Source organism: Ostrinia furnacalis, unplaced genomic scaffold, assembly GCF_004193835.3.
Source record: "Ostrinia furnacalis isolate ACB-3 unplaced genomic scaffold, ASM419383v2 OfSCF7455, whole genome shotgun sequence".
Lineage (NCBI taxonomy): Eukaryota > Metazoa > Arthropoda > Insecta > Lepidoptera > Crambidae > Ostrinia > Ostrinia furnacalis.
In genome coordinates, this window is record NW_021137694.1 from 234,407 (window position 1) to 378,585 (window position 144,179).

Sequence of the window (144,179 nt, forward strand, 5' to 3'; positions counted from 1 at the left end):
CGGATCAAACTCCCCGCACCCCGTGCTTGCCTCGACCAAAAATTGGGGCGCATCTTCATAGATGGAACGATATATAGTCCAGTTTCACACTAATTGAAATTATATTTTTTTACCCAAACGCCCGGGCGCGCATAACGAGAACGCTCGAAAGACGCTGTGTGAGGTCGCTAATACTCACTTGAAATGGTATACATTCATCAACATTTCCACCAACAAGCATCCGATCATGTTGTGACGTCGTAAAGGATTGTACATCAACTTGTGAATGTCATGTTTGTGAATGCAGTCGTATAATGTACTCACTCGGATAGGCCTATCCATTGCAATTGGGTATATGGTACTGAAAACATACACATCAAATAATCCCTAACACTTTCCTCAAAATAATTGTACCCCTGCTGACAGATAGGAACCAATATCAACCTCTAAAACCAGACTGCGTCATAAGCAGTTCCATACAAATCATCGGATATGGATCGCAGAATCCATGAAAATACGATCCGAAGTAGTCGCAAAACTATTCGTGAGGTAGTTTACGCACTAGATCCGATTCATTTCGATCATTCGAATTCTTTGGTTAGTTTTCTAGGGCTTTAATTCTAGTTTTTGGTTTGAGTTTCATGAGATGTAATAAATTGACAATCAATTAATTAAAGATTCCCTAAATACTTTGCCCTCAACCCTGTTAACAACTCGGGATATTCTCATTTTACGCAACTTTCTCAAACTCGACTCGCTCATTTTACGCAACTTTCTCAAAAGTAACGAAGTACATTTCCGTAAACAAAACAGTCAGATGTTATTTTAATTTTCGGTTGAAGTAAATCCAAAGTTTTGTGGAGTTCCCTTTCAAGATGCAAGTTTGTCGACAGTTTTGCTTTACAAGATATTATTATGAATGCTTTAAAATATATCCCGGTTGGAATATCCTTTTGAATTCACCAATGGGATTAAAAGCAACTGACTTCCGACTGATGTTTGAATATGAAATCTCCGTTTTAATTAAGTTTGGATTGGATATTTGGATGTATTTTACTTTACGATCAGCTAAACGACAGCGGCCATTTTTTTTCTCTTTAAAAGAAAATATGGTTCAGATAAAATGTGTTTTTCTAAATATCGGTTAGTTAGGTGCAGATAAATAGCGTCTCTATAATTTTATAGTAAATTCTACTCTGAACGCTACAATTTATTCAAATAAATGAAAAATATTAGTTATAGCACAGAATAATAATAAGTACTAGTAAAAACACGTTCTGCCAATAAAAAAAAGTTTTAGTTTATAAAAATAAATATAACTAGGAGTAATAAAATTGGTAATACACACACCTACCTAGAATTTTAATTTGGATCGAAACAAAAAACAAGTAGTTAAATACTTTTCTCTAAATTCAAATATTTATATTGTATTTTCCCACCCACTAAGTAACGAGGGCAAATAAAATACAATATTCGAAATACAAATATTCGAATTTAGAAGTAGTTCATTTGTTTTTTTTTGTTTCACAATTTGTATTAAATTACATAAAGAATTTCGCACACAATTTTATTACAACACCTACCTATTTTCGTCCATGGAAACCGTTGGAATGCGTATTTTTTTAATTTTCCTCCACGACCCCAGCAACAGTTGCTGTATTAGATGTTTGTGAAGAGAAACGTGACTGTTCAGCCCTGAAGCCAAAATTTAATGAGCTCCCAAAAGGGGGGAAATTTTGGTTTTACTGAAGCTTTGTTTTACCAAGCCAAATGTTTTCTTTCGTTTATGAAGGTAGTGAAGTGGTAACGTTGTTTATAGTGTTTAATAGAAGAGGTTTTATTAGAGTTACTATCATGAACAATTAATAGCCACGATAGCTGAACGGTGAAGGGGTCGGAGTGGCCGACTCGAGATCCGAGGAACGCGGGTTCGAATCCCACCGCCGCACGACTGTGATAAGCCCACTCGTAACACAAGCTTATCTAGCTTACCACGAGGGGCTAACGGGACTATTAGTAATTTGGGCAATACAAATTGCTAATAATCTTTATTTAAAAAAAAATACTAATAAGAAAAATGTTTTTCATTAGTAAATAGATGTTTAATCTCCAGCTCGCTAAATACACTAAATTATACTCAATCAGTTTGGTTCAAATAAATTAAGTTAGGGAATGTTTGGGATTAATAAATAGAAGCTTAAAATCATAACTCTGTTTCGAAAGCATTTACTTCGTTATTTATTTAATCAACAAAACCAGTAGGCTGTTGTCATTAATTATAATAAAATGTATTTGTAACTGTAATAATACAGTTAAATTACAGATTTTCATTTTAGGCATTATCTTATATTGTCTATAAATTATCATCCAAAAGCAATTTGTAGTAAACCCGCTCGTCCTTGGCTACCAAATTTGTCTGAGAATTATTTAATTTGAGTTTTCGGCGAGACTAACAAGCGTTATGATAATAGCACAAACGAGTTGACTCGGTCATAATTACAGAAAACTAAATATTTGCTCTACTCGGTGTATTCCTTTGAAAATTGTGTTCAAACAAAAGAATAGTTTTATATCAACTAGCGGCTGCCCGCGACTTTGTACGCGTGGATCCCGTTTTACCCCCTTAGGGGTGGAGTTCCGTAAAATCCGTTCTTAGTGAGCATTACGCGTAGTGCTAGCTACGTTCTAAAAGGAACCCCCATGCAAAATTTGAGACTCCTAGCATTTGTAGTTGCTGAGATTTTGTGATGTGTGAGTCAGTCAGTCAGTCAATCAGTGACCTTTCGCTTTTGGGCATTTCTACGGGGACGACCGATCGACCTACTGGGGCGAAAAAAGTACCTTTAAAATTGAAGTACGGACTTGAAAAAAATCACACGTATTTATAGGACTCTTGACTTGATGGAGAGCATATTTAGAAGACCGCCAGGTTTTACATCTCGCCTTGAAAAAATCCGAAAGTTCAAAAACGGNGTAAGGACTCTCGAAAACAGCTTGTAAACACGCCTCAGAAGTCCATAATTCTATCACCACACTTCTGTATCATGCCGAAGGCGTTTTTCCTTCGAGGATGACGGAATTGAACTGCTTCTCTAGAGCCTTTACCGTACCGGCGAAGCTCAGCCGTGATGCCGTCAACCAACACCCGGTGCCTTGTTGTATTTCAGGTGGTTGAGAGCCATTTTAATCTTGTACAAACTGACGTCCGGTATATCTTCGGTATATTGACAGGTCAATCTAGCTCTTGGGTCTTGCTATATTTGTTTTATGTTTAAATGTTAAGAATAAATAAACAAAGAGACTTTGATGAAATTAAAATAATATATAAAAATTAAGAATGATTCATAGTTCCTTATTAAAAAATTAAGCATAATGATTAGGATTTTTGTTATTGCTTGGATATTTCAGACACTTAAACCTAAAATTAACCATCTAACTAATAGTATAAAAACGTTTTAGGTATTTATTATTTTGATTATTGAAATACATTAGGTATTACTAAGTTTCCGGAGCGATTTTTAAATTTGGAGTTTCATTTCTCAATTCCGTGATTCATTTTCTCAATTCGGTGCTCGCTCAATTCGGTGCTTAACTTTTCTCATAAACCACTTCACAATATTTAGTGACAATGCTATTTTTACATTCAGAATGGAGTAAACTTTATTTATTTGTATTCAAACTACTTAAAAAACTAAATATTAATTTTAGCACCGAATTGAGAAAAAAAACACCGTTCTGTAGAAATGCCCTTTTAATATAAGTAGATGAACAAACATCTTAAGAACGTGCCAAACTGGAAACTAATGGAATTCTTTGAAGTGAAAATACAAGGTCAGATTGGCGTGAAAACAGATAATTGATACGCTAAGGCTGAGTTGCACCACCTACCTTTGACCGTAACTTTAACGATAACCGGTGTATTTTGTATGGAGTTTGACAGCTTTTTGACGTTTGTCAAAGTTAAAGTAAGATGGTGCAACCCAGCCTAAATAAGTCGTTTGATATTGTAATTAATACTTAAGTTGTACTTTTACTATAATTCTAAATGCATCAGAATAAACTTGCGAAAGTAACAGCTAGGAGAGACCGAGGTGAGTTATAACAGAGGAGAGTTGTGATATTGTCGATCTTTGGAAACCTATATGCCTAGGCGCAGACCACCGACTTTTAGTTGACTAATAGCTGGGTCGGGCTGTTAGAGTAGGCGCACACCGTTGATTTTTAGCTGGCCGATAGTTGCGCCCGATTTTAAATTGTATGAAGAATCGGCCAAATCGAATCAGCGTAGTGTGCGCACTCCCATACATGCCCATACTGATCAACTGCCCGACTAAACTATCGGCCGACGAAAAATCAACGGTGTGCGCCTACTCTTAATCAGTATGGTCTACTCTACACCGATTTGATATCGGCCGATTCCTCAAACAAATTACAATCGGGCCCAACTATCGGCCAACTAAAAAGTCGGTGGTCTGCGCCTAGTTTAACTCTACAATCGAGCTCGCAACAAAGCGCATTTGTTAGCTCGAGACTTGAACTAAAATACGCGTACGAGCTCGCTAGTAGTTAATAAGTTCCAAAATTGTCACAACTCGCCCTTGTTAAAACGTACCTCGCTCTAACCTACTCTTAAGCTACAATATTTAACAATCCGCGCTTCTTTTTGTGAAGCGAATTAATTTGAAAATGGCGATAGATTATGCTTTGGGGAAAGATGTAAGATAAGTACCTTCTTCCAGGAAATTACCCTCTTAAAGTAGATCCGAGGGATTCCCGATAGCGTCGAGATTATCTGTGACAAAAACGAACACCACGCAGATGGAGCCACAAGCAACATGTTCAATATGTTTGTATCTCTAAGAATGGTTTTACTTTGAATCTCAATTTTAGACAAAATTTGACATGAGATTTATTATTAAAAGTAGTAAATGTATGTATTTAATACATGTAAGACGCACGCATTAAGGAGTCGGTAAAAAATCACGACACTCGCAAGGCAAATGGAGGACTTGGCCTACACTTTCCACGGTTTTCAATTTCATGATTTTTCTACTAAGAACGCTAACACAATCAAAGTTACAAAATAATCGTTAATAACTTATTCCATTATATTTTAATAGTTTTCAATTAAGATTTTCAGTTCGGAATCAATATCGAGTTCTCATTATGTAAACCCATAAAACTCTTAACAGCTGATCACCCTTTGATTACGGAGGAGCAGGGCCGGATTAACCATCTCGGGGCCCCTAGGCACAGCTCGTTTCGGGCCCCCCTTTTTTTTGTCGCGGAGGAAATGTTTTGCGCACCGTCACCACCTCATCACTGCCATGGTATAGGGTGGAGTGTGGGACTCCCGGTGCCCTAAAAAGGGCGCTGCTCCGTCGGACGGTGTATACCCACTAAAACCTCCGCGGCGTTCCGCCATCGCCCAAGTGGGGGTGTCGCGAGTATCCAGCCGTACCCTTAGACTTCCGTGACACCACCGGCGACAGCTCGCCTACACGGCGGACCCTACACGCCCCCATTGTGGGGGTCCGACGGGAATGGCCCGAAACGCCAAGCCGTTCCCATCAGACGGAGGTGACAAGGGTGCCCCCGCACCCCCGGCCTGCTGGCCGCCACCTGGGGGCAGAGTAGAATGATCGTACAACAGCCTTCTCCACCACCTTCTCCGCCTGCGGAGCGATGAGGCGAGAGGATCGTTCTCCCGCTCGCGCTCCACTGCCTCCTTCTGAAGAATGACCTCTTCGCAAAAGGAGGCGACCGCCTTCCAGCATCCTTCACTTCCCAGCATGGCGTTGACCAGGCTCGGAAGCGAAGGATCCCGGCCCACGACCGCAGTGAGGACACGGCGCTGCTGCGCCCAGCCTGTTCAGACCGCGAAGGCGTGCTGCACCGTGTCATTCGCCGCGCCGCATTTGTGGCACAGCGGGAGATTCCTCTCACGCGATTCTATGCAGGTACGAACCGAAGCAGCCATGCCTGGTCAGGACCTGCGCCAGACGGAATGTGAGGAACCCGTGCGGTCGTTCCAACCATTGGTCCAGAACAGGACCAATGGCGTCCAGAGTGCGGCGGCCAAACTGCGCGCGAGTCATGTACAGTCCTCTCAACTTAAGCTGAGAATTGCATTTGTGTGAGTGCACACCGATAGTGTAGAGTGGCAATCGGCTTGAGGCGCGGCGCGTCCCGCGCATGGTTTAAACCGGTTTATACTAGTTTATAGCAATCGGCCTGAGGCGCGGCGCGTCCGCCACGCGTCACTTCCCTGCCGCTCACATACTTCACTTCACCCCCGGTACTGGTAGCAGATAGACGTGTAATTTTATGTAATTGTGTTCCAAATATTAGTGAAATGGCTCCTACTGTAAGTGAATTTCCTGTACGAAAACCATTAAGCAGGCAAGTGAAACAAATTTTATGCTAATTGAATACGTATTTTAAAGGTGTGAACGAAAAGTTTTTAGTCTGTTTTTATTTTGTAATTTTATAAATTTGTTTGTCTTTTTGTTGTATTTTGTAAGGCTGGCTGGACGCCCTCTCTATAAACGGTGCTCGCAGAATATCAGCGTCGCGGTACTTCGTGCCTTGGCAATTGGCATAAATGCTGAGCGAGGACCTGTTTTTATTTATTTATTTATTTAAAAGGATGTGTCAAGTGTCGTTACATCGGCCCAATTGGTAGCTAGTGTTTTATGGAGTTCCTTTTAATAAAACATTAATTTTATTTGTATGTGTTTTACTAACTGTACTTTTGGCGATCACTCACACAAATGCAATTCTCAGCTTAAGTTGATAGGACTGTATTCCTTCCAGCGGTCGATCATGATCTCGCGCTCTTCCTGCCTGACGGCGCCGCGCCGCTCCGGGGCCGGGCGCTTTCCACGCGCCTTCTGGTCTGCCATCCAGTGATAGATGACAGACAAGACCCCAGCTTCTAGCTCCCAAGGAGGAGTACCAGCGAGGACGCACGCCGCAGCGTGCCCTACCGTGCGGTAGGTCCTTGCGACCCTCTGCGCTATGGCCCACTGGGGTCTGTTGTTGAGTGCGTCCGCCCAGATTGGGGCGCCATACAGCGCCATGCTCCTCAGAACGCCGGCATAAAGTCGACGACAACTCGTTCGAGGAGCCAACTCAGTGCGCCGGCTGCCTTAAGGAGGCATAGCGCTAGCCCGTTGAAGTGCGGGCTAAAATGCCACCTCCCAACAAGGTGAGGCCCAGATATTTCATCTGGCCTTTGGCGTCAATCCTAACGTCCTCAACCACAATGTGGGCGTCGGGATGGACCTGCTGGCGAGGCCCCGGAAAGAAGAGAGCCTCAGTCTTCTCCAGCGCGACTTTCAGGCCGAGGCGTCGTATTCTGCGAGCGACTAATGTGCCGCCCGCCGACGCCAGCCATGCCGCGGCCCCAAATGTCTTCCCCGGGCAGTGACCAGAGTGTCATCCACATAGCATATTCATATGACACTCATGCCCGCGAGAGGGACGCCCCGGAGGAGCCAGTTAAAGCCTAGGTTCCACAAGAGTGGACCGAGCACCGAACCCTGCGGAACCCCGCTGGCTACGCCGCGCCGTTAGAGCTGGCCGTCTCTGTTAACATACAGGACTTCGCGGTCCCGTAAGTAATCGGCCAGCAGCGCTCGAAGGTACTGAGGCACTCTGTGATGTTGAAGTGCCTAGAGTATGGTGGAATGAGGGATGGTATTGAAAGCGTTGGCTATATCGAATGATACAGCCAACACACCCTCACCCCTCTCCCTAGCCTCCATAGCCTTTTTAGTCTCTGAACGACTCGACAGTCGACCTGTCATGTAAACCAAAGCAGTAATGCCAACGTTACGAAAAGGAATTAGGTTCCACAATATCGAAATAAATGACGATTGAATGTGTAAACCAAAATAAGGCGAAGTCTTGAGGTGGTTTGAGTTTCTTCTTGAATTTTTTTTTTTTTTCATTTTTTTATCGGGAGTTCTGGGCCCCTGGTCATAGTGGGCCCCTAGGCACTGGCCTAAAGTGCCTTATGGATAATACGGCACTGCGGAGGAGTGAACCTGAACATTTCAATTGAGATACCGATGACAAAGAGAAAGTTACTAATATAAGTAATAAAGGTATTGTTTATTTTTACACAGCTGCTTGGCAAATGTAGTTAGTCTATTTTTGTGCAATTCTAAGCAACTGTCTTCCATTTGTTTTGGATTGTGGGCCTTTTATGAGCCATTTTGGAGGCATTTATCTCAGGCAGAAACACGATGGCTGAAAATTACAGATAACTTTTAGCTGTCACATTGATTCGGACTTGCTATACCTACTTCGTTTGTTTCGGCCAAATGACGTCCACTGCTGGACAAAGGCCTCTTCCAAGTTTTCTACAATGAACGGTCCTGCGCTACCCGTATCCAGGCTTTTCCCGCTTTGCCATGCTTATATAAACCAAAATGAAAACAATAAAAAGTAGGTGTATAGCGGTTTTTAATTTTGCACTCAATTGGAAATTGAACTCAGCCAGTCGCCGAACCCCAAAGAAGTCTAATTAGCAGTTATTGTGCTAAAGATGATACATCATCATCATCATCATCATTTCAGCCACAGGACGTCCACTGCTGAACATAGGCCTCCCCAATGACATATTATCACATAATTATACAGGATGTAACGTTATCTAAATCTTCATTTATTCTGGGCTAATATTTTAGCAGAATAGTGGTTAGCCGTAATATTTGGTGATTTGGACCGGAAAGAAATAAATCAAGGAAGATTATGCTCTGAATCGGAGATAAAAAAGATCGAATAAGCAACTTAGATGTACCTAGTTCATCGAATACTTTGCGAATATAACGCCTTATAGCAAACCGGTTACTACGTGCCTATCGCGCCGGCATCACGCTACGCTACCCGATATGGGCATAGCTCGAATCCCGCGCGAGCTACACCCCGCGCGCCGCGCCCCGCTAACGGTTACAGCGCTCTAGAATTTTCGATCGGCGTCACGCCCATANAACGGAAGAAGTCACTGGTCTATGCAAAACCCCCACAGCGCCAACGCACGAAACACACACCCTAACTTGCATTTCGATATTAAAAAAACACAAAACACCTAATACACCGCCACAGAAAATTAACATGTGCCTCAAATAACACACTATCCTCCCAACCCAACCGACCATTTTCAGGGCCAGTCTGAAAATCAGCGCTGAGCTTGTAGCTCAGCATTATGCTGAGACTGGTACCTTTTGCTTACCTATAAAAGTGTAACATCATAAGATTCAAATTTTATTTATAACTTTTTCTTTTTTTCTTTATTTCTGTGTACCTATTCACATGTAAGTAATTTATTTTTTAGTGTAGCAATAAAAAATTTTCATTTTATAATGATCGTATCATTAATCATCGTTAACAGGAAGTTTTCACTGCATACACACTTGCAATGCAAATGGAAGACTCAGCCTACATTTTCCACGGTTTTCAATTTCAAATGGTTTTTCCACCAAGAACGCTAATAAAATAAAAGTTATAAAATAATCGTTTATCACTTATCCCATTAAATTGTAATAGTTTTCAATTAAAAGTTTTTAATTTATAATCTGGGGGCACGGCAGTGCCCCCACCAAGTCGAGCAAAAAAGCGGCACGGCCGTACCATCCTTTTCTCGAAGCAATTCAGGCCATTTTCGACCGCCTGTAACTTCGTTGTGGATAAAACTAGAAGGCTGAATTTTCATTAGCTATGCAGGCATTGTANCTCGATCCTTCAACGAGCTGAAGCGCCTACTTACCTCGGCTCCTGTGCTGGTGCAAGCTGATTTCACCCAGCCCTTCATCCTGCGCACCGATGCAAGCAATTATGCCCTCGGCGCAGTGAAGGTCACCAGGAGAGGCCGATAGAATACGCCAGCCGACTTCTCAACGCAGCTGAGCGCAACCACTCCACCACGGAGCGAGAGGCGCTAGCTGTAGTGTGGGCTGTGGAGCGTTTTCGACCTTACCTGGACGGCCAACCAGTCATCATTGGCAGCGACCATCAACCCCTGCGATGGCTGCTATCCCTGAAATCGCCAGCAGGAAGGTTAGTCCGTTGGGCCTTAAAACTCCAGTCTTTCGACATCCAGTTCCAATATACCCCAGGGAAGGCGAACGTCGTGGCAGACACGCTTAGCAGACCTATGTGTTCATCCGAAACAAGCCAAGATTGCGGTATTTTCTGCCCACGAAGCCACCAAGCCAACTGCGCCAAGAACAACTCGCAGACCCTGAAGTGGAAAAAATTGTCAAAGACCTGGAGGACACCAACGATCTCAATGCCAAAAGATGGTCAGAAAGGGGTTACCTCATGGACCAAGGAGTCCTGTTCCGATACAATCCGGACTCTGATAGCGAAACCCCTCAGTTAGTTATTCCAGCCGGTCAAGTTGCAGAAATACTAAAGGAACTACACGACTCCCCAACAGCCGGTCATCCAGGCATCGACAGAACGTACCAGAAGGTTGCCCAACTTTATTATTTCACAGGGATGCGGAGGAAAATCACGGACTACGTGAAAGCCTGCATCCACTGCCAACGATACAAGGCACCCAATACCAAACCCCAAGGTTTACTTCAGACACCGGTTATGAACCAACGTAACGAGGTATTAGCCATTGACCTATTCGGCCCGTTACCGGAAGGAGACCAGGGGGAGCGGTGGATTTTACTTGTGGAAGATACAGCAACCAGATGGACGGAACTGTACGCTCTCAAGGAAGCGACAGCAGAAGCCTGTGCACACACTCTTATTGAGGAGTATTTTATGCGGTACGGTTTACCTCGCAGGATTATTTCGGACAACGGTGTCCAGTTCGTGTCCGCAGTAATGCGTGAGTGCATGTTAGTCCTGGATATCAAACAAAACTTCGTGCCTTTGTACCATCCAGAAGCGAATCCTGCCGAGCGCAAAAACCGTGACCTGAAAGCAATGTTAGCACATCTCGTGGAAGAGGACCACACATCATGGCCAGTAAAGCTACCGGTGATCCGCTTTGCCTTGAATAGTGCAAAGTGCCGCACTACAGGTACGTCACCAGCTTTTCTAACTTTCGGCAGAGAAATGCGGTCCCCCACAGAGGTCGTACACGACCTTCGTGCTATCTCAAACAAAGACAATTTCGTCCCACAAATTACCCCTTATCTCAGGACATTCCTGAAGTCACTGTCAGCTGTGCGAGAACGGGTGGAGATCCAACAGGATAAGGCTAAGCAGTACGCTGATTCTACGCGTCGTCCCTCAGATGCATTCCAGGTTGGTGACTTAGTTCTTTTAAAATCTCACCTCCTGAGTAAAGGCTCCAAAGACCTGACGGCCAAGTTCTTCCCGCGCCGTGATGGACCTTATCGCATAGCAGAGAAGGTTAGCCCTACTACTTACAACATCTCCAGTACCGACCAGCCTGACATTGTTATAGGGAGATATCATACACAAGATCTTACCCGTTACCAAGGTAGCGAAGCCGTCCCTCCGAAGCCCGTTATTCCTAAAAGGAAACGCGGAAGACCACGTAAGGTTTAGGGGGGGATGATGGTTAATGCTAGACCACGGACGAGGGCGTTTCCCTGGTCTAGAGGGGGAGCATATAGCAAACCGGTTACTACGTGCCTATCGCGCCGGCATCACGCTACGCTACCCGATATGGGCATAGCTCGAATCCCGCGCGAGCTACACCCCGCGCGCCGCGCCCCGCTAACGGTTACAGCGCTCTAGAATTTTCGATCGGCGTCCCGCCCATAGCCGCGACGCATCGATCGCCAGTACGCGTTCGCGCTCCGCACGTTACACGCGCGCGCGCTGCTCATATCCTATATTTCTTTACCTTTAAGTTAATTCAAATCCTTGGAGAACTTTGTCACCTTCATCGTAGTTTGTAATGATGATAATACAGTACTCATAAAGTCCCTCATCGACTGAGATCAACCGACTCCATGCGCCATGGAATATTTTTTTATAATTTATAGTGACTATTGGTCTGGGTAGATTTTTGACACTAAAACTTAATTGGGCACTGCTTTTGTAAATCGAATAGCTCGTTTGAAGTTCTTTGAAATTCACTACTAACAAGTTACCAGCCACACTCACCTTGACACCGATGTATGGTGAAAGCAGCCTGCCACCAAAGCGCTTAAGAAAAATAACCAACAAACGATTTGTTTGTACCTATTTAAAAGCAATTTTCAGCTCAATATTTAGCACATTAAGTTTCAATAGCTTTTATTACAACACGTCGAGAGCAGAGATTAGCTCTCACTCCAGCAACGTAGCGTTTTAAATCTAAAACGGAGTAAAATTGTTCAGCTATTCCGGGCGTCAGATTTTTCGTGGAAATGCAATTTTGCTGGCAATAATTGGGCGCGTTGGATAAAGCGCTGCCATTCCTGATGTATTGCAGCCGTCTCAGGTTTCCATTTAACGAGCCCAGCTCCGAGGATAATTAGAAAGATTCTTGGAGTAATGAGTTATTATGAGAGACATAGTTTCTTCAGGATTAGGTGGAAGGTTATTTTTTCTTATAAGTCTGGTATTATTTCAAACTCAAGCAAGTCACAGCATCCACAAATTTTAATGTCTATTGCCTGCACTGATTAAAATAGTTGAAGCTGAAATTACTTCAACACATTCATAAAATGTTTATGTGTTCATTAGTTGAGGTATTTTCGTTCTACTCGTATATTTTCGTAACACGAACATTTATACAATCTACGTTAGTGTTTAGCCTTTATTTTATAGAGGGAAATATTTCTTATCTGGTTTAGTGTTGTGTGGAATTTCACAGACATGTATTTAGAATGGGAGCTCTGAAACTACAATCAAAACTCGATTTAACTATACAAAAGCTAGTTTCAAGGGTGATTGGTGGAATTCAGGCTATTAAGTCAACTTTGAACCTAGACTTGAGTTTGAATTAGTTTTAAGTAGCTTCTGAATATAGGTCTAGTTTTCGTCGTAGGTAGTTGATTAAAACAATATCAATATCTAAAAGGTCATATATCTGATGACGAAGCGCAAGATGTAGGCCGCTGCGAATCGGCCAATCTAGAAATCATTAGGCCTTTATATTCTGCAGTGAACGTCCTGTGGCTAGAATGATCACGACATTTACAATCATTTAGGGGTCATTGTCAAATTTTGCGCAGGTAAATGTAACTTAAAATCATATTTTTTTCAAAATAAATATATGCTTAGATATTACTTTTTTCTATGTCCGTGGCCGTTAAAACAACTGAATTATTATCTATTACAGTTTGCCGCGATGTTTAACCAATAATTTAAGATTTATTCCAGATTTAATGGATCAGGGTGAAAAAAAATACAACTTTGTTACCATTACGTTTTACCTTTTATTATGAAATTAAACAAGTCAGTCGCAAATATTTTGGGACTAATATTAAACAGTATTATATCTTTTACATATATTTAGAATCATAACAGTCTTTTTTTAAGTTTAACAATCATCAATCTGAACTCTTAAACAACTCTGTTACTTCTTGAATATTAAAATACCTTAAATTCTACTTAAGTCCTCCAAATATCGATTTATTAGCAGCCAACTGGAACATAATACTGTAAAAATATCTAATAAATTAACGCATCGCGATATTTGCTATATTATAATGACTAGCTTTTCTTTAAAATCTTACTATGTTCTTTTAATCTTTGGGACAGAAAAGTAACAGAGTTGTAACACAGTAACATAGTTGTTAATTTTATTGCATATTATGTAATAATTTGCACTTATTGAGCTTGATGTCCAAATCACTTCATCAAAACATTAACTTATGACTGTATTTTACCAATCAAGAGCTTACTTTCTTATAGATTCCTTATCTTTATAGTAATAAAAATTTGATTTTCTTGGAAGAGTAGTTGAAAATTTGCAATAACTTATTTCTCAAGTATATCTAAGGGATTATCAAATTGGTAGTATACTCTTTTACCTTTGCAGACTTTTTTAGGTTCTGGAACAACGGCAAGTANAAATGCAATTATTTGATGTTTATTGTAACGGAATGCTACATGGGACAGGTACAATTTGTAAGGAAAACCTTTCTGTTACCACTAATGACCACTCTGTTACTTTAAAAAAAAATAAAAATATTGAAACTTTAGTCGTTATTCCAATAATAGATGCTCGCTAATGCGATGTATTTTGTATTTAATACATAATTCGTAAAAGATTTTGACATTATTAAGTACAAAAAAATAAAAAATGTTGCGGGACTCGTTTACCTGCACAAAATTTGACAATGACCCTTAGACGTCGTGACGTAGACTCTTAGACCAATTTCCTTAAGTGTCTTTTACTGGACTATTCCCACCTCTCTTTCCCACCGCTGCAACTCCTGTGTAAACAGCTTGACCGCCAATAAAAACCCAACCAGTGAAGGTCAAGTTAGGTGTCTTTTTGTCTTCTTATCTTCCAAATTCTTTTGACCCTGTAAGTATCTCAACTATCATTGATTGTAGACTGCTTTGTGATTCCGGAAATCCGGATTCCAAGAGAGGAAATTGCACTCTCTCATAATCTATAATATAAAAATGAATCGCAAAATGTGTTGGTAAGCGCATAACTCAACAACGCCTGGACCAATTTTACCAATTCTTTTTTTTTAATGTTTGTTGAAGTCCAAGGATGGTTTTTACAGCGAGAAAAGTTTGAATAATTTCCGGGTAAACCCTAAAAAACTCGAAACTTCACCCCTAAGGGTAAAACGGGGTCCACGCGTACGAAGTCGCGGGCGGCCGCTAGTTGGAGATAAAATGCTCCGGAAAAGCTTTTAAGGATAAATTAATAATGAAATGGGATAGGAAACTAAAATACAACTCTCTCAAGACTACGAATGATACGGTTCGATTGGTACATACAAATAAACAAATACAAATAAACAAGTCTCCAAATAACAATAATTGACCTCTGAAAAAAACCTCTTATGCGGTTTACGAACGTGTGTAAATAATATCGAATCTCGACTAATTTTAGGTTAGAACTAACTGATTTATTGAAATCTAGGGAGACATCCATGTATTTATCAGGCTTAGTAACTAGGGTAAATAGGTCCAAAATATTACTGCAGTTACTTTTTTAATGCATATTCTTATCGCCTGTACTCTCTTGCACCATTTTACTCTAAAACTATAGAATAGAATTGAGTTAGTTAAGTTATTGAGTTAGATTAGGTGGTTCTAGCAGCACAGTAGATCCATTATATGCGATGTATTCTCCAATTACATCGTTTACAATTGATTTAGCATTTACGTGGGTTAGTTTGGCGTTTCGGATATTGGGGCAACATACTTGAGATTGCAATAGGTCTGCGTTTTGAGAGGATAGGAGATCGGCATTTCCAACTAACTGAAGTGTGTAAGCTTAAATCACTGCAATCTCTAGCTCGTTTATAGTCCTATAAACTTTCCAAAGTGCCGCCTATTCGGTGTTAATTATTTACCTCCTTATTTATAATAGTAATAGGGTTAGTGTACACGGTGGTATAAAACTTCAACAAATATAAAATCTTGGCTTCGTTAGCTCAATTTGTGAGTTCCAACACAATTGTTAATTTATTTTTATTACCAGCCAGCTTTTTGGCAAAGCCATTCAAGTGGTAGAACAAGATTACCTCATATATCAAGTAGTACGAGAGCCCACGACCAAAATTTTTGTCTCATAGCAATACGGCCAAAACCGCATCAAATCGATAGATACGATTATCCTGAACTCGAAAATACCAATATCAGACATTTTCCGCGTAGCGTTTGATCTGACCGAATTTTCAAAATTGTCAAAGAATTTTACCGAACTGCATCATAGCAATATGTCTGATTTGCAGACTGTAGTTGAATGATAGTTCTGAGATACCGGAAACATTATTTTCAGACGTTAGTGGTGTAGCGCAAACCCGTAAAATCACTTAAAAAAATTAAAAATGAGACAAAAAAAATGTCTCATAGCAATACGTCTGAAAATCTTTTTTATTAGTAAATTTTGGTTATTTGATGCGAACAAAACAATTTTCAGACGGAAATGTGAACGCATTAAATTTTGAGACCGTTTTGAAAATGTTAACAAATTTTACCGATCGGTATCATAGCAATATGTCTGAAAATTGTTGGACATGATAAAATAAGTTGTCCACATGTGCAAAAAATTTATATCAGACAAATTAAGTGTAGCACCTTCTCTATCATACAACTTTTTGATACACTTAAAGTGTCTGAAAACAGGTTTTTGGTAATCATGGCAGCAATACGAAAAGTTAAAAAAAATAATTATCCGTATTGCTATGATACAGGTCGGCTAAATTTGTTGACATTTTCAAAAATGCGCACGTGCTATATGCTACGCGCAAAATGTCTGAAAACAAACTTTTTCGTAATACAATTATAAAATCTATGTACATTTTCACTATCAGACGTATTGCTATAATACCGACTGTCTTTTTTTTTGACACAGCAGAAATGGCCTCCCACTCAGTTGCTACACTTTCGACCGTTACTACACACCTAGTCGGGTTCAGAATCATACAATCTAACGATTTTATAGGGTTTTTGCCGTATTGCTATGACACATGGTTTTGGTCGTGGGCTCTCGTACTAAAGAGAATATGCGAAACATTAACCTCTTTTGCTTATGAAGTGATATTTCATTCATGAATAAAGACAATCGCATTTATATTTTAAGCCCGCGTCTAACAAGAGAATCTGTATTTTTAGGCTGTAGGACTAAAATATTTCTGACAAAACTTTCTTCTATGAGTTGGAATTTCTACGTAAACGAATTTCATAAAGATCACTGAACTTTATAAAATTCCTTGCGTAGGAGGTACCTATCTTTATTTAACCTTATTACGGATACTATTAGCACATTTCTCAATTGTGTTCCTTCGTTTCAGCAGATGACATCAACTAAAGCTGAGTTGCACCACCTAACTCTAACGGTAACTATAACCGGTGCTTTTTGGAGTTTGACAGATCTTTGACGTTTGTTAAAGCTAAAGTAAGATGGTGCAACCTTGCCTTAAAAACTGTCTCTCAAGGATTTCCACGACTACCGGTCCTCGCTGGCCGCATCCAGATGCCTCCCGCTTCCTTTTCAAAAGCGATGCAGCGTTCTATACTCCGAGTCCCTACGTGATCGAATCAGAAATGAGGAGATTCAGGAGAGACAAGAAAACTAAAGTAACTGACATATCCCACAGAGTTGCCAAACTTATCTAACTGTGTTTGTTGCTGTACATAATTAGATCATTTAATCTCTACATAATGTTTTTGCGACTGACTTACTTGACATATGGTCCTATGTCCCCTAGATGGGGCAGAGGGCGTCCACAACAGTCCTCCATCGCGTTCGGTCTTGAGCTAAGTGTTTGATCTCGCTCCAAGTCTTGCCGATCTTCTTCGCCTCGTCTGCCACAGTGCGCCGCCAAGTTTGCTTGGGGCGACCACGTTTGCGTTTTCCTTGGGGGTTCCAATCCAGAGCCTGCTTGGGGATGTGATCGGGATCCCTTCGGAGAGTGTGAAAACAGAATCCCATCACTAGGGAGGATACCCGGAAAACCCCGCGAGTCCAGAAGCTCTGAGGTGACAGCCCCACCACCGGACTAGGGTACAGCAGGTTAATCACCCACTTGCCCGAAAATACTCGATTAACGAAACGTTTTTGCGACTGCGCCTAAAAAATCTTTAGAAGTGAATACCGCAGTAACTGTAGCTTTGCTGGTAGATTAAAAATTTGGCCTACAAAAGTGTTTCAAACACCACAAGCCATTATCTCAGAGATACTATCGAAGAACACTTACTTTTTGTCTGATGTTTTACAAGCTTAGCGCTGGATTTGCAAGCCCAAACTTCAATAGATCCACTTAAATTTTAATACTTTTTGCTCTACTTCTACTATTAGCTTAGTCCAATTTCGCTGACAGAAAAATTTCTTCATCTGGTATTTTATTCAATTAAGGTTTGGTTTCATAATGGTTGGTATTTTTTGAAAGATTAAAAGTAATTTCAAATAGGCTGAAGACACTTCAAATAGGCTGAAATAGATTAGGAGTATGTTCACGACATTTCTTCAGTGATCAACAAAATCGAACTGGTGACTCGAATCAGCAGTTTGGACTGACACTGAAACCATTAGCGCTCCTGCACACGATGCCGCCGCCGCGCCTTCACGCGGCGCGTATAAACAGTGCAAAGGCTTAGGCTACTGACACCCTATTTTAATAGATTTGGTCACTTTAGGTATAGTTGTTGCAATTCAGAAAGGCGAGTGAGCTTAACATGTGTGGTGGCTTGCTACTGTTTGATTTTAAAAAGTGTTGATAAACATTACACTATCGTTATGTGCATGTAGGTACACGTACCCACACACAAGTAAAGCTCATTCGCCTTCGCGGCTTCGTGAGTTGCAAGAACTATAACACACAGGCGTGATTCTTTTGGTTACAAAGTCCTACAGCTAAAGTACAATCTCCTCTCTCGGGGCTTTCTTCGATAGAATTATTAATTTATATCTGTACAATAAAAGTTAATTTCTCCATACAAGAAACGATGCGTAAGAATGCGCGTTTATTATTGTACGGTATTACATTCTTCTTGTGTGAATTCGACTGGCATTTGAACGATTTGCTTATGTTTATTTCCCAAGCATCTTTTACTTTTCCCTGGATTTTTTGTTCCAGTTTGGAGTGTATGAAGCCTACTTACGGGAAATAAAGACTCTGAGAGCCATTCAACGTATCCTTCAGGAATTCCGGGAGATCGCACGCTATTATCCCCTTTTCAGCCGGCTTCAAACGAGTTGACGGTCACTTGGGCGGTTTTACAATGGGTAGTATACGGAAATACTTATTTTGTTTCAGTTTAATATCGGTAATATCGCGATGAGAAGTAAATGTGGTGTCTTCTCTAATTCAAAAGATTCGTAGATCGTTTAATATAGTTACGATTATTATTATTTTTTTTGCAAAATGGTAGGCCTATTGTTACTGCATTATGATGATGTTGATAATGTTTAGCTACTCGTAGATATTTCTAAAGGTAAACTATTCCTCTTGGTCCAGTACTTTTTCATTTACACAATGTCATACATTTTCAACATAGCCATCTGGTGTATTTTTACCACTAATATAATTCTTAAAAACAACTTGTGTAGTAACACGAAAACTTTGTGTGAAAAGCTGCTGAAAAAAAGTTTATTGAATTTTGTAAGGAATCTTTCATAAAAAATGTGTAAGTATTTTGCTCGCAGCTCTTGTTAGAATAACGATAGTTTTTTTACGTCAAAGAACCCTCCCTGCGGCGACAGCTGTCTTCAAGTTAGTGGTGTGTAAGTAAATGTCGATAGTATAAAATAATATCGACAGTATTGATACAACTGAAGGGTAATGTTAAACAGTGAAACCTTCATTCACCACACCAGACTTCACAGATGTTGCAGCGATAGAGATGAGAATAGGTAGTCCCGTAGATCCAAAGTATCGATACCATTATTATAACACGGCACAGCACTATTTCAGGCGTAGGCAGATATTTGCCAAGAACACTTTCCATTCTTATATTGTAACATTTTGTAACTCAGGAATTTTCTGACGATCAATAAAACTAAAAAATAAATAAGAAACGTTTAATAATATAGTAAAACACTCAATTTAAACGGCTAAAATATACTAAAACATTTAGACTCATTCAAATGTACAAATATGTATGAGCACTTCAAATTCATATTAACGGTCATGACAAACTGAGTTAGGTTTGACATAATATTCAACAAATCAAGTATTGGTCAAAAGATAAAACATTTTAAATTGTCTATAAAACATCGAAAGTAATCAGTTATTTTCATGAATATCACATGATAAAACATCTCTATCAATTTGAGAGTATCTAATGAAGTCATTCCTTTTTTTAAACAATTCAAAACCAACCCATCTATATATATAAAAGAAAGTCGTGTTAGTTACTTCGCTTATAACTCAAGAACGGCTGAACTGATTTAGCTGAAAATTGTCAGGGAGGTAGTTTAGAGCCAGGAGAAGGACATAGGATACTTTTTATCCCGTTCGAAACAAAAAAAAAGTCTGCTTATTTATTGCCATTAAGGCGGAACAAAGTTCGCCGGGTCAGCTAGTTTTGAAATAAAGACGATTGTTGCAGCATCTATGAGATAGGAATTTACAATTAGTGCCAGTTTCACCATTAACATTAAACCCTTTAAATTAATAATATTATCGCCACCGTTTTTAAGAAAATAAAACTTCTATTAAACCGGGTTTAGTAGATAATAATTAAAGTATTTAGACAAGCCAAACTGTGTTTGGTGCTTAAACCGCGTTCAAAGTCAATGGTGAATACGGACCTTTGCTTTTGCGTGTTGTTAAAAAATTTGCAAGCAATTAGGTATATCGATGATGTTAACGAAAGTCTACAAACAATAAGGCTGGGTTGCACTATTTTACTTTAACTTTGACAAACGTCAAAAATCTGTCAAACTCCATACAAAATACAGCGGTTATCGTTATAGTTACGGTCAAAGTTAGGTAGTACAACTCAGCCTAATTTAATGAATGTCAAAGTAAACTCAGTTTTAAACGTGCCGCGTATTGTCCATGTCCATTCGCTGAATCAACTAATAATGCATTACTCTCAATAATACATAACCACTTCAGAAACATAGAAAATCTACTGTGCTTCTTTAATTATTTCTTTATGTTAGCGACACCTTTTGGCTAACTAATATCGTGTCAGTTTACTTATACAATGTTTATTAAAATCTGAGGAAGAGAAACAGGTCCACAATTTGATCTGAAATCATTGTCATGAAGATTTATAATTAATTACTTTTCATTAAGAAACCTCATAAATAATTAATTATTCAAACAATCGTATAGATAATCGAACGTTATTGAAATTTTAAGTTGTGTCTTTACATTAATAATTTACTTATTAAAAAATTATAAGTTATTTCAAACACTCGTTACAAATATTAAACAACTTACATTATTCGTTATATAATAATAATTGACAATCAATTATTTTTTACCCAATTTGAAATTTAAAATAAGAATTATATTAATTATCCATAAACCATACACATAAGGTGGTATCGCTATGATACAAAAAATATTTAATTAATTTTCACCTTCACGATTTTGTTCTATATTAATTTAATTACACGTTGTAATAGAAAAATATTTTTAATTATACTTAAGTACAAGACAATTTTATGTTTATTTTGCCCTACAGTGATTTTGCGACACATCTTTTTATCCTCTTTTATTTTTATCTAAGTGCAGGCTGGATGAAAAAATTTAAGACATGTAGAGGCCATTTATGATAACACTTTATAAATTTTAAATTAGTCTTTTATCTTAATATTTTCGACTAAAAATTTCACTATTTATAAGTAGGTACTAAGTATCAATAGTTTATACAAATAAAGATTACTTTACTGTGACTTTTATTAGCAAGGAACACATTAAATATAAAGATTTTTAAAGAGTTATCATTCATCCTTCTTACTCGTATGTATTAATTTAATTTAAAATTTGTGTAATCTCATACAACAATACCATTGGGCTTGATTTAGGAGAATTAACGTTTTAAGTACATACCTTAATTCAATTTATAAAATTATTAACCTTTATTATTCCCAAAAATATTTTTATATATTATACCTTGGCACTCGTATTTATATCACAGATCCATGACTTACAGCTTTCATTCCTAAACTCTTTCTAAATTATCAGCACCCTTTTTAGACTGGATCACGAAATTTCACTTAAATTCGGTCTCCAATTTTTTACCCGAGGCCTGTGAAAACATTCGTCGAGCCTAAATCGTAAATGATATTAAGTTTGTTCCCTCGGTACTCGGACACCAGTCTAGAGCTACAAGTTGTTGTCACTTCCATCGCCTTTGTCAATCGTACACAAGTAACTCTTTATGCCATCTTGCTTCGACTCCGGTTCAAAAAGCTTACTTATTATAGTATCTTTAAAGAATCCTTTCGGCTGTATCAACGTCTCGAATTTCGTTTCTATCGACAGCTTCCTGCCTTTGCTTTCATTAGCTACAACACTAAGATCAAGTGAGTAACTATGTTTTATAGTTTTATGTGTCTTTATTTCATTACCAGTTTTGTATACATCGTGCGTTTTATCCGTGGAATGTTCTTCGTAAGCCTCATTTCCGTAAACATTATTGACGCCTCCACTATCGGCGTGTTTGTTTTTACCATATTTACTAAATATTAAATGTTCAGTGTCTATTATTGTAACCACAGGCGACCGTTTGTTGAACAGTTTACACGATTCGCCGAATAGTTCAAGTTTTTTCTGGCTGTTGCTGTTACTGTCGTCATCATACGTGGTTTCTCCAGATCTTTCTCCATCAGATGCTGTTCTGTTTTCATTAATTGTGCATAGTTCAACATCTCTAATGGGACGGTTATTTTCGTTGTTGACTTCAGTAATACTATCGCTAAAAATTATCCTTTTGGTATCCTTAATTTTCTTGGGAATGGTCGATATGGTGCTGTCTGAGGAGATGTACCGTGTGGTCTCATTGTTGACGGAGAGCTTGTGGGCTGGGGACATCATGGTGTTGTTGAACCCTTTCTCCGTTTGCGATTGCTTCCCTTTGCTGTGCATCCCGAATATCCGTTTGATTGATTGCCGGAACTGCGGACAAACCACACAAAATTAGGGCTATGAAAATTTTCAAAAGTTGATTATTACGCAGAGAGTAATTAGCATTAAAACATGATTTAGGATCCTAAACCAACATCCTCATAAAGCGCGCCTGTCACAAAATGTTACGGACCCTTATCCCTCGCTGGAGATTAATCTTTCGGAATATGGGTGTATTATTGATGACGTGGAAACATTATAAATACTCATTATGGTTGGGATAAAATGTTATTGACAGACAGAATTATTGGGATTATATCTTAATGGCAGGTTATTCAAATTCTGGAATATGAGTAATTTACAAGCACTCGTAGCTACGACTTTGAAATTACTTCTTAAGCCTCCATTTTACCTATATGTGTCAGTTACAGAACCTGTATTCATAATAAACATCCAAGAAAATGACGGAATAATTACAGAGTACCCCAATTTTACACGCTGATGTTACTTAGGTAGGTAGTGATGTTGTAATTTTTTACTTTAGTTGGTAAATGGTTACATATTTAACATTGCTTCTACAATAGGCAATACAGCTGTAAAATTCGTTTGTCAGGGCTTTTATTGTGCTTTTATACTGTATCGAATTCACATTGTACAAATGTCGAATAAGTAGAGCGTGAAGCATCTGATGTATTCGCGTTTTTTCATTCAAGTTCCGAGAATTTTACCTTTTTTACTGTTTTGAATACTTATCAAAAATATTAATGTGAAACCTAAATAAACGGTGAAATTAAAACTTTTTCACTTAGGAACGTAGGTATTGTACAAAGTACTAGGTATACCAGCGTTTGTAATCCTTTTTAATGAGGGTATGAAAGTTTAAACTCTGCTGATGGAATTCATCATTTGGTGCCAGGTTAATGTGTCTACAGATTAGTTTCAGAACATTTGTTTGGCGTACATTTTAGGGAATGTCCCTGCCATCAATTTGCGGTCTACTAATACCCATTTGCGAGCGCCTAGCATCATCTAAACGGCATTCCGCATCCGACGTGAATTGTTACATAGAACACAAAACTTTGTCAACGCACAATTTGCAGACAATTTTGTTGAATGTTGACATGTTTTGTTGATTGTGTAGGGTAAATACGCGCTGGAGACCCGGCTTTAAAAGTGAGGGTATGTAGGTACATGAAATGACAAAGATTTACTCAAATAGAAATTAAACTCTCTGTTTCCATAACATTGCTACTAAAGATAACGTAGGTTAACGTAAATCTTATGCGATTAGCCCAGTCTTTCATTTTTATTCAATAAATAGTCAAGTCAGCAGGTAACAGTAGGTCAGTTTCTTTCAGCGTAGACTAAAGTACTGTTTTCAACACACTTTTTGCCTCAATAAATAGGTATTACGATGTAGGTACTTTATTATTATTTTCTGTACTGTTTTGTTGTTACAAACATGCTTGTGACTGAAAACTAAGATTTACCTACATCAGAATGTGATTGTACAGACGACAGCAGCACACCAAGCTTAAAGTTTGTAGTACCTTATAAACTTTTAAGAAGTGCCATTTTATAACAAAAATGTAAAGTATGATGTGCTGTCAACTGTACAAAACAGTAATATATTTTATCTAATTAAATGGTACTTACTTGTGTATTCATGCCGACGTATATTAGGGGGTCGTAGCAGATAGAGCTCTTGGCGACTAGAGCGGGTATCACGCCAGCTCCCGGCGAGATCTGCAATGGAAATTGATATTTAATCATCGTAAACTTAAGGTCGAAACTTGAATAACATAATTGGGTATTTTAATTAGAATTTTTTTGTTAAAATATTAAAAAAAATAATGTGAGACTGAGGATTTCGAAATGAGAAACTTTTTGCTCCTTCTACTATTTCAAAGAGGTTTTTCTTTGTAAATATAAAGAAAACATTAAGCAATTATGTTTTCAAGATAATTACATAATAATGATCCCAGTGAATGGCCATTACTCGTTAAAAAAATTACTAAGATCCTGGCCATGAGTTGTCGACGCCAACAAAAAATTGGATTGCACTTGGCTACTTGTCAAATAGGTCAAGGCAAAAACATTTCATGGTAACTAAACTCAACTTTGAGTTACTGCTTAGATACACAAAGAACTTAATTGCAGTGTTTGTTTAAGTTAAAGTTAAGTCTAGTAATATAAGTTTTAATTTACTAAGAAATGATTTTCTATATATTTTAATAATAATGCCTCTTCATTAAAATTATTATTCAACAATAAATCCTATCCTATCCTACTAATATTATATCCTACTAATATTATAAATGCGAAAGTTTGGATGTCTGTATGTCAGGATGTCTGGATGTTTGTTACTCTTTCACGCAAAAACTACTGAACAGATTTTGTTGAAACTTTGCTGTATTATTTCTTATAACCCAGAATAACATAACATTATAGGCAAAAAAAAAATATGACGATTTGTGACAAACTAAATTTCACGCAGGTGAAACCGCGGGCAAAAGCTAGTTGTTAAATAAATTGTTGTCATCTGCGAATTCTATGGAATAACAAATCTATGGTTTATTCTCACTCAGTTACATATCAGTTAAGACACGGAGAAGAGCAAAGATCGTACCAGCACTTAAGTAAGGGCATATTAACGGTATGTGTGCGCAAAGCAAACATTATTCAAAGCAGTTAATCTGTACCTATTTTACATATAGAAGGTGCTTATGAAGAACATAATTATAATGTATGATTTGCTTCTATACTAGCTTTTTCCCGCTGTTTCGCCTGCGTAATTTTTACAGTATAATATCTATACTAGTATAGAACCCCAACTAAATCTTAGGGGTTGATTTTTACAAAATAACAATTTACATAATTATGTACTTTGATTTATTCGTCGTATTACCTACATAGGTATTTAGGATTATTTATTTTAACTAACTCAAGACCATTGATCGTAAGACTAATGTTAGGTACAATAAAAGGGCCTATCTTTAATGGGACTAGAAAAGTAGCGATCAAAAATTGCTTTCGTTAATATTCTGCAACAGTTGTTATCCCAAACTTTCCTAAATGTTACATTTACTATAAAATACAGCTGATGCGAGTGTTTCAAGTTATTGCGCCATAAAACGTTAATGGGAACTATGGACTCCATAGTATGGAGTCGTCAGCTCGACAGAGAATCAGTTTTGTTTGTAATTAAATAATGGAGATTTATGATAAACAGGCTTTTGGTTCACAATCTTGAAGTATTTACAATGCTAATAAAATTTGCATTTTGTTAATCAATATTTTAATTAACGAATGAAGTCACAGTCACCTTTGTCTAATCAGACTTAACACTTTGACCTTGGGACAGCCCTTATTCTACACCAGTGGTTTTCAACCTTTTTCATGACAGAACCCCTAGTATGAAAAAAAATTGAGACCCGCCGACCATGCATTTTTTATTGTTACGAAGATGTTTTTAGGGACCAAAACTACAATCCATACAACACTTATGCATTTGCTTAATTAGATTTCTGATAAATCTATCTTTATAACTTTAATGATTTTTTTTACGGAGGTAGTTTTACGACCTCTCGCGACCCTTATAGAGGCTTCGAACTTCGAACCCACAGGTTGAAAAACACTGTTCTACACGATCCAAAATAAGAGCTATTTTTGCAGTACAACTTACAAGCATTAATCCATTCTCTTTAAGTTATTGAAGATCTTTGAAAGTATGGACAAGAAAGTTCGATAAGTATTCCAAAATAAACAATAAACAAGTAAGCATTTTTAAAGTAAAATTGCGAAACTTTGCTTATTATATTGTTATCAAGTCATATATTTGTTAACTTTTTAAAATGACTATGTAAAGTATTTCTTATGTAGGTACTAGTATTTCAGGAATAAGGTCCTGGTAAAAGCAAGGTCATATAATGTAATATATTTAAGGATTGTTTTGTGCATTTTTATTCTAATCTATGCCACAGAATAATAATAAGTACTACGTACAGAAGTTTTACTTCGCGAAGGTATTTAAAAAAATGTATGCTCAATGTCATTAACAATATGGTGTAATTTAGCCTGTCTCAAGAGCCAAGCACCATTTTGTTGACAAACGTCAGTGATCGGCACTGCGCCGAAGCTATAGGGCTGACTTCGGTAAAATGATGTGACGTGAGGTGCCAAACTGCGGAAAATGGCGGAGGAAATACATGATTTAGCATGAATTATCATGAATAATATTAACTACTTATTAACCTCTCAGTGTCTTGAGGCAACTTAAAAAAGTACATTCTGTGTTTTTATTATTATTTAGGTAAGTAGTTAAATACTGCACAGTATTTATTACACCATTTTCTTTATTTTCTTCCATCATACACAAGAATACGCGTGCGTGAGTCAATGTTCGCTCGTATGTGAGGCCTTGTCGAATAGTATCCTGTAGGTGGGCAATCGTGCGTGTTTTGTTTTCGATGTAAACTCGCGGAGATGAACAGGCCTGTCTATACTAATATTATAAATGTACAGATTCACAGCATGTATTCTGTGACAGACAAAATTCCACGCGGGCGAAGACGCGGGCGGAAAGCTAGTTTTTAGATATTCTACGAATTCTTAAATTTAAGATATATTTTGAAAATAATAATATTATAAGAAGTGTATCAATTTTCACTCACGATGCCCTCCGTTGCGAATTGCTCTATTAGAGCGAACAGGGAGTAGGGTGTCCAGGCTACAGTGAAGGCGATTATCATGATGAAGACCATGGCAGTCGCTTTTGTCTCCGCCCGGCTGACCCGTCCGAGCCTCTGAGAGTTCTGGAACAAGAAATATACGTGAATATGGTTCACATAACAAACATTTACTTATTCTGGATGCGATTTTGTGAAAAATATTATAGGCAGGCAGTTGCTAATTGCTCTTAATTGATATTTATTGTCCGTGGTGCATAATCTTTTCTTAAAGGTTTTAAGCCTTTGTTTGTCACCTGTCATCCGCTTTGCAATGGAGGGAAGTTGAACCTTAATTTCGAACTCCTATGTTCTTCTGATTAATTTCGTTGCGGGTCCAATGACAGTTTAACTTTCCCCCAGGACAAACTTGACCTTCATTGGTTGGGTTTTTAAGGCGGTCAAGCTATAGATCCTGGCTACACAGGAGTTGCAGTGGTGGGAACGAGAGGTGGGAATAGTCCTATTATTCTGGATGGTTGATGTTAGTGATCTAAAGAAATTAACAAAGAACTAGGTACACCCTTGTCTTATGAGATAGACGCAAAAAATTGAAGAAATAATTATTTTTTCTGAAACTTCGCGAGGCTTGCCCGCATCTCACAGTAGTTAGGTAAATTTTATTTACTCCTACTTACGTATCCGTCAAGTTGCATAATAATATGAGTGACCATGAAACAATAAGGCTGGGTTGAACCATTTTTAATAAACTTCGAGAGTGGAAACACAATAGCCATAGAGGAGAAGAAGAAAAAGAAATAAAGAAAGAAAAATATTTATTTGGTACTAAAAGAACTTCAAGAGTTTGTTAAACTCCATACAAAAATCACCGGTTATGGTTATAGTCACGGTTTAAATAAGGTGGTGCAACTCAGCCTAATATTTCTAATCTATTTGGTACAAAGTCAAATTATTTGGCAAGTGCTGAGAAGAAGCGCCGCAACAAACTCAGTCACTCAGTACTAGAGAATACAATCCCGAGCATGTTTTTCAATCCCGGGATTACGGGATTTTTGATGGGTAATCCCGGGATCCCGGGACTATCCCGGGATCAGCCTTATGTGGGAATTGGGTTCTAATAAAAAAAACTTAAGTATAATTTCTCAAAAGATGTTTTAAATATTGTTAGTTGCAATAATACTAAAATAAAATAAAAAAATATACAAATCAAAAGCACTATTTAGAATTTCGGAAATAGATGTCACTCGATTATTTCTAAACTATACAAGATATCCAAAAACTGGTTACTGATCCTGAAAGTCCTTCACGAGCTCTATCCAACGGTACCAATTATAGGTTACAAAATAAACTGGATCTATCCTAAAATTCAATGTTTCCAGCTTCCATACATTTAGTTAAACCATATAATATTAAAAACTGAACAAGATATCCAAAAACTGGTTACTGATCCTGAAAGTCCTTCACGAGCTCTATCCAACGGTACCAATAACAAGTTACATAATAAACTGGATCTATCCGAAAATTCAAGTTTCCAGCTTCCATACTTTTAGTACTGTCACAGTCATGGCACTCATGGCTTCATAATATTATAGCAAGTAAAGCCTAAAATCAACGTTTTCCTTGAATAATCTATCTATCTATCTTCTTTATAAATAAAAATGAATTGATGTTCGTTAGTCTGATTAAAACTCGAGAACGGCTGGGCCGATTGAGCTGATTTTGGTTTTAAAATGTTTGTCGTAGTTCAGGGTAGGTCTAAACGGTGAGCAAATACGCGCGCGATATTGTTTTTCTGTGACAGACAAAATTCCACGCGGGCGAAGACGCGGGCGAAGCCGCGGGCGGAAAGCTAGTTTTAAATAATAATGCAATTTACGAGATCATTTTAAGTGTTTATTATTTAATTAAAAAAATTAATACTTCTAATATTGTGTGGCTGGCATACATTTAGTATGGAGGCTGAAAACATTGAATTTTCGGATAGATCCAGTTAATTCTGTAACCTATTACTGATATCGTTTGAAAAAGCTCGTGAAGCACTTTTAGGATCAGTAACCAGTTTTTCGATATCTTGTACAGTTTAGAAATAATCGAGTGAGATCACTTATCGTTTCCACCCTGTATAATTTTATGCTAAGGTAGAATCTAGGCAATGTCATAGTCAAGGCGCAACGGATCGTAGAATGCAAAATAGTCCTGTTTATATCAATCCCGAAAATACCGGGATTAGCCAAGTACAGTCCCGGGATTTTCGGGATCAGAAAAGGGTCGGGATCCCGGGATCCCGGGAATCGGGATCCCGGGATTGTATTCTCTACTCAGTACTCGTTGTAATCAACCCATATCGTTTCCATTTTGTAATTGTTCCCAGAACAGTAACCTGATTATCCGAAAAGTCATTTGGTTTTTAGAGAGTGCCGTTGGTTAAAGTAAGAAATGTCAGACACCAATGGCATCTAAGACATCTGATACGAGTGTGGTTGACCTCAGGAGTTCAGTGCTATACAGGGTGACTTTGTTATCAGTATCTAAATTTTTAGGATCGACTCAGAATCAGTAACTTACCTAATCGATTTACGTAAAGAAAACTTTTTTTTTCATATAGAATTATTTTTATCCGCTGCGCGCGGTTTCAAAACTAGCACACGTGGCTAATTTACTTCGTTCATAGAAAAATACGTAGGTACACACAGTTAATTACCAAGCTTAGACATAATGGTACATGAAAATAAGCGTTAACCTTTAACCCTTAACTGGTATCGTAAATTGGACATACGTAACTGGTATCGTGGGGGCCGCGCGGCCCCCATACTATGTTTGCTTCTAGCAAGCATTTTTTACCTATATACTTGAATAAATGCTCATAAATGATATATATCAGGCTTGTTCTATGTAATCATTTAGTTTTTATTGTATTCAATCTTCTTACTTATATACTTCAAGACATTACATAATAGTAACAACTTTTTACCTAATATTTTTTTAACGTTACAAATATCTATGAAACCTACCGTTTAGAAAGTTATAACCAAAAATATTATTATTTTAATTAATGCATAATAATGTGAACTTAATAATAAATAACGTTTTAATGTAATATTAAATAAAAATAATAAGTATTTTATAAAAATAAAAACATAAATATTATGTTGACAAACATTAGCAGGTGCTGGTGGATTTTCAGACCACTTGTATTTATTTTTTCATAGTAGCCGGATTGACTAGGTCCTACAACATCTTCATTTTCACACTCTGAAGAAAAAACTTGAAAATCAGAATCAATATCCTCATTATCGACCGAATATTGGTTATTGGGTCTTCACAATGACCTATAATTTTATTATCACTATATCCTTCTTCTGACATGCCACTAATCACTAATTTGGAATCAAAAACTTCGTTCTAGGTATATTCCATTGTTTTATCACTTATAAACCACCAATACTGCAAAAAAATAAAAAACAAATAAAAATTGCCATGAAAAAAAACTAACGTAACTGGTATTGTGGGGGCCGCGCGGACCCCAACACGTACATATCTTCGTCCTCGTGAATTATGCAGTGCTGAAACGCCTGCATTAGACGCGAGTAGCGCCGAAATGAGAATACAAAAAATTTTGGCTGCCCACGATGCGTAGTTTCTTAGAAATCAAAGAAAACGTCATGCGTGGGGGCCGCGCGGCCCCCACGATACCAGTTAAGGGTTAATAAAAATTAAGATATAAGCACCCGCGAATTAGACTTTCAATATTTTTTTCAGATTAAAAATAATTAAGATAAAGTTGTATTGTTAAATTGTTCTATAGAGCTTTTTTTTAAATTGAATACTGATTACAAAAGCATCTTGTATAACCGACAGAAGATCTGACTTGAATTTCGTGGAACTTTCGCTGGCACGATTCCGTGAAAAACTAAAGATCAAAACATTCGGTTACAGAAAGAGTGTAGTAGAGCCTACGGGTAGACGAGTAATGTAGTAAATTAAAAGAAAATTCAAAAAGGCTTTACATGTAACTAATTAGACTCCTTTAATGAAAAATTCACAATATAAAGCAAATGTACAAGAGTTATATTGAAAAGAAAAATGAAAATGAAATATCTTTATTGCTACTTATAACTAAGGGCCCTCGCCCACGGCGACTTTTTACCCGACTACAGCAAAGCAATAGGAGGGTTATGATTTTTACCCGACTACGGCAAAGCAAAAGGAGGGTTATGATTTTTTACCCGACTACGGCAAAGCAAAAGGAGGGTTATGATTTTGACAGGGTATGTATGTATGTATGTATGTATGTATGTTCATGTGTACCCTCGTAACTTCTAAACTACTTATCAGAATTCGACAAATGACATATCATTAGAAGCGCCTTAATTGTCCGCTGGTTATAGGCTACATGGGGTTTCACAAAATCTAATGTGGCGCCTTCTAGCGGACAAAACATAGAGAGTAAAAAAATTAAGTTAAGATAAATATGCCGTGTTTGGTATCATTTGAAAGTGCTTTACTTGTACATTTTGAATATATATATATATATATATATATATATATATATATAGGTGACCTGGAGATACAGCCGGATTATACAGGGTGGTTATACATATGGAACGATAAGTGATCTCACTCGATTATTTGTAAACTATACAAGATATCGAAAAACTAGTTACTGATTCTGAAAGTGCTTCACGAGCTCTTTCAAATGGTACCAATAATAGGTTACAGATAATGGAAGCTGGTAACATTGAATTTTTGGATTTTGTAACTTCTCGTTTCCACCCTGTATAATCCAGCTGTATCTCCAGGTCACACCTAGATACATTCCATAGCAGCTGTAATAGACATTTAGGTACATACATTTACCAATTTTGGTGATAAATAGGCATTTTGTATTAGTTTTTGTATAACGCCTGAACAAAAACAAAGGGTAATATTTTGGTGTTATACATAGATTTCGAATATAAAAAATATATAATTTAACTAATTAAGACAAGACAAAAAAAATGAGGTATGTCTCGTTTCTGTCGGGCCTGGGTCACAGATGACCGTTCTTCTTTATTGCTTTAAGATATGGACAAACTGGCCCGGCGCACTTCATACCCCAAAAACATACCTATGTCTATCAGAGGTGGAATTGTGTAAAGCAATCGTAATCACGATACGATTATTCTGTCAAACGCTTAGTATATCTGACTTTATCGTACGTTATGAACTGTCAAATGATTACGATTGCTTTACACAATTCCACCTCTGGTCTATTATATAGGATTCTAATGATGAAATCGGTCCAGTAGTTTCGGAGCATATTCAATTTAAACAAAGAATCAAAATTTTGCTCTCTATAATAGTGTAAATACCAAATGATACAAAACCCGTGTAAACTCGTATATGAGTATCTATAAATATTCACTCTATTTTGTAAAGAATACTATAAAGGTATTCTTAGTATTCTATCTTACGCATTATAAGGATTAAGCTCTCAGTTTTTCCATTATTTCCCCATTGAAAGATTAAAAAAACGGTATTAATTCCGATCACGTCGCCTTAATGAGTTGTTGATGGAAGAAAAGCTCTTAATTATAGAATAATTATGGCCTAAGCTCGCGGTCCATTCTAACTCGAGCACTATTGTGAAGTTTGAACTCTCATATTTTGCATTATAGGTCTGAATCCTACTTGAGAATCTATTATTAGTGATAGGTATTAATGATTCACGGGCCGGAAGACGTAGTGGCCAGGCCTCCTACTAGGTGGACCGACGATCTGGTGAAGGTCGCGGGAAGAACCTGGATGCAGCCAGTGCAAGGCCGGTCGTTATGGAAAGCCTTGGGGGAGGCCTTTGTCCAGCGTTGGCGTCATTTCGCTGAAACGAACGATTAATGATTCTTTGTTAACTTTGTTACTAATGGTAGACTTTCCTATTACATATTATTATCCTTCTGGAAAACTGACAATATAAATCATCTTACGTTAAATTTTTTATGATTTCATTTCATCATCATCATGTCATTTTGTCTCCACTGCAGGAGCACGACCCTCTCCAATTTACCAGAGGCAAATGGAGGATTTGGAATACACTTCCCACGCTGGCCTAGGGATGTTCCGATACCACCTAAGTATCGATACCTACTCATTTCGATAATACTCAAATCTTTTTTCGATACTACTTAAATAAGTACTCCTAAAGTATCGATACTTACTGATATCGATACTTTTTGGAACTTTTATTTTGTTTTATTATTTTGAAATTACTTGTAAACAATCACTTAACACTAGAGTGCTCGCGCCCCTAAATACTCCTAGAGTGCTCGCGCGGGTGACATATGTCCCCCAATATGATATGGGTTTATTTTTGCTAATCTTATTTTATACAAGTAAAACAATTTATAATATTAAACATCAACTATATTTCTTACTAAATAATTTTAAAAAAGTGAGCAATTCTTTCATGAACTCTTATTATAATCAAAAAGAAATACTGTAATATTTTCCAAATATTTTAGAGTCGAAGTGACCAAAGTAGTTTAAATAGTCCTTGGACCCATTATTTTGGCATAAATATCACCTAATTAGAAAGTTAATCAATAGATTGATCTTATTCTGTGATATTTTGATCACAACTCGGGCACGATATGATTTGATGATCTGGACAAAAACGCCTATTCCACTTGTTACATTTGCTTACGAGTGCTTCGATTTCTTGCTCTTGTGCGAAAAACACGTCGTCCTTTGCCACAGTACTGGTAAGTTTAATGCTAGTTGGTGTTCGCGCAACCCCAGAAGAATCCTGGTTTTTAATTTTATAGCCCTAGGTGTATTATTACTACATTACTTACAATCTAAAACAACTACTTTCTTGCGTCAGTTTATGCTTAAATAAAACAATATAATTATTGTTAATGTTTAAAAAATGGTTAAAACTTATAACTTTGAGCTTACATGAAAATAAACTTGATTTTAAACCGTGACGATAAGGGATCAAACAATTCCTCAAGTGCTCGCGCGGGGGACATGCGTCACCCAAACACTTTAAATGTTTTCTGCACTCACGTTGATGTGTCTAGCAAGATGGCATTACTACTAACATGTGCGACAATACATGCTCGAGGAATACCTGAGAAGGCAGCACTGTAGCTCGATACCTTGAAAAAATATTTACGAATTTTACACCCTGGGTGACATATGTCACCCGCGCGAGCACTCTAGTGTTAACACTTTCACAATGGCGGAATGACGAGATGATTTGCGGGCGGGTGCGGGTGTCTCTTATCCTTCTCTCGCTTTCGGCTCGGGCTCGGCTGAAGTCGGACGAATTCGGCTGGCCCAGCGCGAGACAATGCGTCAATCACGCCGCCACGCGACGAATACCGGTAACTCGGTAACCGATTAAAGCTGATTAGCTGACTGTTTTTGCTCTCTCTGAGCCCCGATTACGGTAACTTTTAACGTCTACAATCCAGACACGCTTCATCGATTCTGCGATACGATTGGTCAAAACAGCTGACGTACGCTGTTGAACGACCAATCGTATCGCAGAATCGAGAAGCGTGTCTGGATTGGAAACGTTAAAAGTTACCGTAATTGGGACTCAGTTCTGTATGATGCGTTCTCGGATTTTTTTATTGTTTTCGGTTGTTTTGCTGATTCGATTCGATACCAAGTATTTTTGTTTCGATACCGATTATGTATCGCAAAATTGATTCGATACAATAAATACTTGGTATCGAATCAAAAGTATCGAGTACCTACTCGTATTTATTAGTATCGGAATATCCCTACGCTGGCCAGGCGTGTTGGAGAGACTTTGTGATTAAATATAAATTAAACAAATCACGAACTGAAACAATGCTTGAACTGGAAGCGACTTTCGCCTCCATTAATGCTGGAATCTACCATAACCTTCAATATCCTACACACGTTTTGTTTATTAAATTACAGGACTTCCAAAATAAAATACTTTCCTCCATTCCATTAGAAACTCGCAGATAAAGGATTTGGGCACGCAAATTCCTAAATAATTTAGCCAGAAGGGATTTAAGCGTTTTTCGTAGAACACAAAACATTTATACCAACACTAGCGGCCGCCTGCGATTTCGTACGCGTGGATTTCGTTTTACCCCCTTAGGGGTGGAGCTTCGTTGTAAGTCAGTGTGTCAGTCACCTTTGAGTTTTATAATTATATGTTACAGGAAATGTATGAATTCTAGGAATTGTATACTATTCCTAGGAAATGTATTGTATACAATTCCGAAGCTATTTAGGAAATGTATAAAATATTGCTTCAGAGATTTTTTAATAAGCACATATCCTAGGAAATGAAGAATTCCAATATTGTATTAGGAAATGTATAAAACTAAGCGGCACATGCGCGGTCGCGTGATCGGGTGCCCCTCGGTACGCCTAAAATTTCATTTAGCCAAACCACATTGGCCGATAGGTACTCTTAACTCACAATTATTATTGTTTAGCCTGAAAGTTGTTTTCGCACTATTATACTTTGGCCGAAAAAATTTCGGCATCACGCATATTACGCTGAAGTATTGGAAATCCCTAATTTTAACATCTCTTTTATTAAACATGAAGGTTTTAGTACTTCTGTAGCTGGATAACAAAGTCTCGGTTAGGTTAGGTTAGACTTGCGACCTTACACATACAAATTTGTGTGCCATAGACAACTAGGCGTACAAAAAAATTGACGATTCGATAGAAACCCCGCGAAATCGGATGATGCAATATTCTCCCCTCGCACCGTGTATGTCCACGCGTATTCATTGAAATCTTAATTACATTTCCGATTGCTGTTTAGGAAATGTGTCTAATATAATTTACATCACACATTTCCGGGTGATTTTAGGACTTATACACAATTCCTAGGAATTGTATACAATGACGGATTTCATACATTTCCTGTAACATACATATATATAGATTTTTAGAGTTAATCGGACGCTGTGTGCTTGAGAAAGTTTCAATTAACCTACATTTTGTGAATTCAGCCGCGTAAACTAGAACAATAACTTTGAAATTATCGTAATAAAATCGGCTCTTATTATAAGTACTCGTATAATAACAATACGTACCTACTTTACCTATAAATTATATGGAAGGTGCCTTTCACAATATTCTGAAGTTCAAGTGGTATGTGCGAAGTAAGATTTATTTATAGCTATGTAATTAGAGTCCCAGCACCCTGCACACTTTTGTCGGCCGATTTTAAAAGGGCTGTTAATTAGTATAAATAGGTATGAAAGTACGCACACTACACCGATATAGTACAAATTAGAAGCCGACCACTCTATCTACCGATAAGAAATCTGTAGTCTGCAGGGACTCTTAATCCGTATTTAAAATGAATCCTATACCTACAACAACTAAGTAGGTAAGTATATTTCAACAGAATAAGATGGGCAGACTGTTCGTCGTAATTACGAAATCGAGATTCAAACATAAACTAATTAGTTTATGGCTTAACACAACGACGGCCGTATTCTGGTACTTCCCACTTCTTATCGCGGGAATTTATTTCAAATAAAAAAAGAGGTATTTACATATTTAATGTATTTTCAATAAAAAAGGATAACCCAGTAAATTCCATGAGAAATTGACGTGTGATACCTACATAAAATATTGGAATGTCACGTCACGAGATATCAAACATCACGAGCTGCCGGAATAAATAAAATGGAGCAAGAGCGTTTGAGAATTGATGCATTACATACAAAATCCATTTATGGATGGCTGGAACTGTAAATAAACCCTTGATCATTTTTATTCCAGAATGGAAAAGTATTCAATTTGTATTTATTTTTCGTTTGGGTTGTAGCTGTTGGAACTCCAATTGTCGACACTAAAATTCAATGAAGCAGTAATCTCTTCTTTTCAACCGACTTCAAAAAAGGAGGAGGTTCTCANTACTTGTAACATGTTACAACAAGCCCCCGCATTTTGTTACAACTAACCCCATGGTATGATTTTTAACATTTATCAAGATAACTATTGTTTAAATTTAGCAATCATAAAAACTGTTACACATTATCAGAGATAGATAAATTTCAATGGAAATAAGATATAGAACATTTGAAATTAGTCAGTAATAATAACGCAAACCGAAATTTTACGACAGTACAATTTTATATTACCTGGCAAAAATGAAGCACGTGCACAATTCCGGTCACTGCGCCGGCCGGCGGGACACTAGCTATGGCAACATGATACGGCGCGGTTTATAGGTTAAATCGAGTCAAAGACATACGTCAATTGCGTTTAAGATCCTAGTGAAAAGGGCCTGTTACTACTTACCCCTGTTACAACAAGCCCCTCGCTCCCCTACTACGTGTATGTATTAATGTAATGTAATTTTTAAATAACGAGTAATCTATAGAGATGTAATAGATTATGTACTTAGTGGATTTCTCTTCATTTAGAAAAGTTACAGTACATTTTCATTGCAAAATTACCAATTCCTTCAGGGACACTTTTAAGTCGTTGACTGCCCAGATAGGTACTAAACACATTATAAATATTGTTCAAGGCTTACTGATGAGCCGCGTGGCGTCCAATAAAATGTTGTAAAACATAAATTCAAAAGACACGCTGTCGATTGTAGGTTAATACTTCAGCATCCTCGGCAACAAAATTGGATGTGTGTTCACAACTAATCTTTACGTATACAATAAAAAACAAACAGCACACAAAAATAATCTACTCAATGCTCTTCCTACAATTAATAAAATTGAAATGTTTCATCTCGTCCATCTATGAGGTATTACACACGCACTTACACGCGCGTAACGCTTAACCACTTTCGCGGCACGGGCTGTGTTAACACTAGAAAGGCCGCCGTCCCATTTTTGTCCCACTTGCGAGTTTGATCGTCTCTAACTTTTTTATTTTTTAACGAAAGTCCATGAAACTTTTTGACTTTTTCTGATTTATTGAGTTTTATCATTTTTTAATGTTTTTGATAGTATAATATTAATAGAAAAAAAATAAAAATCGGTTTTACCTAGAAGCGCCACTGGGTCAATTTTGTCCCACCCTGGTATTTGCAACAATAATTCGAGGAAGAGTCCTTGTTTCAAGGAGATACGAGAGGGGAGAGGTGAGGAGCATTTAGGTGACTCGTGACAATGCAGAAATGTAAATATATTGTACTAGTTTTTGCCTGTGACTTCACCCGTGAGTAATTCAATTTATCATAGAAAGACCTAATTTCTTTACATTTATCGTTGTTATTTGACCAAATAACTGAACATTATTCTAAATCATAGCCTATGTTATGTTATTCTGAAGTATTAGCAATAAAACTGCAAAGTTTTATTAAGATCGGCTTAGTATTTTTTGCGTAAAAGAGTGAAAAAACATCCATCGATCTAACCATGAATCCATACTCACTTAGTTCAAGTTCAAGGCATATATCCACCCATTCATCCTTCATATCCATTCATCAGTCCATCCATCCTTCAATTCATCAATCTTTCTTAACTTTTACATTTATAATATTAGAACTTTTACATTGTATGATTTGATTTTTAAAATGTGTGACTTATACAATTTTGAAAATTAAACGTACATACTTTTCATTGTAACTGGTAAAAAACTCCACTGTGTGTGTACGGATAACAGAAAAATAACCATACCTATAGATATTCCTAAACACATAGTACACCAGAGAGACAAAAAACCATACAAAAAAACTTTGTGCAAAATGTGCACTGATATTTTTAAGATATTTATTTTTCTTTCAAAAATAATAATGACTAGTTAAAGTAGCAATTTCATAATTTTAATACAGTATAACACCATGTAATATGAGACTATTTTTATATGAAACCAAAAATATGTAACTTTTAATAATTCAAAATTAAAATTGAATACATTTATATTTTTAAAGAAATAAGTAGGTACATATTGATTTAATTATATAGATAAACCTTTTTTTAAGGATACTACAAATAGTTTTCACCATAATGTTCATGTCTGAAACTAAAAAATGTTACAAAATATATGCTGGGACAAAATTGACCCAGCGGCGCTTTTAGGGGGGTCGCAATCTTCGGCACTTCTAGTGTTAAGGCAGACACGATCTATTTATAAATGTTTGGAATTCCGAAGAGGTGCCTTTAGATAATGTAGCATTAAAATTTGTTATTTATAGATTCAGCTTCGTAATTGCTTTGTTGAGGTTTTAAATTAAGTACGAACACATATAGAGCCAGGTACAGACGGGTGTAATGTGTAATGTAAGATTACGTGTAATGTAACACGAATTCTACGTGTGGACGGCACTACGAGCATTGCGTGTAAATACTGCCCATACTATTTCCATTACATTACACGATACATTCCATACATTCCATTACGCGTTACACCCGGCTAGACCCGGCTTAGATCACTAACATGAATTTGTGACAATTTATTTATGTCCTAAGATTTATTAAACAATGTCTGTTCACTGATCTATCAAAATCAAAAATATATTTTTCAATTTTGACCACTGGTATTAAAAAAGGTAGCCCTTAAGGGACACTTTACATGTCTCCTTATCTTTTTGGCCCTACCAGAACCTGCTACATATCTCTCTAGCACCACAGTAGGTAATAGAGATTAATTATCCGGGTTCAAGTCCCTCTAATCTCTAAATGGTTGCCCTAAAACTTGCTTTCTTTAAATGAAAAAGCTCTATTATACTAGTAGGTACGTAGCGTTATAACATCAATTGCTCAGATATAGTATGCATAGCTGAATGCTGAAATGAACAGAAAATGGGATAAATAGGCCTTATTACAGAACTCAATACAAGCATGTTACGGTTTTGTATTCACGCTTATGCTAAACGTGCTTATTCGGTACAACCTTGCGTGAAACGAGCCGACTATACTAATTGACATACTACCTCTACTACCGGTCACTTCACAAAACTCACTCTCACTGGCAACTCAGTGGGTAATATGTTGCTACGACGTAGCACTTTAATCAACAGCCGGGCTAAGATGTGTCGTGATAAAATATTAACGATGATTTTAGACAAGTTTATGGGCACACCGTGTAAAATCGATAAAATGGTTTGGTTGGATTATCGCTTCGCATATCCTATAGGCCTAAGATGCGCGCCGTGATAACTTTTATCGACGTCAAAATGTATGGACAAAATCGATAAAATGGCCTGATAACAGCTTATCGCGGCGCGCATCTTAGGCCTAGGGACTACAGGTCATTCACTCTCCACTGCAAGAGCACGACCCTCTCTTATTTCCTTACGTATTTATTTAAGCATTGACAGTTTGGGCAGACCAGATATTCGAGAAAATATCGATTGGATGGCTAAAAGAACGCTGGCTCAAATCAAATAAAATAATTTTATAATAAAATACGTTTGTTAATTTGAGTTAATCCAATGTCTCCGTAGAATTCTAAGTTGTCGTCCGTCCGACTAGAGAAAGATCGTGGATTCTATTCCAACGAGAGGGAATTGAATGTTTCAAAACAAGTGCTATCAGTGCTATGTCTGATATATTTTTCGTCTAGTAAGGTACAGGCAAATGGTAGAAGAACAATACCGATTAAGTGCAACTAACCGTGCTTTGTAAACGATCACGCAAAATTCATATTAGGACTCAATCGCTTAATACTGCATTAAACAAAAATACTCGTAGAATAAGAAGGAATCAAAATCGTAAGCCAGTTATAAATGAATATTATGGCAACTTTTTATGGTACAGACAGCGTCAAATAGTTCAAGACAATGAGGCTGGGTTGCACCATCTTACTTTAACTTTGACAAACGTCAAAAATCTGTCAAACTCCATACAAAAAATACTGGTTATTATAATAGTTAAGGTCAAAGTTAGGTGGTGAAACTCAGCCCTAAAGTAGCCAATAAGCTGTCTTTGTTACAGTTAGAATAAGGTTGTGTTGTCAGTTTTTGCTCACTTTGGGTGTGACAAACTATTGACTGTACCTGTTTTAAAATTATTAAGAGTTTTCCCTAAATATTTCCAATTTACAAAGGATATTTTTGGAGCAATGTTCAATGGAATATGCGTAATGTAATTTTAAAGGCTAAAAATAACTCAATGAATTTAACAAAGCAGTACTAACTCACGTTGTAATTACGCAAGCCAACGTATTGCACGTACACTCGAAAACACATTAAGATATTCAATTTTGTTGCAAAATAGCCTCTATTTAAACGAAATAAGACGCCTCTGTAATAAGCTTGATGTGCAGTCGTCCGTACAATTCCACGAATCGTCCCCCAAATCGGTTCCAAAATTCCTGTATTTGAAAGAATAACCATTTCCTGGAATGTTTGCCTTTCTCGTGGACCTTTTTTCACCTTGTTCATCGAAAATACGTCGAACGACCCTGTTTACCAGTATCTTAAATACAACATTTAAATATTCAAGACACTTACACGGTTCAAATACTGAAAAAAAAAATTAAGACTACCTATAATATTTACTATCCTTTATAACAATATTAGCTTAACCATGTTTTGCGGGAACATTGGCAGAAAACAAAAAAATAATTAAAGGACCAAACTTTTATCCGAGAATAACTCCTGATATGTACTTAACTGGCACATTGACAGTTTCAGTATGGGAAATATGTCAAAACTGCAACTTATTCTGAGATTAATATTATTTACTCTTGTTTGGTCGAATCCACCCTAAATAGAAATAAAATTTGGACTAAATCAATCACGTTAACGAAGGATGGCTTAATTAATAGCACAATAATTTACTAAGCAAGTGTTCTAATGAACCTATTACTCTCCAATTTCAATAAGCGTAGCTACAACCAATTAGTAGGCAATAGGCCACCAGAGGCAATCAAAGGGATCAGGTTTACCTTCGTTAAGCTAAATCTAGGGTTTGTGTTTCTGCTAAATCTGTGTTCGGTAAACGAAACAACAACTCAGTTTGAAACGATACAGATAGATGACATCATAATTGGCAGTGAATTGATTTGGGGAAAAGGTTTAATACTAAATTATGACGTCACTGATTTTCGATGACAAATAATAGAATCAATATCTTAGATTTAACTAATTTTTGGAATTAAATTACCTAATTTAATTTTCACATAATAACTGAAATTTATTCCTTAGTACTAGCGACCCGCCCCTGCTTCGCACAGGTAGGTACAATGTATGATACTGAAAAACCTTCCTCTTAAATCACTATATCTATAAAAAAACCGCATCAAAATCCATTGCATGGTTTTAAAGTTCTAGGGGACAGACAGACAGGAAAGCTTTATTTTATAATATGTAGTGATTTAAATTAACATTCCTAGGATAGATTTCGATTATACAGGCATTTCAACGAGCTCTGGTCCCCTGTGAAGCGCCATTCATATCTAAATTGAAATCTGAGAAACGCATAAATTCCGGAGACTGACCATTACCTAGCCACTACTCATTTAGCCTAGTTTATGTGCCTAGTACAATGCTGATGGATATAATAAAATTTGAAGGTTAAGGCCGAGAGTATTTTGAATTATGGCCCTGTGTATAATATAGTTCCTGATGTAAATTTTAGAGGATGAGTACATTTAGATAACAATCGAGTTTGATTACAGTTTTACATCTTTCAGTTAGAAGAAAGTGTTTTAGTCTTTCATAAAATGTGTAATTATTAAGATATCTATAATTATTTAGTCAAACATTCAGGATATTTCGACAAAGTACCTACTCAATTTGTCTGTAAGAGAATTAATTTCTTCGCTACGTGTAACGAGCACTTAAACTTATCACAAAACATACGAGTATCACGAATGTAATTTTGTACACAGACCTTTTATCATGAAATTAAATACACATGACGTAAAATTACAAAAAATATTAATTACAGTCTATTCTAACTAAAATATTTAATAGTTATTTCTTATTGAGATAAACAATGCAAAAACCTTAATTCAATTATTTTTATAGCAAAACTGTTCACTCTTTATCTATTTTTACACACAACAAACAAAGCTTAGCCTAGCGAAATGGCAACTAATGTTGCTAGCGTCTGCAACTTCAATTGCTGCCTAAATCTATGTAGTTTATCCCGGAATAGTTTGCATACATCCCAATGTGTATTTGCACCACAGTTTATTGACCAAGTGTAAGAATTATGTTGGCTGTGTGCCAACGTATCAAACCGCTTGTAACTCTAGTGTACTTTGGGACACAAACTTAGCCAAATTGTTCCTTTAAAGAGCAAATTATAGTCGTATAAACGTCTCAAGTGGGACATTCATGTTTTGTTTATCACTTATTACAAACATAATTGTTGTCTCTTCCTAAAAAGAATAGAAAAGTAAGTACGAGTAGTTTGTTCAAAAATATTATGCCTTCATCGATGCGATATACTTTTAACAGGCACTTACAGGGCAGATATGTACCATCCTAGACTGCATCTCATTTAGCCTAGGCGCAGACTGAAAACTTTTTGTCGGCCGATAGTTTAGTTGGGCAGTTAATCAGTATGGGCATGTCTGGAAGTGCGCACATTACACCGATTGATTCTTCATACAAATTAAAATCGGGACCAACAATCGGCCGACTAAAAATCGGTGGTCTGCGCATAGGCTTAACATCAGGTGTGATTGCAGTCAAACCTGCTTTGTTCTGCATCAAAAAATATATTTAACAGATCTATAAAAACTGCATCTTAATTTTACCTGCATAAAGCTTAATTTTTCTGTTATAGTAATAGATTTTGAACATAATAATTATTATAGTGTATATCTATCTAAAGGGTGTCCCAATAATAGCACGTCATACTGACACCCGAGGTAGCCCACTTTACGCCGTGTTAATTTTGGGAAACCCTGTATATTTTGGAAATTTCTGCCTTTGGAATTGCGGGTAGAACGGTTTCAATTGTTTAGAATTCGTTGGAATTCATTTTGAATTATTTTCTTTGAAAGACCTCGAAGGGCGCTTCCGTACAGTAACAAAGCGGTCACTGTTATTGTATTGATTATTACTGCCTAAATATACAATGTGTTTTATACTTATTGATCATTTTACACAACAAGGGTTGATTTCCTACAAGTCCCATGTTCAAATATTAGGAAAAAATACCTACCTTCATTCATTTATTCAGTCATTAGGTATGTGGTAACTTGATATTGGTCTTAATAGGAAAATTTGTTGCATTTCAGCAATTAAATCAACCCTTTTTGTTCCAATATTACGAGGTAAAAAAACACCCTGTATTTCTTTCACTACGCCAACAAAGTTGTATTAGTTTTAACGCCCCGGCAGAAGAATCTGCTTCCTCTTATTTGTGTTTCCTTAAACAGGTACCTACGGTTTTATAATACGAGCAGTTTTATCAGTTTGGGCAGGACTCTCCCTGGGGTAATCCCGGAACTGCGACCGTTTGTGTAGCCCGGGACTGTCGACTATATCTCAGGATTGATAAATAGCCGTCCCGAAGGGTTTAGATCGTTTCGGCAACTTCATACCATGAAAGTGGAAGTTTTATAGCTGTTGTCAATTTTAGTTAATGTAAAAAATAAGACTGGGTTGCACCATCATACTTTGACTTTAACAAACGTCAAAAATTTGTCAAACTCCTTACAAAACACCGATTATCGTTATAGTTACGGTTATAGTTAAGTGGTGCAACTCAGCCTGAGCTTTTTCCAGAGTTGGGTAAATAAAATTAAACCTATTGATAATATTGAAAGTGGTAAATAATAAATATTGAAATTATAACACGTGAGCCAAAAAGAATAGAAATTAATTCGAGAAATACTATCTAATTTAATACTAGAAATAGCTCTAGTTTTAGTAAAGGAAAATTAGGCATCATAATATTTATCATTAGGTTTTATCTTTAGTATCTATTCTAAATCCATTGCAAACTAAATATTTTAATCAGTGACACGAAAAACAACCTTTTCTTCGAAGCCGAAAGATTTCAATAATAAACGTCGATTTCCATGAAAACAAGGAAGCTTAATTTGGTATAGTGGTCTAAAATTCAACCAGCACTTGTCTTGTCCTTGACAATAATCAATTTACCTAGGCTGCCTAAAATATCTCTACTTAGAATCGTACCTAAATTAAAGCTCCTAGACGTAATTCAAAGAAACCATAGATGGACTAGTTAATATTATTTGTTAATCTAGCAGTAAAACTAGTTATAATTGAAAAAACCGGCCAAGTGCGAGTCGGACTCGCGCACCGAGGGTTCCGTACAAACCTGCAAGGTTTACAAAGTTCGTTCATTACGACAATCGAGTCATAACTATGGTATTTTTATTGCAAAACTAGCTGACCCGGCGAACTTCGTACCGCCTTAGCGTAGAGATTTTCTTAATATTTTTTTCCGTAAGAACCATCCTTGGACTTCCACAAACATTTAAAAAAAAGAATTATCGAAATCGGTTCAGCCGTTCACACGTGATGCCGTGACAACGCGAAACGGGTTTCATTTTTATATATATAGATGAAATTCATAACATTACAATGGGGAAAGATGGAGGAGCATAAATTTAAGACAAAGATCTCTTTATCGTTTAAGTAATCCTTTATTTTATAGTATTTGATATGAATTTCAACTTGATAGCTCTACGCGTTCATGAGGAAAAAAGTAATAAGTTTATATTTATTAAAAAATATATATTTTGTAATGTAACTAAAAATTTAAGGTTTTCGGAATTTTTCCTTTATGTGTGCTATAAAACGTTGCTTCATGCCAAATTTCAAGATTCTAGGTCGACTGGAAGTACCCTTTAGGTTTTGATTCCCTTGCGAGTACTTGCGAGTTTCAAAATATGCAGCTTAAATTGCTGTTTCTTTTGATTGCGTTGACATAGAAGTTTGATTTTGTTACAGCTTAAAGGTATTATAGACCTGAGTATTTGGTATGAATTTCAATTTAATACCTCTACGCGTTTATGAGGAAATGGGTAGTAAGTTTAAAATTATTAAAAAAATATATATTATGTGATGTAACTAAAAATTTATGGTTTTCGTAATTTTTCCTTTATCTATGCTATAAGACGTTGCTTCGTACCAAATTTCAAGATTCTGAGTTCACGGGAAGCACCCTGTAGGTTTTGATTCCCTTGCAAGTGTCGAAAATTTGCGGCATAAACGGCTGTATCTTTTGATTGCGTTGGCTTAGAAGTTTGATTTTTTCACAGCTTCAAGGGACAGTAGACCTGAGTAATTGATATAAATTTCAGCTTCATACCTCCACGCGTTCCTGAGAAAAAGGGTCTTGACAGACGGACGGACGGACGGACAACAAAGTGATCCTATAAGGGTTCCGTTTTTTCCTTTTGAGGTACGGAACCCTAAAAATAAATAATCAGAAAAGTTTAATTGCGATATCAGGATGTTATCAAGCAAACTTTGGGGTAAAATTCGGTATTTATATTTAGTAGATGAAAGCTCAGTTTTACATGACACTTTCGCCTGCCATGGGAATTTGGAAAGGGTTAGCCCAATCAGTCTGACCAGGGTGGAGTGTTGGAAAAATACTATCCATTTGCTTATGTTACAAAGGACCGTGCTCCTGTTATGGAGACTAACGCCCGTATTCACAAACATTACTATGAGGTCTCACAGTGCGCTTGGACGCACATGGTAACACACGAACCAATCACAGAGCTCGATTCAATGCTATGCGTTTGATTTGCTGCTTCACTTAAGCAAGCATCGTTTGTGAATACATGCGTAAATAAATTACCATAAGATGATGATTAAACGAGATATGGGGAATAATAATAAACTATAACGACTTTCCTAATGGTCACACCACCCTCCTTTCATCAACGTTAGAACAGACATCAGCATATAAAGATAAACACTGGTATCTTGTGTAGATGTAGTTAAGTGCTATTTTGCAACAAACTGACTGTTTTTCTGTAGCTGTACATTCATATTAATGAACTTGTACTTTGATTAAATCCTCACCGGAAGGTACAGGAATGTTATTATGTTATATGTTATTATTACGCGAAGTTGGGAATTAGTTGGAAACTAATAGGGATCTGGTTCACGGTGTTAAAGTCAGTTGTTAGGATTGCGGAAAATGGCACCTACACGTTCACGCTGATATTTTTGGTATTCCTGTGGGATTAAGTTAACTTCTTTTTTTTTAAATTTATTTAGGAAAACAAATAACTGAACAATACATATTTTTCTTAAGATAGTTCAATAAATATTAAAACTAAGTAATTGGACAGTCAACACCGTTATCCTAGTTTAACCCTACAGTGGTCGCGCGGATTACACCCGTAATCCACTCGTGCAAATTGTCGAATATTTTGAAATCGGTCAACGCGATCGTGTTGATACTTCGTGTACTTTAAGTTGCAAAGTCGACGATCACACTTAATGACGTGTGAGCGCCAGGTCTCTTGTGGATGTGTCGCAGGAGCCCCGTAAATGCCGATGGCCTACCCGTGTAATCCGCGCGACCAATTGCGTAAGTATTTTTTAAGTTACCTTTTTTACTTAATGTGTTTGTTTTTGCATTATTTGTGTAAATTAATGCTTTATAATAAATAATTAGGGCATAGGTATGTATTTAAATTTGTGTTTACAATAAAATCATGAACAATAGACAAAAAGCACAAATTGCAGAATGGCTAGAAGTAATTGACAATGAAAGCGTATCTTCTGGCGACTCTTCGGTTTCTGATGAAGAAGTGCACATTCTTCCACAAGAGAACAAGTTTCTCAGACCAGTGATTAGCCATCTAACTCAGAACCATCACAGCGGAGATTTTGAGGTCGCTACTTTGACTGCGGAAGAAAGCTAAATCAAAGTACTGGAAATACTTGTAATTCGTGCAGCAAATTTATTTGTCCTTATCATTCCATTATGGCCTGTATCTTCTGTTCAAAATATAATTAATAAATAAGTGCAATTAGTACTAAATATTTTTAAACTGCCAAAGTTGACATTTTCATGACGAAAAATGATGATTTTTATGTTTTGGTTAATTTATAAAAACTGAGAAGAACTGCTGGTTTGTTTGTTTGATTATTTCATTAACTAATACATAACAATAAATATAAAAAATAAAGAAACATGTTTTTATAAAGAGATGTCTTCTTTTTTAACTCCATAAAATGGCTTACGCATGTAATCCGCGCGACCATTAACGTAATATTTTAGAGCGCGACCACCGTAGGGTTAATAAAATGAACATGCAATGTACGTACCCTACAGATACTTAACTTAATAAATTACCACTACTAATAACAAATGCGAAAGTGTCAACAAAACGCAAAGGCCACTCAATGGACCTTCATGATACCTTACAGAACCAACTGTAAACGATCACGAAACAAGAGAGTACCAACACTGAATCGGTCAACAACAAATTCTTTAAATAACTATTATACTATAATGTTATTAGATTTTCCGACCAAATTATTGGTATTATTTGTAATAATGTCGGATAGGGCGAGGATTTTGGGTTGATGGAGTTTCGGTAAAGTAGCTCGTCCACGTCGTTCCGAATATGGACTATTGAAGTGAATATTAGTAATTTATGCAATACAAATAAATTATGTACCTAAAATAAGTAGTTTATTTTAAGAAATGTATTTTTAAATTGCTAAACTAGACCCAAATAATACCTACCATTAACAATCTAAACATTTTACTAAATTGCTTACTTTTCGTGGAAGACTAGATTTACTGAGTTTTACTGAGTTTTAGAAATCACAGTATTCATAACTTTAGTTTCAGACCTTAGCCTCCTTTTAGAACGAATTTTAAAAATGCGGCAGCTAAAGCGACATCTGGTGAACTGAATATTTCCCCCACATTAAGTTCATGTATATTTATGAAGTTCGAGGAATAGAAAATACTAGAAGAAAGGCGTTTATTTCTTCATTTTCTAAATGTTTATTTTATTATAAAATAATTGTCACTTTTTTATCGAGACTAATAAGGCTCTTGTTCTGATTTTTGTTATAAATTGTTGAGCGTTAAAAAATAATTATTATGATTGCTTAAAATCTTCAACCACAAGCATAAGTAGAACTTGAGTTAATTGTTGTTTTTTATCACAGCGTTCTCACTTGTCAAATTCACAGATTACGTGCTGAGGGCCTAGTGTGAGTTTACATTAAACGCGCTCACTAGTGAAGACGTTTCATGTAAACTCACACTCAACCACTGGCCTAGGTTTAAAGAAACAGATGATGATATACACTATGAAGACGAAAAAATAGACAGTCACGGTAAAAAGAAGTTAGATAAAAATCTATCTACCTTCTTGAGGGTCCTAATATTGTTGCGTATAAAATGTAACAAGCTAAGAAGATTAAACTGCTACTCACGCCCCGTATTCACAAACGTATGAGGTGTTACAGTGCGCGTGGACGCACGCACACTATCAAATCACAGAGCTCTATTCAACGCTGTACGTTACATTTTCTGCTTTACCTACGCAAGCAAATTTTGTAAATACGGCTATAAAAAAACTCAATAAAAACTCATTTATTTCTGTAAATAGGCTTAAAAAAAGCACTTTTACACGTCCCAGTATTAACCCTACCACTGCTTCAGGACAATAAATGGGCCAGTGCTGAGAAGAAGCAGCGCAAGAAACTCAGTCACTATTGTCAGCCTCTTTTTCAAAGGTTTACATGCTTTAAAATGTACAAAGTTATAAATATTTATTTATGCGAGCTAGGCAGTAAAGTATCCCAAACATTTTTATCTTTTAAATAATCATCGACTTTATAGTAGCCCTTTTTCATTAAGGTACTTTTAATATGTGCTTTGAATTTATGAATGGGTAGTTCTACAACAGTTTGTGGTAATTTATTAAATAATTTAATACATTTTCCCATAAATGAATTACCAATCTTATGCAATCTGAAATTTGGAACGGCAAGTTTATTTTTGTTTCTTGTATTAAAGTTATGCAAATCGCTCTTTTTCGTGAATTGCTCTATATTTTTGCGGACATATAAAAGGTTTTCATAAATGAACTGTGAAGCTACTGTCAGTATGTTAATTTCCTTAAAAAAATCTTTCAAGGAAAATCGGGGTCCAAGGTTATAAATGGCCCGCACTGCTCTCTTCTGCAGAACAAACACAGTTTCAATGTCCGCGGCTGAGCCCCACAACAATATGCCGTATGACATTATACTATGAAAATAGCTAAAATATACTAGCCTTGCCGTTTCAATGTCAGTTAATTGCCTTATCTTTCTCACTGCAAAAGCAGCCGAACTGAGCCTTTTTGACAAAGTTTCAATATGAGGACCCCATTGAAGTTTAGCATCTAAAGTGATTCCCAGGAATGTTGTGGAATTTATGCTATTTAATGGTTCATTCTTCACCATTAATTGCGTGGAAACCTGCCTCACATTAGGTAAGGTAAATTTAATGCACTTAGTTTTGTTTGCATTTAACAATAAGTTGTTAACAGTGAACCAATGTAGAACCTGTGAGAGTGTGTTATTAATATCGTCAAAATTTACTTTACCTCTATCAACTTTGAAAATGAGAGATGTGTCATCAGCAAATAACACAATATCACACAGATCTTTTACAAAGTAAGGAAGGTCATTAATATAAATAAGAAATAGCAAAGGTCCTAATATTGATCCCTGCGGCACACCCATAGTAAGAGGTGCTCCAGAAGACTCAGTTCCGTTAATACAAACTTTTTGTTTTCTGCCTGTGAGATACGAGTTCAGCAGATCAAGTGACTTATTCGAAACACCATAATGTCGCAATTTGTTTAGTAAGGTTTGGTGGTCTACACAATCAAACGCTTTTGAAAGATCACAGAAAATACCAACAGCGTCCTTTTTACTCTCCCAAGCATCAAAGACGTGTTTCAATAGTGCTACCCCAGCGTCAGTAGTACTTCTACCTTTCGTAAAACCAAATTGCTTATTGTGTAATAATTTGTTAAAAATGAAGTGAGATAGAAGTTGGTGGAAAATAATTTTCTCAAAAATTTTGCTAAGTACTGGTAGAATAGAAATCGGTCGAAAATTAGAGGGGTCACATTTGTCACCAGCCTTGAACAATGGAATTATTTTACTTAACTTCATTAAGCTAGGAAAGCAACCTTGATCAATACATGTATTAAAAATGAATGCAAGGTGAGGAGCTATGGTGTCAATAATTGTTCCAATTATACTGACGGAGATTCCCCAAAGGTCCTCAGTTTTTTTCATATTTAATTCTCTAAAGGTTTTAATTATTGTATTACAATCTATATGCCTGAACTGGAGCAGACACTGGCACTCGGTGACATTAGATTTTAAAAGAGACTCTGCAAGAACTGGTGATGAATTCAGTTCTTTAGTTGTTTCAGACGCAATATTGGAGAAGAATGTCTCAAATGTGGTTGCAACTTCTGTATCGGAATTTATAATTTCGTTTCCGATTTTCAGTGAAAAAGTGTTATCCTTCGATTTATTTTTACATGTTTGTTTATTTATTATGTTCCACGTAGCCTTAGCTTTATTATTAGAATTTAAAATCATGTTTCGAAGATGATTTGATTTAGCAGCCAAACAAACCTTTTTAAATATTTTTGAGTAATTTTTAACATATTCTATAACACTCAGATCTTGCGTATCGGCTTTAAGACTATATAATTCATACATTTTATTTCTACTCTTGTGAATGCCAGTTGTAGCCCAGTCATCAAATTTACATTTAACAGAATTTATTCGGATCTTTTTCTGTGGGAATGTGGTTTTGAATTCCTCACTCACAACACTGAATAGATCCTCATAAATTTGATCGACATTATTGTCATCTAATATAAGTTTATCAATACCATCACAAATATTTTTCTTAAATTTGTCAATTCGGTTAGTTGTTATTGGCCTACAAACAACATCCACTGTACTAGGGACATGATGGTGTTCAAATGTGGCCAATTGTCCACTATGATCTGAACTAAGGCAATTAATTATTGATTTACTTTGAATATTACAGTTACAAAAAATGTTATCTAAGCAAGTAGCTGAGAATAAAAAAGAAGTTCATGAAAATCCTTACCCTCTTGAGGGTCCTGATGATGTTGACGTAGCTGAAGGTGATGACGGCGAGCGGGACGATCTGGCCCATGGCGAACAGGAACATAATGTAGGTCAGCGTGTTCATGGACTGCTCGTGCCAGTTCACGGAACAACTGTATGGAAAAACAAATGAAAAGATTTTATCATTCAAACGAAGATAATAATTTTGGGAACGGCATTATGTTTATGTATTACAGCAAGTTTTATGTAACTATTGATTCTATTGCAATATTACTACTAGACAGGGAAATATTTAAATATAATTTTGTAAGCCACAAAGAAATTCTTATGGTGCGTCCACACTGGGCGAACGGGCTCGCGCGGCAAACTCAACATCCTGCTCACTCAAGAGTAACGTGTTAACGCACCTACGCAGCTACGCCGTGGTAAACCAATTCGCTATGTTAGAAAATTATTTGGAGCGACACGATCCTGGAGACATAAATGTATAATACTTATATTGTTTGTGTTAATCAATTTCTATAGTTGTGTTTTCTATGTATTATTATGTATGTATTTACAAAAAAAATGTATTTTAAGTATGTTTATATCTCTTGTCTAGTACCCATAGTAGGTACAAGCTTTGCTTAGTTTGGGACTATAGTCTAGTCCGTGAGCACATAGAATTTTGTCCAATGACCCCTAGCTACCCATCCTTATCGCTCGCGCGTAATTATATTACTATCGCGCTCGCACACTCACTGCGGGTGCCAGTCGCACAGTCGCGACAGCAATATAATTACGCGCGAACGATAAGGATGGGTAGCAGGGGTCATTGGACAAAATTCTACGTGCTCACGGACCGGGCTTTAGAGGCGCAGTGTAAAATGTCCACGGATTATATTTATTATTTATTTATTAATTTATTAATACGAATTCCCAATTATGTTCAACAGGAGTTCGTGTTTTGGAAATTCTCTCGGGCTGTTACTATGAAAAAATATTGAAACATCTTTTTTTACATTATAAAAACGTTTTTATAAAAACAAAAGATTGTTTTTACAAAAACTTGGACTCCATTCCCAAAGGCAGAACTGACGGTGATAGCTACTTTATTTAAACATTCTCAATTACCTACATATTTGTTTTTTTGGGATGCTCTTTTTCACTTTTTCGTTCATTCATGAGCTTTGTTGTCAACTGTCGGAAACGCTAGAGGTTTGAATAAATTTTCTTTTGAATTATAAATTTTTGTTTAAAAAAAAACAAATTACCTGCCTGGTTAAATGTCGTTCTAAAGGGATACTCTATATTCCACCAAAAAGTGTGTTTTTGACAGAACAGTGAATTTTTAAAATATGTAGGTAATCGAAATTTTACCACACTTACTTTTTTTGTCCGCGACTTCGTCCTCGTGAATTTATAATAATTACATCGTTTTGTAACCTATGGCTATTTGTTTATCAATAACCTTACACACCTCTTAGATTCTTACACCTCCATCTAAAGTTGTGCCTATAGTAATAGGAATTAAGACTATACTAGCTCTATCTCATATCAGGAAAGTTATGAGAGTAATGAAAATAATAATCTATTTGCTAACTACTTCTTATTGTTGGATAGCTCACAAATCAAGTCCATCCACATAGTTTCCCAAAATAATTGCCTGTGCAAGAACGTGGATCCACGCCAACTGGGTTTTGGCATACAAAGAGTTTAAGCAACAAAATAAAGTATTTTACCACTGCTTCCTGCAAGTGATTTGGCTTTATGATTCGTAACGTAGATGGTCGTATTCTTATTAATTTTTATTGGCAAGGTTAAGCATTAATTATTAGCTCTTTATGAGCTAAGGTTCCACTGCTGGGTGAAGGCCTTCTCCAAGGATTCCACAACGACCGTTCCTGTGCGCTACCCGCATCCATATGGTAGATGCTGAGTTAAAATGGGGATGCTGGTAAAATGGCATTACTAGGTAATGCGATTTTAGCGTCGCAAATCGTTGTTGTAGCCCCCTTGAGATAATGCGAACCGAGTGTCTTGTTCGTAACTAATGTAATTGCGCAAAATATCTCATTGCTAACCTTGTGTTTAGATATTAATTGTAGCCGTAGTTACCTCACGCAATAAATAGCAGCGTAGTTCGCAGCATGTTCTACGAGCTACTAAAAAAACTCATAAAACTCATTTACTTTTGCAAATACGCTTTTAAAAAGCTCTTTTACACGTCCCAGTATTAACCCTACCACTGCTTTTGGACATTGAATGGGCCAGTGCTGAGAAGATATCTGTATTCAGCTGATACACGCAAACCTGACTTTTGTGAGCTGAGCTGATCTTCGGCATCGTTACCATCATGTATCGCTTAAACGACACGTACCGCTCTAACGAGTACAATGTCCGGGAATTAATAGACATAGTCTCTAAGTCAGGGTTTCCCAAACTATTCGCGAGCGAAAATTGAGTGGGCCCTGCCTGTAGAACGACACACCACCATACCGATCCAACCGCTGGGCAGCGGGCGAAATTTCCTGTAGGTGGGTCCCGTAGTTTGGGAATTTGTAGTAGATGAGTCGTAGCCCAGACAACTTTGGGAACCACTGCTCTAAGTGATATTGAGGTTACGGGTAGCCTCTGGATGCTGGCAGCCCAGGACTGGCTGATGTGGAAATCTTTCAGCAGCCTTTTGTCTAGCAGCGGACATCATTTTAACGAACTAACCTGATATTGGCAGCTTCGTTGACGTAGTTCCCCCAGCCCATCAGCGGCGGCGTGGTCAGCGCCAGGGAGTAGGCCCAAATGAACACTATGGACAGGACTGCGCCCTTCGAGCTGAGGTGTCTTGAACTGAGCGGCCTGGTAACCATCATGTATCGCTCGAACGAGATCACGGTCAGCGTCGTGATTGACGTTATACCTGGAGACAAAAAAGGAGGTTAGAGTAATCCTGGAAATGTTTCAGATGTTCTGCCTACCGAAACTTTAGCACTTGGCACGAACAAAACAATACTTCAACCGATTCTACTCAAATTGACCGCTGCAGAGCCAATATAAGTTGCTGAACCATGGCTGACTTAAATTTCTCGATTAGACAAATGAAGACCTGTAGGCCTAAGATGCGCGCCGTGATAACTTTTATCGACGTCAATTTGTATGGGCAAAATCGATAAAATGGCGTGATAACCGCTTATCACGGCGCACATCTTAGGCCTACTGGCTAAGGCTCATGGGTGATACGAGTCGCATAATTAGTCGGGGTTCTTACAAAAGAAAACGAAGAGATTTCATATGTCTCAACCGCACATAAAGCGATGTTGCGTTGATCTTTTGATTTTTGAGAGTACTTATAGTAGTACACATATTTTATCCTGATACTTTGTTTATACTTAAGTAGCAATTTCCCAAAATACCTAAATCATAATTCAAGGAAGTAATAATAAAAAATACCTCAACAAAAGATTCTTTTAAAGGTATATGATACACAATACAGCCATTGTTTAAAAAATACTAAACACAAAGTCAAGAGTTGTTTTAATTACAGACGGCAAGAATGGATTGCACGGAAGAAATGCTTTGTTGGAAACCTTGTTACTTTCTCTGAGACTTTATAAAATAAATGTTTCAGACCTAAATGCTATAAAGTTACGTAACATTAGACTATTTAAGGCCGAGTTGCACCAACTAACTTTAACGGTAACTATGATAATAATTGATGCTTTTTGTATGGAGTTTGACAGATTTTTTACGTTTGTTAAAGCTAAAGTAAGATGTTGCATTGCAACTCACCCCTGTGCCTTTCTTGACAATAAATGAGAAAACATTAGGAATCTTTAATTGAGCCTCAAAAACACAATCAGTACTAAGTAGATCTCGCAATCAACCGATTGGAATCTAGTACTGATTAAACATACTGAATATAGCGTGGGCAGGCCTCCTACTAGGTGGACCGACGATCTGGTAAAGGTCGCGGGAAGAGCTTGGATGCGGGCAGCGCAGGACAGTTCATTGTGGAAAACCTTGGGAGCCTTTGTTCAGCAGTGGACGTCATTCGGCTGAAACGAACGAACGAACTGAACATAAGGCAAAAATAAAGCAATGAAAATCTATTTTTTTATCTTATATCAGTTGTATTATTATTATGAACCAGTTGTATTATTATTATGAACAACTTGAAAGAAAGAAACTGTTTACCATTATCTATCCACGTTTTCCACAATCCGCATGTAACAGCGATTGTGAAAGAATTATTTTCGCTCTAGTTACATCAACCCTTTTGAAGTAACTAGCGCGAAAAAAAATACGCAATTTAAGAAGGAATGGTACAGACGACAGCATATCAGACTATACATTTTTTTTGTAAAATGGTCCTTGTTACAACTGCATAAGATACTAGTGTTCAGCTTGAAGTGCCGTCGTTTGTATTTACTTACAAAAAAGTTAATACATATTTTCCAATCGCTATAAAAACAAACGTAGAATAAAGAATTTTGCATGTGTTTGTACGTTATACTAATCTATAATCTTAGATTAATAAAACCTAGATAGATAGTCAGTGCACGAAAGGTGAGGCAGATTTTAGTGAGCCTCAATGGCTCACTCGTAAACGTCGGCTACCTAAGTAAACTCCGACAAACTTTACTTCGACATTACGTTACTCCGACATTTCTGAATATCGACATGACTTTACTTCGACACTACACTACTTAGACAAAGGCGAATATCCTTTGTCGGAGTAGTGTAGTGTCGAAGTAAAGTCATGTCGATATTCAGTAGTGTCGGAGTAACGTAATGTCGAAGTAACGTTTGTCGGAGTTCAGTTTTTGAGCCAAACGTCGGCTACCTAAGTAAACTCCGACAAACTTTACTTCGACATTACGTTACTCCGACATTTCTGAATATCGACATGACTTTACTTCGACACTACACTACTTAGACAAAGGCGAATATCCTTTGTCGGAGTAGTGTAGTGTCGAAGTAAAGTCATGTCGATATTCAGTAGTGTCGGAGTAACGTAATGTCGAAGTAACGTTTGTCGGAGTTCAGTTTTTGAGCCAAACGTCGGCTACCTAAGTAAACTCCGACAAACTTTACTTCGACATTACGTTACTCCGACATTTCTGAATATCGACATGACTTTACTTCGACACTACACTACTTAGACAAAGGCGAATATCCTTTGTCGGAGTAGTGTAGTGTCGAAGTACGAAATCTCAGAAACTACAAGTGCTAGAAGTAACAAATATTGGATGGGAGTTCCTTTTAGAACGTAGGTGCTCACTAAGACGGGATTTGCAAAATTCACGCGATCCACGCGTACGAAGTCGCGGGCGGCTGCTAGTACCTAATCATATAAGATATTATTTCAGAAAAACATTTTCACATAGGAAATTGGTATTTATTGTCACAATGGATTCTGTGGCAATCAAAGCATTGACGTCAAATAGGTATTAAGTATACCTTTGATTGAATTTGACGAAGCGGCTTTATTCATTACGATAATAATATTATTTGGGCCTTCTCAATATTCAGTAACAGGAAATTAAATAGCGGAATTCAACAGTCAAGGATAATGATACTTAATAGACCAGATATTTTGTCCCACATTTTATTAGAAATGCCTTTGGAAATATGAAATCCGTATTTCCGCAATAATATAAATAAGGAAGTCTGTTTGTGACCTTTTCATGCTTAATAGATGTAGTTTGGGATCACCCAAGGAAAAACAGGATAGTTTTTATCCCGAAATCCCGACCTATTTAAAAGAAGGCGCACGCAATAAAGTCATTAAGAGGGGGACTGACGTTTCATCGTGACATACCGTTACGGAGGTAATTGTTACGTACGACCTCGCCTCGGATGTCAAATTACGACAATGCTCTCACGTCAGTCGCTAGTTTTGCTGCGACAAACAGGCGGGTAAAGCCGCGTGCAAAAACTAGTACATATTATAAACTAGCTTTCCGCCCGCGGCTTCGCCCGGGTGGAATTTTGTCTGTCATAGAAAAACAATATCGCGCGCGTTTTTGCTCACCGTTTAGACCTACCCTGGACTACGACAAACATTTTAAAACCAAAATCAGCTCAATCGGCCCAGCCGTTATCGAGTTTTAATCAGACTAACGAACATCATGACACATAATTTACCGACTTTACGTACGGTTCTGATCAAAACTAAGTAATTTGATTCTAGTTTCCAAGACCTGAAAATTAAATAAACTTTTAAGAAGGGGATTAAAGTATTTCTGCTTCCCGAAAAAGTCCCGAGTATGATCCTATATGATGAGTAGGTAGCGTTGTTGTAAAGAATTTTCCTGTTAATCTGCCATCACTCTCCTTATACGATACTTACGCCTGTATTCACAAACGATATTTGTTTAAGTGAAGTAGCAAATCGAGCTTTGTGATTGGTTCGCGTGTCACCCTGTGCGTCCTCGCGCACTGTGAGACCTCATAGTAATGTTTGTGAGTACGGGCGTTTTAAGTAGTTTCCCTCGTAGCGAAACCATGACAGCGAAATCAAAGTACACACAACATCGCGTTCGCTTCCGCACATCACAGAATGGATTCACATTAGCAACGCGCAGTGGCAAAGTGAACGCAGGGATGTGTATCGAAATCATGTTGCTGTGAGCTTTCATGGTTTCGCGGCGACGCGGCGGGTTAGGCTGAGAACTCATGGTGCGATTTTCGGCCCCGCAGCTTCTGTAGAATGCAGATATTTATGTAAAAACTAATGCAAAACTCACGACGCGGTTTTCGTCCGCAGCGGGCGCGGTTGTAATCGGGTCCCGCTCGGCGCTCGGCGGCGCCCGCGCGAAAACCGCACGATCGGTGGGCGACCATTTTGTACCAGTGACTTAGTTAAAATCGCGCCGTAAGTTCTTAGAATAACCGCGCAAGTAACCGCTCCCGTGAGTTTTGAAATAAAGCCGCAATTCCACAACCGCCGCGGGCGCGACGGGTGAAAATCGCGCCGTGAGTTCTTAGCCTTAGCCTAAGGTGTGCTACAGATTATGAAGAGTCGCGTTTCTGTTGCCATGGCAACCGTTTAATTCGAATTTCTGACGCTTCAAGACACTCCACTCAGCAGTAAATATCACAATGGCTAACTTCTTGGCGGGAAAGTGAAGTCATGTTTTGGCAGTTCTGTTTTATTAACCGACTTCAACAAAAGAAGGAGGTTATCAATTCGGTTGGTGTGTTTTTTTTTTCTAAAATTGTTGTCTAGCCAAAAATGTTTCAGCGAGGTCTTAATAAAGTCCACAAACCACATCTTTATTCAAGGAAAGAAATAAATATTATAATCAACTTATTATTTATTATTCATTAAATCATGTATAATGTACAATATGAATGACACTGGTGCTAACCCGAAGTCATAAAGGAAGAAAATCGTGTCGCTATGAGCTTTCGCGGTTTCGCCGCAGGGATGTTCTACCGACAAATGATCATGAGTCACATTTCAATTGCCATGGTAACCGTTTGGCTCAAATTACAGAACGTTCTGACGCGCCACGACACCACAACAAAGACTGATTGAGAATAAAATTATGAAGATTGCTCTATTAAAATTCACGCCGGCTGTGCTGATAGTCAAACCAATTTAATGGATGTCTGGCCACCGCTATAAATAACTATTTAACACCATTCCCCAATAATTCGAAGTCACAAATTTTGTAAAAAGACACTTCATTATGATCTTAAAAACTTAATTTTAATTTTAAATTACCAGTAAATTAAGATTTTAAAAAAAGTAGTTTAATTGAGTTGACAAAATTGTGACGTCATTTGTTTGTCATTGCCAAAAATCTATGGGAGAGTCTCGTTTTGACAGTGTTAGGGTCCTAACGAATATTAGTAAAATAAAATAGTGGACTGTATAAAAAATAGGTGCTGTAATTCTCGCCAGCCTAATTACAGAAAATTATCTAAGACTACGCGGTAATCGTGCGTCGACGGTGGTGTCCAAAGGCGAGTGTGTGACCCGAGCGCAGCCGATGATGACGCTGTCGGCCCGAGGTGACGTTAGTCATTGTACGCCGCCCGCACGTCTCCTCCCGCGCGTTGTTGGGTTCCCAACAGACAGTTTTAAAAAGTACGTCAATTGGTCGGTGGTCTCAAATAGAAATAGTCTATTATCGCTTATTTCAGACGGCAGATCAAGCTAAAAACTAGCATCTTATGTAGCTGAAATAGCTCCTATTTTGCAACGACAATGTATAGTTTGATTTATTTTCAACTGTAGGTACTTCGCCTTTACTTCGCATTTGAAGATAAAGTAAACGATCAAACCATCTTTTACTCGTTCATTTACATAAATAAACTTGTGCTTTGTTTGTTTGCAAATTTTTTCGATGGGGTTAATGCTCTTTTTCGAGTGTTTTAGGGTATATTGGACTTGACTGTAAACAGGAAACCTTTCTCAACTGAAAAGTTATAAAACTCATAACTCATTTTGACTCACTCATAAAACTCATTTTGTTTCTGCAAATAGGCTTTTAAAAAGCACTTTTATTGTAAGTTAACCCGAATGATATTATCCAGCATCGCAGTTATTTCCATAAAACACAACAAAGCATCCGAACGAAATGCCAGCCACTTAGCTCATTTACCTCGCGAGCATGAGCAGGCCTAGTACATACTCGCGTTCATGTCATAAATAAATAAATATGGAAATAAATACATACATACACACACAACCTGTTTAAAAGAGCACACAATTCTGACCTTATTGAACTTCTAAATTAATTTTAGAACAAGGATTACCATTACGTTTCACTGGACTAGGTGAATTTCACGAACGATGACGAAATAAAATATCTTTTAAAACCAAGTCTAAAGTTACATAAATACAAAATCATAATTACAAAAATATTAAAAAGCATTAACCTCATCCTTAATTAAATTGGTAAGGCTGATGTACTTTTAATCTCCCTAATTAAAACAGAAAAACAGATTAACTTTGAAAACAATTTTAAAAAGGTTAAGCACTCTTACTTTTTTAAGGGATTTCAATTAGTTTAAGATTAACCAACACGTGCTTCTATCTTCGCTTGGTTCTTATTGAGTAAAACTGACCTTATTATCACTACACTCTAGAATACTTAACTATAATACATTTACTACTGGAACAATAGAATAAATAAACTATTTATTCAAGTTTTTATGAACTTGTTTACTTCTTGAACCCTGTAGTAAATAAAAAGTTAAGTACAAAATCGTCTTAATCACCTTTTAATAAAACGTTTTTCGGCTCTATATTTGGCCATAATGCAATAAATACACTCAATAATTTAAAAAAATCATAACATTCCAAACTATTTTAGAATCTCCTCCTTTTTGAAGTCGGTTAATGATAACAAAGGCTGAATTCGAATGTCACGAAACAAAGTTTTATTTACGTTACGTGACTTGTAGTCACTTATCTCTTTATTCAACTTTAGTCTTTATATTCGTACTAGCTTTCCGCCCGCGGCTTCGCGCGCGTGGACTACATTATCTACATTTTACGGAACTCTATTTTTTTCCAAAATAAAATATAGCCCATGTTACTCGTGGATAATGTAGCTTTCGAATGGTGAAAGAATTTTTAAAAACGGTCCAGTAGTTTTTGAGCCTATTCATTACAACCAAACAAACAAACAAAGTTTTCCTCTTTATAATATTAGTGTAGATTAGTGTAGATAAGTCAGGCATGCATTTTAAGTATGAAAGTTCTGAAACAAAGTTCTTTGTAATAAATTATGTAAAAATGAACGCTCTGTTGTGATATTAATTTAACAAGTCTTCATTTTGTGACAACATTTAAAATGTTGGTGTGGTTTTTGAAACACGAGTTAATATAACTAATTATGATTCGTAATGTCTAGGCTGTCATGAGTGAACGTTTGTTTTACAGTTTTTGAAACTTTTAAGTTAACACAATAAATAATTTGCTGTATACGCTTCGCTACATTTTGAGAGCCAGTAGCTTAAGTTTTGTAATTCATAAAATGCTGTCAAGTCTACCTACAGTCGACAGTAAATAAATAGGAAAATGACACTTATCTTAGTTAGTAGGTGTACCTACAAATCATAATAAATCAAGTAGGTACCTACTAAACATTTCTTCAATCACAACGCATTTTTTCGAAATAGTGAACATCTGATCAGAGAATATCTAGAGAATCTAGTAACGCCACGTTTGATTTATGATCACTCTGCTTAATAATAAATCTCTGCCGTAACTACTCTGTCAATGACATCTGAAATCGTATCTCAAATCCTATTTCGTGAATCATGGAATAAAGTATTCGCGGTATTCAAATCTAATAAGCCCCAGACTGATAAATAGCCTTATCAGTAGCGACAGACACATATTACTGTCACGATCAGGGATGTTATGGATATGTGACCGTACTTTCGGATATCCGAAATAAAAAATCCCATCAAAAACAATACTTGTCAAAAAAACCAAGTCTCGCAACTCAGTTGTTCTACGGTAAAAAGTTGTGAGATCCATGTAATACCAAGTCCAGGCCAGGAAATCTTTAACGTTTTACATAAATAAATTGACTTGGCCATCGCATGAAAACACGTGTAAATTAAATTATTTAGTGCGATGGCCAAGTCAATAATTTATGTAAAACGTTAAAGATTTNAAATATTTTAGTTTTTCCTTGATTCATACACCAAACACTACTTATATTCCAAATTTGAAGCTTCTAGGTCTGCTAGAAGTGCCTTAGAGTTTTGATGATCGGTGAGTCAGTGAGTCAGTCAGTGAGTGACAAAATTAAGTAACTTTGACCCGTTATAATTCTTAAACTACTGGTTCAAATTGAATGAAATTTTAAATATACCGTGTCTTTACAATGCCTGCATAGCTAATGAAAATTCAGCCTTCTAGTTTTATCCACAACGAAGTTACAGGCGGTCGAAAATGGCCTGAATTGCTTCGAGAAAAGGATGGTACGGCCGTGCCGCTTTTTTGCTCGACTTGGTGGGGGCACTGCCGTGCCCCCAGATATCCGTATCATAACCGATTCAAAAGTTTTGGATGTAGGCAAAGTCAAACATGAGCCTTTGCCATGAGGTGAAAGTTTTTTTTTGAGACCAAAGGAGCGTGACAGATGCTAAAGAAATCTCATCTGTATCCGTTCTATTCGTAAGAAATGAACCGTGACATTTCGGATATCTGAAATAAAAAATATCCGTATCATAACCGATATCGGTATAATACTATTCCTATATCCGTAACCGTAACCTTAACCGAAACTAAATATTCATAACATCCCTAGTCTCGATGGTGTAAATACATAGTTTTTTAAGCATCTGTCAAATACACTAGCTCTACTAGGATATCACGTTCCGATCGCCTCAAAGCAGCTGTGTACGACGTACGTACATGTTTACCTTTGAAACTAATCCGAGTTAAAAGATTTGAATTGAATTAGCGTCCTTTCAAAAGTTTCTAAAGGACACTAAACAAGTTTGTTAGAAGGGTATAATTAGATATATTATTTAGATTTTTATACTGGGAAGTTTCATGGGAAAACAATTCGTATTTTATGGTTTTTTGGTTTTTTCACCCTACGGCTACGACTTTGTTCGTGTATCGGTTTCAAGATCTTTATCACCTTACACGCGATCAAAATAATTTAGTCCAGTCATTACGTACATTCAAAAAAGAAAATGAATTTGCGCTTCTAATTTTTTAATATGTTGTAGGGGATACCTAGAAAAGCTTAACTTGAGATTGTCGACCAAGCTTTCCTAGGAGCTTTCGCCGCCATGTTGAAAAAAGGGGTAAAATTTGTTTTTCGGCAATAACTCGGCTATCCGATGAGACTCGAAAATGTTTGTAGGACACTTTTTGTAGCTTTCTTTGTGCTCTACAATAACGCCCGAACCATTTTTAGCGTATCATGCATCGTTATCGAGATATCGATCGATAAAGTCAAAAATTTTGGACACAAATTATTTCGGAATAATTAAATAATTAACGTCAGATACGTACAACATAACTTCGAAGGAAAGGTTGCAATCATATTCGCCGGTTATCCGACTGATATGACACTCGCTGGAACGAAAACTTCGGAAAGAGTACGACGTTCGAGAAAAAACCAATCGCCGGAGTTCACATTCGATGAGACAACTACTCCAAAAGTTAGCCAGGAGAAGTTTCTCACAAGGGATCAAAACAAGAACCAACTAATACAAATGCTTTGCCGTTACTTAAAAAAAAGTAATTAAAAAGTAATTAAAAGTAATTAAATTTTACTTTTTACTTTTTAATTAATTATTTAATTATTTCGGAATTTTTCATATTTATTAAGACCCAAAGAAAAAAAAAGAAAAAAACAAAAATTGTGTCCAAAATTTTTGACTTTATCGATCGATATCTCGATAACGATGCATGATACGCTAAAAATGGTTCGGGCGTTATTGTAGAGCACAAAGAAAGCTACAAAAAGTGTCCTACAAAAATTTTCGAATCTCATCGGATAGCCGAGTTATTGCCGAAAAACAAATTTTAAGCGTTTTCCAAGATGGCGGCGAAAGCTCCTAGGAAAGCTTGGTCGACAATCTCAAGTTAAGCTTTTCTAGGTATCCCCTACAACATATTAAAAAATTAGAAGCGCAAATTCATTTTCTTTTATTTGCCTTTTTTTCGGACGAAATGACTGGACTAATTGTATTGTTTTACAAAAATCATGTTAGATATTTTATTTCTATGACTTGCTTACCTGCCCATATTTCTTCCATAAAAATAATATGTTTTACGACAAATGGTAGAGCTTGCTCTCCTTCTTCTAGATAACGTGAACGCCAGACCTAGGTCATTTTATAAAAGCTGAAAGTTTGTCAGCGTATTTTCCCAATATAGGATAGAATGTTGGTGAATCATGAAGTTTGGGTCATCTTGGCTTTGGAAGCTATCCTAAAAAAACTGTCTGGCAAGGAGTTGGGACTGTCAAAACTGTCTGGCTGATGAGGAAACTACTTCTAACATCTATGTCCCTTGTTTAATTTAGATGAAAACATTTGGGTGTTTTGCAGGTATCAATCGAATCGATTGCTTACGTAGAACGGAACTTTAACCACAATCCCATGTTGGAATTACCAAAGCGTGACCCACATCGAAACGGTGGACATCTGCCAATGTATTTTCCGGTTTATCCACGAAATTCCTATAAAAGTAGGTAACTTTGATTGGCTAGCTAATAGAAATTCCACTAATAGTATCCTACTAGGTAATTATTTTATGAATGTGAAAGTTTATGAGGATGGTTGAAAGAATGAAATCACGCAACAACTACTGAACGGATTTTGATGAAACTCTGCAACTTTTTATACAATCTAGATGTGCCTGCGACTTTTTACGCGTTAGAACCCTTACCTATCACCTAGCTAGGGGTATAAAAATAGTTTACCTACGTTGTATTTTCAGACCTACACACAAACATGAATCAGTCAAGTTGGTCGGAGGAGTTTTGTTACAAACACTGTGACACGAGATTTTTTTTATAATTAGATTGATTTACGGTATTACAAAAAATGTAATCGTTGGTTCACGCCGGGTGAAGCCATAAGCAAAAGCTAGTCATAAATAATAAATAAACAGTCAACAACGCTAAATTGTTTACTCTCTGAGAATTATTCTATTGACACAAATCCTTGCTTAAATACGTACATTAGTTGGTTCCAGTGAGCTAATATTGGTTTAATTAATAAGGACTCAGCAGAATGACTGAATAATATTGACTAATAATAATTGTAGTAATTTAGTACTCAACAGTGGGTTAATTACGATCCAAGAATAACTTGAGTTCTTGGGGATAGAATCAGCCAGACATTTGGATATACCCAGCTATGTTAATTGTATTTTTCCTCTAAGTACTGTGTTCTATTAAAATAGTTATTTTTTGTATGTGCCACGGTCCGGTATTCTTTCCGTCCTAAAACAATATTTTGGTCATAAATAACTGAGTGTGAATCTCACAAGGCTAGTTGCCTAAAAAATAACTTTTAGTCCGTCAATTACATAACATTATCAAAAAATATTGGACACGTATATTGTTATTTGTTAAACAAGTAATTACGAAGTTATGGTGCGTTGAAGTTCCGCGTAACGTCAGAAAGTGCTACACTTTAATGCAGTTCTTGACGTCATGGGTCTCTTCTTATGAACTTTGGCGCGCTTTCTCTTTACATTTTCATAAGTTTTAAAAAGTAAAAAATGCGTTTCGAGTATTTTTTGATAATATGTTAACTGACGGACTAAATCAAATTCTTGCTCTTTTACCCAGGAAACATCCCTATTGGCGATATCTGTCCGTGAGCGTTGTCCATATGTGCGTTTCCGGAGCGCACTTTGTATGTAGGTAGATTGTCTTCTGCTCCTATCTATTTTGTGACTTAACCTAGAATATTTAACGTTCAACAAATAACGATTACCGCGATAAATGGCTGGCATCGGCAGTTGCAAACAGATACCTCTCAGGGTTTCCTTGAATTCTTAATGTCTTCGCTTTTATAAATTTCGCCGCCGCATTGGAACGCGTTCACACGAAAATCGTGGCGGAAAGGACACTTTAGTGTAAATGTGTTTCTATGAACCTTTTGTCCGGAGTATTTACGTGTTAAGAACACCAATTTGTTCTTTTTCCCGTTAGTTTTCTTTCATCCAAACTGGTGCACGTGGTTCGCTGTTTTCTAGTTTGAGAGAAAATATTTCAATAACCTTTCAGCTTAAGAATAATTTGACGTCTAGACAGTTTCCTAATAGAAATTCGCAGAAAAGCTAAAACCAAAATTGATGAATCTGGAGACGGAACAATCAGATCTTAATTATACATTTTTTTTTAATTTACATTCAATCTCTTGAAATATTACCGCAAGGAATATGAAAGTAGGTACCTACAATAGGTTCTAAAGAGTATTGATTGTGGAAACATGGTGAAGATTTTGGGCTCTAGATATTTTATTCTTTGCTTTTTAAAATTATATCAGAAAAGAGATTACTGTACGTCATATCACATTTCCCAAGTCCTTGGAGTGAAGATTGCAAATGTGTAGCAAATATCTGAAAAAATGCAATCTGTGATTCAAGCTGCTTGCAAATCATCCCACTCAATCCACCGAATATCTCAAGATAGATAGCCAGGTATACTATAAGATAATAAAGTTCTGTGATTGGTTCGTGTGTCACCCTGTGCGTCCACGTGCACTGTGAGACCTCATAGTAATGCTCGTGAATACTGGCGTAAGTCTACTCCTGCCTCAGATCATAGATGATCTGAGACTCCTGCCTATTATGATAGCAACTATCAGAGTAGGTACTCGTAGCTGAGTGAAAAAAGTTTGAAACCGTGCTTTGTGCCGATCTCTGCGAAAGGCTTCGGTAATGGACTGCCGTAAGCCGAAATGGTGATATGACTTGCTACGAAGCGTAAAGCGAGAACATCCCTTAATTGGCACTCAGTTATTCCCGGCAGCTGGAAACGATGTTATTTCTTTTGTATCGCATACGTAAATAAATATATTATTATGAAGGGTAGTCGATCGTCCACCGATGCGAACACACCCTTGGGCACTCACAATCACTCAAATGGGCCGCTCCGTGCCACTGAACATCTCACATTGATACGGGGAAGAAAACGATTCGCACTGTCGGATTTTCAGTCACAATTCACTTAGGCCCAGAACACACGGTGAAACGCAATTGCAACGAAACTGCAACTTCTAGTTACTTTTGAGTTGCATCTAAATTTCTGCCTTAGATTCCGTAGAGACCACACATGACGCGACCAGTTTGAAATCGGTTTGAAATGGTCAGGTCATGTGTGGTCTCTCAACGGAATCTATGGCAGAAACTTAGATGCAACTCAAAAGTAACTAAAAGTCGCACTTTCGTTGCAATTGCGTTTCACCGTGTGTTCTGAGCCTTACATTTCGCATAACGCCGAAATTTTTGTTTATTGCAACATTAACGCGAACTTCTTGGAAAATGAAGTCTGGAATTCAAAAGCATTACACGGAAAACAATAAAATTCTCTTTGCTGTAGAACAATAGCGCTGCGAGTTTCTTTGACTTCGCCTGGAATAAAATTCTGGAAGAACGTACACTTTTAATTCACTTGGAGCCACAAAACTCTTTTAATTTCCGTGTCAACGGAGGCTAAACTAAAACATTTTTATTTTAGTTTTAGTGCTCTTGTTTTCGGAGCTAATCCCCTAAAGCCAAGTTTTTTATTTTCACACAAAGCCCAGCGATTCCGACTGATTGAAGCGATGAGTCTAGCAAACTCTGACGTATTACCACCGTAAAAGTTCCAGCCTCACTGCAGTAGGGATTATAGGAAAAATTACGAGAAAGTATGTAATCCCCTTGTTCAAAGGAACGCTTTGAGTATAATTTAAATTATTTCTAGGGATTACAGAAGTAAGTTTAAATAACCATTTAACGTTCGACTCGTTTTGCCCTGTTTCACTTTGTTCGAACTTTTTATTCATTAAGTTAATGTAGCGAAAGCTATAGGTACTTATCATTGCTTGGCACTGAAAATAATAATGAGATGAATAAAGTAGATTGAGATTTATAAAATCCCATCAAAAACAATACTTGTCAAAAAAACCAAGTCTCGCAACTCAGTTGTTCTACGGTAAAAAGTTGTGAGATCCATGTAATACCAAGTCCAGGCCAGGAAATCTTTAACGTTTTACATAAATTATTGACTTGGCCATCGCACTAAATAATTTTATTTACACGTGTTTTCATGCGATGACCAAGTCAATATATTTATGTAAAACGTTAAAGATTTCCTGGCCTGGACTTGGTATTACATGGATCTCACAACTTTTTACCGTAGAACAACTGAGTTGCGAGACTTGGTTTTTTTGACAAGTATTGTTTTTGATGGGATCCAATAACCAAAGTTTGACTTTACGTTTGGCTTCATATAGGGATAGGTCTTTTAGGGGGCATTTTCGGATTACTTTGTTGTAAATATGGGGGTGTGAAAACAGAGGAAGGCGTTTGGCAAACGTGGTGTGGACCGTAGGTACCGGTATTCGAAACACACGTTTTTTCATTAGTGCATCTAATTCTGGCGAGTTCAGGGTTTTTTTATGCTGAGCACAGCAAACCCGCCATATAAACAGTTGTCTGACACGAAGCAACTTGGTTTCTTCGTAAAGTAAGTCCGTAGGGTAGCGGTACGGCTTTTTGAGCATCACTCTAAGAACGGCACGTTGCGACCTTTCCACCTCGATGAATCTGGTTTTACAGGAGCCGCCCCAGGAGCCTATACAATAGATGAGGATGGATTGGCATAGAGAGGTGTATACCATGTGGAGAATTTGATCGGGGGCACATCGTCTAAGAGCCTTGAAAATATGCAAAAGTTTTCTGAGTCGTCCGGATAACATTGAGATTTGGTTTTTGAACGAGAGATTTTCATCTATAAGATTATTAGGGTCATGTTTATTTTAGTTAAGGTATCTAGCCTCAATAGTATAGATTGAATTTCGGAGGGAGGTAATTAATAACCATCCCGATGCAGTGACGAATAAAACAAGTTGTACAAGTAAAGTTCTGATGCTGATTAATGGGATTTGTACCTAAAAACACAATTTTATGACGAGCTTTTTACAAACAAGACAGGTAAATACAAAATCAAAACTAAATTTAAATCCCTGGACGATAAGAGAACAAAAAGCAATTTACTCTCGAATCAACCCCTCACGAATATTATGTTATATTAAGATTTAATATTTTGATAACGTCTTCAATTTCAATGCTTGATTTGATCATTCAACGTTTCGTTGGCTACGACCTTAGGTCTTTACGTTTTATGGTAGCGAATATAGTGCCGAACTACTACATAACTTTCTAATACTAGTAAAGAGGAAAGATTTGTATGTTTGTATTGAATACTTAGGCTACGAAACTAATAAACCGAATTAAAAAAGTATTCTCACCAACAGAAAACTTATTTTTTTTCTGTTATTTTTTTCATAATTTTTGTTCAATACCTACATTATCTACCCATGCGAAGCCGGGACGGCCCGTCGAACTAAATAATATTTTATCTATATACTTATAATAAATCTGTAGAGAGGTCAATTCTGTACATTAAATATATTTTCAAAAGGGGGTGATTAGTGATCGATACTGATGCCAAAAATGCAGTCAGTAAAATTTTTGTCTGTCTGTCTGTCTGTCTGTCTGTCTGTCCGTCTGTATGTTCCTTATAGAAACAAAAACTACTCGACGGATTTTAACTAAACTTGGTACAATTATTCTTCATACTCCTGGGCAGGTTATAGTATACTTAGGAATTCCCACGGGAACAGGAATTAGCGGGAAAATCCTTTTGTATGAAAAATCTAAACCGCTTAAGTTAGACGCTTGAAATTTGGCATGTAGGTACCTTAGTAAACTCAAAGCTTAGTTACAACAGGATATTGCAAAATTCCCACGGGAACGGGAGTTAGCGGGAAAAAACATTTGTATGAAAAAATATAAACCGCGTAAGATAGATGAAGGGGGTAAAACGGGATCCACGCGTACGAAGTCGCGGGCGGCCGCTAGTAGATAATACTTTGTTACCGTATTTTTTCTGAGATTCTTCAGATTTTTCCTCTCAGAGCAATTTTCTCAAGCATCTATTTATGATTTAAACAGCACTTCGGTTTGTGCCAAAATTATTTCAAGATCACTTGAGAATCTATTGAGAATAAGAGGTTGTGGGTATAGACTTGAATCAGCCTTGATTGTTTGATAAAAAAGATTTTTTTAACACGTTAACTTTACACCAGGCTCAAAAAAAGTCATTAGTTTTCAACTGTATCTTCACAGCTTAAAGTTCAAACTGATTTGACTCTATTTAACCAAAGCAGAGCCTGGTTAAGGGTAAAGTTAACACACCACATCGAAATGTCAGTGGGTCGATCCCCGCTAACCGCTGAACTATTACTGCGGTGAAACCACATAAGTAAGTAATAAGTATTGGATATTTATAGATATCGTCTTCTATTTTACCAACCACGCTATGAACCATCAATATCATGATAATGAAAGTAGGCTTTCATCCATGTTGAAGCCTTTTGAGGCATCTCTATAGACTTTGGCATAAAAGACAAATTATTTTCCTTTGCTTTTAAATTGAAGTTTCTATCGATAGTCTTCTTATTCTTTAGTATTGCATCACTACTATTTATATCCTAAGCTGAAGATCAAAATCAGCGGCGTGTCTTTCCCGTCAATGTTATCCTTACCATTTTTTTACGGAATACTGCTTTAACAATTTTGTAACAATACAACTCACGGGCAAGATTTTTTTCCATTGAATTTAAACGATAGGTACTCCTTTGATAAACATATTTAAAGGTGAAACTTTTCGATTTACAAAACGCTTTAAGTTTTAGATTAGATCTCAATAAATGGTTGTATTCTTGCTTATTATCTTATATTCATATTAATTAGAGTCCTAACACAGTATTGCATTGTACAAGAGTCGACAGCCATTTTACGATAAACTTGAAACTAAGAACTAAATCTACGAAGCTAAATTTCAGCACAAAGTTTTGATTTGTAATCACAATAATTCCCAACTTTCCAACCAGATGAAGAAAATCCCCCTGACTTTGCAAGGATCCCCCTAAATGGTTTTGCTGGTATTTGATGGCTCAACTAAGAGGGGTTTACATCCTTCTTTCTGAAGTTCAAAGTTATGAGTCACGTAATCTTCAATCCATTTATCACTGATTATTACCTAGTGCTATAGGTTTAGCGTTTAACTCTGTCAGTGCCTGAGGCATGGGAGCGATACGGGAGGGGTAACATTGACATATTATGAAGTGACAAAGAATACAAATCTGTGTGCTTACCATGAGTTTACGTTACGTGTGCTCGCTAGCGACTGCGTAAAAAAATGGCATTAATTGTATGACATATTGTGTAGCGCCTCTAGCGGCTACTTTCAAGAAACAAAATCTCCATAGAGATTTTTGACGTTTTCGCTAGCGAGCACACCTAACGTAAACTCATGGTAGGTACACTGAAAGAGATCTGACGTCTCACTGACGTTTGACAGTCACAAAAACACGCTCCCGTGCCGCTCTCATACCTCAGGCACTGTCTCATTTAAGCGACAGACCTATAGCAGAGTAAATACAAATGAGTAGGTCATCTTCGAGCGCGGTTTGTACAAAATTCGGCGCAACACCCCGCTAATCCACGCTAAATGTCAGTGTATGCGTGCGCGCCGCATACGTATTGGCGCGCTCACATACAAACCGCGCTTAGTGCGTTTCTATGAAGATGACCTACTCATTTGTATTTACTCTACCTAAAGCACCTATAGTACCAAATATAATCTAGATTTGTTTGTGACATTACATTACAATCAATCATAATCACAATATTAATTATTTATGTAACGAGACGACTCGAGACAAAGAAATGTCATCATCTCAGACAATAACGCTTTCCCATTGGATGGTTACTCAACAGACAGCACATTTCTCGGTCTGTCAGGCCCAGTGCCTAGATTATATAAAATTACGACGGTAAAATAACCACAGAATTTCCCTAACGATGTACAGTCAGCCTCAAATAGTTCGTGGCACCCAAAGTGGCCAGAAGTTGATTACACAACCTTATTCCAATGGACATGTTGACACGACCAATCAATTGACGTACTTTTTAAAACTGTCAAAATAAAACTCTCCCATAGATTTTGTATGGCACTACAAGCAAGTGACGTTACTATTTTGCCAACTCAAATAAACTACTGTTTCAATTACAATGCTACCAAAAATCGTATTTTACAGGTAATTTAAAATTTTTAAGACCAGAATGAAGAGTCCTTTTAGAAAAATTGCGATTTCAAATTATTGGGGAATGGTGTCAAATTGTCCATCTATTGTATCAAAGACGTGTTGCAAACTTATTGGCTACTTTGGGTGTCACGGACTATTTGAAGCTAACTGTACTTAGGTTCTGGATGTTTCTACAATTTGAGTTTTTGTACCTGCTTATTCCTTAAAATTATTAAAATAATTTCATCAAACAATGTGACATCAAACAACATCAAACAATAGTGAGCGCGTTTGATGTAGGTATGTTTAAAAAAATTATGAAAATTTTAGTTTTTGAAAGTTTCCCGCGAGGGGCGCTGTACGTACAATCCGTCATACATTTAATATCATTTTTGACGCGCTCACTAGTGAACTCGTTTGATAACAACTCACACTAGGACCTCAGAACCATATTCCATCATTGATGGTTAGTGACACGTCATTTAAAGTACGGAAAATTGACATAAAAATTGCATTGTTCATTTTATGTCTAGAGGTAGCGTTTTGTTTATGCTCCGCAAAATAGCGATATAAATCGGGATAAACCGCCGTAAACAAGGTTTGCGATCAAAAGATGTATACAAAAGGGGGTTAGTAAAACGATGTAAATCACAGGATATGACGTCATAAAACTTTGATAGGGATTGCTTATGTATTTTCGTATTAAAGCACGCTGCATAAGGCTTGAAAAATCAATACAAATTAAACAGCTTTATAGATGTTATATTGGTTTACACGTAATGGTTTTCGTCACTTTTTGTAGGCAGTATCACACATAGTAACCATTTATCTAATGAGATGGTGGTGTAAATAAAACAGTGTTTTTGCACAGATGAGTGTTACCTGTGACAAGTTCGGTCATCCATAAAATATAGAATACAAATTCTTCTGTCTCCCTTGATCTTTCACCTAAAAAACGTTACAAAAGCACACAAGGAAAATGGGAAATTTCAGCCGCCAGCTGACGCGTCCCATCACACAGCCGCAATATGGAACGGCCTTTCAAATTAAAACATAAAGATGGGACGCTTTTTTTTAAACGTGCGCGTGCTTTGTATTTTTACAACCAGTTCATCTGCGAGGAATGAGTAATTTTTCATTTTAACAATTCTTCAGCATCAAAATCTCAACTTAAATTATGGAGAGTGGATTTACATCGGAATTTAATAATTTATGAGCAATTTCGAAGTGGCGAGGTCAAATAGCTGGTATATTAAATTATTTTCCTTGCTTTGCAACAAAACAAGCAGGGATATGCATACTTAACAGTTTGTTATGAGGGTGCACCAAAATTAACAATGTAAATCGATTTGATGAGCTTGATAAAGGAATTAATTAAGGGCTGAAGGGCTTAATTAGTACAAATGGGTCGATTTTCATTGTTGACAACTTTGGTAAGCTAAATTAAAAAGTTTCATAGACATTATTGAAGATTATTTCAAGATGTAGAAACACTTACCTAGTTACATCGTTGTTTTAAGACTATTGTATTAATCTCATTATGGCTAATATTTATAAAATTCATAATGGTTCGAGCCATTTCGGAAATTCTGTACATTCATTGTGCTTTAACAACGAATCAAACACAAGACCCTAATCACGAGTGTCCATATCTTGATCCCTACTCCAAACGTTGAATTAAGGACATTCACTCCAACAGTCCAGTGATACGGGCACTATACTGTTACAGTTAAACTTAAAACTTTAAACTCTGAAACTGGCATAGTAACGTTTGAGTTAGTGCCGTAGCTAAACTTTTGTAGCACATCAGAGCGCATCTGCTGTTGAAAATCAAAACGTAGTAACTCACGTTTAATATTTTTTTTCAGGAGAACCAAAAACAGATCGATCGAGGTGGAACTGTGTGTTCCTTGTTCGGTGTTCCTTGATCGGCTGCCCTGAATTAAGCCATTAAAGGTAGAGTTATGGCTCCAATACCGACATGTGCTGGATGTCATGCCAACATGTTAAATACATAATCAACTACAATAATGAATTGTACACTTGAGAAACTTTGACGTAAATAAACCCGACTTCGTCCAAAGATTTCTACAACGACCAGTGCCGCGCTTCCCCTACAATAATTCGAGAATACATAAATAATAACATAAAAGTTGCCAACATAGTTGTAAATATTTTTCAAATTTCGAGTTACCAGCTTTTCATTCACACCAGCAGCAGCTCTTTGTGACAGTGCCTGTGACCCGGTTCTATTGATAGGGATTATTATGATTATGATTATGGACTTCATTCGCTTCGTCCGCTTGTTTTGCGTCAAAGTGGCCTGTGATTTAGTTGCTATACTACATTAGTGTGTAAAGCTAGAAAAAAAAATATTTTCAAAAAATCGAGTTACATGGTTTTGCTCCTAAACAGCCAGCAGCTCTTTGTGACATGTGACGGTGACCCGGTTCGATTGAGAGGGACTTAATTAATTCGGACAACTGAAGTTCCTGTCCGCTTGTTTTGCGTCAAAGTGGCCTGTGATTTAGTTGTTAGCCTACTACATTAGTGTGTAAAGTAAGTAAAAAAAATTTTTTTTTTTCAAAAAAATGAGTTACATGGTTTTGCTCCTAAACAGCCAGCAGCTCTTTGTGACATGTGACAGTGACCCGGTTCGATTGAGAGGGACTTCATTAATTCAGACAGCTGAGCCTCCTGTCCGCTTGTTTTGCATCAAAGTGGCCTGTGATTTAGTTGCTACAGTTGCTAGTACCTATTCGTACTACAGCAGGGTGTACGCACATTGTGCGAGTTTGCTGTGTGTTCGCTCATGCCTCAAAAACGCGTAAAGGCTAATTTACATGTAAACCATGATAACATCTATTCTGATTGCAAAACGTTTAGTAGTGTTGCAAAATCGTACCTAATACAACAATATTATTATGCTGATCGCTGTAAAAACTGTGGGCAAACGGGAGACGAGATTCTTTGTCAGTGTTTAAGATAATATAATAAGATTATGGGCAAAAAAAAGAAATCTTTTTTTTTTTTACCCATAATCTCTCATTGGGTGGATTGTAGTATCTTCAAAATACGATATTAATATGCTATAAAAAGTCAGATAAGGCTTCATGCTTAATAAAATTTAAGTTGAATTAAAAAGTAGTGCGATAATTGTTTTTAAAGTTTCATCTTTATTCTATGCCCCCACTGCATCGTAATAATATCCTTTTTCTCACGTTAACAATACATCATTTGCAGGTGAGTGAGAAAGACATAAAAAGTTGAATGTACGTACATGCAGAGGGCAGACCCTTCTAGGGTTATTAAAAGCTGTCAATAGACCACTAAGATTAGCTATCAGTCCCGTTTCAGAACTTCGTAATGGATCCTAAGCTTTTGACCCGTATGTAGGTCAAACTCGGGGGTTTATTGAAGTTCTGTTTTGATAGATTAGGTAATTTGTCCGATCATTTCATCCATGAATACGTCTTGTCAGCGAATCCTTTGTATTTGGAAATCAATTTCAAATTTCTGATTAGTATCTAGGTCCTTTTCAGAGTATCTACTTAAACTAATCCAAAGTGCGAAAAACAATTAATTGAAAAGGACGCGTATCATTGAATACGTAGGCTTTCTACGAGCATTGACCAACTTATTAGGTAGAGGCTTAGATAGAACGTCGTATAAATATAATACAAAATTACGTTGCTATTGCCCGTTTTCACCATCAATCCCTAATTTTTAAGTGACCCCTATGGTAACACATAACATGAATTTTGTTTTGATAGGGTTCTCTTAAAAATTAGGGGTTGGTGGTGAAAACGGGCATAAGTCTAACGAAATGAGTACGAAACCCTGCGCCAAAATACTGCGAGTTGCTTGATACACATGGCCAGTTTTCATAAGGATTTTCTTATTAAGTAAATAATCAAAACTTATAAACAAGTACCATAACAGGTGTATCATAACTGAGTTATGTGTAACTAACTTTCCCCCGGGGCAAACTTGACCTTCACTGGTTGGGTTTTTATTGGCGGTCAAGCTTTAGATCCTGGCTACACTGGAGTTGTAGCGGTGGGAACGAGAGGTAAACTGAGTAACTAAAACTGAGTAAAAGTAACTAAAGTTGCAACGACTTACCTAATAAAGCCATGAAGAACCCGTACAGAACACACATGGTGTGCCCAAACACCCAGCGGTGGAACAGGGCAGAGATGAGAGTGAAGGGATTGCCCAGGACCGACACAGAGAAGTCTGAGCACACCAGGTTGAACAGGATGATGTTCAGAGGCGTCCATAGCTGAAACAAAAAATTAAGGTGTAAAAAATGCATTAGGAACCACTATCATCACTACTATAAAATAAAGTCGCTTTCCGCTGTCTGTCCCTATGTATGCTTAGATCTTTAAAACTACGCAATGGATTTTGATGCGTTTTTTTTTAATAGATAGAGTGATTAATGAGGAAGGTTTATATGTATACTTAGCACCCGTACGAAGCCAAGGCGGGTCGCTAGATTAATAATATTTCGCAATATATCTAAACAAATGATAGTAACAGAAGATTTGCACTACGTCCGATCCGAATCCGATCCGAAGCCGTGAAAATACTATTCGGAATAGACTTAGAAGATTCAATTTCCGTCATCCAATTTCTCCAGTTAGTTTCCTAGATCCATATTTTGACGGATTCAGATCGAACGTAGTACGAAACCGCTCTTAGGTACTATGCAGTTGAGTAGTATTTTGGAGTGAGAAAATCACATGCCGTAGTGGAAATAACTAAGTATGTGTGAATGTACTTTATTCCAATTATGTTCCTGAGGAAAACAGTTTAAAAAGTATAATATAATCTCAAAAACTCTACGAGTATTTATAACTTTTCCTGGATCCGAAAAAAGCTCGTCAAGTTGTTAAAAATACGTAGCTCTTTTATAAAAGTTTACCTATACCTATGTCAAGTCAGCGACTACGCATGAGTGATTCGCACGAAATTCGCCCGTACGAACCGCCACGCACGACCGATCCCGATCCTACAAGCTACGGAGTGCAAAAGCTGAGTGCGAGTTGGTATGCTAGGTACCCGATACATTCAATTATTTCGGTCACGGTTGGTTGTTTGGTTCTCTAAACTAAAGTAATGAAATCAGGGAGGTCGCGTAATTTGACTGAAGGCATCTGAAGGTGAAGTCTCATCTGACATCTCGTAATTTCAGCGTAATTACAGCGATCTACGGATTGACGTCACCAAGTACTTTAATCCGTTTTTATTCAGCTAATTGTTATTTTCGTAGGACTATTGCAAGTAAAATTAAACAACCAAACTTGCTCTTTTTGGGTTAAATCCTTGTCCCCTGTTATTAAATAACCTAAATGGAAAATATTTATTCAAAAACTAGCCACCAGTGGGCCGGCTATTGTTAAATATTTCATCGTTTATATTATCTATATTACAGTGGACTGAGTGTGAGTTTCCATAGTGAGCGCGTTTAAAAAATGTATGAAAATTTTAGTTCTTGAACGTTTCCGCTAGGGTCGCTCTGTACAATCCGTCATACATTACGCGCTCACTACTTAGTGAGCGCATTTGATGAAAACTCACACTCAGCCCTCTGGCGTACTAAAGCTCCTTCGTATTACGTGCAAGCGTGTCAAAACTGCGTCATTTGAGATACGCCTATAATAATAATAGCGACGATTTGCGACGCGAATAATAATAATAATAAATAGCGACACCACGGGGCCAGTTGTTAATCCGAGTGCTCCCGAGAGTCGGTCAAGACCCTCGTCTTCGGCTTGCCGAAGTGGAAACCGAGAGGGTCTGCAGGACTTTCACCTCTGGCTTGCCTTAACCGGCCGGCCAGAGTGGAGTCGCTAGAGCTATAAGCTATAACGCCGCGAGTAACCTCGGAGAAAGCGCAGCACACCTCTCTACACCCCTGAGCTGGCAGACGCCAATGTTGNTGGCTTGCCTTAACCGGCCGGCCAGAGTGGAGTCGCTAGAGCTATAAGCTATAACGCCGCGAGTAACCTCGGAGAAAGCGCAGCACACCTCTCTACACCCCTGAGCTGGCAGACGCCAATGTTGCCCCTCAGTCCGGTCTATACGACTCATGACGCCAGGGGGGGGGGGGCATTTAGTCGCTGGCTAGTCACCGCCTGCCATTTTTTCAGTCCGAGACTATGAACCAGGCAGGTGCCCCGTAGTCTCCATCCATAGCCTAGTAAACAGTCCATCCATCCTTCATCCATAACCCTAGTCCATTCTCCAATAACTGCAATAGCTCCTGTGCACAGGCTGGGGATGGTCTCTGGCTACATCCCATGATAATAGTCAAAGACTAGATCCAGCATGTGCACCACTTTCACTTTTGTCGATTATTTTGCGCTTCAAACGGCCTCTACGTGTTGGATCTGTATCCCCACGCAAGCCTTATAAAGGACCGGGCCACTTTTGACCCGTGAGCTCCAAAGCGTACAAACATAATAAATACTCTTTATTGCACACCAAAGAACAGAACAGAAAGAAAAAGAAACACACAAGGTACAAGTAGGCGGTTTTATCGCTATGAAGCGATATCTTCCAGACAAACCTATGGAGAGGATAGCGAATGTTAGTTAAAGTGCGTTAAACAATAAACATTATACTATTTCCTTTAGAGGGTGAACAACGGTTGAGATATGCATTTAATACCACAACACATTTTGCTGGAATGTTTTCATGAATACATTTGTACGCAGCGTGTCTCTGAAAGAATTTCCACGGACTTACGAGTAAAAAGCTGCTGCTAAAAATACTCGGGTTATCACTTGTGTAGGAGAATGGCACAAGAAATTGACATAATTTTCCTGAAAAATGGAATGGTTAAGGCATGGAAACAAGTAGGCAAATGTTATCTTTTCTCTTTCTTATTGCTATTGAGTGCTTATGACACAAGTATGAATATTACATTAAAAAAAATAGATTCATACTTGCGATAAGTAAATATTGGTATACCTAGTAGTAAACAAGGTGGAAACGATACTCATTTCATTTCAGTACTTTTAACTTAAGATCATAACAACAATGTTAACAGCATTGTTGTGTTCCGGGCAGTTAAGATAGCCAGTTACTCCGTGGTTGAGGATTCTGGGTGAAGCTCGCTTCCACCTTCGGCCTGATCACCACTTACCACCATCAGGTGAGATACAGGCAAAAAGATCTCTATCTCACACGATATTTCTAATTCAAAATACTTATCGAAAAACTGGTACTACACCCTGAAATACTCATACTCAAACTTCACGAGCTTTATCGGTCTCTATCAAACGGTATCAATAATAGCACAGAAATAACTGGATCTATCCGAAAGTTCTATTTCCAACTTCCATGCATAAAGGACGCCACTTCTAACAATAGGTTATGCTTAGATTTTCCTCCATCAGATTCGACCAAACAAGAGTAAATATTAATATGAGAATTCCCATACTGAAACTGTCAATGTGCCAATTATACCAGGAGTTATTCTCGGATAAAAGTTTGGTCGAATCGGGCCTAAGTACATATAATATGAACGTCGGCTCCGTGATAATTTTACAAAATGAAGCGCTAAACGCATGAAAGATTTTAGTCTGTTCATAAGCAGCTTAACGTCATTCGACTGGTAGATACTTCTAAGGACTTTTCTCTTTCACCAGAGCTTTTGCGTCAATCCTACTGACACAAGCAGCTTAAATGTAGCAATGCGGCAATCAAAAACATGTTTTTCTTAGTACTGGTGATAGGTACGACAAATTCATGTACCTATCTGTACCAGCAGCCGGAACGTCATAATGAATCACCATAGGTATCTGGAATGGCTTAAGCCATTGAAGGGATTTGTCAAAAAAATAGAGCTTTTTGTTTTGCAGGTCTCGGATAGATATCTGGTAGATACAGTCATTGAGATTCAACAACTTTTTGAAAGAAAACATTGTTTCAGTTACGTATCTGTTTTTTTTTTAGAATTCAGTGTACCTATTTTTTAAGAAAACGCTTAAAGTCCAGGAATATTCCTCATTTATCTATAAATCTTCGCATATCTGTGAGACTCTATTTTGCTTCAATAATATTAGCCAATTCACGTGAATTGTCCCAAGTCTATTTCGAGCCAGTTTCACCGTTTACTCCGTAATCTACATAAATAGTTTACCTTATTACTTAAACCGCTATTTATCAATTAACCCAACATCGAAGTATTGACTGTTCTCGTAATACCACAGAATACATAATAGTAGCAACAGAAATTGCACTCCTTTGTGTAGGATCAGATGCCGACATTTTAACGTTGATAATAATAATGCAAAATATCCAACGTACATGGTGCATTCGAAATCGCACCTTACTACTACGCTCACAAAAGCGCAATTTTTTTGTGTTCAGAATTGATCTACGTCACAGCTCAAGCGTCAGGGTTGTTTAAGCAAAGTAAAATAAATAAAAACTTAATTTTAAGAAGCATTTTATTGTATTTACGGTTGGTAAACGTTAATCTAGTGGTGTTTGTATTTCGTACCATCTCCAAAGTACCTATTAATAAACTTCAGTGTTGCGATAATTCGAAATTGGACAAACAGTTTTAAAAGGTGTAGTGTCGGAAAATAGACACGGTGAAGTAAAGTTAATGTTTTATTAGCTAAAATAATGTTTTTGCTACAGCTTTTTGACATAAATATTTCAAAGTTATTTAAAAAATGCAGTTATTTTTAATTATTTAAATTACTATCTTTAAATTACAGTTAATTATTATTTTTAAATATTACGATTTTCCATTATAAAGATGAATAACAGTGCTGTTGGAACAATAAACCTTGATTGCGACGATGATCGATCGAGCGTGTATAGGTACGCGTGTGTACACAGGCGCGTGGCGGCCCTGACTGATTTGCAACTTGAAGTTGTCGCGCGCTGTAGGTAATTATCTCGGCCGGCATAGGCGAGTGACGGAGGCCTGGTAATACCCATAAACCAACTTCCAAGTAATGATTACATTGTTGGTGATATCCCCAGAGCTAGCTCCCATTGGAACACTAGTCATCAATGCGAGATCTCAAAACTCAAACACGTGGGACTTATTTGGGTACAGATTAGCACTAGACTGACTTTAGGCACAGACTGCAAACACCGAAATATCGATACTAGTCTCTACACTACATCTATCGATATCTCTAGTATTAAGTAGGTTGTATATAGCCACCTACTCTGTTGCAATACCTCCTAGGTAACTAATTCCCGTTTTCACCATCAATCTCTAATTTTTAAGTGACCCCTATGGTAACACATAACAGGAATTTTGTTTTCACTTAAAAATTAGGGAGTGTTGGTGAAAACGGGCATAAGTCTTAAGCCCATGTCTATGTAATTTCCACCATTAGAAATTGTCACTTTAGTACGCAATAGAGATTTGAATTTGAGTATAAAACACAGTATATCTCCGTCTCTATGTATACTCATAAGCTGAGTTGCACCACGTTATTTTAACCGTGACTTTAACGATAACCGATGTTTTTTGTATGGAGTTTGACAGCCTTTTCACGTTTGTTAAGTTAAAGTAAGAGCCTTAAATTTTAAACTACGCAAAGGACTTTAATTCGGTTCTCAACATAATTAAATAGAGCGATTCAATTCAAGATGTTAATACCATTCTACCCGAGCTAAACAGGGGCGGGTCGTTAGTATTACAATTGTAACTCTACCTGTTACCTTTTCACCCTTAAACTGTTAAACCAATCTAGGGTTATGGCGATAGTTTGACACCCTTGGAAGGATAAAGGATGGTTTTCATCCCTAAAGCATCCCTTGAAGGAGTGAAAAGGGAGGTTGGAAAGTATTTATAGGGTTACTTTCTTCATGTTGACAGATAACTCATAGTTTTCGTAAATATTAATAGAGTATTTTTAGAAAAGTGTCATAGCATTAAAAACTAATTCTGTGACAATACGAAATTCACGCAGACGAAGCCGCGGGAAAAAGCTCATGTCAATATAAATATTTCAGCGCGAATTTAGAATTAGTGAGTGTTACCAGCCCCCAAATAATATTTACCTTATAAAATGTGTTCCTCTTTGAACAAATATTTGGATACAACAACCAAATAGAATCCTTATTCCACTTGTATGGTTTCCATGTTTTATAGTCCAGTCAATGAATGCCTTAACGACGGTGTAGAGAGAAATCCGTGGAACACAATTTCTGACCTCGGGACTTTATTTAGCCTAGTTAGGTGGTGAACATAGCTAAAGTCCCCGCCCTTAGCCCTTGAGCCGGAGGGGAGAGGGGGGTTTAAAGGTACCACTTTTCGGTTTTTCGCTTAATCCTCGGAAACTATGCGTCCTAGTGACATGACTACTATGAACCAAAAAAAGCTTATTCAATTTGCTACAGGTGAGACCGTCAAGTTTTTCTATATATTGTATAGTTTTTGCGGCATCTGCTCTAGAAGGTCTGTAAAATTGGAAATTTTATTGTTGTCTTACATGTTCCTTTCAGGAGAAAATCGACTAAATCAACATTGAGCAAACACTATAGACATGCGGGAGCATGTTAAGCCTAGTTCCATGGAGGGGACTGCACCGTGCGTATATTTAGACGAACCAATTAGAGCCACTTTTAACTCCTCATCATTCAAAAACTACTGTGCATTAACACTTCAAATTTGGCTCATGTATTGAGACTTGCAAGATATACATCAGCTTCAAATTTCATAAATATACCTCAAACGGTTATTTAGGTATTGACGTTCAAAAATCGATATTTAGAGCACTAAAATCTATCTATCACATGTGAAATGTTAAAATTTACTGGTTTTTTATTTGTTCCTTTGTATTTACATAAATACCTTTCTGGATGCCAAATTTGAACCTTCGAGGTCATCTGGAAGTGGTTAGAATTTGGTCTAGAGGTCAGACATGTAGATTTTTGGACGTCAATATCTAAAGAACCGTTTGAGGCATATTTATGAAATTTAAAACTGATGTATATCTTGCAAGTCTCAACACATGAGCCAAATTTGAAGTGTTAATGCACAGTAGTTTTTGAGTGATGAGGAGTCAAAAGTGGCTCCAATTGGTTCGTCTAAATATACGCACGGTGTAGTCCCCTCACTGGAACTAGGCTTAATATGCTCCCGCATGTCTAGAATGATTGCTCAATGTTGATTTAGTCGATTTTCTCCTGATGGGAACATGTAAGACAAAAATAAAATTTCCAATATTACAGACCTTCTAGAGCAGATGCCGAGAAAACTATACAATTTATAGAAAAACTTGACGGTCTCACCTGTAGCAAATTGAATATGCTTTTTTTGGTTCAAAGTAGTCATGTCACTAGGACGCATAGTTTCCCAGGATTAAGCGAAAAACCGAAAAGTGGCACCTTTAAACCCCCCTCTCCCCGCCGGCTCAAGGGCTAAGGGCGGGGACTTTTGCTATGTCACCATATCACCTCCTAACTAGTCTAAATAAAGTCCTGAAGTCAGAAATTGTGTTCTACAGTTTTCCATCTATAATGCTTTATTGACTGGACTATTACATTATTTACGAACGTACACATGTGAAGTATTTGTGTTTCCCTGTGTTGAGTAAATGTTTTATTCTGATGTTGGGTAAATTTATCGTAGAGGTTCTGTTAGTTATTTTTTCGCCTTGTTATCTAAAAGAAAAAGAAAATTTCAAACAACAGAACAACACAAATACAAGGTAATCGTTGGAACATACTTGAAAATGTCTTGAAAGTTACTTTCCTCATAATTATATGCTACTGCTGCATGCAAACACGTACCTAGTAGGTACTATAGCGACTTGCAAGGAACATTTTAAAAGAAAATGTATTTCTACTTTTATTTTAGAAACTGTAAGTACAATTGTTCAGAAGAGATTGCCCGTAGTGATAAAGCCCAAATTGCCCTACTCCAAATCGTTTTATTTGCTGTTACTGTTTTACTTTGTGTGATATGGGTAGAAGGGGTTCCTCTAAAGTGATATCCACACTGAATACGATACTGATTAAGGTATACGGTCGTATATTCACCATTAGTACAGCTGATGGAACTTTTAGCAACCGGACCCTAAGGTGAGTGACCATCATCATTATCATCATTATATTTTAGTCTTCACTGCAGGACGGCTAACCTTTTTAAAAAACAGAGGTAAATGGGAGGATTTGGTCTACATCCCCAAAATCATCATCATCTCAGCCATAGGACGTCCAATGCTGAACATAGGCCTCCCCCAATGCTTTCCATGTTGCCCGGTTGGTAGCGGCCTGCGTCCAACGCCTTCCTACTACCTTTATGATGTCGTCGGTCTACCTTGTGTGTCTATTAATATAAATGATTATGGATAGTAGGTACCTAGTAATAGTATGTGTTTATACAGAACATTTAACATCAATCAGTAATGGAAAATCACTGAACAAATCGTGTGACTAGTAAATTGATCAGTTATTTCATTAATTTTGTACACTTAAGTATACTTACTGCGGCATGAGCGCTTTCAATCAATCGCCTTCTTCTTTTGTGTTAGAGTTCTGTAAGTAGATGAAAACCTATACAGCATTGGTTCGGAATCGTATACGAATTGAAATTCGAATGGTTCAAAAATACAGCCTTGGTGCACAACAATTCGACACGTGTTGACGTGTTCGTGTTCAATATTGTGAATCGAGCTGTTTACTTTAAAGCTGCAAATAAGATATTATAAAGCTCATTATTATCTGCTGGATATGCACATACAAAATTAATTAATTAAAAATATGGAAAGCTGTTGGCCAAACAATTGCCAAACAATTTTCTGATACTTTAAGTACACACGAGACAAAGTAAAATGTGATAATGGTGCTTACTTTAATGAAAACAGTGTGTACGTACCTACTTAGTTTCTTTACATTTGCAATCGTAAATCACGCTCATACTTAGTAAACCTTTCTTAGTAGTCTTTCGTCATCGTAGTGCGCACTCGCTGAAATAATATTTTGTATATCTGAAAGTGTTGTTAATGCTTATACTAAAACGTTTGTTTTTATTTGTATAGAGAACAAAAGTGTCTAGACAAACCTAAAGAGGATTTAGGACGCTATTTGGATCAAATATGTAATTGCTCAATAGTGAATAATATATAAATAAATAAATAAGTATAATATTCAGTACAAAACGTTTTATTAATGGGGATCGGACACTTACTACTCGTACATAGATAAGTACTTTTTATCTAAATATAACTCAAAGGTGACTGACTGACTGACATACTCGTACTGATCTATCAACGCACAGCCCAAACCACTGGAGGGATCGGGCTGAAAGGCATGCAGGTAGATGTTATGACGTAGGCATCCGCTAAGAAAGGATTTTACGAAACTCCACCCCTAAGGGAGTAAAACGGGATCCACGCGTACGAAGTCGCGGGCGGCCGCTAGTTCATAACATAAAACTGCTTATGCCCTTCATACTCGTATGCTTTAAAGTCAGTAAATCATTAATTAAGTTCAGAAACAAAGTGACAACAAATTCTTTTGCATTGTGGATTGTGAAATATTGAAAAAAAAACACTGTAATGAAAAAACTCATAAAACTCATTTGTTTTTGCAAATAGGCTTTTAAAAAGCCCTATTAACCCTACCACTGCTTCGGGACAATAAATGGGCCAGTGCTGAGAAGAAGCAGCGCAGAAACTCAGTCACTATTGTCAGCCTCCTTTTCAAGGGTTTACATTCTTTAAAATATACATACAATGATTGACATGATGATACGAAAGATTCACATTTTTATCTTACCTGGCGGTCCTTGAACATGAGCAGTATCACCAGCAGATTGAGGAAGAATCCGAAGAACCCTATGAGGAATAGAACGAAGGCCGACACCACGTATCCCCATTTGGGCATCAGCAGTGGGAAGCCCTCGTCGAAAGCGCGCACCACCGTGTCATTGAAGCTCTCAGGGTACGACGTCATTGTCACTTCACTTCACTTCACATCACACTATGAGACGCCAAACTCACTTTTCACTTCACACATTTTGAGAGCGACACGAGGCTGCATCTGAAACAAATGAAAGTGACTGTTATTGAGTGCATGCACCTAATTTAAATGTGACAGTATGAATTTGCAACAAAAAATCATAGTAATTGTAGCCTTCCTATAACAATAGGAAAACTATGGTTAAGGTATCATGTTGAAGCCTCTGGTATACAACTAACGAGTGTGAGGAGCAGCGCACGAGTAACTGAATCCTTTGCTAGCTATACCGGCTTCTTCCCGCGACTCCGCTTGAGAAGCTTGAACGTGGCATTCGAGTAGTCACGAAAATGTTGTAGTCACGCAATCAAAATCACTGAATTACTTAAACCCATTTCTCAAAGTTAAGTAAGTAATACCACAGAATAATAATAAGTACTACGTAATAGGTACTACTATTTCACATCACATGATTGAAATTTTTTCTATTCGTTTTTTTATAAAAACTTTTATCCCCTACTTATTGCCCTAAGTCTACATTTCCTAGACTTCCTCTTTCTAGACTCTAGATATATGTAGATGAGTTAAGATTTAATTTATAAGTCTCAGCAAAATCGTTTCAGTAGTTTAGTTCGGGTGACAGACAGAGTTACACATTTATAGTACCTATATGGTGAATTTAGAATGTCATAGGTTATTTGATACTGGATAGTTTGAGACAAGCCTGAAAAGCCTCGCCGCAATGTACCTAACGAGTTTTGAAATTCCTGGAGAACTTTGTGATATCCTGAAACTAAAGTTGTAGATTTTAAAACCCTAATTGAAATAGATACTACAGAGAACCTTTTGAGCTTTATTTATCATCAAATTAAAATGATTATGCCATGTCTAATACGTATCCTTTAGAATAAAATACTACAAATTATGCAAACCAAGCAAAATCGATTTGTTTTTCCATCAGTTTTTATTTTATTTTACATAATACCCAACCCTTTTTACCTTTTTAAATTAAAGAGATTAAAAAATAATGGTCATTAGGCTTTCGTTTTGAAGACGTTCAATGAATTTCAATCAGTTGTAGAACAAAGGCGTAGAAGATTTATATTATAGGTAATGTATTTTGGATATAATAATTACGATGGTATACCTCATCAGACTACATAATAATATTTATTGCAAAAAACCTTCTATTAAAACTACATAAGATAGTGTTTTGTTTGATATGCCGTTGTCAGGTACAAACTTTAACCAAAAAACAACGTATTATTATGTAGAGTCAATATCCCTCGGAAAGTCATTCAAGTTCAAAACATTGACCTAAAAGTCATAGTTTATAAAAATAATATGAAATATTTTATATTACTAAAGTTATATTTTTACCTTAAACAATTTCCACGAAATTCCACAGACAGTCTGCTCTAGCTTACTAATTTGTAGTTAGGTTTATAGTTAGAATGCCTCGAAAAATATATTTGCTTTTATATTTCCAAGAGCATTTATTAATTCTACCCATTCGAAAAGGGTTATCCACGAACTGCTATTAGGACCTGAATAATTACTACACAAAAATTGTCTAGAGCCAACAAAATATTAAACTTCGTTGACCTTTTACTAATCGGACTCCGACTAGAATTGACGTTGAATTTGAGGCACGCCAACTAGTGTAGAGTCAAGCTAAACACTGTGCACCTTATTTATTTGTGATAGGGGTGATTTTCCAACAGTAAATGTTTAGCCTGAGGTGCTGTCAACTTCATCAAGTATTTACGAAACAATCTTGCATGAAAGTTTTGGGCATGCCCGGATCACTTTGACTTTTTGTGTGTACCTAAACAATATTATAAACTTCATTGTGAAGAGAAGCAAGTATTTCAATATTAATTTGTAAATATGAGTAAGTAATACATATTTTGAAAATGTAATGTAGAGCCCTATAACCCATTTAATTAATTATCTTTTGTTAACTTAGACTGGGTTGCACTTGCACTATCTTACTTTAACTTTGACAAACGTCAAAATTCTGTCAAATTCCATACAAAAAACACCGGTTATCGTTAAAGTTACAGTCAAAGTTAGGTGATGTAACTCAGCCTTAGAACAAATATTTTTATATTAATTTTGTATCTGTTATTTTTGAAGTTGTTTGTTTCGACATTAAATTTATGTGTTAAATATTTATTGTTATAACTAGCTGACCCGGCGAACTCTGTTCCGCCTTAAAGGCAATAAATTAGCCGTCGCAATTTTTCCTTATTTGCTCACCGTTTCGACCTACCCTGGACTACGACAAACATTTTAAAACCAAAATCAGCTCAATCGGCCCAGCCGTTCTCGAGTTTTAATCAGACTAACGAACAACAATTCATTTTTATTTATAAAAATATAAGTAGTATAAGTAGGTATGTACTTCTAAGATTTTCATGGTTATACGAAATATAAGTTTGTGATAGGTAGGTACCCATACTCCTGACTCGATCAATCGATTATACGAAATCAATTTTGTATCATTGACTAAGATGATGTTGGCTTTGCCCGAGTGGAATTTTGTCTGTCACAGAAAAACAATATCGCGCGCGTTTTGCTCACCGTTTAGACCTACCCTGGACTACGACAAACATTTTAAAACCAAAATCAGCTCATTCGGCCCAGCCGTTCTCGAGTTTTAATCAGACTAACGAACATCAATTCATTTTTATTTATATAGATAGATAGATATATGATTTTTATCGCACTCTGTTTACTATAATAAAACTTCTACTTGACGTAAAGGTTGAATAGGAGATAATTCCCTATTGCATTTAGCTCGCCATTCGTCTGTTGTCTTTAGTATTTTTTTACGTTAGTAAGAGGCGACAATATTTTTATATTGGGTCATGTAACATTTTCGGTTTTGGAGGCGCACTCAATCAGAAGTTGGTAATTGGTTTTCCGAATGTTTTTCAATACCGGTTAATTGATTTAAAGCTCGCCCAAATCTGTTTTGTGATTTGGAAAATTTAGGCAAATGTACATTTCCTGTTAAAAATGTTAACATAGAAACAAATTACTGAATCCCAAACATTGAGTTAAAAAGGTTAATAAATAGAATAACGGGTTTTTCTATTATTTGTTCACCATTGAAAATAATTAAAACCTTTTCAAAAACTTTTTTATGTATTTGCTTATGAATACGTATATTATTTTCGGATGATACTTTTTTTTATTGTAGTCATTTCAGTCTGCACAAAAACCTACCAAGTTTTTTATCGCATTTTATTTTACCTGACGCTGCCAGGATAATGGATAATGCACATAGAGTTCACAAGAAAACATAATCTCTCCATCGGACTATTGACTCTGCTATTGATCACTTAACCTATCAATTATCCTCTAAGTTGATTAGCCATTTATTATGAAAGTAATATACTGATTACCTCCCATAAAACCTGTTCCCAAGCGAGCAATAAATGAACATGTAAGCTGTATTACTTAGGTAAGCTTCTTGCTTTATTAATTATACGAGTAATAGAACATTGCTATTTAATAACCATCTACGTAGATCATCCTATTAATCGTATATTAATACTTATTAAATGGTTATAAACCAATTACTTATCAATGTGCTTAATTATTACTTACTACGATGTACGATTAATGTTACGATACCAACGATATAGGTACAATAAAATTTTAGTTATTTTATATCGTTTATATCGTTGACATTTTATTTTATAGCTTCTAATATCATGTTAAGTACAGCTCTAGTTTTGAAATACAAGGAATTATTAACATTTTCTGAACTTCAATGTTGTTATTTAAAAAAACATTGCCCCTATTAAGCAGCGCATTTTAACTATTTCTTCACAAACAAAGAAATTGATGTGACATAATTATAAGACCCGCATTTCAAGATTTGATTTAATTAAAATCAAAATCCGTCAGGTTGTTTATAAAGGCGTGAAAAAAAGGCTTAGCATTTAAATTAAAAGTGTCCTTATATCGATTTCCTAACTACAATGTCCCTTACAGCAACCGCAATGTCAACCGCAGCTTGTACTTTGAAACTGATACGAACATTCAGTGCCACAATAACGTCATACTAATATAATAATGGCTGTATACCTACTATACCACTTGTATACGTACGTTTATAGTATGAGAAAAATAGAAGTGCACCCAAGTCTTAAAATGTAAGTAGGTAGGTATGGCACGCTACGTTTCACCCACAAGCTTTGCACTCTCTGATTATTTTGCTTTTCTTCACCGAATTTGTTATTTTTGCAAAAGTAAACAAATGCTATCTCTATACTTTAAATTCCTTAAACGTCATGATGTTTGCCTTAAATAAAGAAAAATATAATCATTTAATCATTTATTTGCCTTAAATAGGTGGTTACAGAGTAGTTCTTGTTTGATATAATGTTACTTAAGACCTATTTAGTCATAGCCTATGTCATGCAAATATAAAGAATGGTTACAGAGTATAAAGAATGTAAGAAAAGCTTAGTTCTAAGACGTGAAAACGTTACACGCAGATCAAGTTACACAAGTAATACTACAAGCATTTGTAGTATTTGTTTGGATTGTTGTACCTACGATACGTCTAGCTAGTACCTAAAGAGGATTTCTGAATTTCTGAAGCAATCAATTTCCTGAACTTATTCCCTAGTGGTTGCGGCTACTTTTGTCTGAATATGCACAATTCCAAAGGGATACGTGATCATCTCTCTGTTAAGTTTCTTTTTCAAAAGATCAATAATTGTGATTACATTAAAAGTATATTCGAGATTAATATGAGCAGCATTTAATTTTGTGAATTTCAGGTGTAGGAACCCATGTGATTTTCATAGCTAGCTCTCGAAGTTTCAAGAATCCCCATTCTATGTAGGCAGATCCTCGAAACATGATTATAAAAATACAAAGGTACAACGTACCCAATTAGGACAATGTCAAAACTTATTCCAAAACTTAATCAGTTTGAAATACATACGACTCAATTAGTGACTTCATATGAAACCCTTCCAGTTACTCATAGCTGGTAGGTACTACATGACATGTCATGTACAAAAAACTAGTAAGACTGTTTAAACTTCTAAACTAATTTCAAGTTAACTGTAGGCGTAATGTAATCCTTACCCTAACCAGAAGTTTCGGTTTAATGTATTTGATAGTTTTGGGTATCTTCTTAGTAAATTTAACATGTACCTTATTAAGGGTGTAACTCAGGGTTATGGTACGTACTTATATGAATCCTACACGTAGATGATAAGGTCATCGTAAAACATACGAAGCAACAGACAGAGGGGATCAGTGTACCTTCTTAGTAAACTCTTAATAAATCTTGTACCTTAAAGGTGTACTCACATGACACAGTCATGTATGAAACTTATACAGCTTACACGTGCATGGTAAGGTCATAATTTTAACATACGTATCGACAGAGGGAGGGGATCAGCGTACCTTTTTAGTAGACTCTTAATAAATCTTGTACCTTAAGGGTGTACTCACATGACACATCTATGTATGAAACTTATACAGTTTAACATACGTATCGACAGCCAGAGAGGATGAGTGTACCTTCTTAGAAGACTCTTAGTGAATCTTGTACCTTGAAGGTGTAGGTACTCACATGACACAGTCATGTAAGAATCTTATACATATACAGCTTACACGTGGAATCATCACTTTATTTAAATATTTAATTATGTTTTTTTTTGGATGGACTGTTCCGCTCAAACGCACACACAGGGCATGAATGATGTTCTTGTTTTCAACTGAAGTTTTTGTACTTACAAACTTTTAGATAAAAGTAAAATACACCTAACATAAAAAGATCACAAAAGCGCATTAAATAACGGAAAATATACAAAGTACGAACTTAACATAAAACGAGCAATTCAAGAAAGAGCATTCAGTATTGTAAAGAGATATTCGAACAAGCTTTGCGATTGCAGACAGGAACTGAATATAGAAGGCTATAAATATGTTTAAACTCGCACTTCGAGGAAAGTCCTACGCGCTGCATTATTGACACAAAATCGCAGGTAGTCTAAGGTTAAGCGGTGGCATTTACTCGTGAGTTTGACATTTGAAACGACTGTGAACAAAGTATTGAACGTGCTATTACTGATTCATCTTTTGTTTGAAGTTTTCAATCGCGCTAGTCATTAGTGGGTTGAAAGTCAGATTCATTGTTGGATTCATTGTTTTAGTTTTACGTCCGTATTCACAAACATTACTATGAGGTCTCACAGTATGCGTGGACGCACAGGGTCACACACAAACCAATCAGAGAGCTCTATTCAATGCTGTGCGTTAGATTTGCTGCTTCACCAAGCATCGATTGTGAATAGGGGCGTTAATGCCTTAGTATTTATTTTAATCTTAGGTAAAGCAAGCTAGAGATAATTGGGGTGACTGTGCTTATACTTGTAAGAGGAATCTTAACGATTTCCACTAAGTTTTCAGCTAGAGATATAAGATTTCAACTTAGAATCTGATCTTACTCGTTCAAGCTGAGACGGGGACCTTTTTGTTGCTGCAACGCTGTCTTGGTAATTTTGCAGATTAATTACAATTATCTTATGACTGATTTTGACTCTGTATTTTCTATTATTTTCTATGTATTTTCATGTGGCAGTAAAATAAACGTTTTCTATTTTATTCTTTATAATAAAAGAGACAAAATAACTTGTAATAAGTTAACTTTCGTTATGTGTCTGAGTGTAAGTATCATCATCATCATCATCATCATTTCAGTCATAGGACGTCCACTGCTGAACATAGGCCTCCCCCAATGATTTCCACAGTGGCCAGTCGGTGGCGGCCTGCATCCAGCGCCTTCCCGCTACCTTTATGAGGTCGTCGGTCCACCTGGGGGGTGGACGTCCTACGCTGCGCTTTCCGGTACGTCGCCTCCACTCCACTCCAGCGCATTCAGAGGGCAGCTCAAGATATTCAGCAAAGTTTGACAACAAGAGTCACAAAAACGAAAAACTACGAGCTTGTATTAGAAGACGGGGCTCACAGTTTGAGCAGGACTTAAAATAATGTACCTAGATAAAATTAGGTGATACAATTATTATTAAAATACTAAGTTTTTCTTTTATTGAGACCCAAGAATAGTTGTTAGTGTGACTTTTTTTTTATGGAAGTATCTTACTAGACGTTTAAATTCAAATAAAAAAATACTTATGTAGTTTTTATTAAACACCTGTACCTTTTTGAATAGCTAATGAATCAAGGAACTAAATTCTGTAATTTGTACACAACATTCCATACATTTTTTCTTAAGAACTGGGACTGTGCTCTCACATAATTGTGATCGGGTATTCCCCTAGTCTTACTGCAGTGGTTTTCCGTGTGCATTAAGTAAATTGGTTTTCGGTTCTTAGATTGTTTGTGTTTTCTTAATAGTTTACTTAGAAAATATATTTAATAAAGCAAGAAATATGTAATTAACTATAGTTTGATAGCGATTATCAAATACATAGATAGAATTTCTATTCTAACTGTGACTTTCTAGTCAAACAGATGGCATACCTAAAAATGATACCTACACTAGTATATAATTCAACATACTTAGGTTCAAAACAATATCTTTCAGATTAAAAAAAACTATATACATGGGGGCCGTCCATATATTACGTCATTCTAAATTAGGGGGGGGGGTTGGTCTGCGGATGACGGTAAATGATAGATAGGGGGGGGGGGGGAGGATGATTGTAGGGGGGGGGGGGGTCTAAAATCTGAAAAAATCGATGACGTAATTTATGGACGGCCCCATGCCAGATTAGATGTAAATGTCCCAGACCACCCATACAACATAATAGCGGTACAACTGTGTAGGTAAAATATGAACTTTTTGTGACAAGATAACATAAGCGCAGATATCTTCATGAAGGGCGCTCGGTAACTAACGTTAAGTTTTTGTACAAGTATCTAACTGGCCATTAGCGCCATTTGTTGCTATCCCTAACAGGGCGCAAGGATATTAGTGTTTTTGTCCATACGTTTACGAATACAGGAAGAACACAGCCGCATAATATAATTCAACTACTTAGCGTGGATCACGTGGATCACGTTTTACCCCCTTAGGGGTGGAGTTTCGTAAAACCCATTCTTAGCGGATGCCTACGTCATAACATCTACCTGCATGCCAAATTTCAGCCCGATCCGTCCAGTGGTTTGGGCTGTGCGGTGATAGATCACTATGTCAATCAGTCAGTCAGTCGCCTTTGAGTTATATTTAATTAGATACTCAAAATATCGCCTTTTGTTTTCCTTAACCTGTAAACTAAAGCAATATGATTGTGAGTGAGGTAAACATTGGGGGAGGCCTATGTTCAGTAGGGGATGTCCTGTGACTGAAATGATGATGACGAAACTAAAGCACAATGTCATTGGCTATCTCCTGTTCATTTAAGAATCCAGATCGATTCAGATGCGAGAATCGATTCAAGCAAATGATTGGTCTACTTATTGAAATTCACAAACATTCAAATTCGTTCGTAACTTGAATCATTGCTTGAGTTTGAATCGTCTCGTCTCAAGTTTCACATCCATTGAAAGCTCGGGAACTTTTTCTCCTCCAATTCAGATAACAAAGTTTTTGATGTATTTTACTGATCTGTCAATTGAGAATTACACATTTTAGTAATATCAGCTTCTTAACTGCGTCCTATTGATAAAATTGAGTTAACATCATTTTAAAAACGGAAAAGCTTCGAGCTTTTTACAGCAAAGGACATCGTTTGTGAAAATCAAAGCAAGATAATATTCCAAGCACGTTCATTCATTCGTTTGTTTCAGCCAAATGGCGTCCACTGCTGGACAAAGGCCTCCCTAAGGATTTCCACAATGACGGTTCTATATCTAGGTGCTTTTCGCGATTATCCAGGTATTTCATTCACGTACTTACTTAATACTAAGCATATAGAACAGTCTTTCCCAAAGTGGGCGATAACGCCCCCTTGTGGGCGCTGCAGGCTTAAAGGGGGGCGGTAAGAGACCCAGAAAAAAAATCGGGACGTTTGTGTCGAGGCTTGGGAGGCGTCATCTACTAGGAGGCCTCTTAGACATCGACTGAGCTCGACGCTTGACTACAAAAATGGGGGGCGCTAAAAAATAATTTATTCCTCAAGTGGGCAGTAGACTAAATAAGTTTGGGAACCGCTGATATAGAACATAAATTATTATATTTTTTTTATAAGTATTCTGACCCTGGTCAGTGATAATGCAAAGCATCGGTTATCCCAACTCTCGTTAATTTATTTCTGCAACTGTTGTATAATGGCCAGGTTCTGCTATTTAGCCGCCATCAAACCCAACCAGTGAAGGTAGAGCAGTCTGGGAATAACTATCTTGAAACCCACAACGTATTTAACTAAGAAAATATAGAAGGAACGTAGTTAAATTGCGCTCTTTAATACTGTTTATCTACTCGTACACAAGGCTGTGTGTAAATTACTATTATTGTTGAATTCTAATTTAATAGTGCGACAAACAAACCGAATGCTAAACAAATACATTCGAAGCTTGTAAACTAACTAATGCATATTAAACTCTGTAAACACTATGCCTACGAGTGCCTGTGATCTCCATTTATTCCAATAAGGTTTAGCTAAATTACCATACATATTATGTGTTTGAAATGCCAACTGTTTATTGAAAATTAATTGAAAACTTTCGGCTGAAACGAACGAACGAACGAAATTGTGCCGAGAACATAAGGTACTGCACAGTATACCTACCTATTCTACACATTAAAACTGGATTAAATGAAGAAGCATTAGTAATTATAGTAGGTACAGGCTTTTTTTTGCGAACCAAGTTGGATCGGAAAATTATGCTAAATAATTGATTATAGTTTTTAAGTAAGAACTATCAACGATAATTTATACTCGTAAGTAAAAAGTATCATTAATATACCTACATGCTTGTATTTATTATTTGTTTCAGTAATCCAGTATATTTAAATACTTCGCAGGAAACAAATTATCTTGATTGATTCACTATTATGAGAAAATCTTTACTTCCAAGTAATCCGGAACTCATTTCCTTGCTTGAGAAAAGGTTTCTTATTGATAGGTCTTAAAATAATTCTACGTTAATTATAAATTTCTGTTTCTCTAAACAAAATTATTTCACTGAAGCTTTACAGATTAATTCCGGAAAATTATGTTTGTGTGGAATTTCCCGTAGGATGATATCCTACTAATTAAATTTTAGTTAACAAGGAACAGTTTACAAAATATTAATAATAGTTCTGGTGGGTGTTGAACTCCTTCGCAAGAATTACTTAACTGGAAATTTCCACAGGGACAAGTTGGTGCCATTAAGGGCATTTAGAAACCAATTCCCAACTTTGGAATGTTCTGGAAAGGTGCGGAGAGATTCGAACACCAGCTCCAGCGCATATTAACTGCAGCAAGACTTTCAACTTTATCGTCTGGATAGAAGGGAATAATAATTACGAATATTATAACTAAGTGATTGTTAAAGTTACCTGATATGAGTAATAAGTAGTTAATTATGAAAATAGCATTGAAAGAAGACATGATACCTAATTTATATGTAAAAATTGGCCAAGTGCGTGTCGTGGCACGCGCAGTGTAGGGTTCCGTAGTTGTCCGTCGTTAACACAATTTATTTCAGAAGCAAGCAATTACTTCATCTAAAGTCACTTTTAATATGAGTATTTCCTTCTAAGGAATTTTTAGTAGTAAGAAATTGTATAATGCATGAGTCAAATGACTATTACTCTTAAACTAACTGAGGTATCTTAACCGTTATAGTTATCCTTGAAAGTTCATGAAAAGCAGTAATAGTACCAATTTTTCCAGATTTTTCAAGCCAACAGTTTAGTTTTTAGAGGGAGGGGACGCCCTACTCGAACAAAAATTGGCACTTTAAACTTTAATATTTTGCAAACGGATCCCTCAATCGAAAAATAGTCTTAGAAACCCCTAATCCATTTTAAAAAAGACCAATTTCCAATTTAATTTTAATTTAATCTAATTAAGCAGCTTGACTTAGCAACTAGTTAGGAAATAGAGTTCTGAAGAAATTCCGAATACTAAGTGAACTAAATCAAAGAGGATATCGATAAGATGGAGTTCGCAATGCCGAAGATACCAAATCCATCGAAACGGGACTATTATTCCCACCTCTCGTTCCCACCACTGCAACTCCTGTGTAGCCAGGATCTACAGCTTAACCGCACATAAAAACCCAATCAGTGAAGGTCAAGTTTAACCCGGGGAAAAGTAAACTGTCATTGGACCCGCAACGAAATTAATAAGAAGAACATAGGAGGAGTTCGAAATTAGGGTTCGACTTCCATCGAAATCCATCGAATGTCGTCCTCTTTTGCCTATTATACTTTCCCTATTTTATTCAAGCTTCATAAATAATTTAGTTTAGAAGCACCAGAAATAAAAGTTATCAAGTCAACGATCGGATAGTTTCCGACCCTTTTAGAAAACTATAAACGTATTTCATGAAAGTTAGTTGGCAGTGCCGCTACCATGCAGGGTGACAATGCTGCCTGCCTTGCTTCTAATCAAACGACGCGACATTAGAACAAAAATGGGTTAAATTATTTTGTATTAAAAGTACAAATAATTCTGGATATAAGCCAATATTGAACTGTGATTAATCAGCGAAAGGGACAAACTTATAACAAATATGTAAAGAAAGCCCTTTACCTATAAAGGATAAAAAGCCTAGGCTAGATAGGCTTATCCTATTGAGCCATAATGAAGTTCTTTGTCGTCGTTATACTCGTAGGTACTACCTATCGTTTTACATGAACACGCTTCCTTGAATATGTATATTATGATAATATGCCTTTCCTTGGAAATTTACTTATTCCGTGCTTACTTAATACTCTATGATTCCGTAACATTGTGTTTAATAATAAAATGTTTTTGGAAGATTACATCAAAAAAAAAAAAAAAAAAAGCATCCCAAATATTTCATACAAATATTTTGTCCTCAATAGGATGCTGCCCTACTTATATTTTTAGAAATAAAAGCAAATTTTTGACGCTCCGATAACACAAAATCGGTAAAATTAAATAATCTTATGTGCACATGGACCTTTTTGATTTTGTGGCTAGGTCATTTAATGTAAAAAAAATACTATCACATCAACACAAATTGATTGTACTTATTGATCACAGTCAGGTCAGCCAGGTGTAGTAATTTTCATATCACACTTTTTTATTGATTTAAAAAGAGTAATATAAATAAATCAAAAACTCCGTTAACTTCGCAAGAATCCGCCTCAGTTTTCTAAGAGTATTTGTTTCCATGGAGACAAGCAATAACAAGGAGAAAATGAACTTGCGGTTGGCGACTGTCACTGGTTCTGACGTTGAAACCGATCTATACAGGGTGTGTTGCCATGCTTCAATTAATTATTTAAACCTCGCTGGAAAATTCTCGAGTGTTCTAGATGTTTTTAAATTAATTTTCAATTTTGTCGTAAACTGCACTTTAAAATTGCTCCTTGTTTTTGCTTAGCTATATTTCTACCTTACCCATTTCGTCTTTAGGTAATCCAAACACCGAACTTGGAATAAAAACATTACTCAACTAATAAAATAAAGCACTAAAATTATTTATTTATGGTTTTATAATTTCAGTTACTATAGTGTGAGTCACGTTAAAGTGTACATATGAAAATAGATGAAACTAGACCTATTTTCATCGACAAAAAAGAGGTCAAAAAATTTTTGAGTTTTTTTTTTAATTTTTTATAGAATTTTTTTCTTCCAATTACTTATTGTAAAGAAAACGTTATAACTTTTAAACTAAGCGGTATATCCTGATAAAATAAAAACAGTAATAATGCTTAATAACAGGCGATACTAAAAAAATACATAAAATACACAAAAAAGGCCAACAAATAATAAAAAATGATACTTTTTGAAAAAAATCCGCTTTTAAATTCGTGTTTTTTTGGTTATTTGATAAATTTCTCCAAAAAATGCCCCTATAACCGGTGGTTTTTATTACTAACTTAGCCTCTCCGAAGAGAATAATGTTGTGGCAGGCCTTTGTTCAAACGACCATTGCAAACGTTGTGATAGGGATAGAGACATGCGATTTTTGGTTTTACGAAGATAATACGATAGAAAATAATACAAAGTAATAAAAACCACCGGTTATAGGGGCATTTTTTGGAGAAATTTATCAAATAACCAAAAAAACACGAATTTAAAAGCGGATTTTTTTCAAAAAGTATCATTTTTTATTATTTGTTGGCCTTTTTTGTGTATTTTATGTATTTTTTTAGTATCGCCTGTTATTAAGCATTATTACTGTTTTTATTTTATCAGGATACTAGCTGACCCGGCGAACTTTGTTCCGCCTTAATGGCAATAAATAAGCAGACTTTTTTTTTTCGAACGGGATAAAAAGTATCCTATGTCCTTCTCCTGGCTCTAAACTACCTCCCTGACAATTTTCAGCTAAATCGGTTCAGCCGTTCTTGAGTTATAAGTGGAGTAACTAACACGACTTTCTTTTATATATTAGATACCGCTTAGTTTAAAAGTTATAACGTTTTCTTTACAATAAGTAATTGGAAGAAAAAAATTCTATAATTTTTTTTAAAAAAATCTCAAAAATTTTTTGACCTCTTTTTTGTCGATAAAAATAGGTCTAGTTTCATCTATTTTCATATGTACACTTTAACGTGACTCACACTGTATAACCTAAACTGAAAATTAATAAAAACGGTCGTATTTTGTTTCTGGAAAAAACTACCAGCAATGTGAAATTCAGCACTGTAAACTGAGTTCACCCTGTATAAAATAGTAACACTTTTTCTTACAAGAGATATTGGTATGATAATACACCCCCAGAGTCACTTAGTGAGATAATTTCCGCGGGGGCGGAGATACGACGCGATCGAAAGAAAAAACAATCACCTAAAGGTAAAAGCTCAGTTTGAAAGCTTATTATAACATTCTTCCAATTTTTATTCATTTATTTATTTATTGATTGATAAAGGTACACCAACAGCAATAGACTATTTTGTCAAATAAAGTAGATTAGTATTAGTAGTATTAAGCTCGTTTTCATCATCAATCCCTAATTTTTAAGTGACCCCCATGAAAACAAAATTCCTGTTATGTGTTACCATAGGGATCACTTAAAAATTAGGGATTGATGGTGAAAACGGGCATTAGTCGCGAATTTCAAGCCTCAAATAGGTATCTAAAATAATTTATTATCATTCAAGAAATTAATTACTTTTAAAATACCTGTTTATTCGGTTCAATGGGCTGAGTGAGTTTAATCAATCAGTGAGCTCACTATAGTGAGCGCGTTTAAAAAATGTAAAATTTTTAGTTTGTGAACGTTTCCCGCTAGAGGCGCTGTACAATCCGTCATACATTTAATGTCATTCTACGCCCTCAACTAATATTAATTAGTATGATGGAGTTAGTAAATAGGACATACCTTTAGAAGTAGGTAGCGTTTAGTAGGCAATTAAAATAGTAAGGTACTTGATACAAATAAGGCCTACGTTCTAATAAGGCCTATGCATCAGAAAACACAGATAAATAAATCCAACCGGGATAATACTTCAAAGACACGTACTCATGTGCCCTATAACCCGGTAGAGTGCAAGAGCGTCCCGATCCAAGATCCCAGCAACAATTGGCACGCGTTCTTCTAAGGTGGTGGGTGATTTCGTGCTGTCTTATAAAAATCTGGCGATTTCATCTTAAATTTTCGGTAAAATGACGCTGTTTTAGATTAAGCTTTTCTTGGTAATAGTTTCTAAATATTTCTTACTATAGGTCTACCAGAATCTCATGGCAAACAAAAATATTGGAAAAGTGTGTTTTTCATATGGCAATTGTCTATGGTTTAATTGTCACCTGTCAAAGAAAATTATGAAATCTGTCAGCCGCTGCAAAAATTTTGTAATCTCTTCTTGACTATTTGTTATTTTTGTGAAAAAGTCGAAAAATCTCAAGTAAGTCATATTGTTTTCAATGTGAATTGTAAAATAAGGCATAATTCAAAGTCAATCTTTGATTCTAAAGCGCGTCGTCGAGTTGACAGTAAGTTGGACTGAAATGTTTTGATACATTTAGTTTATTACCCAACTGCGTCAGAAGGAGGGTTATGTTTTTTTATATTATTCTTACTTAATAGCTGCATTATCGGGGTTTTCAGGTATATCTCACAAATTGGTGCAGAGGAATGGTCAAAATGTTATGACCATGTAAAGAAAATTGAAAAAGATTTCATCAAGCAAGATTGAATAATGGAGAAGTTTCCAACTTTTTTCTTTTAAATATACTTGAAATAAATATAAGTAAAACTAATAATAATTGTAAAGGATTAAGAAAATATCTCTACAAATAAATAAGTTACAGGGCCCTAAAGTTGCGAATAACTATTCACGCCATTTTGATCGGTGTAATCACGACAGTCATTCGGAGTACAAACAGTAAATCACCCTTGATCCAGTGCTGTTGACAGATCCATTTTTTTTTAAGTCTAGCAGTTTTTAATTTACAGCTAGGGTCACTCAAGATTCTTTTTTAGTATAATTTTGTAACCTTTTTTTTAAATTATTGCAAACCTGGCCATATACAAAAAGAACGGCACCGCCTATGTTTCAGATACACGCGAAAATATGTAGGTAATTTAAATAATTAATTTCCCAGACATTTCTTGATCGATTAAAAAAAAAACTTCACCGTCTTTTTAGTTTTGGTATATATTTTAGTCCCATTTAGAGAAATATTGTGTTTTTAACATCAGGAAACTTCTCCATTGAAATGCTGGAAGAGCAATTTATTTACAATACCTCTTTATTTTGATCATCTATTGAAGAAAAGAAATGCAAGTGGAATTCTTAGAATCGTTTTCTAGTTCTGAATGAAGTGATAAGTTAAAAGTATGATGCATAATACAATTAGTTATTTAAAGTATTTTTTTTTATTTTACGATTTATTTATTTTTCAAGACATTTTCATATGTTAAAAACCCGATGTATAACAACATTCTTCATACACATACCTACCTAAAATGTATATTCGTACTTCATGTTCATTAATATTAAAGTCATAAAAGTAAAAAATTAAACAGTATCAAGATCGTTTATTCCAATTTCCCCAGTATTGCTCTCAACAAAGTTTATTTTCCCTATTTGCCATGAGATTCTGGTACACCTATAGCTAATAATTACCTTAATTTGTACTACTGGCTATAGATGCATTATTTGTAAATTTTTAAAGACAACAAGAGCGAGATACCTAATAAGGCCTAGGCCTTATTTCAGCATGGTAGGCCATATTAGATACCTATGTTAACACCTGATTACGGACAAATTCGTTAAACTAAATGAGTAAAAGAGTAACTAAATATTTATTTAATAAGAATGTTACTGACAGCACAGAAAAGAAAAAGAAAACAGAGTCGAAAAAAGTCGTGAGGCGGGTCGTTACATTCCCTCTAATATGGTNGATTTACCTGTAGGAGTTTATTTTTGCGGCGGAGTTTGTGTCATGAATTTTACTTAAGCTTTGAAGTTTGTAACATGTTGTCACTATGTAGGTATATTTTCAGGTTTAGCCTTTATGATCATCTTGTGTTTATTGTATTTCTTCCTATGAGCGTGGTATACAAGGTAATCGTAAAGCTAAACACGCGTATTATAATATGCAGAGTTAGGAGTGGGTTGACCAATTAGGTTGAAGAGTCGGAAAAGAGCATCCCCTCTTTAATCAGCGAGCTTTACAACTATAATTAAAACTTTCCTTTTCTCTATTGTTGTAGAGGCCCTGGGCAGCGTGGGAAGCACGGCTGGCAGCTCCTGGCCGTCATCGACGCCCGAGCCGTCGCCGTCACCCGCCTCCACGCCGACCTCCGCCGACGCTGCCGACGCCGACGCTGAGCCACCCTACACGCTCGGCGCCACTGAGCACACGCCTTACCAGTGCCAGTTCTGTGACAAGGCTTTCCCGAGGCTGTCTTATCTGAAGAAACATGAGCAGGTACGTTTATTTAATAGAAAACCATCGACGACGAAAAAAGCCGACGACGCCGTCGCCTGAGTCACCTTAAACGCTCGGCTTCACTGAACTCACGCCATATCAGTGCCATTTTTGCGACAAGCTTTTTCGGGACTGTCCTTATACCTGAAGAAACATGAGCAAATACCTATGTTCTTATTCATCCCCGAAAGTAAACATCCATAAAACTATTGCCAAAGCCGTCGCCGCGGTGCTACGTCGACAGTGTCCGCTGGATGAATATCACTACCCTAGGTCTTGAGCTAGTTGTTATTCTGGTTAATATGAATTTAAGAGCGGTATTAACAGTGTTAGTTGATAAAGCCACTCCCACACGCTGGGTGCCAATTTCTGCCTAATGTTAAAAAACCGGCCAAGTGCGAGTCGGACTCGCGCACCGAGGGTTCCGTACAAACCTGCAAGGTTTACAAAGTTCGTTCATTACGACAATCGAGTCATAACTATGGTATTTTTATTGCAAAATGAAATTCATAACATTACAATGCGGAAAGTAACTACTTAAAAGGAGAATGCCCAAAAGTGGTATCGCTCGAAATCTAATTGTACATTGAGGGTACCACACCGTAAATTCCTTTCTTCATTTGTAATGATTTGCGAAAGTAGTAAGAAATTGCCCTCTGGACACGTNCTAAACAAATAAAGAAATTTTGACTTTTTTTGAAAAAAAAAAATTACAAACCCTGTAAAAAAAAGAAAAAAAAATTAAAAATCAATAAAAAATAAGAAAAAAAGGCGCATGTATAATTCTAAAGGAAAGAAGAATAAAAGCTGGTATTATCATACCTGTGTCGAAGACAAAGTAGCAGATATGCGACCATAAAGGACTGCTTTTGGTGGTATCACAAATATTGTGTAGGAGTTCGTAAAGATGATTCAGAAGAATTTTTATGCACTGGTTCTAATAAAAATAGAGATCTCATTTTGTTTACAAAAATTCAAGACTAAATGATATTCCTAAAGTGATTTATTTAAAAGGTTTTATGTGTAGGCCTTATTCGAACACGGTGTTTTAATAAGCCCTATACAAAAAAATAATATTGTTTGTTTTTGATATTTTTTTCAATAATATATGTAAGGAATCATTACTTTATTACCATGAATATTTAATTTTATCTATAATTTATGTATAATTCTTAATAAGTGGAATTTAAGTTTATCTAGAGATATACAGTATATTTCTGTTTACTAGGTATGTAAAATTTTGATAACGCAAACAAATCGACGTGTTTAATGTTATAAGACCACATTTTGTTTAATACAACCTCAATTTTAAGGTCTAGAGGCATTTGAATCATATAGGCCTTATTCCGTGTAGGTGATTTATTAAAGCCAAAATCAGTGGTTTCGTAATTAGCTTATTTTGAAGAGATTTAGTTAAAAATTGTGTTATTTTTTGTAATATTGCTAAAATTAAAGGATGGAAGAAGTTAATTAACCTTGTTTTTGCTGATTGGCGTTAATATTTATTAAAATATAAGCATTTAAAGTTAGGTAGGCCTTATTTGTATCAAGTACCTTATAAAGTACTACGATTTTGATCAAATTAATTGGGTTTATGCAATAGACAGTTCCATGGTTTCCCAATAGTACCTACTTGTTACAACTAAATTGAATCGCCGAAACTCAATTTCAAATTGAATGGGAATCAAGGGAGAATTGTAGGTACAGTCAGTCTCAAAATATTGCTACTCAATTTGTTTTGACGTATTTTAGCAAGTCATTTGTTTGTAATCTTAAGCTCTGATAATAATACATTTCACTTATTTTCCAGCAAATAAGGAAAATGGAGCAGCTAATATTACGAAAAGCCAGCAGCGAGGAAATGATGTGATGTACTGATAAAAAAGCAATATTATGTATCATTCAACTAATTGAGTTCCTCAGTCAAGGTCAAAATATGCAATAAATGATATTAATTGTAATAAAATAATATCAATGGGGGAGGCCTATGTTCAGCAGTGGACGTCCTATGGCTGAGATGATGATGAACATCATTAAAATAAAAAACTTGATATAAGATATCACGACTTTAGTCAACTTTGTGAAATGGAAGAGGAAAACTATGTAGTAATGAAATATTTGGCTTTAAAAAGCTCAGTTTTTTTAGCGAAGGCACTCTTGCAAATACCTTGTAATATAAGAAAGCGCTTCTATTCTCAAACAGAAAACTTCTGAAACACGAGAATGTATAAGATTTTTTCCATGTTTCCTAGTCAGGAAAAAGTCACTGGAAACACAATGAGATCACTGAATGGCATGAATCGTTACATGTTCGCGCGTGACTGGTTCCTTAGTGCAATATTTTATCGTGTATAGTTGGACGCATTTACATAGAACTTTCTTATTTTATAAAAAATATTAATACCAGGAAAAATTGGCTAACTACACGATAACCAGTTCAAAGAAGGTACTCGTCTAGAGTGGCTAGTTTTTCTTGGTATGGCGTTATTAGTAATTTACTTAGAACAAAATTAATAACAAATCAGTTTGTACGTTTGGAAGCAATGTTGATTCGCGATGGAAATAGGTAAAGTCCTGTTTCTTAAAACTCAAGAGTTGTTTGTTTTGCTGTGCATTTGTGAAAGGGAAAAGTTCGATTAAAACATTCGATTAAAGTTTTAACAATTATTTATTTAATTAATCAATACGTGTAATATGAATATACAGGAAGGACAGCAAAAATAATGCCGTTTTTTGTACAAATTGTTGCAAGACGAGTTGCTAGACCTTAATCTAAAAATCTCTCAGCACCATCCTATATAATTTCACCTGCACTTACCTCGTACCGTTTAATCAAATTGCTCGTAAGTCCGACGCGTGTATAAATGGTTCTATTCAGACGATACTTGAGAGGGGAATAAACCATTTCTGGGAAAGCAAGGAGCTTCACGAAATCTGTGTTCCACGTTCAACTAGATTATTTTATAGCCGGTATTTCAGAAAATACGAACTAATATAACTTAGTTATTACAAAATTCACTCTAAAAGTTGGAAGTTACTCGCAAATGTTTTATTTTTGTCTTAATCAATCTCGTTCAATTAAAAGTACCTATATTAAGTAAGATTGTGATCAAGGAACAGCCTATAGAAGAATTAAAATACAGTTAAGTTCGGAGTTCAAAAAGTAAATTAAAACATTATAAATAAACCGCTCCAAACATTTGGTAATTTAGTAAGTGAACTTTACAAATAAAATGTACTGACACAGATACGGTAAGGTTTTATAATCTTATCATTTCATTATACTACTTAATAAACAATATTGTGACAAAAACACAAAATTCGCTCTAATTTAGGTACACCATAGTAGGTAGGAGCACTATTTCGTAAACACATGGATGGACATGGACATCAACAAAACCCATTAATTACTTTGTTAATGGCCGTAAATTTTGCCATACTAACGTTTAGAGAGTATTATTTTTACAAATAGTATTAGGACGACGTGTTCACATAAAATATTTCTAATACCTACAATTTTTTGAAGGCAACTGTACATTTTCTAGTGATATTCAATAAATTATACGAGAATTGGACGTATCAAATGTACAATATACGGTAATACCCACAAAGGATGTTGTGATTTTCGCGTGGGAAAGCTCGAAATATTTTTCGCAATGCCTATGGTTTTATTTGACGTTTTTGTGTGTATTACACAGGATTACAGTGAGTAATATTAAAGTGAGTACTTTTAGGTAACTATTATCGAACAATAAAGCACAATTCTCAATCATTCTTTGCATACAATTTCCAAATAGGCTTGGATCAATGCGAGTTTAGCAGAAACTTTTTGAAAGTTTGAATAGAAAATGGGGATTTTCCTTTGATAAAAAGTCTACAATGAACATTTTACCTGGAAGATAAGAATTTTTGAACCTTTTGCGATATAGAGAAAACAGCGAAAATCTTTTACGTTTGTTTTACTGTCAAAAATGACTGCGTAAAGTTTTTTATAAGCCCATTTAATATTCAAGTCCAAACTGGTAATCGATTATACCAGTTTACTTAGATAAGTATTAAAATAAAAAAATATCTACTTTTTATCTAAAAATTGTGTTATTTTGTGACCTTTTGCCATTTAGTAGAGATCTTAATAATAGATTAAATAAAAGACTAGACAGACACGTTTGTATTTAGCATGTAGGTATCTAGGGAAATCGTAAATTATTCAGGTTTATCGAATATCGGTCTTTCTTTACGAGATCGAATCAGAAATGAGGAGATCCGTAAACGAACTAAAGTCGCTGACAGCCCGACGGATTAGCAAGCTGAAGTGGCAGTGGGCAGGGCACATAGTATGCAGAACTGACGGCCGATGAGGCAGCAAGGTTCTGGAATGGAGGCCACGTACCGGAAAACGCAGCGTGAGACGTCCACCCACAAGGTGGACCGACGACCTAATAAAGGTAGCAGGAAGGCGCTGGATGCAGGCTGCTATCAACCGTGCGATGTGGAAGTCATTGGGGGAGGCCTATGTTCAGCAGTGGACGTCCTGTGGCTGAAATGATGATGATGACGATGATCGAATTATTCTGCTTTTCCCAAGAATGTGAAACGATCACAAAATAAACCATTTTAGTAGAACAAAAATAACATTGCCGTTATTGGCTAAAACAGAAGCTTTCAGAGATACCGCTACAATTATTTATGGAGACACTGCGCTAAAAGTATTCTGTGATACTGCAAATATATGCTAGCTCTATATTTTAAACCATTGAAGTTTACCTTCAGGAAGTAGCATTTTACTTTGACTTTGACAAACGTCATAAATCTGTCAAAGTCCATATAAAATACAACGGTTAACATTAAAGTAACGGTTAAATTTTGGTGGCCTTGTCTTTTATGCCTATAAATGCACCTACAATAGAACCAGTGACTATATTGTCATATCCGTTATATTTAACGAAATATTTATTAGACACTAATTACTATACTCCTAATAAGACTATTATCTCTACCGCTGAAGAAAAAATAAATCAAACCAAATCAATGATAATTTTTACATAGTCTACAGGCGCAGATAAATTATGTAATCTAAAAACCGAATTTATTTTCCCTCTCAATAGGCATTTGGAGTTATCTTTTTTACATGGAGCCTTAAAATGGCGAAAATGGCTTACAAGGGACGGCAAACTTGAATCTACAAAAGCGGTTTATCCCGCCTTACCATTCGCGGCAAAGAAAAAACGAATCATAAATGATCGTTGGCTCAAATACAGGGCGTAAGGAATAGTTGGTAGAGCTTGGTTATTGACTTTGGAACTGCAGCTGCATTGGTGGAATTTGTTCTCAGATAGATTGTGACTCCCAGAAAAACATTCAAGTTTTAGATCAAGGTATGAAATTACTTCCAAACTAAAATCACAATTAATAGTTTCTATTGACATCTAATTTAGGAAGATTTTCTCTCACATGAAATCAATTGAAAAAAAGCTTAAATGTAAGCTTGTATAAATTTAATTTTTCAGCCATTGTTTAGGTATCAGAATTCTGAAACTAGGTTGTTGTGCAGTTATTACAACCCACAGTATAATTATAAGAATGAATAATTACTTATAACTCACCAGCCCACACTATAAATAATCGCACTGATATTTTTTACAAACCTGTGTTCACCCCGTATGATCGTAAACGCAAACACAATTCAACTTTAGCTTTGAACGTTTTTCGAGACGGGGCTATACTTACTAGAGAATTCCATCATGTGAAAATTATTTGGAAAAAAGATATATCGCTATTTGTAAGAAATACGAATCACTTAGGTATAGCGTAAACCCAACTATACAGGCAGGCAATTTCACTCACGTACCTAGAAGGCAGGTCATTTACAATTTAAGATTGAATGTTACAGCTTATTAATATTTATGATTCAAGAGAATTCAATAAAAAGGATTGTTCTAATAGAAAAAACTTTATCCCCAAGAAAATAAGGAGCATAGATGAAACATACTCGTAAATAGAGAAAGAACATTGGATTTTTCACTATGAGTTTGTATACAAGTCACGCGTCGGGTTATCTTCCCAATAAATAATTGAACGAAAATTTTAACAATATTTTAACCTTTTGCGGCCGGTAACCGGTAAAATTAATTGGCTTGATACTAATGAAACTTAGAGTAGGCGCACACCGTTGATTTTTAGTTGGCCGATAGTTGTGCCCGATTTTAAATTGTATGAATAATCGGCCAAATCGAATCGGCTAAGTGTGCGCACTCCCATACACGCCCATACTGATCAACTGCCCGACTAAACTATCGGCCGACGAAAAATCAACGGTGTGCGCCTACTCTAATCGATAACGTTCGCGAACGGGTTAAGCCAAAAAAACAAAACTATGTACGAGTATAATATCGAACATTGCACTTTAAAAGGTAATAACATAATTTTAGTTTTGAAGTGAAACTGATCGAATATTTTATTGAAAATGTCGAGAAAAACTTATGAATATCAATGAGTGGAATCTTTATCTAATATTAATCTAGATCTTAAAGAACCTTATCTGAAATGTTACCAGGAAATGAATATGCTCTGACGATGGAAATTACTTCATTGACAGGAGGTAGACTTGCTAGAACTAGTATCATCAGTTCCTAAGTTTCTGATAAAGTTTCAGATAAAATATCTATAAAGTAAACAAAAATCAGGCTGGCCGGTGACTTATGCTTGTTTTCACCATCAATCCCTATTTTTTAAACCTTAGTGGCAGAATTGTTGCCACCATATTTTGAACCTTATTGAGAAAACATAAGGTTCAAAACTAATGAAAAATATTTTTCTCTATACCAGTTAAAGGGTACAGTGACCCCCATGGTAACACATAGGTAATATGAATTTTGTTTTCATAGGGGTCACTTAAAAATTAGGGATTGATGGTGAAAACGGGCATTAAAATCTGCCAAATTCTCCATCCCAACTAATATTATAAATGCGAAAGTAACTCTGTCTGTCTGTCTATCTGTCTGTCTGTTACGCTTTGCCGGTTAAACCTCGCAACCGATTTTGATGAAATTTGGCATAGAGATAGTTTGAGTCCCGGGAAAGAACATAGGATAGTTTTTATCCCGGTTTTTGAAACAGGGACGCGCGCGATAAAGTTTTTCTGTGACAGACAAAATTCCACGCGGGCGAAGCCGCGGGTGGAAAGCTAGTAAGAAATATTTAAATAAAAATTATCTAACTGATAATACAGTGACGCTAAAACATATTTCCGAAAATTGACATCGAAGAATTTTTACTTATTTCACAACATGGGAATCATGATAACAGATTTCATTTCCACTTAGTTTATCAACTCTCTACTTATTTTTAAGCATAATATTCTGACTCACTTAAGAAATTCATTTCATATTTAAGCTCAAAAGAGAGAAGCATAATTTTAGGGTTAAAATAAAAAACACTCGTATCACTCACTCACTCGTATAAATTATCCTTTACAATCCCGGAAAATGACCCGGAAATTAATAACCTGTTCCCTTATGTAACCCAATCGGGTCACATAAGCTTATTTACTAGTTTCAGCTGACACATGAATCCAAACACTTCTGAAACGTCTCGAACAGAGGCCTACTGATTACTAGTTCAAAGTTAATAATTAACTTGATTGGCAGAGAGCATTAACCTTTGTAGTTTAATCAATCGGACCACGAGAACGGTATTGTCCATTACCAAATATATTACCTAATAGTATACATAATATGAAGATAGTTTTTTGAATAATTATTTTGAATAGGCTAAGTTTTAAGCTAATTTTTTCCAGTGATTTTTTTTATTTATGTTTTTTGCTTAGTTCAATTCTATAAATATGTATAAGTGTTTGTATACAGAAGCAGTATAATTATGTAAAAATCGCACCCAAGAGCTTTCCTAGCTTGCAGGAAATATGAATTTTGTATCATATAATTTCAGGCATTACCTTCTTATTATACCTAGGTACCTAGGTAATAAAAATCAAGTTGATACACGCACATAATAATAATAAGTACGAGTATCACAATGTTTTGTAATTTTATGAGTTCAGTTACCTCCAAGATTTAATACTATATTATTTGGACATTTCTGAAAAAAATCCTGAACAATAAGTAGCGTATGGAACTCAGATATTTTTGTCAGCGTTTTCTTTATACAGGAGATAAAATTTAAAGAAATGTATTCAGTACAAGCTAGGCAATTTTATAATTCAAATACTCCACTGTACCTATAATGTCCATTTTGAAGAGAAAGAAGAATATGGATTGAAAAACAGAAAAAAAAATACATGGTACATTCAAATTATGTCCTTACAAAAGAAATCTGAACATAGGAACAAAGCGTACATCTGCAACTAAATAGGACACTTGCTCTGAATCCTGAATACTAATAGAACTCGATTGTGGAACGAAATGGAGTATGCAATTGGCAATCGGGAAACTTTCCACTTATTCTAGTGTTCTAGTTCCACACAATGGCTGTAAGAGCTTATTTTGCATGATTGACTATGACTGAAACTATTTTATAGCAGCCAGATGTGCACTTTTTAAAGAGACTAATGATTGATTTGGAACAGTGAAGTTTTTTGATAATTATTTCATTGCCGATTTCGATATCGAAACTAGTACCTTTCTGGCTTAAAATAATGGTAAGTCCTATAATTATGTAATTATTATATCTCATTAATTAATTTGAATAAAAAAGATTTTATATTTCTAATTATTATATGTTTTTTAAATTGATGACTTTCATACTTATTCTGTGTTGGTTGCCCAACGTTCTTCAGCTGATTAAACTTCATAAAGAAAACTTTGAGTCATAAAAAGTTACTTAATGTTAATAAAGCCAATTTTCTATAAAAAATTTGCAAAGTTTATATTAATGACGCAAACTTCTAATACTCTGCCCACCGGTCTCACTTTTCTAATTAAAAGTGGTAAAATAAAAAGCCGCAATTAACCCAATTCGGTAAATCTCAGAAGTAAGGTTTGAACTAAATAGAAGTTCAACCCTCTCAACAAACTTTGTCAACTTTCTATAACATCACAAAAAATCTACTAAACTTTCTCAAATATTGCATTATCCCTTCCAAATGTAATTTAAAACACTTACCTACCAAAAAATCCACTGGAATTCAAAACCAAACAGAACTTTGAAACTGCACAGAATTCGCGAATGAGAGTCACTCCGAGCGAACGCACGACCTTACCGATTCGCGCCCGGACAACCACTGAGGTTCGGGATGGATCCCTCCTATATATATGCCCTTGGGATTTCCCTGCAACCACCTGTTCCGTCTTTCGACATAGCAAAGTATTAACGAAACTAAACAAAATAGGGGCTGGATTCACGTGTCAAAGATTTCGTCAGCGGCAATTTCGAAACTCAAAGTTAAACTTCTTAAAGTTCCCGAAGCTTTGTATGGGTTTAATTGCGAAAATAAACAGTTGTAAAAGGATTTTCAAAATGTTCCTTTCAATTTCTTTGTTTTCCTCTATATCGGGAACACGAATGTTTTGATATTTCGTTTAAAATTTCCCTTAAGGAAAATTGCCATTATAAGTTTTGGAAAGCTATTAGAAGGAAGTTATGCTCAATGATTGACAGGGTGCTAGAAAGCTCTATCAAAAGTTCTACGAAAGTTTCTAACTTACGGCATTACAAACTTTCATGATAAGTCGATAAATACAGCGATGACATTGGTCACGGACACATTTCAGTGCCAAGGTCCGTGCTGTTTACTTGACGCACCCTGCGTGTTTCTAACGTGACATAAAACAATATAAAACATGGGTTTTTGTTACCTAAATGCTATTTACTTATTATGCAATACTACTTACTGGNCCGAGACATGATGCACGGACCTCCAACAGATGGCGAATCTTCCTAAGTCGGTCGCCGGGAGACGATTCGTCCGCGCACGGCAGACGAATGTTCTAATGTTGGTCGCCGGGAGACGATTCGTCCGCGCACGGACAAATTTGACCGCGCGTTAAAAATATTCCCTTGGGCTGACTGGCGAAGACGCGCAGTCCCAGGGCCGTGGGCGCGCAATGCCGGACTTGGGAAAAACACTCCAAAGTGGAACACGCCTATATATTAGCACTGGCAACACCGGGCGCAAACGTCAGTGTCGAATTAGTGTCAATGTCACTGTCAAACGTCAAACCGCACGCGGTCCGCACGCGGTCCGCATGCGGCTTGTCCCAACCCAATAACACATATAAGAAATCGCCTGAAAAAGGTTCAGATTTCAGAACACAGTAAAAAGTACAAATACTAAAACCAATAATAATGAAACACCGCGTCCCCTCGCACCATTGCACCCCCTGACATGGTTCCCCAGAAATATCCAAATGGCACAGTTGAATAGACACCCAGGCACATGCACTTCCGATTCCACACACTGCATCCATACACATAGGCACCCGCATAGCACAGGAGCGCGGAAACTTCGCGAAAAACTCGGAAAAGCAGGTGAAATCCGCGGAAAACACGAACCACGCGGTCCAGCACCCACGCGGCGGCCGCGGAGCGATCGACACGCACGTCCGCACTCGACGACGGCCGGCGCGCAAGTCGCAAGCATATCTCCAGCAGTCGAACGCCCGCAGGGGTCGTCATGAGCGATCCCCATACGGGGTGTTTGGCGTTGAGATCGCCGACCAGGNGGGAAATGCTAGACTGGGATCCATGGCACCTTCGTGCACAAGATCTGAATGAGGACATGCTGCGCCGACTTGACGAAATGCACATCGAGGATCTAGAGACCCCTGGAGACGCCTATTTCAGATACGGACAACACAATCCTCTCCCGACTAACACTAGATTAGGTGAAATAAATTATGTACCAAAAAAAGACAGGAGTCGGCTGCTCAGCAAGCGAGCAACTGCTCCTCGTCCCCATAGATTATAGTTAAGGATAGGACAATACGAAACAACATTATAAAATTATATAAATTTATTTTGTAACTACACACTAATAAGCACAAAGCACGCATTACACGACACATACAGATTCGGGTTACACGACAATTATAGAGAGTTCGGGACCTTGAGTGAGTACGCTGGGGTTAGGATGGTCTCGCCCAGGAGGATTACGTGCAGGTCCTGCGACTGGGCGAGAAGACGGAGCTCCTGTGTCCTGTTTCTGATGCCCCCCGGGTTCCAGTACAGGACACGTAGGCCGTCTAGTGGCATGGATGGTGTGGTTGGTACGGGGCCTCCATCCCTTGGATCGTTGCCCCCCTCACGTCTCCTCCGTTCACCAGGGCTGCTAGGAGGGACATTATGACCCTCTGGTTCTGGATCATCATGTGTAGGAGGGGGGCAAGGGAGTTTGGGTGCTCCGCACCTGAGGCCTGCGAAGGCGGCGCTGACGGCCATTGTTGGGCCGCAGTTGGGAAGGGAGACGGGCGCATACGGGCGCGCTTGCGTCCGGGGGTCTTGCGCTCGTGTCGGGCGCAGGTGCGTGGGTGCCCGCCAGCTGGGCGGGTGGCCTCCAAAGGGCCGTGAGGTGCTGCTGGCGGTTGCCGTTGGATGTACCGCATCTGCAGCATTCTTGGTATGCTCCAGGGGGGGGCCGCTGCAAGGCAGCAGGCGGGTTTGGTGCCAGAGCTGGTGGCCTCGGCTTCTGAGCCCCTTGGAGCAGGGGTGGCTGTTGAGCCGGTGCGGGCGCGTGCTCGCCTTCTCCGTGCCCCTTTTTGGGGGGCTGGGATGTAGTTTGGTGGCGCTTCCTTCTACGCCTCCTATTGTTGCGCCTTTTGGGTTGGGGCGGGAGTTGGGCTGTGCGGTCCGTGGGGCCGTTCGCCGGGGGGGCCAGCGTCCCGTAGTGGGGCGTCGGCAGTTGGTGGGTGCCGTGCGGTAGTTGTGGTGGGCGGAGTGGCCCCTCTGCGCGGGGGGGTTCCGCCGCTTCGTGCGCCGCGGTTGGGCGCTCATGGTGGGCAGTCTTGGCCTTAGGGGGCCGTTCGGACGTCCTGGGGGGACGAGTGTCCGCCTGCGGTGGGCGAGGGCGTGGGCGGTCCGGTACTGGGGGGTGCGTCTTCGCACCCTTGGCTCTTGCCTCTTGTTTGAAGGCGGGGCATCTGCGGTCGTTCGCCGAGTGCGCGCCCCTGCAGTTGGCGCATTTGGGAGGGAGGTCGCGAGGCACTGGGCAGTCCGCGACGATGTGCCCCTCGCCGCAGCGTACGCACCTTGGAGGGCGGTGGCAGCCGGCGGAAGCGTGGCCGAATGCCTGGCAGCGGTGGCATTGTGCAGGCCCGCTGCGTCCTCGCCAGGCCTCGATGACAATGCCTGGCATGTAGAGGAGCTCGGTCACCGCATAGAGGCGGGAGAGCTCCTGCTGGTCTAGGTGGTCCAGCTGCACGTGGTAGAGGCAGCCAGCTCTGCCCCTCCTCGGGGGGATGTGCCTCACGTGCTGGACGTGGTAGCCCAGCGAGTCCAGTGCCGCTTTGAGCTCATCGGGGTCGGTGTCTGCTGGGAGTCCGCGGATGGCCACTTTTGTGGGGAGCTCTGTCGGGAGCGCGTAACAGAACCAGTGAAGGTCTGCGTTTTGGCGTGCCGCCTCGACGAGGTGGCGCTGCACTACCCGGTATTCCTCGGGCGTACGCGCTATAAATCGCACCCCTGTCTTGAAAGGGCGTGCGTTGGGGGGGTGGCCCAACTTTTCGCTGAGCTCTCGGAAGTGCACTTACTGGTAAAGGTGCGATAACTGGTGAAGGTCGCGGGAAGTTACCTGGATGGGGGCAGCGCAGGGCCGGTCTTTGTGGAAATCCTTCGTTCGTTCGTTCGTTCGTTCAGCTGAAAGACGTCCACTGCTGAACAAAGGCCTCCCCCAAGGATTTCCACAAAGACCGGTCCTGCGCCGCTCGCATCCATGCAATCCTTGGGAGGCCTTAATTTGGCTGAAAAAAATACTACTTAAGAGAAACTTTTTAATATTTTTTAAAATCTTTTATTGCTCTAAAAAGTATGTAAAGAAAACCATTCTTTTACAATTTATTTTATAAATACGAAATAGGTGTGCAATAGATAATATCCAGTGTTCATCAAGGCAGATTACCTATACCTCTGCCTATACTTACAGAGGAATTTTCGACTGCTTTTCTTTGTCAAACATTTTCAAGGTAGGCATTGCGGTTAGAGATGTAAAAGTACAGTCAAATGAAAAATTAAACGTATTTTAGTCCATGTAGTTACATTTTCATAATCACGCCTTCATTTCAGCACGTGCTAAGAAAACTCTACTTGTAGTTGTTCGGCCACATTTCCCATTTTTTTTGGGCCCAGTGACTCTATCCAAGAGATCTTGCCCAAAGAGCGTTTACAGATGCTTCAGATAGTTTTTTGCGAAAGAGCGGGCATCTCCTAAAACAGGTTTATCTAAAAAGGAGACTCTCAACCTCTGTAAATACCTTATAAAAAAGAAAGAAATTTTGCTTTGATTTGATTGATTTTGATTGATCTGAAAACCTCTCCCTCTCTCTCTCTCCAGATTGAAACGGCATAGTGTTTACAGTGAGATTTGGTGATACCAGATGAAAGGGATTCATAGGAATTCCTTCTGCTGACAAAAGAAGGATCAAGATACCTCATCTGAATGGCTTTGTGACCATAAAATATATTCCATTCACCCAAATCCTAACTGTATTTTTGCACCCAACTGTAACTGTTGTACTGTACTGACCAAATCTTTTCATAATGTCCTCTTTATGCAGTAATAGCCCTTTGTAGCTTTTTTCATAAAGATCCTCTTTTGGCTATTAAGTGGAAGATCCAACAGAAATTAGGTAAATATTTAATGCAATATTGTGAGGGATTTGTCAAATATTCGCTTAGCTTGTATGATGGTGGTGGGATTACTATAAATATTTATTAAGACTTGTTAAGCCCAGCAAATTAAGTTCTGTCTAAGACTTGCGATTTTCTTAATTAAATTATTGAGTCATTAGGAGGGAGAGACTACAAAAGACTCTTAATATAACTTAAGATTTATAGGTTGGCTTCTTAAGTTTGGCTATTTTCTAACAATCCATGGCAGATGAGTCTCATATCACGACGTAACACAGGCGCTGTAATGGGGTATGTTTTATTTATAAACTTATTGAAACGATCAATAAAATCAATTCAGTTGAGAAGACCTAGATGTTATAATAGTATGGTTGCCATAGAATTAATATGTATGTAGTTAAGGCTACTTGTACGACCAATGTCTATAATAATTTTGTCAAATACAGACAAACTATTCCTTCCGAGATATAACTAAATAGGCTTTTGTTTGCCCTTAGTCGTTTCAATTAGCTGGAAGTGTCCACCGCAGATGGCAGTATTGTTGCTACAACAACACAATAATCTCTTTTCAATACTTAATTTATTAATTCTGGACTTAGATTAGTTGTAGCTTCCTAGAAAAGGCTGGATTTAGCTCCCGTGGGAGTTTGTTTAATTAAATAAGAAACAAGATGGCGACATCAGCAATTACCTAAATAGGTAGGTACTTATTTTTCTAATCATTAACGTCATATAAATTGACACTGTCTTAAGGCACATATAACCAGGCATTCTCTACCAGTAATGTACGGGCTAAACAGAAAAGAAATCAAAACGCAGTGCAGTTCTTATTCTCACGTCATTCATATTTTAACTAAATCGAGGACTTGTATTTTCATTTAAATTTCCATAAAATATTTCATTTTATACGAGAAATGAAAACAGAATGTGAACATGACTGTGGAATGAAGTGTATAATCAAATGAAAACAACGTATGAATCAGCTCTGTGACTTTCTTGCTACATGTTTTCTTGATTAAAATAGCTGCTTACCTAAAGCAAAATATAGTTTTACTATTTAATTTCACGTTTTCTGACACTTTTCTTTGTGTATACTGTGGTAATACTTACAAATTCAATACTTAAATTGTAATGCGATGGAGAATTTTATAGTTAACGGATTTTTTTCTATTACACATATTTTTACTTACCGATAAATAGCGTAAAATTATTATGACTCTACCGAGATTCTGTCAAGTCAGTGCAATCTGACTTTAAAACGAAAAAGTGAAGAAATAAATTTTAATTACCATTTAAAATCAAAACGAATGATACTCTTTCAAACTGAAATAGAATCTGTTTAAACATGTCCGCGGAGTGAGCTCCCCGAAGGAAAAAGCTATTTAAACTTTAAGCAGGACTTTGTAGCGTTGCAGTTTTGGCTGTTTTCACAAATTGATATTTCTTCNAATTCCAGTCACCAAGCCGCCAGAAAAAAAAATCCTTTCTTGCAACTTGTATAAATATTTACCTCAGTGTAGTGCATTAGTTTTGTAGAGAGCTGCAGTATAACTTAACAACACAAGCCTGGATAGCAGATGAGTGCTAAAACTAGTACGTTGGTACTAGCCCGAATAACTTTGTTTTTAGAGTAGTCAGTTCAGGAATATTAGGTACATGAGTGTTGCTAGAGCCAGAATTGCTTTACTGGTAGACTGATCTAAATTCAACTTTAATGGGTATTTTAGCACTTTAAACTAGCTGTCCCGTTCTTTGTACAGGTAATTTTAACACAGTTCTAACTTTGTTTACATTACGTAATAATGTACCTCATTATTGTGATATCACTTACAATTTTTAAACATTTTATTTCATCATAAAATTGTAAAAAGTAAATTTTACCTGGGGTACGGCCTACAAATTCATTAGAAAAAATATTTCTACTATAGGATCACAGCAAAAATTAATTTTCCGAAAACGTTAATTAACTGTAGTATTCTCATAAGATCTTATCTATTGCCGAAAAGCAAATCCGTGTACTAGTTTAAGAGATTAGTAAGAAGAAACTTAGAGCAGGCCTTGGCAGTGCCGTATTATCCATAAGGCACTTTAGGCCAGTGCCTAGGGGCCCACTATGACCAGGGGCCCAGCACTCCCGATTAAAAAAAATGTCAAAGATAATTTTTATGCAACAAAACTCAAACCACCTTTAAACTTCGCCTTATTTTGGTTTACACATTCAATCGTCATATTTAGATATTGTGGAACTTAAATCATTTTCGTGACGTTGGCATTACTGCTTTGTTTTACAAGACAGGTCGACAGTCGACGCAATTCAGAGGCTAAGCCTCACTGCGGAGGCTAGGAAGAGGGGTGAGGGTGTGTTGACTGTATCATTCGATATAGCCAACGCTTTCAATACCATCTCCCTCATTCCACCATACTCGAGGCACTTCAACATCACAGAGTGCCTCAGTACCTTCGAGCGCTGCTGGCCGATTACTTACGGGACCGCGAAGTCCGTATGTTAACAGAGACGGCCAGCTCAAACGGCGCGGCGTAGGCAGCGGGGTTCCGCATGGTTCGGTGCTCGGTCCACTCTTGTGGAACCTAGGCTTCAACTGGCTCCTCCGGGGCGTCCTTCTCGCGGGCATGAGTGTCATATGCTATGCGGATGACACTCTGGTCACTGCCCGGGGGAAGACATTTGGGGCCGCGGCACGGCTGGCGTCGGCGGGCGGCACATTAGTCGCTCGCAGAATACGACGCCTCGGCCTGAAAGTCGCGCTGGAGAAAACTGAGGCCCTCTTCTTTCCGGGGCCTCGCCAGCGCGACCCTCTCGACGCCCACATTGTGGTTGAGGACGTTAGGATCGACGTCAAAGGCCAGATGAAATATCTGGGTCTCACGATTGACGGGAGGTGGCATTTTAGCCCGCACTTCAGCGGGCTAGCGCCACGCCTCCTCAAGCCAGCCGGCGCACTGAGTTGGCTCCTCCCGAATTTGGGAGGGCCACAAACGAGGTGTCGTCGACGTTATGCTAGCGTTCTGAGGAGCATAGCGCTGTATGGCGCCCCAATCTGGGCGGACGCACTCAACAGGAGGGAGAATGATAGCGCAGAGGGTCACACAAGGACCTACCGCACGGTAGGGCACGCTGCGGCGTGCGTCCTCGCTGGTACTCCTCCTTGGGAGCTAGAAGCTGGGGTTTTGTCTGTCATCTATCGCTGGATGGCAGACCAGAAGGCGCGTGGAAAGCGCCCAGCCCCGGAGCGGCGCGGCGCCGTCAGGCAGGAAGCGCGCAAAATCATGATCGACCGCTGGAAGGAAGACATGACTCGCGCGCAGTTTGGCCGCCGCACTCTGGACGCCATTGGTCCTGTTCTGAACCAATGGTTGGAACGACCGCACGGGTTCCTCACGTTCCATCTGGCGCAGGTGCTGACCGGGCATAGCTGCTTCGGTTCGTACCTGCATAGAATCGGGCGAGAGGAATCCCCGCTGTACCACAAATGCGGCGCGGCGGATGACACGGTGCAGCACACCCTTGCGGACTGCACAGGCTGGGAGGAGCAGCGCCGTGTCCTCACTGCGGTCGTGGGCCGGGATCTTTCGCTTTCGAGCCTGGTCAACGCCATGCTAGGAAGTGAAGGATGCTGGAAGGCGGTCGCCTCCTTTTGCGAAGAAGTCATCCTTCAGAAGGAGGCAGCGGAGCGCGAGCGGGAGAACGATCCTCGCGCCTCATCGCTCCGCAGGCGGAGAAGGGGGTGGAGAAGGCGTTTGTTCGACCGTTCTACTCTGCCCCCACTTGGCGGCCAGCAGTCCGGGGGTGCGGGGGCACCCTTGTAACCTCCGTCTGACGGGAACGGCTTTGCGTTTCGGGCCATTCCCGTCGGATCCCCACAAAGGGGGCGTGTAGGGTCCGCCGTGTAGGCGAGCTGTCGCCGGTGGTGTCACGGAACTCTATGGCTACGGCCGGATACTCGCGACACCCCCACTTGGGCGATCACGGAACGCCGCGGAGGTACTTTTAGTGGGTATACCCCGTCCTTTTCAGGACGGAGCAGCGCCCTTTTTAGGGCACCGGGTGTCCCACATACTACCCTGTTCCCCGGCAGTGGTGACGGTGCGCAAAGCATTTCCTCCGCGACAAAAAAAGGGGGGCCCGAAACGAGCTGTGCCTAGGGGCCCCGAGATGGTTAATCCGGCCCTGGGCCTTGGGAACTTTAAACTTTTAATATGATTGTAGCGATGATAATACAAACTATTAATATGTAAAACTTTAAACATAGCCTTGTATATTTCTTGAGGCCATCCATGCTGACTTGCCTTAAGTTTAGAACTGAAGGTTAGCTGTACATGTCTCGAGGTATCTATGAAATTATGCTAACTAGTTTACTTGTATTAAACCTTGTCCTAAATCAGAACCTTCAGGTCTCTGAAGTACATTAGACAGCACATCAGATTTTATATTTATCATCTATACTAATAATATTATAAACCTGAAGAGTTTGTTTGTTTTCTTGAACGGGCTAATCTTCTGATCCGATTTGAAAAAATATTTTTGTGTTCGATAGCGCATATTATTATTTATCGATGAAGACTTTACCCTTACAACATCACCCTACAGCCAATAGGGGTGGAGCAGTAAAGAAAAATGTTGCAAAAACGGGAAATATTATAGAAACTATTTAAACGCGTACGAAGTCGCGGGCACAGCTAGTACTACATAGGATGCCACTCTTTACCTTTATGTTCTACTTATCGTCTTTACATTTATGATGCACCTCTTCAAGTGTCTTTACAAAGTTTTCTGCAAAGGAAAGTGCATTTCATTTTAATGAAGCACTCGCTTATGTTTAAAAGACCTCATTTATAGAATAATGTTTGATATTAAGCATAAGTTTGCGCTCTTAGAGATAATTTCATAGTCTTAGAGATATTTCAGGGACTGTGTATGAAAATGTTTTTCTTCTTAGTTGCATCTACAGTTGACAGTCCACAGTACATGAACCTCATTCCCTAAATAGTACCTACTTACCATCACGACGACGACGAAACAAAGTAATACTTATCTATAAATCATACCGTTACTAGCGTTGTGACACAGCTTTTATCGCGCCATTTTATCAATTTAACGCGATAAACCCATACGTTTGTCGTCTAAAATCATTGACACGATTTTATAACGGTGCGCATCCTAGTCTTGGCTTGTCTAATAAATGCTGAAGTGTTTGTTTCAGGCCTGACTTGCGCGTTCATACACTTTTCCACGCGCATAGTTTTGAAACTATTTGATGAGAAACGATGGGAGCCGAGCAAGTCTAGCGGTAAGACTGTGTTCATATTGACACATTCATTCATTTTCAATCATTCACATTTTATGTTCTACAAAAATTATCAATTCTGTATTATTTCATTAAAAATCCATGCCAGTTGTGCTCATCACATTAAAATTTTCCTCCTATTTGTAATGGTACCAAATTCACCCAAAGTATTCAATAAGTTCGCAACACATCTTTGTTACCTACAATTGGAATAAAGTTACTCGTAAGTTATCAACTTTTTGCCCACTTTGGATGTCACGAACTATTTGACACTGACTATACTCAAACCACCAAAAGGTTACCACCACAAAACGACATAGTGCTTTAACAAAAAGTAGTCAGTCAGTGAAAACACCTAAACCACTATACACTACACCTGCCCTTATATGACTTTCTCCCACACACTAATCATGGGAGGACACAGAGGGTCAGCCGACAAGAGTCTCAGAGGCACATTGTTTCTTTAGTTACAACTTTAGGTTCGTGGGGAATTCCCCGAACTTGCCCGCATCTCACTTTCTTTGCTATGATACGAAATAACAAAGCAATCCTGTTTTGGCTAGCTAAACTTTTGCGTAATCCCTCTAGATATTTATTTCTATTTAAATAGTTAACTATAAAACTGATTTTATTCGCGTCACATTAATTTTACTTGATACATAAATAGGTAAGTACTCGTAATAAAATTACTACCCGTTCGCGCTAAGTTTGCCGGTCGTGGAATGCGCGTCCCCTCTCCCAACTGTGATTGTCACAATTAGTTAGTGATTAAACGCAATTAATGTGTCTTGTTTTACGCAAGTATACAATTTTTATCAATAATATTAAATACAAAATATTTTAAATATAGTTAAACTAGCTGACCCGGCGAACTTTGTTCCGCCTTAATGGCAATAAATAAGCAGACTTTTTTTTATTTCGAACGGGATAAAAAGTATCCTATGTCCTTCTCCTGGCTCTAAACTACCTCCCTGACAATTTTCAGCTAAATCGGTTCAGCCGTTCTTGAATTATAAGTGGTGTAACTAACTCGACTTTAATTTATAAATATAGAAGATAAAGTTATAGACGTTTCCCTTCGAGTGACGTCATATCGCCAACGGCAAACTTAAAGCGAACGGATAGTATTGTTATACGTATAGTAGGTATAGTACGTTAAATAAAATAATCGCTAACTATCATCTCATAGCTTTTTCTTTTAGAGTAGATACTTTAGGTTTAATCAGTTAACCTTTATAAAAGAAAGTATTTAAGAGTAAGATCTTTTTATAAATACGGGCCTCTCATTTCGTTGTAGAATAAACTAATGTGACCGTAAAGTTGTACGAAGTTCTTCCTTCCTCCACTTTGCTATAAGTGCGACAAGGACAGACAGCCTTTTAATTTTCAGTACAATTTCAAGACTGCATTTCTCTTCAGTTTAATTATTTAAAGACACTTACTTTGCTAAGGAGTGATTAACTACTTAATTTGATTAGCTCAAGCCTTTCGCTTTGACATAGTATTTATTGTACTTCTCTTTCGTTCGTTTAAGCCAAAATGACGTCCATTCGTTCGTTCGTTCGTTTCAGCCGAAAGACGTCCACTGCTAGACAAAGGCCTCCCACAAGGATTTCCACGAAGACCAACCTGCACCGCCCGTATCCAGGCACCTCCCGCGACCTTCACCAGATCGTCGGTCCACCTAGTAGGAGGCCTGCCCACGCTACGTCTTCCGGCTTGTGGTCGCCACTCAAGAACTTTCCTTCCCCAGCGGCCATCAGCTCTACGAGCAATGTGCCCCGCCCACTGCCACTTAATTTTAGCGATTCTGCGGGCTATGTCAGTCACTCTGGTTCACCTACGGATCTCCTGAATGACTTCCACTGCAGGACAAAGGCCTCCCCCAAGGATTTACTCAACGATCGGTCCTGCGCTGCCCGCATCCAGTTACATAGGTAATCTTCCCGCGACCTTCACCAGATCGTCAGTCCCCCTATGCTTCTCACGAGAATAGAATTTTCAATCAGTTCTATTAAAGTAGAACAAAGCACTTCAGTTAAAGTCATAAAACATCGTATCCCTGGATTCCCAAAAGGGACACACAAGTTTAAAGAAATTACGTTGGTGTTTGGTCAGGACCGTGGATGCCTAACTGTAATTTTAGGTAATCTTCCCGAGACCTTCACTAGATCGTCAGTCCCCCTATGTTTCTCACGAGAATAGAATTTTCAATCAGTTCTATTAAAGCAGAACAAAGCACTACAGTAAAAGTCATAAAACATCGTATCCCTGGATTCCCAAAAGGGACACACAAGTTTAAAGAAATTACGTTAGTGTTTGGTCAGGACCGTGGATGCCTAACTGTAATGGACAACACGCATAAGTTGTAATATTAAGTTAAATTATGACTTAATTTAAAGTTTAGATCACACACATTACACTAGTTTTTATTTCACCTCAATCCATCCAGTATTACCGAAGATAGAGCCTCGAGAAGTTTACGGACATTTTAAAATTTTCAAAAATTTCCAATATTCGCGCGTGACGTCACAACATGATTTTGCAGCCCCCGCACGTTAACCCATTTACCACTTTTTGTCTTTTTCCAACTAAAATAAAATTTTGTACAAAGTATTTCCTTGTATGTTAGTCTGCCACTCTTTAGTAAGTCCCGAAATCCGCGCTTCGGCTCCCCTACTAACCATTCTAACCATTGTACACAGATAATATCTTACATGCAGCTTTTCATGTTACTACGTCACATTTTCAAAATCCGCGCGGAAAATCGCTCCTAGCGGAAGAGCGCACTTTGAGCTTGAATATTTCAGTCATTTTTAAAGATATCAAAAAAGTAAAAATACAGTATTCATTCTAATTTTTTGTAGTTTTTTTTTGCATCTTCAACAAAAATTGTGCGCCATGTCCATTATTTCCCCGTAATTAAAAGGTACACGTGCGTTGAACACTAATTTAATATAGTGTTTATTAGAATGGAAATGGTATTTAAACTAGTGTTCAACACGCGTGTAACATTTCATTAATCAAATTCGATGATGTATGCTACTAGCTAATAGCTATGACAAAATTAATTAAAAATTAAATTAATTAACTAACTCGTAACAAAGAATTCCAAATAATTATTTTTAACTCTGTATGTATTCTAAATCTGCGTTATATAAATTCAATTTTCCATTCATTAGCTTAATAAACTATTGAAGCTTTTGTTTGTTAAAAAGTTTGTAGTTTCAATGTTCGTACACCATTAGTAGCTTTGACATTGAATTTTTAAGCTTTCACGGAGCTTATCGGCTGAAAAGGATCAAGCTTGTTTGTGTCCCTTAATCCCTTTGCACATGTCCTTGTCCCTTAATACGTGTAAAAATGAAAAACTTTTAAATCCATCCGCTTAAATATAATCCAATTAACCTTGGCAGCTTCCGATTCAAGTTCAAAGTTCAGAAGCTTAAAAGCTTTTTGGTTGCGCCGCTGATGGCCGTTTTTTATGAAATGCAGTGCAGTAAAATGGGTGTGCTTCGTCATTTTAAATTGGACTTTAGATTTTTAAAACGGATAACAACGGTTTTTAAATATTTTCACGTGCAGCATTGCACCCACGGGATTATAAGAACATCCGTTGTTATCAAATGGTATTTTATAATGCGCTTATTACATGCGGATTGGAATCTCGAATAGAGCAAATGTTAGTATGATAAGCAAGATCAATTTAGGCCTTAAGTCATTATGTATTTAAGTAATCCTACTTACGCTAACTCAGCTTACTTTGAGGCAAGATAATTGGTATGATATTTGGAAGTTTAGGCCAATTCATTATTCATTCTATGTGTGTAGTAATAAGCTTTATATTTCGAAAACAATCAATTATTTACACACTCAAACCTCAAACAAAGGTCGGTATTCATCGATAATTCGATATCAATCGCTGTCAAGAAGCTAATAGCCTGCCTGTTTGCCGTGAACCTACGCCACGGCAGTGACGTAACCTCACTTAACAGTGAAACTAGATGTTTATTGTATTCTGAAACAATAATTTTATTAGCCTTGGGCAGATGGGAGCAGTGGGCTGGTCACCGCAGAATCCTTCCAAGTAAATAAGTGTAGGTGATTCGATTGGAATTATTGGAAGCCTTAGTAAACAGGCCGGTGGTCATAATCATTGGTTATTCAATTAACGGTTACATATTATATAAAACTTAAGACGGCAACTCACGATCACGTTTACACTTAACGTGATACCTAATATAGGTACCTACTTTGATTCAAAGATAAAGTAAGTTTGATTCTCACTTTTGGAATTAATGAGTAGGTATTTGCCACAGAATCATGAGAGGAAACTTGTAAGTTTGTCGTTTATTATTATTTTTGGTTTTTGGTTAATGTATACTTAAATTTTCTGTATTTTTTTTTTCAAACTAAGCCCTAAGCTCTATATTTCCTAAAATGAGTATGTCATAGGTAAGCACTGCCCCACGTGTGTATGACCATTGGCATTTCACAGACGTGATCCCATCAATAGATAATGTCAACACGGCTGAAGTTTCACGGAGCGCGAACAGATGGCGCTTTCGCACGCACCAGTTCGAAGTTTGAAATCTTGGGTATTCCGTATTACCAAAGTTGCACAATTTTGTCCATTTTATGTCTACAGCTCAGCCCTTTAGCGCCATCATGAATAATGTCACGGTTGTAAGTCCCTGCTCGTAACTTGATAAGTTAAACGTAATATTTGCTATCGTTAAATAAGCTTTATTTTATTTACACAAACAATTTACGCAAAAGTAATACATATTATAACGTTCACAAATAAGTAATCATTATACTTCCATTGACAAAATCACGCCTATTTACATTTCCCTAAGACTTAAGCCACATGTGCCCTCGTGCAGATGAAACCTAGAGATTGTTTTTCGTGTTTTTTAGAAGACAAACATAAACAAGTTAAGATATAACTGATATTGTAGGGCCACTGCGGCAAGTTTGACGCAGGTCTGACACTTGACGAGCATTTTTGTTATCCCGAATTTGCTTGCAAGACACGTTAGGCACAGTTAACGGCTCATCCTTACAAATGGGGATATAATTCAATTGTGTGTGTACTCACTTTCTCAGACATGTACTTATGATAATAACCCTTAGAAAACTCATCTAGACTCACTTTTAGCAAGAACTAAGAAGTACCTATTGTATAGAAAAGTGATGAACACTGAATAAATGTTTGCCTTACATGTAATGTAACGACAACGAAACGTCTATACCACATATTTTGACTAAGGCCCGGTTTCCACTAAGGCAGAGCGGAGCGAAGTGGAACGGAACGGAGAAATGTTTTGAATAACCAATGAGGTGGAATTGTGTAAAATAATCGTTATCATTTGACAGTTCATAACGTACGATTATTCTGTCAAACGCTTTATCTGACGTACGTTATGAACAGTCAAATGATTACGATTGTTTTACACAATTCCACCTCAGTGGATCTAGACAAAGTGCAAATTATAATCGCAAACCAGTCGAAAAGTGGTCGAAAAGCCCCTTTTTTGTATGGAGTTTTGACGGATTCGATTTTCGATTCGATCAAAAAGTGCGTTTTGTCTAAGGGGGCAGATATCATTCAGATTGAATGAAATTGACAGAATGAAATCTGTGGGTCTAGACAAAGTGCAAATTATAATCGCAAACCAGTCGAAAAGTGGTCGAAAAGCCCCTTTTTGTATGGAGTTTTGACAGATTCGATTTTCGATTCGATCAAAAAGTGCGTTTTGTCTAAGGGGGCTGATCGGTTAAGTATTCAAAATATTTCTCCGCTCCGCCTTATTGGAAACCGCCGGGCCTAAGGTACCAATATGGTTAGGGTGTCTCTCCAAGCTTGGCTCTACATGAAATCTCTTGGCAACATTTTACATGACTTTTTGTGGTTTTTCTACTGTCATGGTAAAGTTTTATGTAACATGTGAACTCCGCCGTAGTAATAAACCAGAGGAATTAAAAGATTTGGATACTTCCTCCATACACCAGAAAATGTGTGAACTGGGCCCTAATTTTGAAGAATTAACATGCCCATGGGTCTTATTTTTCCTTTTTCTTTTTTATCACAAAAACATTGAAGACATTTACAAAAAAAAAACAAAAGAAACTGAAATTGGAAGCATATTTCCGTTTTCATTTAGGTTAAAACAATAAACGTCTGTAAAATGAAGCTCAGCTACAGGATTTCATTTTTTTTTCTTAGATTCATTATGTGAATTTCCGCGTTCTTTTTATACGAATAAATTGAGGATTTTAGAGATCAGTCAGTGAACAAACGGAACAAAACATAACCATATTTTTGTCGCCACGGCACTGTAATTAAGAGGCAAGTAAAAAAAGGCTCCAAGTAAAATAGTGTAGGTAAAGAACTACACAACATCTTACAGAGGTAAAACTAATCCACCATAAGGAAGGATGATCTAACTAAAACATAAAATGTTATCAACGAGACAATCGAAGAAGATAATAATAATTTAAAAAAGTCTATTTAGTCCAATCACGTAGGTATCTTTAGTTGTTGTGTTTATTTTTCTGTATTTTGTATACCTCAACATTTGACTGCACTGCAGTTTTACTAAAACTCTTCCAACTTTTATCGTTTGTTTTACTTTGAACTTTCTAAATTATAATACAGTACCCTTCGTGACATTTTCCTCTTAAGAATTTTATTAAACTTGAGGTCCCTCATAATAAAAGTTCATTAAATTTTCACTTCAGATAATTTTATTTTGGCCACTTTGTGGTCTGATAGTCATTTTATGGTCCGTAAATTATTTTCACATTGTTTATTTCTTATAATACCGAACTTGAAGCTGCTTTTTATTTTATAAGTGCGCTTCTATTGGCATCTACAGGGTGTTAGGGAAATGGGTATATGAGTCGACACTAGCCCATGTTAACATAGCCCTTTCGGACCCGCGCTTAAACTAGAAAGAAATTTGTAATTTTGAACATGAATGTTAGGTAATTTGGGGCCGCAGATTACGAATCTGCTATAATTTTCCAGATTTTCCGCCGCCATCTTGGAAAATTCATATACCAACAATTGTATCAAACTGGGCCCTTCACTTCCTACGTACAATTGTGAGGGTCAAAATTGTAAGGGTTTTGGAAATTTTATCAATGGCATGTATTCCGAAAAACGTATTTATAACCACTAAGGAATAACAGGTTTAATTTTTATACCAGTATTTGATATTTAATATTGATTTGTGGGCAAAACCAACTGTTCCATGAGCTCAACAGTAAATATAGCGCTCGAAATATTCCTATGGAGTTTTAATATCTCCTGGATCATGAACAGCATCTCCTGGAAGATGTTGACGATTGAAGGGCTTCGTCTGCTATGCCGCTTGCATACTCAGAGGTATGTATCGTCATGAATGTCTGAGCCTTCATCAGAAGAAGAGGAGTAGTTCATCTGAAGTAGTCGAAACTAGCTTTTGTCGTTGTCATCGCTCTCATCCCCAGATGCATTGAGCATCTCTGCCATAGTAGCGTCGTTTAAAATCGGAAACATGGTGCGGAAACCATGAAAAATTAATAATTACGAGAAACTTAAAATACGCATAAGGTATTGTAGGGCCCACGTCGATACAATTGTGTCAGTAAAGTTCGTTAAGCCGTTACGCCAAAGCCTTTGCTTACAAGTAGTCACTGTTATCACAAAAAGATGCTATTTTTAACTATTTGTCTAATCAATAACTTGTATATTACTACAATTAAAAAATAAAACCATAGTATGTACTTTCTTTCGCCAAGTCGGGGAGCGCAATCAGTCATGAACTGTACAGGTTGTAACCTGCTCACCAACTGCGCTGCGGACAAAATTTGCACGGGAGGTGAAAGAGCGCATCCCGCACAATCGTACGATACTCAGCCCATCCACTTCCGATGTAAAACTAATGAGATAATCTCGATTTTGTAACCCGCACAATTGTATTGGAGCGGTCCGAAAGGGGCATATAAATGGTACGGTGAAGTCAGAAATTTGATATCATCATTTTATTTTTTTAAATTTTCATACAAAATAAATTTCATAAATTCCGATTTGTATGAAAATTAAAATAATTAATATATTAAGATATCAATTTTCTGACTTCACCATACCATTTATATGCCCATGTTAACATGGGCTAGTGTCGGCTCATATACCCATTTACCTAACACCCTGTATAAAATAGATAATGAAATATAAGTGCGTGCAGAAAATAATATTTTATGAATGAGACTATAAAGTTATAGACAGGCTATTAATTATGCTACCGGCGTTTTTAATATTTTAGCAAATTTCTACTTTGCGTAGAACAATCATAATCCTACGATTTTGCTGAAATTGTGTTGTAGTTCTAACTTTATAATTACAAAGTTTTGCATACCACTATATTGTGATAAAATTTGGTAAGGCGGGCGGGTGAAAACATTTGTAATTATTTATTTTTGACTTGTATTGTAACTATAGTCACTAAGTAGCTAGATTGATATTAGATCGTTTTCAAGTCATATGTATATTTGGATAGTATTCAAATTAGCAGATTCTTACTCTATTGCTGCATAAAGTGGTTGCTTGAGATGTCTGCGACCTAGGACGTTTAATACCACCAGCTGTTGTCACCAGATAGCAATGCTTAGTTAGCTAAGTGGTTGGTTAAGTCAGAGCTACGAGAAGCTTAAGTACCTACCCCTACCACGAATACTGAATACTCTGTTGAGATGCACCTGGAGATAAAAAGATCTTTTGCCATTTTTAGCTAGTCTCGAACTAGACTATTCTTGTAACTATGAGTACCTACATAACTACATTATTTTAATGTAATATAGCCAGACCAAAAGGAGAATTACTTATTTCTGTAATATGTTAATGGCTCAATACATTGGCGTAGGTATCTAGGGTTATTTTTCAGGGGGCTTCTGAGTGAGTACCATCAGCTATCATTTTCCTGTCGGTAGCAAGGTCCCTCCGGTACATACGCGCATGGGCTCAAACGTCGAAACCGTTTTGATACTTTACACACAGATATAGAAGCATATGTTATCATTATACTTACTTGTCGATAAATATTATTATTCATGATTCTTTGTAGTTGTACAGTACCTACCCAGATATTACCCTTGTAGTCCAGCCACTACAAACGCCAGCTTTCCGCTTTGTATTCCGCAGCGGACGAGTCAGCAGACAGGTCTTATTCTTATTACCTATTTCCCTCACGAAACAATTTCATTCTCAATATTTTCATCTAAACTCCGGTTCCGTGCAGCCACTTTCAACTAAATTTCACGTTCAAGACATCGCTACCTACTCTTGTATGTAAAGTATTTCCTGTAATGCAAACGTTTTAAAATTGAAATAAAAAGAGAGTGAAGGCTCATGATATAAAACCAAACTCAAAATTCGATTTCATAAGCTCAAAGTAAGTAATGAATTTGCTTATGATTAGTTGAAATTCAATATTAAGACTTAATCTTAAGAGCGTTTACGTCTAGCGTGGCATGTCAAGTTTAGGTATTTTCGATGCTGTTTTTATTCACACTAAAATAATTGTGACTGTGTGCGTGTTCTCACGCTCTATAGTCAAACCAAAATACTTTGATCCACCATCGTAAAAGTGTGCCAGGCTGTCAAGTGACAGCTCAAGGAAACTATAAAATCTTCAAATCTTCCAACATCGACTCCATAATTATAAATCATGGCATACATTAGTCCTAATCAATAATAAATACGTAAATTCTTTATCAAATAGTAAATTGTCAAAGGTTTTTTACTATTTTGAGAATATTTTTATACAGCCTATGTTCAGCAGAAAAAAAAATTGAATTTTAATGGTGAGAGATTTTTTCAAATCGGTTCTATTCAAAACAAACTTTTCCTGTTAACTATTCTTTTTTTATCCGGAAAATGCATAACATTTCATACCCGCCAGCTGCNACTCATAGAAAAAAAATTACAATGAATTATTTAAAATTTCAAAGTAAATATTTTAGATAAGATATTCTTCTATTATATTAAGCTATTTTTGTGTTGAATAAAGGAAGAATATTGGTGAAAAAATCACTTTGATTTTTGGGTATTTCACGTTCTTTTAATTTGTGATTTCTTATTGTAAAATGCTTAAATCTAAAAATTTTCTGAGATAACTATTTGCCCAAGGATCTATGCTATAGGATATAAATGTTTGTTAAATCGTTTTCACAGTATTTTTATAAAAATTTCAGCTTGTAAACTCTTCTTGATAGAATTCTTAAATACTAAACTAATCGCAATATTTTCTCAATTAACTATTTAGACGACGAAATTGCCTAACTATTTATGCCTATAACATATTTGTAATATTACTGGTTAATGATTGTAACGAGTTGAAAAAGTACTGTTTTTGCGCCAAACGGCGTAAACGCTCTTAACCCTTAAATTGTTTTTGTCCGTTTTAAAGGACATGTCAAATAATTGCTTACAGAATCTAAATTAAAGCAATTTATCGACTTTCAAGGGATATTTTATAAAAAGCATGATATTTTATGTGAAACACGGGGCTGTAGTTCCATAAAAAGCCGCGAATTTAAAAAATAAAGACAGTTGAATAAATGCAACAGCAATGTCAAGTTTTCACTCTTGATAAATGTGGCAATACTGTAAGTATTACACTTGTTCTTGTGCTTTATTGATTGATTTTAGAATATTAACGAATAAAACTGACGGTTATTGCCAAAACTGTAAAAAAATATCGATTTTTTTCCATTCATTTCAAGGTTACAAATGTTATGTCACTTAAAACGGACAATGCCATGTATCAGTAATAAATACTCATGTTGATTTTTAGACATTTTTACCCAATTTCCCCCTTTTAGGGGTTGAATTCTGAAATAACCTGAAACACGTGTTTATTAATTTATCGATAGGAATGTATCCTGTGAAGTTTCGAATTAAATAGTGTAACTAATTTTGTTTCGCCCTACAAACTTTGGACCCCCATTTCACCCCCTTAGGGGGTAATTTTGGAAAAATCCTTTCTGGTAACACCCCTAGACCCTAATAAGGAACCTACATGCCAAACTTTGTATCTTTATACCCACCGGTTTGGAATTTATGTTGATAAATCAGGCAGTCAGTTTCTGTTTTTATATGTCAGGGTATTTTTTGATAAATTTATTTAAAATCAACAGTAAATAGTCCAGATGGATTGCAAAAGGCGCTGGATTAGCCAGAGGATGATTATCAGGGATTCTTGTATTGTTATTAAGAAAAGTTGTTTTACGTTTGTTTTTCTAAACTGGCAATGTCCGCCCTAAGTGACATGGTTGTAATGCTAAATAATTGGCAATGTCCGTTTTGAGTGACATGTCATAACTTCTATACTAATTGAAATTTTTTCAAAAAGTAAATATTTTTTTCTTAATCTATCAAAACAATACCTAAATCCTAAATTTGACCATTTTTGAAGCAAGGGTTCGATGAGTGCCAATTTAAGGGTTAATTTTAATCTAAAATTCAACATCAAACTTTACCATCTTAGACTGTATTCGTTTAAAATTAATTAAATTAATTTTCCGTTTCAATTTCAAGTCCATAATAGAAAGGCTGTATATTATTATTATTTATTTAATTTAATTACAAGGTTAGGCTTATAATCTAACATTTCTTATATCACTAAACATAAAAATGTTTGTTGTGACATTGCACATTCATCGCAATAGCTTATAAGTATAAAAATTAATATTATAGGAAGGCGGTAGGTATCAATAAATTTGCCAGCTGGAGGTGAGTCGCACGACGCGATACTACGTCGACTCGGGTCGAGCGTTCCGCTATTTATTTTTTTGCAACGTACCTACAGGGTGTCTTCATGTTTATGTAATACAAGTTATACTTGTTCCAAAGAAATATATATTTTTTTTATTTTATTTTAGTTAGTAAACTAGTATGACTCTGTGTACGATGTGTAATAAGTGCATAGTTTGGTCAGAGGAAAGTTTTGTTATAGTTTTAGTAATTTATATTAAGGTAGTTAAGGGTAAGTTTTATCATTGTGTTATGTTATTTGTAGTTCAATTAATATTTATAGATTAGGTAGATTAATGGGTATTTAGCAACACGACGGTATGTTGATTATAAATTATTATTATAAAAGAACTTCCTAAGTATAATTTTTATATTTTTAGTGTTTATTTTTTCTTTTATTTCAGTTGGCAGGAGATTAACCAGTCTCGGAACGATGTACTGAGTGGTTCTTGCACCGTAGGTATTTTTAGCAGATATAGTTGAGACCTTTTTATCTTTTACTTTTCTGGTTAGTTTATTATGTTTTATTGGCACGCGTAGTTCTTCTCGATGATATTGTTCTGTTAGCAAGCTATAGTATACTTTTTGGTGTACTGGTATTATTCTACAGTGTTTAAAGAGTTCGTGATAATTATCTGCAAATTGGCGTTTAATGTTTTTAGGAACTATTAACTTTAGAAATCTGAGTTGTATGGAGTATATTTTGTCTAGGTATGTTTTATATGTACGTCCATAGCTTGTGATGCCATACGAGATAATTGATTCCACAAGACATAGGTACAGGTTTCTTAGAATTGTATACGGTATTTTATTCTTGATGTAATAGAATTTTGATAGGATAACTCTTAGTTTGTTTATTAAGGTTTCTATATGGCAGGCCCAGTTGAACCGATCGTCAATGATTAGGCCAAGGTATGTCTGCTGGCTAACCCGTTCCACGGCTTCGCAGGAGCATCCCGGTTGTTCAACGTGCAGGCAATTATGATTATGAACCAGTAGGCGTGCATACTTGCTTGGTTTGTTGTGACTGGAGTGTATATGTATCATTTTGGTTTTGCTAGCGTTTAGAACCAGACCCATGTCGTGTGACCATTTACATAAGTTTGTAAAATCATACTGTAATTTCCTTTCTGCAGTTGCTACATCTCGATCCGCCGATATAATGCAAGTATCATCCGCAAATTGGTACAAGGAGCACTCAGTCACGATTCCTGGAACGTCGTTTACATATGTCAGATAATTTAAGGGGCCTAGTACGGAACCCTGTGCCGTGCCTTCCGTGATGCTAATTGGCCGGCTGTACGTTTCACCAACCTTTACCACATATTTCCTATCTTCCATGTAGTTCTTGCACCATTTCAGTAGGGGACCTCTGACTCCGGAGTCGTCCAGCTTGTCTATCAATGTGTGGTGTCGCAACGTGTCAAAAGCTTTGCTATAGTCGATAAAGACAACTAAGACATGTTTCTTATGACCTAGATTTTCGTTGATTTCATCAGTAAATTTTGATAGTAGCATAGTTGTACTTTTGTTATTACGGAATCCATACTGCTGATCATTAAGTACGTCATTGGTTTCATAAAACGATGTAATTAGTCAACATATGTATTTTTCAACTATTTTATTAATTGATGGTAATATAGTTATTGGCCGATAGTTGTCATAGCAATTGTGAGGTCCTTTTTTATATATAGGTCTAACTATACCTTTCTTTAGGCTATCTGGATAAGTACCTGTTTTTATAGAAGTGTTAATAAGATTTGTTATAACATTGCATGCATATATAGGATTGCAATTTCGTCACTCGCCTCGGCAACAAACTGTAAAACAAGACGTTAAATCAGGTACTTACCTAAATGAGGGAAAAATAATGCTCACTTGATTTCACCGAAAAGTTGCGAAAGTTTCAAGGAATTCGTATATCTACATATAATGGGGGTCACGTTTTTGTCGACGAAATCAACTTTTCTTTTGTGGTTTTTATTTTTGTAATTCGCTTCGTGGGCCAAAAATAACATTTTCGTGGTGTTCACTTTTGAAATGAGGGAGAAGTAACAAAGTAATGTTTTTATGGTTTGAGCACAACGTGTTTTGTAAATAGGTACCTACTTAAAGTATGAAACAAGTTCGTGTTTTCCTCTGTTATTTTAACTGATGGCGTTTTCATTACACAGAAATTCGTAGAAAAAAATCTTTTTGAGATTCATGTCGGTCGTCGGTGTTTCAAGTTGGGTTGTGAAATTGCCGTTTCTATTATTATTTTTTCTATTGAAACTGTTGTAACTTTTAATAGCATCCTATCACCACTTGTGTTATTTGAAACTTTTGATTATTTATCGATTTGATCGATTAATGAACATTTGCGCCAAAGAAATACCTTAGGTACCTTTGTTCGCCGCGTCGACAGCGCCGGTTCACGGGACGATGGACAAAGATATGATTGCATTTTTCCTTTGCAGAAACGACTTTTGTGTTAAGCCATTCATGAGAAATTTTTCATTTCTTTACAGTTGCAAAAAGTGCCCTTTATTCGCTACTGAAGACCTATGCCCCCGTTCGCACCGGTGGCATTAAAGAAAGTGTCGCGTTTAAAAGCGCTGAAAATATCGTTTACCGATTAATCTTTACAAAAAATTAAGACATTAAGACGCTTTACGCTTCTAGATAAAAAATATATTATAGTTTTATTATCGATAAAAATACGCTGAATGAAAACGTTCGAGCACCTATAAAAAGTCACAAGGTTGGAAAATATTGAAAAATCGCTCGTGCGACTTACTTACAAGGTTGAGTGTTACGTGGGAAAAATGTGACAAATATTATGTGTTATGTACCTAATAAAGAAAAAGTTGACGAATACGACTTTGTACAGTTTGTAAAAGATCGTATCCGATCTGTAGGGGGATGTAAGAATGTAAGAACGTCCGAATATTCACGTCCAAATATTAATTAACTGGGTAAAGTCCACTTATTTTTTAGCATTTTCACAAACAATGCACATTAAAATATTGCGTTCCTCCTACAGCAATTAATAATTAATAATAGGGAGGTTTCTGTTCCTAATAAATTAGGATTATTGGTATACAGACAGAAAATGTGTGAAACTTTGTCACAAAATGTATCACGGAAATAGAGTATCAGCGATTACTTACGAAGTTACGACATCTTTCCCAACAAAAAGTTTTTGGGATAGCATGAAAGAAAAGTTTGGCAACTGCAAATTAGTCGCCAAAAGCACTAAAGCAACATAGCAGAAAAAAATTGTTGACATTATTAACACCTTAGCAGAAAATATAGAGACATAAAACTTTGACGTCTCTATTTACCAGCTCGAAGCTGTTCATTTCAGCATAGGTATTTTACAAAGTTTTTCTAGCATTAAAAAATATACTGTCACCAGCAGATGAAATTGTCATCTTGACAGCGATATTAATGGCAAAATACACACAAAAATATTATTAATTCTACGGTTACAAATGCTGTTTGGCTCCCCGGAACATAATACTTCTGAAATAATATGACGGCTTTGGACGACTTGCCTAATGTGGACTCTTTCTTTGGGATCGATTTGAAGACTGGCTCGATGATCGTAGCTGCTATTGGTGTGGTGAGTTAATAAGAATCTATCTGTATTTATAAAAACGAAGGTCACTGACTGATGGACTGACTGATGATTTAGCATGGGTGCTCCTTTTAGAACGTAAGTGCTTACTAAGAACAGATTTTATGAAACTCCACCCCTAAGAGGGTAAAACGGGATCCACACGTACGAAGTTGCGGGCGGCCGCTAATATCGTTATAATTGTGAAGTTCTGAAGAGGGCAGACGGGTCTATGCCCATTGTTGCCACCGCTGCAACTCCTAGGCTAGGTAACCAGAATCTGCCTTCAATGTTATAATACCGGAGTAGTTGGAGCCCGCATCGGCCGTAGATTTGATTGGATATTGACCATAGATTTAATTACGAGAATGTCACAACACAATCCAGTAGATGCACTGGTTACTCTACGATGTACTACTACTCTCGATATGGCAAATAAACCTTTTCCAATAAAACGCCAGATTGAAAATACTAATGGAGGAGATAGGTACTAGGATTTTATTCAGACGCACTGACACGAACATAATAATACATACAGGAGACATAATAATATTATCAGACACTTTACTTTTGGTGTGGTGGCCTTAATCGTATGACACTTTTTGTCCATAAACTTTCTTAAGCACCATAAAATTCTCGTTTCTCTCCAAATGTGTAGTCGTTTGTTGTTATCAGTTACACATAAGCGTATACTTTTGGTGATATTTAAAATCTGCGTTAATACTTTATTTCCTTTACTTTGTAGGAATCTAGAACATTATTTCTTCCTAAGCGAAGATTAAACGAAAACCATTTGCGCCATATCAGCTATTCTGCATAGAGAGCGATTTGGCTTGCGGTAAATCATTGTTCAAGAAAATATGCCAGACGTTCGACTAACTAAACCCGTATTATGAAACATAACGTAGTTTCAGTGGCTGTAAACATAAGACTGCATCTTAAAGTCTGCTATTTCACGCTCTGCTCTTAAAATACTCGCTAGCGTCGGGACCAATGTGTTACCAAACAAATAACACTTGTGGCCCTCCTACGTTTTGCCCACTGCCCACTCTTGGGGCCACCTAAGGATCACTGTTCCAGTTACAGTGGAAATGTATTTATAAGATCAATAACCTTAAGCTTTCAAAGAAAACACAGCAACGTTCCTGAATGAACATTGAATGAAGTACGTCACTGATAAACTTCGACAACTTTGCAGACAGATTTATATGGAAGCGATAGCATTTTCTTTTCAATCAATCATAAGTCGTTGAAGGTCGCAGATAATTTGATTAGGGGAAATCAAAACTTCGGCAGGGGGACAAAAATCAATGCCCACCTTTTCAGGTTTTCCAACAATCAGTTATCTTTATTGCGTCGCAATTTATGATGTTCCAGTTTTATGGAAAAGATACACAGGTGTATTTGGGTTCAATTTTACAACTTTCCAAATGCGTTTATCTAAGCTTTAAGTTGCGCCGACCGAACCAGCTACGATATCACTTAATCCAGTAACCTTTTAGCTACGGTTTCTTTTTTTACTTAATGATTCTTGACAGTAGGCACATGTTAGCCGGTACGACATACTTTTATTTTTATTTTTTTATCTTTGTGATATTCTTGTGATTAATCAAGCTACCAATCAAGTTTTAACTTACTTGCTTAAAATAGACCAATATACCAAGTCTAAGTACTACGACTCGAGAAAGTTTGGACACGTTTTACAGCACGTAACTTACAAATGATGCTCGCCTAAGTGAAGCAGCAAATCGAACGCACAGCGTTGAATAGAGCTCTGTGATTGGTTCGTGTGTGACCCTGTGCATCCACGCGCACAGTGAGACTTCATGGTAATGTTTGTGAATACGGGCGTTAGACCTTGTATGAAAGAGTAAGTATGCTATAATTATTTCGTGCCGAATCCATTTCGGCTTCACTTCATACACTATCGCCCTGAGGGTTTTCCTCTCCAGACGGTATCCTCAAGATAATATGCTAACGATGGGATATTCGTGGCGGATATATTTATGGCACGATTCTCCCTGGCATTGCCGTAACAAACCGAGTTTCCTCAACTAGTTTCATTGTTATTCTATCTGCTTCCTTCGCAATTTGCATTTATTATCCTCTAGACGTTTTTTTTTCTTTTAATGTGAAAATATAGACACAGTCAGCGTTAGAGCGCTTTTACATATAGCCTATGCGCAGACAATTGATTTTTCGTTGGCCGATAGTTTAGTCGGGCAGTTGATCAGTATGGGCATATATGGAAGTGCGCACATTACGCCGATTCTTCACATTATAAAAACGCCGCTGCCGCGCTACTGTCGCGCTATTAACGCCCTAATATGAAAGCGCTCTTAAACAGTTCGTGACCAAAAAGTTGATAACACAACCTTATTCCAACCATAACAACGACGTGTTGCGAAGTTATTGGCTACTTTGGGTGTCATTAACTATTTGATGCTGACAGTACCACATAAAGGATAGTGCCAGGGTCTGGACCAAGTGTTGCCCAGAATCAACCCATAGTGCATTTTGTTTCTCAGGTCTATACTAATGTGTAAACCGAAGCGCACTGAAATCTATAACTGGAGTTAAAAGAAAAAAAGAGTTTTGTTTTGAATTATTTACATACAAAATATCATCGATATGTATACGTACTACGCATAAGATATCGCAATTGTGGCATTAAATAACACTCGCTATATTGAACTTAACCATACTGCATCCGTACACGTTACTTTAGTGCGAATTAGACATTCTTTATAAACGATCTAGCGCTGTTTTAATTGTTTGGTAAGTTGACAGAAATTCATTATTTCCAAAAGGAAGCAAGAAGTTTTAGTTCTCTATCCTTGCAAAAAATCAATTTATTGGTGTATTACAATCGATTATTAAAGTTATTGTAAGCTAAAAATTCTTGCTCCATTTTGGAAATAATTAATTTCTGTCAACTAACCAAACTACTGTAACAGCGCTTGATTGCTTATAAAGAATGTCGAAGTGGTACTAAAGTAGGGTATACGGATGCAGTATGGCTAAGTTCAACATAGCGAGTGTTATTTTATGCCAAAGTCGCGAAATCTTATGCGTAGTACGTATACATTGATGATATTTTGTATGTAAATAATTCAAAACAAAACTCTTTTTTTCTCTTAACTCCAGGGATAGATTTCAGTGCGCTCCGGTTTACAAATTAGTATTGGCCTGAGGAACAAAATGCACTATGGTTTCATTCTGGGCAGCACTTGGTCCAACTTCCATACATGGATTGGCACTAAGTATCCTTTGCTTAAAAAGTTACTTCAAGAATAGTCAATATCTTTAATCCAATACATAAAAGTCGTCTGTCCTTCCTAGGGCTTAGAGCCTTGCTTCTGGTGAAGATTACTCTGAGACATCGTAATTCTTCGTTAGCAAAATTAGGCGCTTATTAGCTATCTCTTCTTCGTTATACAGTGTGGTAAGGGAGAGTAAATTCAGGCTCAATTTTCACGCGCTTTTTTAACGTAGGAGAGTGAAATAGGGCGTAGGCGAATAGAATGAAGCACAAATATTATCAAACAGTTTCTTATAATATGTGTATCTTATCTACTATAATTTCTCTGGCAGTACCTTCAGGTTGTTTATTTCTGAAAACTTACATTTTCAACAAACACATTGTTACAGAATCCGTTCTAGTTTGCAGACAGAGGCTGCAATGGCAAAACTAAGTACTAATTAAGCTTATGTAAATTTTGCCGGCTACTGTAAATTAGACGTGGTTATTTAAAACATGGACCTACTGTTTCTGTCTGCTTTACGATTGGTCATATTCGCTTTCGCTAATAAGGATAAGCGGATAATACGTTCCGTAACCAAGGCCCAACTCCGAAAATTATTTTCCAAACTCTCAGCTCTATCTATCTCTTTTGCTCCTGATACGATCACGCCTGTATTGAGCGAGACAGCTCCATGTATCGATTGACAAAGTAGACCCTTTGATATTCCATCTTCGTTAAACGTGACTTAGTTATGCAAAAGTAGTACTTTTGGGATTTTGCAGTCATTAGCGGGATAGAGCTGTATAATCTGATCAATATTTGAATGGTTTTGTTATGCTGCAGCCATTAGCACATGCGTTGTTTAGTTTATGGTAGGTACTTGTTCCACTGTGATTATTGTGCATAAGCTACTGTCAACTATTTTCTAGCTCATATGGACTCGTAATTAAATCGTCTATCGTAATTAAAATATAAAAGCCTTAAATTAAAATCCTTTTTTTTATTCACTCTTTTCCGAGAACCACTTACACGTGGCTGCCTTTGCCTTATACCTTTTGCCTTTAAGCTATTCGCTTTTTACACCCACTGATTAGGATCTGAAGAAGCTTTGAGAAATTATTATTGTAGGTACTTTAAGAACAGAACAGAACAGAATTTCTAGGTATACTAATTATAAATTACTGAAATCGCCTTTCGTCCATAGTCCGTCTCAAGTTTTCATTATTTTGTAAATTTTACTTTGAGTAAGCTGTCTAAAACCCTGGTTAAATAACTGTTTGGTGTCTTTTCATTTTAGTTAAATTAACATTTAACAGAAAGTAATAAAGCTCTTATTAGTTGAGAGAATATTACCTATTATAACCGTTTTATTTTTCAGTAGTTTTTTAATAAATACCTGTAAAAGACTGTTAGACAGACACATTCATGAATGATTATGCTCCGTTTATTTTTTTCACAACTTAAAACTTAAGAGACCGTATATACCGCAGTATTTCAGGTGCTGTCAACGCGAGTTTTGCGATCGCGTGTTACCGGCGCTGCTTATCTTGGAATAAATTTGCATAGGTACACTGTGGCATAAGGCATTTTAGGTTATTGTAAATTAGCTCCGCTATTTTGCAAAAGTTCTTATATGCTATAAATTGTACAGCAATAGCGCATTGCATGAATCGCGTAATCCACAGCACTTGTTCATAAACATAATACATACCTACCTACGTAAATTAGTCGAAGAATATAATAATATTATGTTCTTCATCAGGTGGCTCAGGAACGGTCTTTGTGGAAATCCTTGGAGGAGGCCTTTGTCCAGCTGTGGACGTCATTCGGCTGAAACGAACAAATGAATGTTCTTTATGATTAAAAAAACAATAAGAAGAAATTACTTTGTTCATAAAGTCACAAGTGAAATATAAGTATTATGAGCGCTATCATGAGTGGCCCGGGCGAAGCTCAGAGCCGGCAAATCGGCTAATCTGGCCGACAAAGCCCGCTGCTGCCAGATGGAAATAATCTCCAGACGACGGAGCAATTATAGGCCACACTACGCACTGGCTTAATTCTGAACTGGTTCATTATTAACAGACATTTCGGATACAATATCCTAGTTAATATAGAAAGGACTCTTTATATTAAAACACAAAAGGGAATGGATATTGGAATGGCAATGGCTTGATCGATCTCTTATGATGAAAATTAGTAGATTGGCTTAAAACAAAAAGAGGTAAAGCACTGAAGCATATTTAAATGAGAAAAATAATCTACCTACTACATACATAATACTTTATAGGTTGTATTGAATAGGCTCCTAAATTCTATATTCAATGATTTTTTTTAAATTTATGATCTTTATAATTTTGTTAAAATTTTGTACCTATAATATCTACAT

At 37.0% G+C, this 144,179-nt stretch overlaps 2 protein-coding genes across 2 annotated transcripts in view; one reads left to right on the top strand and one right to left on the bottom strand.

Annotated features, from left to right (window-relative positions):
* Window positions 1-21,684: 21,684 nt before the first annotated feature.
* On the bottom strand, window positions 21,685-113,258 carry LOC114364660 (pinopsin). The gene is made up of 8 exons (XM_028320888.1): window positions 113,166-113,258; window positions 86,856-87,119; window positions 77,211-77,370; window positions 54,999-55,194; window positions 52,318-52,450; window positions 27,299-27,439; window positions 24,282-24,371; window positions 21,685-22,676 (listed from the first exon to the last, which is right to left on the bottom strand). The coding sequence occupies exons 2-8, from the start codon at window positions 87,030-87,032 to the stop codon at window positions 21,885-21,887; spliced, it is 1,689 nt and encodes a 562-aa protein (XP_028176689.1). The 5' UTR covers window positions 87,033-87,119; window positions 113,166-113,258; the 3' UTR covers window positions 21,685-21,884.
* A 25,125-nt stretch (window positions 113,259-138,383) lies between these two features.
* The window catches only part of LOC114364652 (uncharacterized), a 10,249-nt gene continuing 4,453 nt past the window's right edge, over window positions 138,384-144,179 (top strand). The window contains exon 1 of the mRNA XM_028320876.1: window positions 138,384-138,551. Coding sequence (XP_028176677.1) covers window positions 138,462-138,551 — 90 coding nt within the window. The 5' untranslated portion in view covers window positions 138,384-138,461. The remainder of the gene's footprint in view (window positions 138,552-144,179) is intronic.

Coding starts and splice junctions, on each gene's coding strand:
- LOC114364660 (XM_028320888.1), bottom strand. CDS start 87,032: ATGACGTCGTACCCTGAGAGCTTCAATGACACGGTGGTGCGCGCTTTC. Junction 55,195..77,210: donor GTTCTTCATGGCTTTATTAG/GTAAGTCGTTGC, acceptor TTTTGTCTCCAG/GTATAACGTCAATCACGACG. Junction 24,372..27,298: donor AATTCGCAACGGAGGGCATC/GTGAGTGAAAAT, acceptor TTTCCATTGCAG/ATCTCGCCGGGAGCTGGCGT.